This window comes from Lampetra fluviatilis, chromosome 7 (genome assembly GCF_964198595.1).
Source record: "Lampetra fluviatilis chromosome 7, kcLamFluv1.1, whole genome shotgun sequence".
Classification (NCBI taxonomy): Eukaryota; Metazoa; Chordata; class Hyperoartia; order Petromyzontiformes; family Petromyzontidae; genus Lampetra; species Lampetra fluviatilis.
In genome coordinates this window covers 11,678,285-11,822,463 of record NC_136281.1, presented here as the reverse complement: position 1 = coordinate 11,822,463, position 144,179 = coordinate 11,678,285, and the positions used below count along the sequence as shown (strand labels likewise).

The 144,179-nt window shown below is 47.7% G+C and overlaps 3 protein-coding genes and 1 pseudogene across 9 annotated transcripts; 3 read left to right on the top strand and 1 right to left on the bottom strand.

Moving 5' to 3' along the window:
- Positions 1–53,642: 53,642 nt before the first annotated feature.
- Positions 53,643–69,838, bottom strand: LOC144933578 (solute carrier organic anion transporter family member 1C1-like). 2 transcript variants are annotated; one of them, XM_078858510.1, is made up of 15 exons: positions 69,645–69,838; positions 67,348–67,413; positions 65,976–66,117; positions 65,488–65,620; positions 64,428–64,552; positions 63,481–63,627; positions 62,751–62,849; positions 60,675–61,154; positions 59,039–59,203; positions 58,118–58,313; positions 57,535–57,694; positions 56,989–57,167; positions 55,911–55,975; positions 54,841–54,961; positions 53,643–54,572 (listed from the first exon to the last, which is right to left on the bottom strand). In XM_078858510.1, the coding sequence occupies exons 2-15, from the start codon at positions 67,402–67,404 to the stop codon at positions 54,272–54,274; spliced, it is 2,370 nt and encodes a 789-aa protein (XP_078714636.1). In that variant the 5' UTR covers positions 67,405–67,413; positions 69,645–69,838; the 3' UTR covers positions 53,643–54,271. The 2 variants fall into 2 exon arrangements, with proteins under 2 accessions (XP_078714636.1, XP_078714638.1); XM_078858512.1 differs by having other exon boundaries at positions 69,586–69,651.
- Positions 66,089–108,047, top strand: LOC144933579 (solute carrier organic anion transporter family member 1C1-like). Of its 6 annotated transcripts, none has more exons than XM_078858518.1 (15): positions 66,089–66,102; positions 83,285–83,340; positions 84,349–84,490; positions 87,090–87,222; positions 87,786–87,943; positions 91,631–91,777; positions 93,194–93,292; positions 95,814–96,185; positions 97,283–97,447; positions 98,054–98,249; positions 98,505–98,664; positions 99,121–99,320; positions 100,238–100,302; positions 105,288–105,405; positions 106,404–108,047. In XM_078858518.1, the coding sequence occupies exons 3-15, from the start codon at positions 84,391–84,393 to the stop codon at positions 106,681–106,683; spliced, it is 2,193 nt and encodes a 730-aa protein (XP_078714644.1). In that variant the 5' UTR covers positions 66,089–66,102; positions 83,285–83,340; positions 84,349–84,390; the 3' UTR covers positions 106,684–108,047. The 6 variants fall into 6 exon arrangements, with proteins under 6 accessions (XP_078714644.1, XP_078714643.1, XP_078714640.1 ...); XM_078858514.1 differs by lacking the exon at positions 66,089–66,102 and adding an exon at positions 75,064–75,181 and having other exon boundaries at positions 83,245–83,340; XM_078858513.1 differs by lacking the exon at positions 66,089–66,102 and adding an exon at positions 75,075–75,181 and having other exon boundaries at positions 83,242–83,340.
- Positions 108,048–113,698: 5,651 nt separating this feature from the next.
- On the top strand, positions 113,699–132,683 carry LOC144933290 (NACHT, LRR and PYD domains-containing protein 3-like). The gene is made up of 9 exons (XM_078857981.1): positions 113,699–114,062; positions 114,954–116,670; positions 117,101–117,187; positions 122,752–122,835; positions 125,835–125,921; positions 128,520–128,603; positions 129,633–129,719; positions 130,965–131,048; positions 132,417–132,683. Exons 1-9 carry the CDS (start codon positions 113,699–113,701, stop codon positions 132,502–132,504), a joined length of 2,682 nt encoding a protein of 893 aa, XP_078714107.1. The 3' UTR covers positions 132,505–132,683.
- A 4,156-nt stretch (positions 132,684–136,839) lies between these two features.
- LOC144933289 (trace amine-associated receptor 365 pseudogene) lies at positions 136,840–137,883 on the top strand (annotated as a pseudogene).
- The last annotated feature ends 6,296 nt before the right edge of the window (positions 137,884–144,179 follow it).

The following is a 144,179-nucleotide window of genomic DNA, read 5'->3' as shown; positions in this document are numbered from 1 at the left end:
GAGATATTTACTCAAAACTGCTCTAGAGGAGCTGTACACCCCTAGCTACCACTGCTATTCAGTGGCCTGAAATCAAATGTATCGCTCCAGATGACCGCTGCAAAGTATGATCTTGAGTTTTTATTATAGTGTGCTGATCTTTAAAGGTGCAATGACATTTTTTGATACTTCTACTGATACTCCTGCTGTTATGTAGTGACTCATGCTGACAGCCATGGCTGCAAAATTTGGTCGTACATGTTATGTATATTGTTTATTGTTAAATTTAAATCACAGTTCCTATTATCACTATTATATTGCTTTTATAGCTTCATTTTGGTGAATTCGAAAACGTTTGGTTTAGCCATTATTGTTTGTTGAAGTACAGAGTTAGCCTGCTAACTTTCATCTACATTTTCTTATGGTTGTTATTGTTTGACTTGCATCCCACTGGGATGTTTGCACATAGCGTTGATATACGGTGTTTTTTCTGGAAGATTTTTCTGTTTGTTCCTAATTTTTTCTGTTGCGCATAGTCACTTTAAGATGTTCTTTGTTCATATTGCAATGCGAGCAAGGATTGAGGGGGGGCGGAGTCTGGGTCACGTGGGGAGTGGGTGGAGTTAGGGTCACGTGGGAGAGAGGATTTAGGGGGAGAACCGGAAGGGGAAAGGAGAGTTGAGACGGAGTGAAACACGAGGAGGCCACGCTGGGCAGGACGGAGAGAGTGGCGCGGTCGCCACGCGGTGGGAGACGTCGACACCGTCAGCCATCGGTGTCAGACGCAGAGAGCTAGCGGCTGTGGGAGGCTAGCTGTATACGGGGCAGCAGGGAGACTGCCTAACGGAGCAGCAGGGAGACTGCATATCGGAGCAGCAGGGAGACTGCATATCGGAGCAGCCGAGTGGCTGTGGAGAGATCGTCGGGAGGGACGCGGGCTTGAGCGAGGACGCCGTGGTAACGAGATTCTACGAACCCAATAAAGGACAACGGAGATCGACATCTGAGAGAGAGTCCTTTATTACAATGTTTGTTTGTTGCGGTTGCACCCGAGTCAAGAGCCGCATGGCTCACAGGGCTATTACAAATAAATGAAACTGAAACGTACTGTAGTTAATACTGGTAATTCTCTAACCCTAATACTGTTTATTCTATAACCATGCCCATGCACCCAGAGTATGACTACTTGCAATGCTATTCAGAATAGAACACTTGTACAGTAGTAAGTTGTACAATGGTGACAAGTACAGTATATATCAAGTATATATACAGTACAGATAATGGGTGTAAAACAGACATACAGCTTAGGATTAAAGTAATATTCAAATAGTGAAGTGTAAAGGTTATGGTTAAAGACAAAGATGGTTTATCAGTAGTGGAATGGGTTTAAGGGAAACTTATTGAGTAACCTGACCTGTACACCCGTCACATGGTTAATGGCGACTCGGTTGAGGATTGCTGTGTGACACACGTGCTGTTGCATTTTACAGATTATCGCAATTCATTTGTTTGCCCTCGATTTTGAGCACCTGCCCACGTCCTTCATTTCGAGTGTGCAACACTAGGTTGGCATTTGCAAAACATATAAATTGCAATATTTTGGCTTTGCGAAAAGTTTGTGCGAGTGGACATTTCTATAAAACCAAATGTTCTCTTCATGAACAGAATCGTGGTATATTGATGTAGCACAAATGATGTCCCACACAGCCTTGTATAGAGATGCACATCATGACCCTGTGTTATGGTTACCTATATCACCTCTTTTGCTGTTTTGTAAGTGGATTGATGCCAGATGAATACTGATTTTTATTTTTCTGTCAGTTGGGGCAGCTCCTGTCTATGGGCAATCTATGATGGCGACTCCATGATTGCACCTATTCTCAGCGAAAGATTCGATCCCTCCGGCTGGACAAGTGCACAATTTTATGTAAAATCAACGGGGAACAGTGTCTTCATCTTCTACTATGGGGAAACATTCACAGCTACCTACACAGCAGTAGGTATGTGCATTGTACAGTGATGTTAATACTCTAGAATGGAGGCCTAATTGAAGGATAATATATGTTATATATATGTTGAACCTGTTTTGTACTGTACGTAGTCAACCGTGCTAACCGGAGAGGAATATTGGAGGTGCGAGAATGGATGTTTCTGAGAGTGAGGAAGTGTGTGGACGTCCCTGCATTTCCCCGTGATCCCCTTGGTTTGATTCCTTGTCTTGATGGATAATGGCAGTAGCGATTGGTATCTATATCTGATATGGGCACCAATTCAGTCAGTTCAGGCTTATAGTGTGAACATCGTCACTAGGGAAATAGGCGTGGCGCTGGTGACACCATCAGTAGCACGTGTGCTTACCACGGGTAAAATGCGTGCAACTATTGTGAGGAAATTCAGTTTATTGTAAACAGCAGCTCCCACTACTGCTGTGGCTCGATTGGCTCGATGTCCCTTTTGGAATTCAAAACATTGTGGGCTTGAAACTTGCCTGGGGAAACATTTTAAAAACGATTCGACGTTAAATATATTTAATCAGTTATGTTATATATTTTGTATTGTCAGTTGATAGAAAGGTATTTTAGGAAATTCAAAATTAAGCGGTGCGGCTTTTAAGTGTCCTTTTAAAAAGTCGGTGTGGATTGAACGCCGCTGCTGTGATTACACAGCGGGACGATGGGGACCGCATTTTAGTTGGCGGAGGCCGCTACGGTCCCACTTCTTGGCGTAAAGAGGAGGTTGTGAGTCATGCTGCGGAGAGTTGTATCATGAGCTTTGGTAATCTTGTCACGAATTGTTTACATATTTACTCATTTGTCTCCAACAGCTGCGGATCAGTCGTTTGACTGTAATTTCAATGAAGGTTTTTGTGGCTGGAGATCCTGGTCTGAAGATGTCTTTCACTGGGAAATAGTGTACAGTTATTCGTATCCATCATATGGTAATGCTGCATAATGAACACATGTTCACAGCTAACACTGCAACATTGTTTTAATACACATCTATTCGAAGCATTGCTTCCTCTATTTTGTGTGGTTTCAGCGAACGTGTAATTTTTCGGATGTCATTACCCCCATGCACTTGCCAACTGCTCTGCTACACCTGGCATCAATGAAATCAGGACGTTAAATGTAGTGTGGCCTTATTTGCAAGAGTTGGCCATTGTGAGTCATTTAAATGTTTTACCTAAAGTCACGCAATTGGAATTATGCTTAGCAATAATCGCTCCCTACTTTGAAAACTTGACAAGAACCTCCTGCCAAAAAGAGTCACGATACAAGCACATAAATAATACATCAACACAATTATTGAGGTACCTGTATTTTTTTGTCACAATAATTTCCATGGAAATGGTCTTGGTGAATGCATCGCCTGTATTTGTCAATAAATAATTTGCAAACAGCAATGAATTAAACATTCTTTGTCAACATAATAAAATTCTAACCTTCATTTTCACGCATATTTTTAATATCCCATGTTTTTTTCTGAATAGGGGGGTTCAGCTTCAGGAATGGCAGTAATCTGATCGCAGTGACATCTGTAACCATTAGAAAAGGTTTCGCTATAAAACAATGTATATTATGATTTGAAGCTTTCTTGACTGCAGGAATCCATACTCTTTGGTTCCTTCGGTAAAGTCACATAGGTATAAAATTAAATAAATCACGACGTTTCGATCGCAACACAAGAGGTCGTCATCAGGTGGAAAAATAGAATCCAACAGTGGAACTGCTGAACCAGCGAGAGAGCAGTTACAACAAGATTATATATGTGGCGATGGACAAGCAAGCGGGGTCTGAGCTGGAAAGGAATTCCATCCACGGACCCAAGAACGTCAGTTGTGTTAATGGGGGAGATTAGGGGAGAGGGATTAGGGAGGGGGATTAGCATGAATGAGCTGTTGCCGCATAAGAGTATCATGCCCGTACAACAGCGAGAGAGATTAGCACCATGAGAGTGCAATCCAACGGACATGTAAGCATGAGAGGTGCAATCCAAAGGGCATGTGAGCATGAGAGTGCAATCCAAAGGGCATGTGAGCATGAGAGTGAAATCCAAATGACATGAGCATGAGAGTGCAATCCCAAGGACATGTGAGAGAGAGGCATAGAGAAAGAGACACACAGAGAGTCGGAAATAACAGCTGACATAGGCAGGTAGGATGTAAACATCACAGTCAGTTAAGACTTTATCTGGTTAATTACGTCCTTCCAATGATTGCTCAGTTTGTACTCATCATCTCGGTTGAAGTTGTGTCCGTGTTTATATATCTGGATGGCTTCATGAACAAATCTCTGAAGGTAGCCGGTAGGTTTGCAGAGTACCTCCGTCTTGGAAAAATCAATGTCATGTGAGCCCACAGCGTTAAAACAATGATCAGCAACGGTAGAGGCATTGGTCCTACCGTGTTTCAGATCTGCCTTGTGTTCACGAACGCGGTCCGAGACATGTCGTTTCGTTTCCCCAATGTAACTGCTGCCACAACCACAACTCAGTTTGTAGACACCAGGGTATTGCATGTCAGGAATCACATCCTGATTAAATCATGGATGTTGTGTACTGTGTTGAAACAAACCTGGATCTTATGTTTGTTTAAGATTTTGGAAATGGTTTTGGTAACCCCTGCTACAGTGAGGGAAAAAAGTATTTGATCCCCTGCTGATTTTGTACGTTTGCCCACTTACAAAGAAATGATCAGTCTATAATTTTAATGGTAGGTTTATTTGAACAGTGAGAGACAGAATAACAACAACAAAATCCAGAAAAACGCACGTCAAAAATGTTATAAATTGATTTGCATTTTAATGAGGGAAATAAGTATTTGACCCCCTCTCAATCAGAAAGATTTCTGGCTCCCAGGTGTCTTTTATACAGGTAATGAGCTGAGATTAGGACCACACTCTTAAAGGGAGTGCTCCTAATCTCAGCTTGTTACCTGAAGCAATCAATCAGATTCCAAACTCTCCACCATGGCCAAGACCAAAGAGCTCTCCAAGGATGTCAGGGACAAGATTGTAGACCTACGCAAGGCTGGAATGGGCTACAAGACCATTGCCAAGCAGCTTGGTGAGAAGGTGACAACAGTTGGTGCGATTATTCGCAAATGGAAGAAACACAAACGAACTGTCAATCTCCTTCGGCCTGGGGCTCCATGCAAGATCTCACCTCGTGGAGTTGCAATGATCATGAGAACGGTGAGGAATCCGCCCAGATCTTGTCAATGATCTCATGGCAGCTGGGGCCATAGTCACCAAGAAAACAGTTGGTAACACACTACGCCGTTGTTCTGCCTCACGGCAGGGGTTTTGCCTCACGGCAGATGGGGGTGGGGGGCGTATGTACACAGGAATCTGCCCAGAACTACACGGGAGGATCTTGTCAATGATCTCAAGGCAGCTGGGACCATAGCCTCACGGCAGGGGGTTTGCCTCACGGCAGATGGGGGGGGGGGGGCGTATGTACACAGAAATCTCCTGTTTTTGATGCTAATTTTGGTCACGTGACCAGGAAGTTGCGATTAAAGATTCCCGCTCAACCACGCGGGCGTTGGCCATTACACACATAATTCAAGATGGCTGCACACATCGCGTCCCAGTGAAGCCAGCCGCAACTGTCTATTGTGGGACTTTAAGAAGCATTGTCTGTAAGTTCGTTTATGTTCTTATAATATTGGCAATGCTGTTATAATGTTAGAATGACCGTTACAATGATGTAAATGCCTTTATTATGCTGTTAAATTGTTATGATAAATACGAGGCCTAGTTAACAACGACGCCTGCAACTTTCCTTATTGTGAATGTTACTTGTAATTTAATAAGTCGAGTCACACTTGTACCCAAGTAACTATATTGCGATCCTGAGAGCAAGGATGACGAAATATCTCATACACAATTTAGTGTTATGTGTAATACTTTACATTTGGGGTGCAGTGTGATGAATACACGATGTGCCTTTATGTAACACAGCAGCTTATGCTCTTGTATAGTTATTCAGTGATAATGTAGGGGCCTGGTCCATCCAGGATCTATTGTTATCTAAGACAATGTTATTATGCTGTGGTGTTCATTCATTGTGTTGGTGTTTCCGGGTAATAACAGATGCTGTATCTGTGTTGTTTTTCTTACCAGTTTTACCTCGTTAAATTCAATAAATGACGTTTGGAGTTGGACGTTGATCCTGGCTCTGAGGGTTTATTGGACGCGAGGTTAACTACTCAGCTAGCGGTGCAACGCAGCGCACAGCGAGGCCGAGACAGCCGTGAAGGACTGAAAACCTGCAGCGCCCGCAAGGTCCCCCTGCTCAAGAAAGCACATATACATGCCCGTCTGAAGTTTGCCAATGAACATCTGAATTATTCAGAGGACAACTGGGTGAAAGTGTTGTAGTCAGATGAGATCAAAATGGAGCTCTTTGGCATCAACTGAACTCGCTGTGTTTGGTGGAGGAGGAATGCTGCCTATGACCCCAATAACACCATCCCCACCGTCAAACATGGAGGTGGAAACATTATGCTTTGGGGGTGTTTTTCTGCTAAGGGGACAGGACAACTTCACCGCATCAAAAGGACGATGGACGGGGCCATGTACCGTCAAATCTTGGGTGAGAACCTCCTTCCCTCAGCCAGGGCATTGAAAATGGGTCATGGATGGGTATTCCAGCATGACAATGATCCAAAACACACGGCCAAGGCAACAACAAAGGAGTGGCTCAAGAAGAAGCACATTAAGGTCCTGGAGTGGCTTAGCCAGTCTCCAGACCTTAATCCCATAGAAAATATATGGAGGGAGCTGAAGGTTCGAGTTGCCAAACGTCAGCCTCGAAACCTTAATGACTTGGAGAAGATCTGCTAAGAGGAGTGGGACAAAATCCCTCCTGAGATGTGTGCAAACTTGGTGGCCAACTACAAGAAACGTCTGACCTCTGTGATTGCCAACAAGGGTTTTGCCACCAAGTACTAAGTCATGTTTTGCAGAGGGGTCAAATACTTATTTCCCTTAATTAAAATGCAAATCAATTTATAACATTTTTGACATGCGTTTTTCTTGATTTTGTTGTTGTTATTCTGTTTCACACTGTTCAAATTAAACTACCATTAAATTATAGACTGATCATTTCTTTGTCAGTGGGCAAACGCACAAAATCAGCAGGGGATGAAATACTTTTTTCCCTCACTTTAGGTGGGTGAGTTAATGGTGAAGACGATAGTACGGAGTGGGGTACCTACTTTGTGGATTTTTGGAAGGCCATAAAATCTGGGTGGTCTAGCAACCGAAGGTTTTAGGGAGCTCTGCTTGGTCTGATCGATTAGAGAAGTCGATTTAATGATGATATTGTTGGTTTTTGTGGCAAGGCAGTTGGTGGGATCTCTGTTGATTTTGGTATAGCTGCCATAATTAAGAAGGTCCTGAATTTTGTTGTAGTAAGTGGTTTTATCCATGATGACAGGGGCATTGCCCTTGTCGGCTGAGAGGATGACAATGCCATCTCTGTTTTTTTTTATTTAGCTGTTATTTCCGACTTCTTGTCTCTCTCTATGCCTCTCTCTTAGATCTCTCACATGTCCTTTAAATTGCACTCTCATGCTCACATGTCCTTTGGATTGCACTCTCATGCTCACATGCCCTTTGGATTGCACTATCATGCTCACATGTCCTTTGGATTACACTCTCATGCTCACATGTCCTTTGGATTGCACCTCTCATGCTCACATGTCCTTTGGATTGCATTCTCATGCTCACATCTCCTTTGGATTGCACCTCTTAGGCTCACGTGTCCTTTGGATTGCACTCTCATGTTCACATGTCCTTTGGATTGCACCTCTTAGGCTCACATGCCCTTTGGATTTCATTCTCATGGTGCTTATCTCTCATTAACACTGCTGTTGTGCGCATATGCAGGCATGATACTCTTATGTGGTGACGGAAGCTCATTCATGCTAATCTCCCTCCCTAATCCCTCTTTCCCTAATTTCCCCCATTAACACAACTGGCGTGCTTGGGTCCGTGGATGGAATTCCTTTCCAGCTCAGACCCCGCTTGCTTGCCCATCGCCACATATATATCGCCACTTGTTGTATCTGCTCTCTCGCTGGTTCAGCAGTTCCACTGCTGAATTATATTTTTTTCCGCCTGAGGACGACCGCTTGTGTTACGATCAAAAGTCGTGATTTATTTTATTTTATACCTACGTGACTTTACCGAAAGAACCAAAGAGAATGTATATGATAAGAGACGAGTGGTTTGCACGTTCATCTATTGCTTAAATCTCCATCTGAGTGACAATGCTTATAAACACACGTACTGTATTATTTGTACAACACACACTCCATTTCATGGATTCCCTGTTCAGTCGCAGTCTCCATTGTGTCTGCACAGATGGGAGCCCCTTCACTGGAGTACGCATGAGATCTCAACCCAGGAACGTCGCGAATTTCAAAAGCCATCTGCTGAGCCCTGTCTTGCCGACTTTCAATGGAACTCGCTGCTTTCGCTTTAAATTTGGAACTTACTACAGTACCAGTCTCACGCTCCGCGATGCATCGGGCAGCGGGGGCATGGAGGGGGACGAGAATCTCCCCCTACTGTGGATTCCCAGTCTGTTAAACATAGCGGACGTGGGCGGTGACGAGCAGCAGTGGTCGCAGTCGTTCGTGAACATCTCCGCGGACGTCACTCAGGTGCCCTTGTTTGAATTTTGTCTCAGTGACCTGGCAGGGAGCATACCGCACTTCATGTGATAGCCTCAAAGTGTACCTAGCCTTCGCACAGGCGCTGTGGCGATGTCACTGCCACTTCTTGGCAATTGGAGGCTGCTGCTGTTGTCTTTGAAGCTTGGCATCAAAAGGCTCGGGAAACGGATTCGCAAGATTTTTAATTCCATCAAAATATCAATGCAAATTGATATTTTATTATCAACAACGTTTAATCCATGATTGCAAAGTGTGCTTTTATACTGGAATGAAGTTTTATACGCATATTCTGCTTATTGATAAAAAAAAATGTGTTTTCACGGCAAAATATCGCCATTATGGGACATTTGTATGGACTCAATTGAGGCGATTGTAATTATGTCCACGCATGAACACGGGTTGAGGTACACAGTCTATAGTTGAGTAAATAATACATATAGAGTATGGGAAAAGTCAGTCTTGACCAGTCTAAAACAGTGGTTTTCAGCCTCGTTATTATGGCGGCCCCCCAAATCAAGACGACTCGTCCCCCTCCCCAGCCGCTACATCCACTCCCCCCTTGGTTACCAAGGCCACAAGACACGGATTACGTGTCCGTGCCTTTAGTCAACAGTTCAGTTTACTTATTAGGCAGGGCCCTGTGAGCCATGCGACTCTTGAATCGGGTGCAACCGCAACAAACAAAAACATGAACAAGAAACATCCTAACGTGACTACGTGCAACAGAAAAATCCAGGAAAAAAACTGCAGAAAAAGCACCGTATATCAACGCTGTGTGCAAAAATCCCAGTGGGATGCAAATCAAACAATAACAACCATAAGACAATTTAGATTAAAGTTATCAGACTAACTCTGTACTACAACACACAAATATGGCTAAACTAAAACGTTTTCGAAATCACCAAAATAAAGCTATAAAAATAATGTAACAGTGATCATAGGAACTGTGATTCAAATTTATCAATAAACGATATACATAACATGTACGACCAAACTTTGCAGCCATAGCTGGCAGCATGAGTAACCCCATAACAGCAGGAGTATCAGTAGGAATATCAACATTTGTCAATGCACCTTTAAAGATCAGCACACTATAATCAAAACTCAAGATCATACTTTGCAACGATCATCCCGGGCGATACATTTGATTTCAGGCCACTAAATAGCAGTGGCAGCTAGGGGTGTAAAAATCCTCTAGAGAAGTTTTGAGTGAAGATCTCACAGGTAGTGATCCAAGTTGCAGTTTATTGGTTATAGCATTCCAGACCCTGGGGGAATCAATAGCAAAGGCCCTTCCTCCAGTATTTGTATGGCAATAAGGAATGTGAACCTGGTAAATGAGTGAGGACCTCAGGTCACATTGGTTCTTCAAAACAGTGAGGAGATCCAGCAGGTAGTCTGCTGATTTTTTGTAAGTACATCGTGAATAAATAATATCTGATGCCTAAGCCGTCGATCATTAAGAGATGTTAAGTTTGACCCAATGTAGAGATCGCAGTGGTCGGTCCTATATGGGCAGTTCAATGCAAATCTTAACGCGGAGTGATAAATTGAGTCAAGCTTCTTCAGTACAGTACTGGGGGCTGTTTTATATACAATGTCACAGTAATCAAGTAGAGGCAGTATGGTAGCTTTTATCAATTCCAAACGGAACATAGGGGGGAAGCAGTTCTTGTGTCGATACAGAAAGCCAATTTCTATTTTTATATTTGTACCAATATAATCAATGTGATCTTGAAAATTCAGTTTTGAATCACGGATGATCCCAAGATACTTATGATCTTGACTTGCTCTATTTGATAATTATTTAAGGAATGTAATTGGGGAAAAATAACTTCCTGCTTTAGTCCTGGTGAGAAGCATAGCACCTTGGTTTTGGAGGTATTCAGGACTAGTTTAAGAGCAGCTAGCTGATGTTGTAGTTTGTTGATATCACCCTGGAGCTTAGCAATCACGTCATCCGAACAGCGGCCAGAAGTAATCAGTGTTAGTAAGGCATCCGTTGTACTTTCTCCATTTTTCAATCATCACTCTTCACTTCTGTTGACTGTGTCTGGGAATCGACCTTCAATATTTGGGTTGATAGTGCAGTGCGCACTATCAACCCAAATGCGGATTGTTTGTAATAACTGCAGAGTGCTTGTTTATTGTACCTTCTGCCTGCAGGTGCTGTTTGAGACAACCAGTAGCGTACTTGATACTCTGCCTGGGATCGACAACGTGGAGTTGAATCCAGAAGCCTGCCCGAGCTACGGTAATACAAATAATCTGGATTAATTAAACATTATATTTCATCTTCAGGTGTGCTTGTGTGACCTCATCACCAACTGTTGCTTAATTGCCCCCCCCCCCACTTTAGCAAACAGCGGATTAAGAGTTGGGGTGTAATGAGTGGCGACGATCATGATGTTAATATTGCATTTGGCAATATGTCACGAGCCCATAAGCCAATGTCGAGGTCTGCTAGCCACGAGAGGGCTTGAGGAGAGAGGGTTTGTGTATTTTGCTGTTATTCCTCCATTGAAGGAGCACAGACTACAGTGGTGTACTATAGGGTCCAGAGCTTTGGTTGCATGGCCACAATCGCACTGTGGCTGGTCTTTAATGACCCATTTATGAATGAGATGTGCACATCAGCCTGTTGATGTTCCGATGCAGTCGCTGGTTAAAGCAGTGCCTTTTAGCAATGTCGAAGCCAAGAAGTGCGATGTTTGGGTCTCAAATGAGGAATTTGTTCTGCACGTCCACGTTGTTTCAACTCTGTTCTCTGGCATTCTTCTCGGCGAGATTTTAGGCCAGAAATAAATTGGAGAGTGTAGTTAAGGCGATGTGAATGAGGCTACATCAGGGATCTGCATCGTGAGGCCTCACCACGGCAATGAAAAGTACAATTTTATTGCATCTTTCGCTAAGAACTCAAGTTTCTTGGTTACTATTATGAAACAAATAAGTTGGCAAATATTACAATAAAAATGTTTGTGTGCAGATAAGAACTCAGGTTCATTGTTTATTATGAAACGAATATGTTGGTAGCTATAACAATAATAATGTTTTTGTGCACAAAACCAAATTTTCATTATTAGGTTGCTAAATATTTTCTTTTTTGTCTGTGTTTAAATGACGATCAGATGGTGTACTGTCAGTCTGTGCTGTGACCTCCTGCCTGCTGATTAATCAATGTCAGTGCACTGGCACTCTATTATCTCCACTGCTAATTTTGCTTTAACCCATTGAGTATATGCCAGTCTTTAATCTGTTGCCTGCTTCTTTACCTCACTCAGTGTACTGCCAGCCTTCCTGTCGACTGTATCCTGCTTTTTCAGCCGCTGCCCATATTGCCAGCTTTTTATGTTTGACTGTAGCAATGCTTATGTCAGTTAGTCGGCGTACTCGTAGTCTATAATCTAGACTATAGCCTGCTTCTCAACTTACCTGTGCGTACTGCTGCTCTATGATGTAGACTTATTTCAGCTTATTTCTTCAATGCATTTCTATTGTTTCGATTGCTCACATCACGCTTTTTAGTGATACATAGTACTGCGATGCTGATTAGTATGTTATGCTGCTAAATACGTTGGACTTTCTTAGCTACAGCCCATTGCATTTCGTCTATCGTTTTGTTACATTCGTGGGAACATCACCCATTTATATTTTTCCACCGAAGCGGAGAGCACACAGGGAGGTTCAATGCCCCAAATATTAACCTTGCTTTCTTACGGTGGGTGAGGAACATTGTGAGAGAGACATTGTTCTTCCATACCAAGAAAATACCATCGCACGATTTCCTGACACTAACAGAGCATACGATGCCCTACAATAACACATTTTCCTGTCACAAGGCCAAGATGGGTACCACGTCAAGATCCCTCCAATTACAAAGCTACAGGACAAAGACATCCTCACAAAACTGTTTCCTCTAAAAAAACTTATATTCCTTCGTGATCGTGGACAGAGGAGGAAACCGCATATTATGGTGTGCCAACAACCTCTTTCATCAGTATGTTGTCGATGAGTATGCCAACATTGAGAGTGAGCGCTTTCTTTACATTCAACTGAATCAAAACCGCCTGTGTGTGAACAGTATTCTCATCTCTGGGACGCCATGAATGCCGAAGGAGATGCAAACGCTCACAATGTTGGCTGATTAGTTATGCGTTCATCCTTCCAACTCCACCAAGATACATGCAGGAGAAGACTCAGGATGCCATGACGTACATCAGCCAATATGCCACGCCCCATCTCTTCATCACCTTCACTTGCAATCCCAAATGAAAGGAGATCCAGGTTTACCTATATCCAAACCAAAAGCCAACAGACAGACATAACATCTTAGTGAGGTTCTTAAAACTGAAAGTTTATGACGTCATGATGCTTATTACGACCAACAAAGGCGGTGTCTTTGGATAAACAAGCAGTAACTTGCACACCATTGGGTGACAAAAACGTCGTCTTCCTCATGCTCACATTTCGCTATGGATGAGGGAAACAATTCATGCAAGTCATATTGACACATTTATCAGTGCTGATATACCTCACACCCATCAAGACCCTGCCCTTTTTCTATGTGGTCTGGAACCAAATGGTCCATGGCCCATGTGGCCAGTTCTATCCAAATGCGCCATGTATGCAAGACCACAGGTGTACCAAGAGGTATCCACGGAACTAGTTGAAAGACACTCAGTCGGCCCATGATGGCTATCCTCTATATCGTCACAGAAATACTGAGCATGGCGGATTTCAAACAACGCTCATACCTACCACTAACTCGCTAATTAAGGTTCACAAGCGCTGGATCTTTCCCTACTGCCCTCTTCTGTGCAAGATCTTCGAGGCTCACTTTAACGTGTTAAATTCTGCTATTCTAAAAAAAGCCATCAAATATGTTTGCCAATACATCAACAAAGGCTCTGACATGGCTGTCTTTGCCTTACAAAACAGAGGGGCAAAGTGTGCATGAGCTCAAACTTTTTTTCCAAGGAACATCAGCAACAATGAGGCCATTTGCAGAATTCTTGGCTTCCCCATCTATGGCCATTCCCCCACAGTCGTCCATTTGCCACTTCACCTCCAAAATGGTCAACACATCTATGTCACCAAAGGAAATGCCCAACAACAGGCCCTGGCTCCACAAGATACCACCCTTATGGCGTTCTTTGTTTTGTGCCCAAGTGATCCATTTTCTGCCAAACTGCTCTACCATTAAGTTCCCTCCTACTATACATGGACTGCTAAAAAAAGACTTGAAGCGATGTGCTGCTGACAGTGAATCGGATGCCTTAGGACGAGTCTACACAGTTCATCCCAACAATCAGCAGTGCTACTTTCTCCCAATGCTTCTCCATATTGCCAAAGGGTACACATCTTTCTAAGACCTCTAAACAGTGGAATGAGTTGTCTGTCAAACATACAGGGAAGTTTTAAATCTTCGTGCAATTCTTGCACATGATCACCGTCTTCATAAAGCTACGACAGAGGCTTCTGTTGGTCAGTCCCCTTTCCAACTGAAACGGTTCTTCTGCATAGATCTTAAAGTTTGCAGCCCATCTAACCCCATGGGACGCTGGCAAAAAAATACAAAGAGGGCATGAGTGAGCACATCCTCTACGGAGCTCAATGAGAAAATACAAACCTCGACGTCAACTTTTCTGATATCATCTTCAAACAGGCCCTCATCCTCCTTCAGGACAAACTACACTCCAAAGGAAAATACCTCACGTCTATGGGAATACCAACACCCGACTGGGACATCCTGCATGCCCTAGCTCATGAGATCCTATGTTAAATATGCTATTATGCTTTACAGCTTCTTAAATTTACTTAGGAAAATTAACCAAAGCTGATGGATGCACAAATAAAAGCCTACACGAAAATCTTGGAAGACATTGAGACTACAAATCGAGTCTTTTTTTTCCTTGATGCACCTGCCAGTACTGGGAAGACCTTTGTTTTCAAACTGCTCCTCGCTAAGGCTCGCCAGAGAGAGAAAATTGCTCTAGCTGTGGCATCATCGGGGATTGCTGTGTAAGTCAATGTGTGTGTGTTTGAGTCCATATGTGTGTGCTTTTAGGTCCATGTGTGTGTGTAATTCGATGTGTGTCTGTGTCTTTTTTTGCCCGGGCAACGCCGGGTACTCACCGCTAGTCTAACCTATAAAAGGCATTTTTTGTCTGTCCGTCTGTCCGTCTTTCGGTGCATGCATGCTTGCGAGGGATTTGGCTCTCAAACGGTGGAGTTTTTGTCGATTTTTTTTGCCAGGCAGCACACCCTATGCCCCGCGGTGGGCCAGCGCTATGCCGTTTTCCCATTCGTAAACTTTCAAGTAATTAAAATAGAGTTTTTGTGCGATTTCTCGTTAATTATTTATTTCCCCGCCCCGCTCAAGCTGCATGGGGGTTGCCCCTGGCAACACACGCGTGTCATCGGTGGAGGGTGGGGTGGATTTTTAATTCGCGTTCATAATGGGAAAAAAATACACGCAACGCTGAGGTAAATTCATCAAAGTGTCATATCGTCTTCTCTCCCCCGTACACCAATGTGTACACTTACTACTATAGGGGTGTTACGGGAGGGAAACGGACAAGCACACAGGGGTGTCCACATCCACGTCCGCAAACGGTTAACACCCTGTGGGGCTGTGGGGGGATGCTGGGATCCCACACAGCCCCACCCCTCAGTGACAAATTGGTATAAAAGGCGGGGAGCGAGAGGGCTCGTGGTTCAGTGTTGGGGAGCTAACGGGTGAAGAACCAGTGAAGACTGAACACTGGCAGAGAGGCCCTGGAACTTCTCTGACTCGCCGTCCTTCTCAGGACCAAGCAGAGCAAGCCAGTGGCGCGGCCCCAGAGCCTCAGAGGCGATTCTCTTCTAAGAGCCGGGTCTGTCTGGCTGGGTGTCGTGACCTGTGCCTTGACCAGGGCCGGGTCAGATAGCCTCCCCTAGCACCCTTAGCGGAGGACCTGGGAGCAGACCATTTAGGCAGATAGCCTAGAGGTGTATCCCAGTCCAGTACGGGTGAAGGGGCCGTTACCCCTTCAAGTGTTGTATACGGTGCCCTGTGCTGAATGTAAAGTTATAATAGTGTGCATCGGCTACACCGTCTCTGTATCCTGTGAACCCACTACACTACTATAGGGTCGGTAGATACTAATATTTTAGCGCTTAGATAGTATTTTTGTAGCGCGGGGGGGGGGGGGGCGAAGTGGGGGGGGGGGGGATAGCGGCCCAGCCCACAGTCTCGGTTGGCACCACCACAGTATGCACTGCTGTAATCATAGCAGGTACCACCAAACTCAGTATGCACTGCTGTAATCACATCAGGTACCACCACAGCCAGTATGCACTGCTGTAATCATAGCAGGTACCACCACAGCCAATATGCACTGCTGTAAAAATAGTGGCTACCACTACAGTATGCACTGCTGTAATCATAGCAGGTACCACCACAGTATGCACTGCTGTCATAGCAGGTACCACTATAGTATGCACTGCTGTCATAGCAGGTACCACTACAGTATGCACTGCTGTAATCATAGCAGGTACCACCACAGTTGGTATGCACTGCTGTAATCATAGCAGGTACCATCACAGTCAGTATGCGCTGTTGTAGTGAAAGCAGGTACCACCACAGTCGTTATGCACTGCTGTCATAGCAGGTACCACTACAGTATGCACTGCTGTAATCATAGCAGGCACCACCACAGTATGCACTGCTGTCATCATAGCAGGTACCACCACAGTTGGTATGCACTGCTGTAATCATAGCAGGTACCACCAAACTCAGTATGCACTGCTGTAATCACATCAGGTACCACCACAGCCAGTATGCACTGCTGTAATCATAGCAGGTACCACCACAGCCAATATGCACTGCTGTAAAACTAGTGGCTACCACCACAGTATGCACTGCTGTAATCACATCAGGTACCACCACAGCCAGTATGCACTGCTGTAATCATAGCAGGTACCTCCACAGCCAATATGCACTGCTGTAAAAATAGTGGCTACCACTACAGTATGCACTGCTGTAAACATAGCAGATACCACCACAGCCGGTGTGCACTGCTGTAATAATAGCAGCTACCACCACAGTATGCACTGCTGTAAGCATAGCAGGTACCACCACAGTCAGTATGCACTGCTGTAGTGAAAGCAGGTTCCACCACAGTGGGTATGAACTGCTGTAGTTAAAGCAAGTACGACCACAGTCAGTATGCACTGCTGTAGTGAAAGCAGGCACCATCACAGTGGGTATGCAATGCTGTAGTTAAAGCAGGTACCACCACAGTCAGTATGTACTGCTGTAATCATAGCAGGTACGACCACAGTCAGTATGCACTGCTGTAATATTAGCAGGTACCACCCCAGTCAGTATGCACTGCTGTAGTCATAGCAGGTACCACCACAGTCAGTATGCACTGCTGTAGTGAAAGCAGGTACCACCACATTCGGTATGCACTGCTGTAGTGCTAGTAGATACTGCTATCAAGTTGGTAGATACTGCTATATCGAGTTAGTAGATACTAAAACAGTCAGTATATACCACTACGGTCAGTAAATACTGCTACAGTCAGTAAATACTACTATACAGTCAGTAGCTACTACTGGCTCAGCAGATTCTACTGTACAATCAGTAGATACAACTACAGAGTCAATAGATACTACTTACTTCATTGTAGGTAAGCTTTGTAGGTATATATACCTACATTGTGGTAAATATATTTTTTGGGGGGTGGGGGTCGACTATTTTCGGTAAACTTTTAGATCAACCATTTACCCCCCACGTTCTATAACTTTTTGGCCTTCTGCAAGCCTCTTATAATTTTGTTAGTGGAGAAATGGACAAATGGCCCACTGGGTTTTCACAATACCTTAGTATCTGTGTATGTATATGTAAGGTGTTTAAGAGAAGTTTTTAAATATCTTTTTGCCCGGGCAACACCGGGTACTTCCCGCTAGCAAATTTATATTTTAACAGTTGCCGAGCACAGGCCAAATTTCCCAATACGTCTAACGGCCAGCAACAAACTGCACTATCACAGAGCTTAGGTTAAGAGATGACGAGCAATCAGATGGAATTCCAAATTGGAGCAGTGCGAGGGAAGAAATAGAAAGAAATATAAGTGAAGTGACCTGAAGTGTGGTGAGTGGGTGGGTTGGTTGGTGAATGAGAGTTGTTGGGACCTACAGTGTTGTTGTAAAACACAGTATGGATGAGATTAAACTCATTCTGGTGAGACCTCAACATGGGTGGCGGAATCAAGGATAGAAGTTCATGAGAACGGTGACCATTATAGTGGTTGTAATATAGTGACAGGGAAGTGACAGTGACGATGAGACGGCATAGCAGTGACAGAAGAGTGATGAGGATGCGACTGACCATAGGTGAGCGGGTGACTGGAGGGAATTCGTAAGCGCTGGATTAGTGCTTGCTGATGATGTATCCTTTGGCTGGCCCTTGCACGTATGATGATGATAAACTTCATTATCATCCTCATGAGGATGGTTGGCTTTGTTTCATGTCACTATAAGCGGCGAGTGAAACTTAACACGCGAGCTAGTGCTGGATGCATGGTTCTTCATGCTCTGTTCTCCCCTGTCTCCACATCAGATGTGTGCTACGAGACGGTCAATGCTGACGATGGTGTCCTTGTGGCCAATCCTTCTAATGGCAATATGACCTCATCGTGCTTCTGGGAAATAACGGTCTCCACGGGAAAAATTATTCAGCTTCAACTGAACCCAAATCTGTAAGTGAACCGTGCGATAGAGAAGGGGTTACTCGTCAGGAGCCTCAATCTCGGGAGGGATTCATCATGGCCATTTCATGAACCTGAGGCAGAACTTATAGATCCTGTCTTGAAGTGATATGTCCAAGTGTATCTCTCAGATGTGTTTACATTCACCGTCAGAAAACTTGTCAAATTCTGGGTTCAAGCACTGAGTTTTCAGCAAACAGTTGCCCCCTTCTCTCTGGCTTCCTCCCTCAACACATCCAACCCTGTTATACTTAGCACAACATAATCATGAGCGTCTTTGTGTATAGGCCTCGGCAAGGTAAGGTAAAAGTTAAAAGGTAAAAACAACGAGCCTAGCTTTACCCTACCTTTTACCTTACCACAATACAATCACTCTACCCTAACTTTTACCCTTTAGCAGGTAAGGTAAAAAGCAACGAGCTTACCTTTACCCTACCTTTTACCCTTACCCCATACAAATTTCCCGATTACAGGGTAATTACTGGGGTACTGCACATGAAAAAGGTTTATAACGGTAAATGGCTAGATAGAGCGCTTTACTTATAGAATACTCTCGATTCCAATTTTACACGCTTTCTTTGAACTCACTCTGTCTATTGTTGTTGTTGTCGTTGTTGTATCCTCAAATCTTGTAACTCAATTTTAACCCACTTCCCAATGTGGTATCGACTGCAAACTTGGTATACTTATGTCATACTGATGACAATACTCTATTGTATCATAAACAATATGTATTTTAAAACATTATTTTGCATATGTTATGTTTCAGCTTGGGTCTAATTGTCCACGGTCAACTGACGTTGGCTGTAATTGGCCACGGTCCCTCACATTATGGCAAGCTTCGGGGCCACTTCCTGGAGTTGTGGTGTTCTGCCATTACTAGTACATTTCATAAAAGCGTGTTTTTTTTTGTTTTTAAAAATATTACTTATTAAATTTAGGCTACGGACTGCACCACAGAGCTTTTAGTGATAAAAAAGGTACCATATTTACCGGGTAATACTTCGCGCTACCTTTACCCTACTGGGTAATTCTTCCGAGCTACCTTTACCCTACCCTTTACCTTACCCCTTGGCATGTCGACACCTTTACCCTTTACCTTTACCCTTTTAACCGGTAAAAAGGGTAAATTACCTTACCTTGCCGAGGCCTATTTGTGTACATGAGCTCTCCCTTCACATAAACACATTTAAAGCAATATCCACACATCCCATTAGCCACACAGCCTTCTGATGAGATGCTGAATGTTGAAACTCGTGCAGCGTTTGCTTGTCTTAAACCAATGTTGCTGAAGTTATGCACTCCCAAAAGGTTGTATGTGTTAAAAAGGGGTTCTATTTTTCACGTGGAGGGACTGATTTGTGAAGGAGACGTATTGTCCGTTTTTTTTTCCGTCTGTTATAAACAGCAATGGATTTCATGCGTGAAGATCCCTACTGTAGCCTCATTTACATCAACCCTAACGACTCGCTCTGATTTCTCCGGTCCTCCCTCCCTCCTTTCACAGACCCCAATAACCAACATCCATTGGCACAATAAAAGTATTTGGGTTAGATCGCTTTCTCCACATTCTGAAAGAATTGTGACACAAATGGCTGGACACAGCCAGTTCAGAAATCTTAGCAAATCTGCTCCCTCCCTCTACTGTGAATTCCTCCCCCGCCCCCTTTAGCGTGACATGGGACTGCCAATGCTATTAAACTTGTGCTTTGACTCTCAGATGTATGACTTTCTTTGGCCCATGCAGCTCTTGATAACCCATGATTAAAACACACTCGTTGTGACGATATTATTTTTACCATGAAGTATTTGTTATTCATGTGCTTGTGAGACTGCGCATGCTCTGCCATCATGAATCATGTTTTGCAACAGTCATTTCTTAAGTTGTTTAATTAATTGTGACTTTCTTAACCATTGTTAGTGCTGATAATTTTAATTTTCCAGCAAGTTAAACTAGACATTAGCTGTCCTTTATTAAGGATTTTATAGCTATAAGCTTGGTCATTGCAGTGCCGCTATATTTGTACAAAAAACAGTCATGTACAGCTTCAGCACATCATTCTCACAATGATCTGCCTCTCTCTGTCTCATTGTTTGTATCTATCTCTGTCAATCTCTGTGTTTGGATTTATGTATTTCTATGGCCACTGTGCTTATCATTGTCTGTGCCTCTGTCTGTGCATTTGCAATTCTCTGTCTTTCTGTGTTTGTAATTGTCCAAGTCTCTGTTTGTGTGTCTTCTGCCTCTGCAATTATCTGTGTCTCGGTGTTGGTCTCTAGGTCTCATATTTGCCTCATCTACACAGAGCCCCATGAAGCATTGGGCCTGAATGTAAAAACTCAACACATATCAGTTTGCTTAAATAGGTGTTCCTGCATAATTAAAAGTGGCTCCATATTATAGTGTCTAATAATTATTAGGCAATAAAAACACTGCTGAATGTCTTAGTCGTTATTATACGGACTGTGCTGTCGTACATTAATTATGTTTTTCTTTCAGAATCAATAACGCGTACTGTGTATCTTTTTACAACGTTCAAAATGGGTCGTTGAGCTTAATTAATCCGTCATACTATTCCCCAAATCCATATCAATATTACTCTTCGGAAAATCAGCTCATCGTCAGATTTAACAAAGGGTGCTCCAATAACTCAATTGATATTATTGGGAACTTCACTGCTATAAACACAAGTAAGTGCTTGAGTGTCAAAAGTTTGTGAATACAGTATATATAAACATTTCATCAGCAAAAAAAAAAATCCCAGCATGCATTGGTATGTCTAGATGGCATCACCATGCTGCACACATATGGTGCACACATGCTGCACACATAGGGTTTCCACCTGTCTAGTTTGACTTCTACACTCCGGGGAATTGATATCTGTGCTCGGGCAGCAGGAATTTATTTTGTACTGAAATCTAATACTGGTACTGTGAATTTTATGATAATTTATTGCATAGTTTACTAATAGGGTTGTTCCCATTTTTTCTGGAAACAAAACTGACACCTTTTTCAAGGAATAATGTTAACATTAACCACAATACTTGCAGTGAAATGCAAACAAAAACAATACTCTGATAATGTATGCATTGTTCTTGAAACTCATTGGTCCACACCAGAGACAGCTTTTCTTAGAGCCTAGTCTCATATGGTGTTCGACTAGATGACGCCCGAAGGCACACAGTTCAAAGACAAAGCACTATCAGAGTAATGAGAGCTCGGGGTAAGCATCTACATCACGAGGCCTCCTTTGCCAGTACGAAAATATACTAATAGGGTTGTTCCCCTTTTTTTGCATAGTTATTATAAACTTTGGCCGAAAAGGTGGCAACCTTATGCACAAAGGCCATATCATAGTAACCAGCTCAAAGGAGTTGAGATTATGGTATTTCTTGAATTACGTTTTTTGCCAATAGGCTGGTGCCAAATTGTCCCCACAGTGCAGGGATAGGGCTGCTCAACATTAAGCCCCTCCAGCGCTAATGACAACAGTAGGCATTGGGTGGGCCTATGAGTAGTGTTCAGAGGAAATTGGGCGCAACAAACTTGACATGGAGCTGGTTTAATTGTCAATTTATAATTGCAATCTGGTGGAAATTGCAATAATGAGGCATCACCAGACGAGAGTGCGGTCTTGTGATGAAACCAGGACGGATTTCACAGTCAACCTAGGTCTAGCAAAACTATGCAGTATTTCTGAAATAAAGTTCAACAGAATATCACCTCATCTTGGTACAAATAAATTCATGTCACCCTGAACGCAGATGCCAGTTCATAGACTGTCCAGGTCAATTCCTTACACCAGACCAGTTTTTTGTTATGGGGAGCAGTAGCATTGATTGCCTGCACCCTTGTGATGGGAGAATATACAAACGAAGCTACTGCATTAATCGCGTTCACCTATTCAGTCAAACCACCTGCATGTGTTGCCTGGAAATAGGCAAGTAAAGGTATAGCTACGTGCTGCCACCTAAATTAAAAATTATTATTTTTTTCAATGTCAAAACTTATTTTCAAGCACGATAAATGTGCATGTGCTCATGTGAATGTAACTGAATATGAAATAGAAATGGGATCGCACACCGATGTACAACAACAGCCACTCTGCTCTTCTACTTATTTTATTTTCTACAGCAGTGTTAACATCAAATATGTTGAGTTCTGTTTTATTTCATCTGCGTAGAGAAATATGGCCAAACAACCCCCATAACCGACATGGTGTAAGGAGGCCTTCATCCAGCAGTGTAATGACATAGGGGCTGTAATGTTTTTATTGTATTTGTTATATATGGGTGATATTTACAATGATAGAAATTCCACATGTTTGATGCTGGAGGACAAATTTTGCATAGGATACCACTGACAATTTTGTTTCCGAGAAAGTGGTACTAATTTTATTGACCCCAGATGGATGGATGGACTGACTCTACCATTACCAGGACGTGAACACGCAACTTTCTGATTAAGTGCTATTCAAAGTGCCCTTCCTTGCATTTGACACAGCTTACCTAAATATATAAAAGTGTTTGGTGATAGTTCGATATCGTAGCCTTTGAAAATTGGAGACTTGTCTATATCCTGCCTAAAACATATTTCCTCCTAATTAGATGATATATTTGGATGTGGAGGGATTTTGAACAACACCTATGGATGGATATCTTCCCCAAACTACCCATATGACTACAGCTACAATCTGCATTGCGAGTGGCGATTCGAGGCACCAGATGACGCAGAAATTTACATCAATTTCCACATAATTGAGTAAGTACTGGTGGATCATGGTTACGTCACTCAGAGAAATTCAGGTGTGCGAAAAGTACGAATTGATATGCACGCAATGATATTTTTATTTATTTAATAAAAATGTCTTCCTGGAAAAAAAACCCGAGATGGAACGTTTTGTACGACAGAGGTAACTAGGATACACATTGCATCAGAATCAGTCAAAACTGTTTTAATTTCTAAATTGTTTATTACTTCTGCCACATACAACTTGGCCAAGATTAATTTATCTCTAACAAAGTGTTTCTCCTGACAATGTTCTGATTTTCTTTGTGAGTGAGCAAACGTACAAAATCAGCAGGAGATCGAATACTTTTTTCCCTCGCTTTATGGGTGTCCGCGATGTCAATACATCGCACGCTGTGCCCCTCTAGGGCTGGCCTTAATCAGTGACGTCCGTGATGTCACTACATAATTACCAGCGACATGTATTCAAATTGTAAATTCTCTTTGGTTCTTTCGGTAAAGTCACGTAGGTAGAAAAAAAAAATAAAAAATAAAATATATCACGACGTTGTGATCGCAACACAAGCGGTCGTCCTCAGCCGGAAAAAATAATCCAGCAGTGGAACTGCTCTTCCTGGTTCAGCAGTTCCACTGTTGGATTATTTTTTCCGCCTGAGGACGACCGCTTGTGTTGTGATTGAAACGTCGTGAACACAGCGCTGTGTTCTTCCTGGTTCAGCAGCTCCACTGCTGGATTATTTTTTCCGCCTGAGAATGACCGCTTGTGTTGCGATCAAAACGTCGTGATATATTATTTTTATTTTATTTTTCTACCTACGTGACTTTACCGAAAGAACCAAAGAGTATGGATTCCTGCAGTTACGAAAGCTTCAAATCAAGATGAAATTGTAAATGTTGTGGATTTACTCTCCAACACACCCATGGGCTGAATTAGTAACTAATTGGCACTTTGTTTACGTCACAAACCTTACTGGCTGTGTCGGGTGGTGGAGGGTTACGACACATTTACACTTACGTGGTCGAACCCAAAAAAACTTTATTATGAATAATATTGGCCACGAAAGCCTACGTGTTAAATTGTTTTTTGAGTTTAGGCTGTTTTTAAAGCAACACTCTTTCTGGCTGTCCACATTCCAATATAATTTCAAGACAGCTGTTTAAAGCACTTAGTGCCATTGTGTTGAAAGGCGTAAATTACCTTTATATGATGATAACCCTATTTTACCCACAGCATTGAGGAATCCGATGGATGCACCGCAGACAGTCTCCAGATTTACAATGAAAGCACCACGGTGCCCGACAGGCTTTGCGGGACCTATGTATACAGGAGTGTCACATTGACTTCACCAGCGAGGATTGTGTTCACGTCTGACGGGAAAAACGAAGGTCGTGGGTTTGAAATCTACTACAGAGGTATGGTCCAAGTTCCTGTGCGTTAATCACGACCTTGTCAACTATGCATTGCTTTTCATGTGTGTGTGTGTGCTGTATGTATATGATGAGTGTAGGCACACCGTCAGACCTGTAATTGTGGCCGTTTCATGAAGCGTAACATGCTGACCTTGTTTTGAGTGTTGCTGCGATGATCATGAGGGGGAGAACGTGGCTGGATTTTCAAATTGGCTTATGTAGATGTAGTGAGTCACGTCTGAGACACTGATAGTAGGAGGAAACACACGCTTATTCTACACTTAGACACTTGTTCACACACGGGATAACTACAAACTGGTCAGAACAGCCGGCACGCTTCCTGACCAACGATGCCGGACACGAAGATGGGTTCCATTCCAACAACAGACAGCCCTAATCTAGCCTCGGGACTTCCCTTTTATGCCCCCCAGCGTGGCCTTGCTCCGCCCCCGGCCACGCCCCCTTCTGGAACCCACCAGAAGGTTTTGGGCTATACCCCACGTGTCCCCTCAGTCACCTTTGGCCCACATCCCTTACCCCGGCCTTTCACGTGCCCTCTTAGCCGGCCGGGCTGCCCCTTTCTGCCAGCTACCAGGGCTACGCACCCTAGTGACCCATGCCATGGCATTGCATGCTCTGCTGGCAGATCGGCTGCTACACCCACAATTCCCCTCCCTGTCAGTAACCAGCGCTATGCGCCGTATGTAGTGACATAGTTAATCGATGTCACTACATAGAAGAACAATCCAATAAGAGGTGGTTAGGTGGCTCGGGGTGTCCAGAAATCGTGTCAGCAGTCAGCTGATTCCACTGAAATCTTCAAATCTGTGGTGAAACCAGATTCTCTAATGCTATTAATTGTTAAATATATCGGTGACTGCATAAAAGGATCACCATATGTTGTTGGAATAAAGAGTCATACTTGAGTGATTTGCAATGTTTTCAAACATCACCTATTGGAGATGTTCCCTGAAATGGTGCGGTACCCTGCAATTACATTTCCCAAATGGAAGTTTCCTTCTCTTGCGTCATGATGCCAATAACAGGGTGGCAATATAACTATGGATAAATGAAACATAAATTACAGCTAACCGTGGGACCGAGCACGCATTTCTGCAGAGACATGTGAAAGTGCAGCATAGGGTAGGAGGTTGATGTCTCCTTCCCATTATTCGTAACGCCCCTTGCATGCCATGCCAGCAGCACTTACCTCCGAGATCATGCAGACCAAATGGGGTAGAGTTGGGTGAAGGCTTGTCTTTGTGCATGTATGTCCACTTCTGAAACTTGTGTAATGTGCACCGTGCCGTAGTCCCAGAAACGTACGTTCCACTCACAGACATTGCACATCAACAGCAGGTGGTATCTGAACCTATACATGAGTACTTGGTGCAGTGCATAATATTAGCATTTGGACGACAAAGGTACCCAGGCGTGTTCTTGGTCACACCATCTGAGAGAGACGGGGAGTGTAATTCTGTCGTGGCCCATGCATTTTTCGTGTCATCCCTGGCATATATTTCCTCTATTTTATTTAGCTGAGAGCCTATTGAGACGAACCGTCCCTTTGCATGGGAGACTTGTGTCATAATTCAATACTATGCAACATGTGAACAAATGGCAAATCTGATATTATAAACCTGATAGTAATATCAACGTTTGCCACAAACTTAAACACAATTAACAATACATTGACAATCATGCAGAATACATTTGGCAAAATACAACTGAATTTTCTGCAAGATCTATATTTTTCTCGATGGGCACTCCTGGTAAGTAATTCAATGGTATTCAAAGTAATTGAGGGAGTTAATTCACCTTACAGCAATCTTAGGAATTGGAAGTGATGGGTTTTTTTTATTTAGGAAAATTACACTGTGGCATTTTAGTCATCGTAATACAATACAACTGCAGACTATTTAGCACAATAATGAGGAAAGTGTAACTGTTGAAAAAGTCTTAATTGAAAGCTTTCGTGACTGCAGGAATCCATTCTCTTTGGTTTTTTCGGCAAAGTCACGTAGGTAGAAAAATAATAGATCACGACGTTTCGATCGCAATACAAGCAATCGTCATCAGGTGGGACGACCACAGCAACAAAAAACTGCTGCAGTAGGCGAGAGATCTGCCGTGGCACGAGGTTATTTCGTAGGCCTTGTAAGTAGGGGGGGAGAGGAGGTGGGGGGAGTGGGGGGGCGGGGCAGAAAGTGGACCACCGCCGCACCGCGGCAGCACTCGAGAGATCGGCTGCAGGTGGGGGAGAGACAAGGGGGAGAGGAGGAGGGGCAGTTGAAAAAGTGAGTTTTTGACGGTTGTGGCGCGTGAGGCAAAGTGACGCTGCATGATGACACGTACCAGGACATTGCTCGCATAAAATAGATGGGCTCAGGTAAGATGGGCTATGCCCATCATAGATGGACTATGCCCATCTATGATATGATTTTAAAATGGTGCTCGTGCGGCTTATTTTAAATGTGTAATAAAGGACTCGATCACTGGGTCTGTCTCCGTTGTCCTTTATTTGGGTTCTTTACACTTGTCCCACACGTCCCTCGCTCAGAGCCTCCCCCGCTTGGCAGCTCGCCCTCTGCCTTCGCTCCCGTAGCCTTTCTCCACTCCGATGCAGCTCCGCTGCAGGTTCCCCTTGTGCAGTCCTCCGGCTGCTCTCACTGCAGCTCCACCGCTGCTCCCCGTTCCTCCGGGCTCGGTCACCGCTGGCCGACGGTGCCGAGTCTTACTGTGTGTGGCGATCTTCGCACTCTCCAACCTCCGCCATGCGTGGCCTCTGTGGCGATCTCGCCACTCTCCAACCTCCGCCCTGCGTGGCCTCTGTGGCGATCTCACCACTCTCCAACCTCCGCCCTGCGTGGCCTCTCCCTGTCTCTATCCCCAACTCTCTCTTCCACCCCGCTGGCTGGCGCCGTCATGAGCCCCTCAGCCACCAGGCTGAGGCACGGCGACCACCCAACGTGGTCTCCCCTCTTCACTCCCCCGACTGCCCCAGATGTCTTCCTGTCTCCCCGCTATAACTTCTCCCCCACGTGACCCTGATTCCTACCTCTCGGATCGTCACATCCGACCTGCCCATTTACGCCCGCATTACACCACCCTCCCCCGTAGAGAAAATTCCAGCCGTCCTCGGCTGAAACAGAACAAAATAATGCGGGCGAAGGCATCACAATCAGGAGTCCCCCAGACACAACGGAGATTATAACAACAACACAAGTAACGAAAGGGGAGGGATCAGGAACCGGAACAGAACAACAAGAATAATAATGGCACAAAGCACAACAACGGCAACCGACACTGTTGTATATGTTGGGTTATGAAATTTTGATGAAAATAATTAAAATTAATAATTTTCCGAAAAATGCGCAAATCGCATTAATTATGTTAATGTGTGTATTAACATGCATAAATTATGATAGTGTGAGTAATTATATGCATAAATTATGATAATCACGGAGATAATCGTAGTAATTTATGCGGATGCTTGCGATTATGTTAATGTGTGCAGTTATGATAATTAGGCTCAGCTTCGTTTATCCAGTGTTATATCAATCAGGATAACACGATTATCATCGATTAAACATTTACCGATTATCTTAGTGTGTTTTATGATATTTTAGGTCTCCATTTTCATCTCTCATCGCAGTCAACAGCTCTTATGAATAAGATCGTTTTGCATGGACTTGGAAAGAATCACTCGAACAGTTGGTGTTAAGCAATTTTATTTTAACAAGCATTTGACATTCTAGCATGCAAAAGCAGGTAACTAAAAATACTTCTTCATTTGCGACACTATGCATTTAACTAATATGAATGAATAAACACTTATGCATTTACTAAATTGGATAACTCAAAACTTTTACGCATTTGCGAGACTATGTATAACTAATATGAATGAATAACACTTATGCATTTAACGAACTTGAATGACTAAAAAAAAAACCCTCCTAACAATTGTAACCTCTACCTTTCCACCAGGCATCTCATTAGTTCGTTTTTGTATCGATCACAATCGGCGACTGGCCGAGTTTGAAAACAAGCATGACACACTTCATTTTGCGGTAATAAAAATCACTTATTATACCCAAGAGGCGAAAGTATATTTCAATAGATTCATCGGCAAGTGTGAAATCCTTTTAACGGAATGTTGGAGTCAATGGTGGGTGAGGCGTGTTGCGGGAGAGCTAATCTGGCTCTGTTTTAATTAATTCTTCGGCGAGGCTCTATGACAAAGGAAACTGGTTTGACAAGATTTTCTCTGTGTTTCCTTGAGTCTGTATGTGGGGAGCGATACGACCTCTCTGCTGTCTGTGCGAGCTGCAGCTGAGACTTTCTCCGCTGTGAGGTGAGCGGCGGCGCTCGTTCAGAAGACTTTGACTCTTTTTCTCCACGGCGGGATGACGAGTCGGTTTTGGTTGATGCTGGTCGATCTGGATGTCGCTCGTTGTCGCTCGCTTGGCGTTCGGTGGCGCTCGCTTGGCGCTCGCTTGGCGCTCGCTTGGCGCAAGGTGACGCACGGTGGCGCAAGGTGGCGCACGGTGGCGCACGGTGGCGCACGGTGGCGCAAGGTGGCGCACGGTGGCGCACCCGCCTGCCATTCCCCCCTCCCTTGTTCCTCCTTTGTGAAATTCGGGGAGTTTTTATGATCTTGATTACCCTTCTTTCATGCCCTCTTTCCTTTGAAATGAGGTGTGCGCGCATCTGTGGAAGTGTGGGGCGTGTTCGTTCCACGTTGCCCCGTGTCTATTTAAAAAAAAAACGATATTATCTATGTTGGCAGAGTAATTCTTAAAAAACATAATTTTAAAAATTAAAAAGGGGGGCATATACACAACAGTCCGCCCGTTTGAAAATTATCAGGGGTCGATTTGGCCACTGGCGAATTTTCAAACAAAGTAATGCCCCCTTTTTATGTCATGCATCCCATCAGCCGCCCTTACTCTCGGCGGTTATTTCTTACGACGCGCGTGCACGTATTACAACATCTGAAATAAGCAAAGAAAATAAACAACACGTTAAACATCGATATTGCGTTACATCGGTTCTCATACATCATAACTCCGACGAATATTCATTTTTGTTTTTGCTCAACCTGGTTACATTTGAATTAAGCAAAGAAAATAACAACACGTTAAACATCGATATTGCGTTACATCGGTTCTCATACATCATAACTCCGACGAATATTCATTTTTGTTTTTGTTAAATCCTGGGAAACGCTAGGTAGCGGTTTCGAACGCATTTATGCGTTACCTTCCTCATGTTGCCTGGTTTACCACTTATCACTTTGATAATTTGATCACGGTTTTCGGGTTCGTCTTTGTAGTTTCCTCTCTCACTCTCTCGCGTCGTGGGAGTGTGTGGTGAAAAATTGTGCTGTACATAATCAGAATTCGCGCACACAACCCACTTTGACACTTGGTTCGTGGCATTCGCTCTCTCTGCGATTACATGCACATTTGCCGAGTCAGTGTGTCGATTTAATTCTGTGTCTCGTAATGTTGCCCTCTTTGTTTTTACGAGTGTGTTAGATTTCAACACCATTCCCGATATGTCATGAACATTCGTCTCCATTTTAGCACTCCGATCCACATACATTTTGGTTTCCCTTGGATATTTTCCATTCAAAGGCTCACACCTGCGCTCCTCAGGGCGTGTCCCTGCTGTCTGTTTTTGTACTGTCCGATCACGCTTCAATGCAACCCTGTCCTTGTATTCGATCCGCGCGTCATTTACGGGAGCACTGTCCACGTTTTTGCCCGCCCTGTCACTTGCAGCCTGTTTGTATTTCCCATTGAGCTCCGGGTTTAACACCTCGGCGGGTGGGGCGCGTGTTGGCCGCTCGCTCGCGCTCACTGTGGGTAGTTCATCATGTATTTGGACCGCATTCTGTGTTATTCCTCTATTCCCTCCTGGTACAGCCGGTGGAGGAATTGGTCGGAATTGTATCGATTGTGTTTGACCTCCCATCCTGCGATTCTCCTGAATGTTCGCATCCATACCTCCGCGGTCTGTGTAACACCTTCCCGCTAGGTGGTTATCTTGCCCTCTCTGTGCGTAATTTGAACCTTGCGTGTGTCATGGGATGGGGTGTTGATATGGTTCTGCTCTGAACCTCTCCCTCCTACGATTCTCCTGCATGTTCGCATCCATACCTCCGCAGTCTGTGTACCTTCCCGCTGGACGGTTATCTCGCCATCTTAGTGTGCAACTTTGGCCTCGTGTGTGTCGTGGCATGGGGTGTTGGTATGGTCCTGTTCTGAACCCCCCCCTCCTGCGATTCCTCTGAATGTTCGGCTTTGTGCCGCTCTCATTCTCGTGCCAATCTCTCTCTGGGTTGTGTGCGTGCGTTTTTGCTCCGTCCTGCATTGTGGGACTGCTCGGTGATTTTTATTCCTCTCTGAGAGGCTGGGTTCCTTATCCCTCTCCCTGTGTTCTGGATCCGAATTATGATTCTTAGCTCTGTATAACCATGCCATGTACGCCTTGCTCTCTATGCGGCGTAAGGATGCGGTTTCTGGATTCAAAACCATTCTCACCCTTTCTGTAATCTCTGGGCTCAAGGATTCAAAAAACATAATTTTGAACATTTTATCTCCTTCGTGGTATCGATTCACATCGCCTGCGTAATACGCTCTTTTAAATTGTACAAGGTAGTCACGTGGGTCTTGGTCCATGCCCTGGGTCATCGATTTTACAGCATAAAACCCTTCAGTGAGTGTCGAATATTCTCCAAACTTCCGAATCACTGCCAGGCTCAGTTGTTTAAAATCATTTCTAACCTTGTGTGGTAGTGACTTTACCCATGGGATAGATTCTTTATGTAAGGTCCGTTTCAACAAACTCGCTTTTTCATCCCGTCTCCTCAGCCCTCTAATCATTGCCTCCTCTTCTATTGTTGCGATATGTGTGTGGATATCCATAGTCTTATTGTGGGGGTCAAAATCGGGAATTCTGACTAGAGCCTTGTCCATCAATTTAAGGGTTTTACTGGTGAATAGGTATTCCGAAAGTTGATTGCCGACAGCGTCATCATCAAACAAGTTATCATCAGGCAATCTGTCACTTTGATCTGTACTGTGTCGGGCGTGATTAAGCGGTGTGCATTTTCTGTGTGCGCGCCCAGTGCCGTGTCGCTCGTGTTGCCATTTCCCTTCAGTTTTGCCTCTGTCCTTAGTGACGCATGTCTTGGCGACTTCACTTTAACTTTTGTGCGATCAATCCCTGGACTCTGTCCACGTACCCAAGAGTGTGATTTAATGTTACTTCCATATTTATTCTGTGGATCAACGTCTGTGAGTTTCGCTGGTGTCGCGAGCCCTGATTTCCCCTCCCTTACGATGGTGTGAGGACATTTTTCCTCGTTTATTAGAGACGATTTCTCTCCCGTTTCCTTTCCAAATTTTTCTTTATTCCACAATCCCTGTCTGTATGCCTGTGTGAGAAGGCGTGAGTCCTGTCCTGCCTTCTCTGCCGTTTTTGCATCGTGTTCGCCTTCGTTACATTTTATCCAGTCAATTAGTTTCCCCCGAGGTGTGTTCGTGTTATCGATACAGCTCCCTTCCCATATGTCTCTCTGACTGTACTGCTTTGTAACAGATTGGTCGGTACGTTTTAATACGAGCTCCCCGTATCCCGTAACCCATTCAAAAATTATTCTTAATCCTAACATCTTAGGTATGGCGGAAGTTACTTTGACATTCCTTTTCAGAGTACTTATAAAACAATTATCTTACAGAGTGTGGTCAGTTTGACTCGAGCTATCCTGTTATTTTCCGATTCAGTGTGCGTACCTCTAACACCATTTATCACAGGATACAATCGGTTCGATATGATTTATCTAAATTCCAGAGGTGTGGACTCGAGTCATGTGACTTGGACTCGAGTCAGACTCGAGTCATGAATTTGATGACTTGCGACTCGACTTGGACTTGCATAACAATGACTTTGTCCCACCTATGAGATGTGGACTCGAGTCATGTGACTTGGACTCGAGTCAGACTCGAGTCATGAATTTGATGACTTGCGACTCGACTTGGACTTGCATAACAATGACTTTGTCCCACCTCTGCTAAATTCCACTGTCTTTGTTTCAACTTGCTATTCTGGATTTTAACCTCAGAGGGCGTTTTTTTGTTTTGTTTTATGCCCGTTTACAATCACAATGCAATGTTTGATCACGATATTCTAGTTAACACGTATGTGATTCATTCCTTCATCCATGCAAAACACTGTCTGCGAGAGATCCCGGATGAGCCACCCATTATGTTGTATATGTTGGGTTATGAAATTTTGATGAAAATAATAAAAATTATAAATTTTCCGAAAAATGCGCAAATCGCATTGATTATGTTAATGTGTGTATTAACATGCATAAATTATGATAGTGTGAGTAATTATATGCATAAATTATGATAATCACGGAGATAATCGTAGTAATTTATGCGGATGCTTGCGATTATGTTAATGTGTGCAGTTATGATAATTAGGCTCAGCTTCGTTTATCCAGTGTTATATCAATCAGGATAACACGATTATCATCGATTAAACATTTACCGATTATCTTAGTGTGTTTTATGATATTTTAGGTCTCCATTTTCATCTCTCATCGCAGTCAACAGCTCTTATGAATAAGATAGTTTTGCATGGACTTGGAAAGAATCACTCAAATAGTTGGTGTTAAGCAATTTTATTCTAACAAGCATGTGACATTCTATCATGCAAAAGCAGGTAACTAAAAATACTTCTTCATTTGCGACACTATGCATTTAACTAATATATGAATGAATACACACTTATGCATTTACTAAATTGAATAACTCAAAACTTTTATGCATTTGCGAGACTATGTATAACTAATATGAATGAATAACACTTATGCATTTAACGAACTTGAATGACTAAAAAAAAAACCCTCCTAACAATTGTAACCTCTACCTTTCCACCAGGCATCTCATTAGTTCGTTTTTGTATCGATCACAATTGGCGACTGGCCGAGTTTGAAAACAAGCATGACACACTTCATTTTGCGGTAATAAAAAGCACTTATTATACCCAAGAGGCGAAAGTATATGTCAATAGATTCATCGGCAAGTGTGAAATCCTTTTAACGGAATGTTGGAGTCAATGGTGGGTGAGGTGTGTTGCGGGAGAGCTAATCTGGCTCTGTTTTAATTAATTCTTCGGCGAGGCTCTATGACAAAGGAAACTGGTTTGACAAGATTTTCTCTGTGTTTCCTTGAGTCTGTATGTGGGGAGCGATACGACCTCTCTGCTGTCTGTGCGAGCTGCAGCTGAGACTTTCTCCGCTGTGAGGTGAGCGGCGGCGCTCGTTCAGAAGACTTTGACTCTTTTTCTCCACGGCGGGATGACGAGTCGGTTTTGGTTGATGCTGGTCGATCTGGATGTCGCTCGTTGTCGCTCGCTTGGCGTTCGGTGGCGCTCGCTTGGCGCTCGCTTGGCGCTCGCTTGGCGCAAGGTGACGCACGGTGGCGCAAGGTGGCGCACGGTGGCGCACGGTGGCACAAGGTGGCGCACGGTGGCGCACGGTGGCGCACGGTGGCGCTCGTTCAGCGATCTCCGCCTTTCCTGCGGGTTGTTCGCTGGTCGTCACTCTGACGAGGAGCGATGCTTCGCTCGTGGCAGGGTGGACGTTGGCGTCTTTGTTGGCTTCACTCGCAGCTCGGCGACTCAGGGTAGCGATTCTTCTCAGGTGGTGCAGACCTCGGCTTGTAGCGGCACGTCGCTACCTCGCGAACCTCGTCATTCTGGATGACGAAAACTTCTTCGTTGTCGGCGTTGAGATGAGATGGGGCCCGTGGCCCGGACGATGTGTGATGGGGCCAGAGGCCCTGACGAGCTGTGGTGGGGCCCGTGGCCCGGATGATCTGCGATGGGGCCAGAGGCCCTGACGAGCTGGTGGTGGGGCCCGTGGCCCAGACGATCTGCGATGGGGCCAGAGGCCCTGACGAGCTGGTGGTGGGGCCCGTGGCCCAGACGATCTGTGATGGGGCCAGAGGCCCTGACGAGCTGTGTTGAATGGATTTTTCCCCGGCTTATATTGAGAAAATCCACTCAGTTTCCCGAGTTGTTCAAAGTCTGTCATAAAACCTTCCTGTGGGTGGGACCATCTGCATCCGTGTGTGTGTGTGTCGTGTGCGTGTCCGTCCGTGTGTTTATTAGCTTTGAAGACACAGCTGTCGTTCTGGAAGGGGGGGGGTGGGGGCCTCGTGACGGCGCCACCGAAGTTATCCATTAGCCAGACCGATGATTCTCGTCGAGTTATATATATATATATAAAGAAATATTCGAATCCATGTTTGTTATTGAATAATATTTGTCGCGAAAACCTACGCGTTAAGCGTGCTTAATTATTCCCTCCCTCACTCGGGGATCATATCTTTTGTCTCACACAGCTTAAGTTGTTTTGGTTTGGAAGTTGAAATGCGACTTATTTCCATTATGCCCCAGTTATGCCGAAACCGTGTTCCCGATGTTTCATCGTGACCCGATCTCTCATGGAAATGTTATTTCCTCGCGTGTGCAATTTTTGCTGTCCGTGTTGTGGGAAGACAAAGACGGTTGTTTCCACAGTGAAAGCACCCGGCGCATGCGCTTATTTATTTATTTCCTAGAGCGTGTTAATTTCCTTTGAGCCATTGCCCGGGAGTTTTATTGGTGTAATTTCCTCGCTTTTGTGCCTGCGTGTGGAGATCCTCTCGGAAAGACAAAGACGGTCGTGTTGCTCGCTTCCCAAGGGTTGTTGTGTTTGGTTAATTTTGAGAGCCTTATTCGCCGTTAGCTCCTCTAGGATATTCACTTTAATTCCGTACTTATTATTTGACTTCTTGTGATTATTTAATCTGCTATCCCGGCTAGGAATTTTGTTTTGGACCCCCAAGCCATAATTATTCTTTGATGCTTCGGCCCGGCCGCGTAGAAATTATTTAAGGTAAATAATGTCCGTATTTAATTAACAATTGATGAATCGCGACTCTGGTTTTCAATTGGAGTGAGGATGGATACTGTTTGCTTAATCTTCATGGCTAAGTTTACTTGTGCATCTAACATGGTTCAAAGACCCGTATGTGCCTTTTGTCGTCAATGCTGTTTCTTTGTTAAGAACATAACCATCTCTTCCTCCGTGGTGCCCGGCCCTGCAAGGTTTTTTTTACGAGAGGGTGTCATTCCAACCCCCCGCCTGCCATTCCCCCCTCCCTTGTTCCTCCTGTGTGAAATTCGGGGAGTTTTTATGATCTTGATTACCCTTCTTTCATGCCCTCTTTCCTTTGAAATGAGGTGTGCGCGCATCTGTGGAAGTGTGGGGCGTGTTCCTTCCACGTTGCCCCGTGTCTATTAAAAAAAAAAACGATATTATCTATGTTGGCAGAGTAATTCTTAAAAAACATAATTTTAAAAATTAAAAAGGGGGGCATATACACAACAACACGCAAGAATGGCAAACATGCACAACCCAGGAATGTGGTGTCTTAGAGCGTGTCCATGTTGTTCCATCCGCTCGGCTCAAGTCCAACATCAAAGAGCAAGTGGTAGAGCAGAATGACGAACGGGCGCTCAATTGTTCCTTTAAGTCCTCATCCAGTTTGCACACCAGGTAACACCCAGTGTGGCAGGTGCCGAAGATCTGTGACGAGAAGGAGAATCCAATCCCCTGAGGCACAGCACAACAACGCACATCCGCATGTCGTAAACGACAGCCACCTGGCCCCAGGGTAGTGGAGATGATGTAATTCCGGCCCGCTTACGAAAACCCCAATAATTACCCAAAATAAACGCGATGGATGCCCCAGTATTTACATTTTAACAACAATATTATTTACACGTGACAACAACAACAAACAAACAAATTCCTGCTCTTGCCCACCAGCAGACCTCCCTTGAGGACCAGCACAGACATCGCACGTACACAGCATGTACCCACGGTCACTCTCAGCAAAGCCCCCAGTCGCACACCCTCGCGTGGAGAGAACCACGCTCCCCAGCGGTAACGTTTAACTCGCCCTAACCCTCACCGTGGTCGTCAAACCACAGCAACATCCACTGATCATACTCTCGGCTAGTGCAATTTCGGGGATGAGCAGCAACTCGGCCATGCTCCTCCCTTACTATCCCATCAGCGATGGACACACACCAGCATCTTAAAGTCTAACGCTTTATAGCCAAGGGAAGATTAATCCCTCGGCAAGGCCAGACACCAACGACCCCCCCCACGGGGCAATGTTCTCTTATAGAGTCAATAACGCCCTAACCCAGAGCGGAACAAGTCCGCGGCCCTTCCCGCTGGAGGACCCGCATAGAGAATCCCTGCTCCATGCTAGCCAGGTCACCCCGTTCGCTGGCACGTAACAAACCCTCTACTCCAAATCCCGTGAGCCCCCGGCACACCAGGTTCAGTCTGCCACCGCACAACTGAACCATGACTCCCCGAGCCATATGAGCACACGGCCCATTAGTTTGAGACATACCACGGAGGTTTCGCCTCCGGGCTGTCAGGTCAGCCATCAGCCATCGGCCGATGTGACCACAACTCGTGCATCACCCAATCAACAATGGCAGGCATAACAGATGGAATATTTGCCCCACCGAGGTTTTTCCCGCACGCTCAAAATGGCGGCCCCCTTCGCCAAGCGCGTTCTCACAATATCTCGCGCGCACTCAAAATGGCGGCCCCTTGCGCAAAGCGCATCGTCGCTAAACCCCGCGTGCGCGCAAAATGGCGGCCCAACGTGTGAACATGTCGCCAGTTTTCCCCGTGCGTGCACCCCAGCTGCCCTTTGCTGGGGGTCACAAGACGCATCCCCCGTCACGTTGTAACAACCCCCCCAATGATAGACGCACAGCCCCAGCTTGCTGCGCACAGCAGTCATATCTGGGAAATTTTAACCAATATTTAACCAAAACACATTGCTTACACACACCAACTCGCAAAGTAACCCCTGGCTGCATGCAATCAACCGAATGAGCGACGCCACTTGGCGCCAATTTACGGCCCCATCACCCTTAACATCTGAGCCACCCACAACGGCGTCATCGCGCACCCTCATCGCGCGCCCTCTCTCTCAAAAAGTGCAATTACCTATAAATATACACGCAATCTCGTGTGCATAACACCCATACAACCAAATTTTTGGGTCCCCCTCGAATTTTTACCAATTTCCAAACAGGTACGCACAATTAATAACAATCCCCAAACCCAATAGTCAACCAATGCATCGCACCCCGTAACCGTACAGAACAGTGTAAACAGCACATGCAGTCAGCATATCGCGATCACACGCGTACATTTAAGCACAATAGCAAGCAGATCTGCAGGCAACCAACACACCATTAATCCTGTCGTAACTTTGCAGCAACACACAAATATTCTCTCTCTTGCAAACCACATCGCACACGGCACCCTGCAGCACAATACTCCAAAAAATTTTTTTTTTTCAATTAAGCCTGTCGCACACGGTAACCCACGAGATGGTACAGCGCAGGATACCCGACGCTCCCGAGTTAATAATTAACTTCGCCATCAAGATAACAACTCCACACCGCAGCGCACACACACTATTTGACACTCAGCAACAAGCAGATAGCGCGTCCATCGTCAACACACACACATACACACAGCCCGAACCGCGCTCCGCACACTCGAGACATGAGAACAATCGCCCCCCGGCACACACTAGATGAGTGAGGTGTGTGTTAGGGCCGGGTGCATATCGTTTACGACTCGCCCGGAGCTGCAGCGAGCAGAGGACGGCAGGGTGGTAACTTGAGACGCCTCGCAGAACTCGAACGATGACTTGACTGCTCCGTTGTCTCGCACCCGAGCCAGGACGGGAGAGCTCCCGCCACAGCAGCTGCAGCGTCGGCGTCCTCTCCTCGCAGCTCCTCCTCGCAAAACAGCAGCTCACAGCAGGCTGCTCACCCCGCGGCACCTCCAGATGGCAGCGCAAGTCCGCCTCTCCGCCGCGATGTTGAAGATGGCGGCGTCTTCCCGCCGCGGTGAAGACAAGATGGCGGCTTCCCGCCGTTTCTCCCCTGCCACGCCCAAGATGGCGTCTTCGTGCCGCGTGGCAGATGGCGCTGGCAGCGCAGGCAAGGCGGAGGCCTGCAGATCACCACCGGGCCTCCCCGACGCCGTCCTCAGCGTGACGAGCTCACACAGTTGCGCCAGCACGATTTTCAAGGTCTCCAGCTGCGCCGCCATCTGTCTCCCTCGTAAGTCGGCGTCCACCGGCGCAGACGGGTCCACCGACGCGGCGACATCTTGCACACCCGGACCCGTACTCATTCCAGCACGGATCTCCTCTTCCATCGCAGGCAGGTCCACCGCCTGAGGAAGGTCGTCGTCGTCGGATGATGTAGCAGATGATGGCGCAGGAATATTCTTTCTTCTGAGCTGTTTTGACATGCCGTTTCACTTCTGACACCAGTGTAATAAAGGACTCGATCACTGGGTCTGTCTCCGTTGTCCTTTATTTGGGTTCTTTACACTTGTCCCACACGGCCCTCGCTCAGAGCCTCCCCCGCTTGGCAGCTCGCCCTCTGCCTTCGCTCCCGTAGCCTTTCTCCACTCCGATGCAGCTCCGCTGCAGGTTCCCCTTGTGCAGTCCTCCGGCTGCTCTCACTGCAGCTCCACCGCTGCTCCCCGTTCCTCCGGGCTCGGTCACCGCTGGCCGACGGTGACGAGTGTGTGTGGCGATCTCGCCACTCTCCAACCTCCGCCCTGCGTGGCCTCTGTGGCTATCTCGCCACTCTCCAACCTCCGCCCTGCGTGGCCTCTGTGGCGATCTCGCCACTCTCCAACCTCTGCCCTGCGTGGCCTCTCCCTGTCTCTATCCCCAACTCTCTCTTCCACCCCGCTGGCTGGCGCCGTCATGAGCCCCTCAGCCACCAGGCTGAGGCACGGCAACCACCCAACGTGGTCTCCCCTCTTCACTCCCCCGACTGCCCCAGATGTCTTCCTGTCTCCCCGCTATAACTTCTACCCCACGTGACCCTGACTCCTCCCTCTCGGATCGTCACATCCGACCTGCCCATTTACGCCCGCATTACAAATGGTAGAACTGAAGAGCAGTTCCAGTGCTGATTGGATAAATTGACCACATTATTTCATCAAAGGTAATGTTTTTTTATATAAACTGGACAGACTTTCAAATTACACCTAATCGAAATTACTGGAATTATTCAAACATAGATTATCCAGAGTTCAGACAGTGATCCATGTTTTTTTTCTGGTCATGCATAGCACTAGTAAGTACCCGGCTAGGTAGTAGAATACACTGTTCTAAAATTAGTAGGTTCTCACTAACATTGCTTGTTTCATCAAAATCATTAAGATACATGTGAGATTTGTGTGTGTGTATGTACATGTCACATGTGACATTGTGTATATATGCATGATTAATGTGGACATTCAGTGTATATGTATTCTGGACATCTTTGAAAATTCTGGACACCTGTGAAAACAGCTTCATAGATCATTGAATTCCTCCGGTCAAAATAAAGGTTCTGATATGTACGTTGAAAGAATCAAATAGCTTATCTCAACCATATATGGAACTAGATTCATAGTGATAATTGTTTTTTTACCCTTTTATCTGGCAACAAAACTGACACTTTTTTTTACAAGGAGTCATGTTTGCATTGACCACAATACCTGCAGTCGGAATGCAAACAAAAAATATAACTCTGATAATGTATGCACTGTCCTTGAAATTGATTGGTCCACACCCGAGACAGCTTTCTTTAGAGCCTAGTCTCACATGGTGTTGGACCAGATGACGCCAAAAGGCGCACAACTCAAGACAATGCACCATCAGAGTATGGGAGCTCGGGGTAAGCATTTACACCATTGGAACCTCATTTGCCAGTAGCAAAATATGATAATAGTTTTTTACCCTTTTATCTGGCAATAAAACTGACACCTTTTTACAAGGAGTAATGTTTGCATTGACCACAATACCTGCAGGCGTAATGCAAACAAAAAATATAACTCTGATAATGTATGCAAATTTTTTTAAATCATATTTTGCTACTGGCAAATGAGGTTCCAATGGGGTGATTCATAGTCTTGTCGAATTATGTTTTATTCTCTTCGTCATCAGTTTCCGTGCCATGTGGAAGGAACATGTCTGGGTGGCAAGGTGCAATTTCGACCCCGTATTATGGTGCTGGGTACATTCAGTACTGTGTCTGGACAATAGACACGCCACCCAACACCATCATCAAGCTTTCCTTCCAACAATTAAGGTAATAATTGTATAACATTCCTTGGAAAGATTTTGTGTTTTTTAAAAGATTATTGCAAAGTTTTGCTTAAGATTTTAAGCTGTGGTGGGTGAATTAGGTAGCTTGGGTGCCCTGAGAAAACTCACATTGTGGAATATAAACAAAGTTGTCATTGACTCTTCTTTTTTGTTGTTGTCTGCAGCATTTCATACGAGTACAAGATTGACATTTACGATGGAGCAACTCTGGAGGCTCCTTACCTTGGCCGATTCAGTGGATACATTGTTCCACCTCCAATTCTGTCCACGGGGAACTCCCTCTACCTTTCTTTTAACATCCCGAGTTACAACTACGATCAAAAATGCAAGATCTTCTATGAAGGTAAGACTAAAGCAATACTTTTGCTGAACCTATTGAATTATGGTTAAATCGAGCGTGAAGTATAGGACCAAGAACAGATAATTTCTATAGAAGAGCTCTGCAATGATTACATCATGGATAATTTTCTCAGAAGCTGATACGACATAATCTACTTCAGTAGCTGTCTCTTTCGTGGGTTTCCCACAATATAAATGTAGGACTTGGAATATCACGCGCCACGCGTTCTGTTGCTATGCAAGCGAGCAGTGTACAGTGAGGGGCATCTGAGGACGGGGTTGTTGTTGTCATGGCATTGAGGGAGACGTAGTTAAGAGACGCGACAGGTGTTAGGGGTAACCAAGGACGCAGGCCGGTGATTGGTCAGGAGGGTGAGTGGCTAATGACCAGGCGCCGGCCTGGCGGGAATAACATGGTCACGTGAGGCTGGGGGCCTGGGGGCGAGTAGCAAAGCAGGGGGTGAGATAATTGATTGGGACTGATTGGTGCGGGGATAAAGGGCAGAGTGTAACTGAGAGACGGGAGTCTTGGTTGGAGTTGGAGTGGTTGGTGCCCGGGACAGAGACGGAGCAGCAGTGAGCAGGAACAGATAAGATAAGGTTGGATAGAGAGAACACAGTGTACGGTAGCAGTGGATAGAGAGAACACAGTGTACGGTACCAGTGGATAGAGAGAACACAGTGTACGGTAGGAGTGGATAGAGAGAACACAGTGTACGGTAGCAGTGGATAGAGAGAACAGTGTACGGTAACAGGGATAGGAGTGGACGGAGTGAGTACAGAGTAGGGTAGAAGCGGAGTAGGGACCTTGGGAGAGAAGGAGAGTGAGCAAGCGAAGTCGCGGAGCGAAGCGAGCGAACGGAGAGACAATGGAGTGTTGTTAATGGCGGGTTGTGCATCGGAGTGAACGGAGAGACATGGAGCGATTGTGAGGAGGAGGTGTGAACTTTATGCGTGAATAAATAAGACAAGAAAGACAACGAGAGTACGAGTCCTACATAAATACTAGAAAGCAACACATACATGGTGCCTTGCCTGTTCTTGAGCTGTTTGGGAAAATGACAAGGATATATCTATATGTCCTCAACAGACTGTATCTTGTTTGGTTATCTGGTTGTTGTGTTGGAGAGCCAAGCCACACCGGTGTGCTGTACTAGTGACGAATTGGCACGTTTTGTGTACGTGACAACACTTTCTAGTTGGCTGTGTCGGGTGGTGGCGGGTTTTAACGACACATTTATATATTTACGCGATCTAACCCAAAAAACCTCTATTATGGATGATATCGGTCAAGAAAGCCTCCTGCGTGTTAAACAAAATACAACAATGAAGCAAATATTAATCCAAGCAAAAAATAAAGAAATTTAAATCTAATTAAAGATCGCATGACAAGAGTATAAACTTGGTTATCACCATATTAAAACATACCCTTCATGTTTCCAGCCTAAAACCCTGCTCACTCTCTGCAAATCAGAGGTACAATTCTTCATATATTTACTCTCTTGTCTCTGCATTAGGGAATGCTGATCTTGAAATCTCTGCAACCAGTTTTCATGTTCTTTGGATCGTCATATTTTATTTTTTCCATGAAATGCAAATGTCGTGTATACCATTCACCAAATGTAGGAAACCAATGCAGGTTATTGTTCTCTGCTCTTATGGCTATCATCACACCCTTGTATCAGCATCATCCAGGAGAAATTTGGTCATGGGGACTTTAATGTCCACAACAATTAATTCCTGCCACACCACTTGTAAAGTTGGTCTTGAATCTGATTCTTTTTGCTGTTAAATGCACAGGTCCAACTGCAGTTGGAATACCCTGGTTACATCTGGGGTGGAGCTCCTAGTTCTTTACTTGATAGCACTGAATGTAAAGCAGCTTCAAGAACTCATTCTATCAGTGACCATTCCTCTAACCCATACTCTCTTCAATCGCCACATTGCCGGGCAAAACATGTTTTATTTGTCATTGTGTTACCGTTCTCTTTAGAACTCCCTCCAAACATATTTTTGTGGTGGCGTGGGTTACCATTTGAATTGAGTGACCAAGCTACTCTTGTGCAGTGGGTTTTAAGGTCCCAGCAATGTGACCACTTGAATGTGCGTTTTTATAATTCAACTTGGGCCAGCTCTGAGGAATACAATCGTGCAAACGATTGTTAAATGATTAGCATGCAAGCAGGCCACTCTTTTAAGAATATGCTAAAGAAAAGTGTTTTGGTTTTGTCATCTTCCATGGCCATTTCATGCCACAATGTGAAGTTATGCTCTCTGTATGACACCTGCAAAGCCACATTTCTTCATCTTAAGCCTTGACTCCAATGGCAGTTGGGGTAACATTCGTAACGGGATTTTTTACTTATGTTCGCATCTTTTTTTTTTAATAAAATGTCCTTTAAATACATGCATTCGGAGTGTGATTTTAATATTATGATGGTTGACTAAGCACATACTCACTGTTTTCATATCACCCTCTGTGTGGATAAAACAGCGATGAAGTTCAAAACGGTTGCTGTGCTGCAGTCTCCGGGGAGAATCTCGTCCGGTGACATGACCCCGTTCTACAACGACACCTTGTTCTTCATGTGGGAAGTGAACGCCGGCCCAGGCCTCAACGTCAAACTCAATTTCTCATCGCTTAGGTGAGGCGCACATTCTGCATGAGACGCACGCTTATGCGGGCGTTGACTTTCGTATCCCCTTTTCACCAACCAGCTCTGACCAGCATGGAGAAGTATGGCCAAACAACCCCCATAATCAACGTGGTTAGGCCTTCGTCCAGGAGTGGATTGACAAAGGGCTGTACATTTGTGAATTTCAGCACTTGAGAAAAATGTGGCCACTCTCACCATGTTTCAACAGTATAAGAATTATTAACAGCATTGGGGATGTTGTCGTGTGGTGTAGCGGTTCGTGCCCTGTGCTACGAACTTGGCGACCCAGGTTCGATTCCCGCTCACGGGCAGCACCAGTGACGATTATCTGAACCGGTCCTAGGCATCCCCTAGGTAGACTCAGCCTCAAATGAGTGCCTGGTGCGGTGTGTAAACATCGTCGCCGGGGAGACAAAGGCGGCCGGGCGTGGTGTTGGCCACCCACCCCCTCGTGTGCTGTGCCGGCCTTCAGGTGATCGCTAACAGCACTTGCCCCAACAGTCTGTTAAGGCTACACAGGGGGTCTTTGTCTTTTTGTGTGTGTTTTAGACTGGAGGACGACCCCCTGTGTCTCAATGAGAGCCTCACTGTCTATGATGGGTGGAGGTCTCCAAACACCAGCCTTGGCTCCTTCTGCGGGTCCAGGCTGCCCCCATCCGTGCGATCGACATCTTCTCGCCTCCAGCTGCTCCTCCGCCTCCAAAACAATCGGCCCTGTGCGTGGGATGCCCAGCCAATGTTTTCATCTTCCAACTTCTTCTTCCTCGTGTATTTTCACCTCGTCCCATTACTCATTTTCCTCCACAACTCATTTCCTCCTTGTCTCACCTCTCCTTCCACATCGCTACAAACCAACTCGTAGCCTTTTGACTTTGAGTCACGCATGCTGATATAACACCACCTGGGTAAGCTAGTTTTCAAGTATAAAATAATACGCAGTCAATTAGTAGGTTACACCATGGAAGTGAATGCCTGTTGTACCACTTTCTAAGATAGAAATCGATTGCTGGTTCAGTTTGTCAATTTATGTTCGTGTAAATCCACACCTTTTGTTTAGGAAAATATCTGTGCTTATTGCGTGGATGTAAAAATACATCGATTGCGTCGCAATCCTTACCTCTATTCTCTCATCTCACTTTACGTTCCTGCCCGCTGTCTGTATTTTAATGCTTTGCTGTCTCTTTCTGTTCCCCCTCCTCCATGCGCACAGCCTCGGCTTCACTCGTTCTCTCTCCTCGCCCCCCTTCACCGGAATCAACCGCCCTTGCACGTCAAACAATCGCCCTCTCTCACTACCTTCCGCTCTTCTCTTAAAACTGAATTATAATTTTCTCGTGCCCACCCCTCCTTCTCTTCTTGTCCTCCCCACTCGCACTAACGCCTTCCCTGTCCTGAACTTCCCATGGTCACCCATCATCGATCCAGTCATCTCATTACCATCTTCCTTTATTCCACGCATTGTCACCACCACCTCATTTTACATATATCGCATTCAATCATCTTGTTTCATCTTGTCAACCATCTTGTATTATAGTTATATCACTGTACAGTGCCTTAGTTGAGGCGCTATATAAATGTTAGATAAGACAATGTGAATTTATGTGCATCAACTTAAAGGATAGTTTCCAATGAGCGTCACTTTTGATACAAAGTGACGCTCATTGGAAGAGCGGAAGGATATTAACACACTAAGTTTAGCGTGGAACAATGGACGAGTTCTTTTCCCTCTCACAGATATTTGAGGGGACATGGGAGTATGCTTCTCCTGTTTACCTCTGCTTTGTAGACTTGGAGAAGGCATATGACCGTGTTCCCCACAATGCCTTGTGGGAGGTGCTGCGGGAGTATGATGTACTGGTGCCGCTTTTGTGCGTTAACCGCTCCCTCTATTCCCAGAGTGAGAGGTGTGTCCGTATTCTTGGTGTTAAATCAACGTCGTTCACTGTGGGCATTGGACTCGGCCAAGGGTGCGTCTTGTCTCCACTCCTGTTTGTGATTGTCATGGACAGGATATCAAGGCGCAGCCCAGGTATGGAGAGTATCCAGTACAGGGGCAATGACGTGGCGTCGCTGCTTTTTCAGATGACGTTGTCCTCTTTGCATCGCCAGTCTGTGATCTCCAGCTTGCACTTGAACGATTTGATGCCGAGTGTGAAGTGGCTGGGATGAGGATTAGCACCTCCAAATTTGAGGTCATGGTTCACTCCCAGCAGATGGTATTGTGTGCTCTCCAGGTGAGGGCTAAGAGCTGCCCTTAGTGGAGGAGTTTAAGTACCTCGAGGTCTCTTTCATGAGTGATGGTAGGTGGGAGTGGGAGATCGGGCAGCAGATCGGTGCAGCATCCGCAATGATGCGTGCGCTGTACTGTTCCGTGGAAGTGAAGCGGGAGCTGAGTTCTCTAGCAAAGCTCTCGGTTTACAGGTCGATCTACATTCCCACCCTCACATATGGTCATGAGCTTTGGGTAATGACCAAAAGGATGAGATCGCGGGTACAAAAGCCGAAATGAGTTTTCTCCCCAGGGTTGCCGGGTTCGCTCTCCATGATTGGGTGAGGAGCTCGGTAATCCTGGAGAGCCTTCGAGTCGAGCTGCTGCTCTTCCGGATCGAGAGGAGCCATTTGAGGTGGTTCGGGCATCTGGTAAGGATGCCCCCCAGTATACTCCCCCTGGAACTCTACCCGGGCAACATGTCCCACTGGGCGAAGACCCTGGCCCAGGACACGCTGGTGAGACTTTGTCGCTCGGCTGGCCTAGGGACGCCTGGGAATTCCTCAGAAAGAGCTTGAGTCTGTTGCCAGGGAAAGGGAAGTCTGGACAGCCCTGCTCAACACGCTGCTGCCGCAAACCCCCACCATGCCAAGCGGATTAAAAAATAAAGAATTAACGAACAAACATGTCGAGCTAGTGAACTTGGAATGCTTAGTCATGTTAAAGCTCCCTATTTTTTGTTGCAGGGAAAGGGTTCGACCTGAGCTTTCTTGAAACTTCACAGGTGCCATCTATGAAAGGTCAGTGGTGAATTCATTACCAAGATGGAAATTATAACGCTATTGAAATATGTTAAGTTATCAATTAGACACAAGGTTGAATGGCAGTGAATGACAGTCAAAATGTGAACAGTTTGGCAGAATTATGATTCTCATGACACTCGTCCCTTCGATCTCATTTGCTGTCTCGTTCTCCCTGCGCGTGCCCAGGATGCGGCGTCCAAAACTCCGTGGGTGGTAGGGACCGCATCGTTGGGGGGACGCCCGCTACGAGTGGCAAGTGGCCCTGGCAGGCAAGCCTCCGCAATAACGGGAACCACGTGTGTGGTGCAAGTCTCATCTCTGAGCGCTGGCTGGTGGCGGCTGCTCACTGCTTCATGTGAGTCCTGCTGCATTGTCGGGCAGGGCTTCTTTCGTTGTCGAACAAAATTACGGGAGGCATTGAGACATTTTCTAATAAATGCACAACAAAGCATTATGGAACCGCAGAGCTATTTTCACTGTTGTGAATGTCAAAACTGAAATAACGACACATTTATATTTACGCGATCCAACCCAAAAAAAAACTATGTTATGGATGATATTGATCGCAAAAGCCTATGTGTTAAACCAAAACTGAAACAAGTTCCGTTAACTTAAATTTTAACATAACTGAAACTATTTTTAATTTTAAGCTGCTGAAGTCAATGAGTTATAATGGATGGAATTCTGTTGGGACCAGGTTGAGATAATTAACTTTGCTACACTTGAGAACAAAGTTAGATCACGGGTGGCGGCTCGCGACAGAACTCTGCACACGGGCCGCGTCCACATCACCACGTGTCAATGTGGCGTCCCCCTAACAGGTACAACAGCAACGTCTACGAGTGGCAGGTGTACCTGGGCATCACGTACATCTACGACAACGCTAACGCAGTGATAGTGAACGTGGCTCAGATTATCACTCATGAGCGTTTCAACATCATCACCATTGACTACGACATTGCCCTGGTGCGGCTGAGTGACCCCGTCTCTTTCAACCACCGCGTCTCACCGATCTGCCTGCCACCGAGCACCAGCCATTTCCCACAGCCCGGCAAGACCTGCTTCATCTCGGGCTGGGGATGGACATCATTGGCCGGTGAGGCAAGCAAGGCCTGGTTTGACTGGTTTAGAAATGTGTATGCCGGTCGAGTGTTTTTGGTCCTAAAAGGTTAAAATTCGAGCCCTGGTGCTTATTTGTGCCTCTTGGTATTGGGCCCTCTTATTGGCAACGTTAGGTCACTGAGGCCGTGGACATCTCGGTTGAGATTGTCGTTGTGCGTAAGGTACTGGTTGGCTTGTTGCATCGCAGGACCATGAAGGATGGCCTTCATTCAGCAGTGGATTAATCATGGCTGATGATGGATGGTTGTGGGATGTCTTGTATCTCATTGCATGTGACTCATCTGTTGCAGAGAGCGGCATACACTATGACCTCCTGGAGGCTCCCATGCAGATCTTCAGCCATGAAGCCTGCTCGTCGAACCTGATGAACGGGAACTCCATCACGACACACATGATCTGCATCGGACACCCTGCCGGTGCAATAAGCTCCTGCCAGGTATGAATGTCACAGCAGCCAATAGGCACTGATTCAAATGTTTCTTCTTGAGGTGCCTTTGTGCGTTGCTTTTCATTATTAACATTGGTTTTCCAAAAGTGCTCCATGCTGCCCTTTGTTTGCTGCTTTATATCTTTTTTGATTTCAGACTGCTTTCAATAATTGGTCTTTGGTACACATACTCTGATGCTTTTCCAGTTGTGCTCCTCCTACAGACTACTCCAATTGCTTCGTGAACTGTTGTATGACCTTTGTTTTGCTCACATTTATCGAGCTAAACTTCGTGGGCTTTATTTTTCTTCTTTCTTTTTCTTCTATCACTTCCCATAGCTCATTCACATTTAAATGCTCTGATGACCATTTTCAACACAAAAGCTGACAAGCATGCAAATAAAAACGGAGAGATCAGTGCTCGATATTACGTGGCGCAACAAAAGAAGGGACACGGATTAGAAAACATAAGCAGATTAAAAACACGTGTGACTCTCACGAAAAGTGAGCGGTCTTGGACATCACTACAAGTGGTAATTTCCAGTGGTCGAGACTAATGACAGAGTAGAAGCCAAAGGAGGGAACACGCCCTAGAGTGGCCGTCTACTAAAGGAACCGAGTTAAGATTGTTACATTGCAGGACTGTGGGAGAGGGCGATGTTTTGTGGGGGCCTTCGTACAGCAGTGGATTGATCACGGTTGATGATGATGATGGGCAATGAAAAGGCAGCGTCGTGCATTATTTGTGACAGCCCGTTAGACATAATATAGGTTGTGGTTATATACGAATTTAAGACATTGGTTTGTCGACAAGCAAAACTAAGGAAATCACGGTAGATTGCAGATCAGTGATGGTTAAACGTTAAACATTGAGATTTCGGGTTATTTCCTATAGGTGAGCAAATTCAATAATATAATTAATTGTATGTGCTGAATGGAAGATGTTCACACCAAATCAAACATTATTTTCCAACAATGTATTTGTAGTGGTGCATGAGCACAAATAAAAACAACATCGACACATTCGTCAATAACACTACCTTAACAGAACGTATAATAGGTGACGTTTCAGGCAATGGCCCTTATACATATATGAAAGAACATTTGAGGTCCGTTCAGATGATTACAGTATATTGAGAAGTCCTAAAATATTATTTTAGAATTCGTGGGTAGGTGTAAATCAAACACCCACGAATTTATAACCAGGTGAGAGTCCACGGAGCTAAGTTTCTTCGGCACAAGCGACTCGGGCCACAGAGTATGGTACAACCCATCTCAGTGCAGGACAATGAACAAACGCTCCTCAAAAAAGTCAACAAGATGAGAACAAATGAACCAAAGACGTATGTCTGACACGAGGCGCCAATGGGTATTGAGACGCGCGGGCATTTACTTCGTGACGCTTTGCGATATATCGACGACTGATTGCTGTCTCTGCGGCTGCAGGGAGACTCGGGGGGCCCCCTCGCCTGCCAGGGCACAGACAAGGCCTGGTATCTGAGCGGCGTCACCAGCTGGGGCTTTGGCTGCGCCCTCCCCATGAAACCCTCCGTCTACACCAAGACCAGCAAGTTTCTGCCGTGGATCAAGCGGTACACAGACCTGCCCTGAGGACGGATGAACGATGCACACGGGCGGTAGTTCTACAATGTTCATTGCTCGTCAGGGCCACCAGATGGTGCTCTAGACCAGTGGTTTGCCGCTTGCGTTTGAATTTAATTTTAACAAGCCCCAAAGTTACCGTACGTGATATCTCATCAAAGTTCGAAAAACGTCATGTTTTGAGGCTCAAATGCTAATAATTACTAACTTGATTTTGTGTTTCCTAATCTGAAATCAGTTTCTTTTCATATCGTTGTGTTCGTACATCGTTGGGTTAAAGAAAATAAGCGAAATTATTAGATCAGGGAAGTATATTTAATTTTGATTTAGGGAAAATAGATAATTGTTTTTAGACAGATATGTTTTAACTGTCTTGGGTGTATTTTTCATAACTGGAAAATGAAATAAATATGTTGCTTTGCATTAAGGTATGTCATGTTTACTGTTGTATTTATTTTCTGTTCAAGTACTGATATGTCATTCATTTGCCGAAGTGTTCTCATGATTAGTACTGGCTGCACCGGTTTCACCTCCAGCTACTTAACACCAGGCCCGCAATAAAAAATACACAAAGCTTTAGGCAGGCATGATTATTGTGGTATAACGATACATATTCCATAAAATGGTTGGAGGAACAAAGACAAAGTTCCCCCCTTGTTGGGGTAAGTTCTGTTAGCGAGCACTGATGAAGACCAGCATGGCACACGAGGGGGTGGGTTGCCAGCACCAATGCCCAACCTCCTTTATCTCCGCAGTGGCGATGTTTACACAGCAAACCATGTACTCATTGAAGGCTGAGTCGACCTAGGGAAGGTCCAGGACCAATTCAGATAATAGTCGCTGCTGTTGGCCATTAGCGGGAATCGAACTCGAGTCCCCGGGCTCGTAGCGCTGCGCGCCAACTGCTATACCACCGTTCCCCCACATACTGTCACACCAGCATGGCGATTGCACAACATGGAAAGAGCTGGGGAGCAGAAACTGAAAAGGAATAGTTGACACGAGGATGCGTGCAGAGAAGCAGAGGAGCGCAAGGGGTGATGGGGGGGGGGGCTCAGGAGAGAGAAGTAGGGAAGGTGAGTTTGTGAGAGGAGCAGGAGGGACGGGGAAGAGGAGTTGTGGAGGAGCCAAGGAGAGACATTGAGGATAGGATCTGGGGCCAGCTCAGCCCACCTGACCACGTGGTTTGCCGGCATAATTCACGTTGACGAGCATTTGCAGCAATTCAAATGGAGCCGCGCGGCTGCAGCAGTGCCGCATAATTGCTTGAGACCGACCCAAATGATCGGCTTGGCCAAATGGGAGCAGGGCTGCATGGGAGGAAACCGGAGAACTCGCAAGAAACTCTTGCAGAATTTTGGAAGAAAAAAAATTCACACAGAAAGCGCCTGAGTTGGGAATCCAACCCAGGGCGTTCTGCCCGTGAGGTCCATGTGTTACTATTGCACCACCCTGTCGCCTCATGCAGACGTTTACTGGGATAAAAGCTCGTTATTGTGAATAACTCTGCTATCAACTGTCATGCAATGCGTATAATGGGAAGACCTGCGTGGGTGTACAAACCAGAGTGAACTTGCAAGTCTGAGCCCACTCAGACGTGGTGGCGGTAACGATGGCACACAACTTGCAAAAAACATCGAACAAACTGGAAAGTACAAAGCGTTGACAGATGCATGGTATTATATTGAATGGTGGGAAAACATGGATTAGAGATAAGAAATGCGGGTTAAATAAGACCATTCAAATTGTTGGCCAAGTAAGTTGACTTGGGCAGGACACGTCGACAGAAGTGATGGTGGCCCGAAGGTCAAGAATAGCGAAGGATATACTAATAGGGTTTTTCCCTTTTTTCTGGCAACAAAACTGACACCTTTTGCAAGGAATCATGCTTACGTTAACCACAATACTTGCAGTCAAATGCAAAAAAAAACAGTGTATTGTTTTTTTTGCATTTGACTGCAAGTATTGTGGTTAACGTAAGCATGATTCCTTGCAAAAGGTGTCAGTTTTGTTGCCAGAAAAAATGGGAAAACCCTATTAGTATATTTTGGTACTGGCAGAGGAGGTCCCATGAAATAGCGAAGGAGTTGCAGCCGCGGCACGGAACGTGGCCAAGAAATGAAGCTTGATGAGCCTGATGACGACCGCTTGTGTTGCGATCGAAACGTCGTGATTTGTTTTATTTTATTTCTAACTACGTGACTTTACCGAAAGAGTATGGATTCCTGCAGTCACGAAAGCTTCAAATCAACATTATAATTAATATTCCCTCTGTACGCGCACGGGAATTGAAATAATGACAATTTCCTTGCTTTATGTTTTTTTTCATTTGTATTTTTGTCCTCGCATATGGCGCCCCACTTAACTTGGCGCCCCAGGCGACCGCCTAGTTCACCTGCACGGACGGGCCGCACCTGCAAGTAACAGTCCCAGCTTCGTTGTTACGAAAAGCAAAGCAAGTGAAAGAAAACAAATACGTTTCAGAAATACTATTCAGGAAGTTTATTGTACAATTGACAGAACTGGGTAATAAACAACTCTGAAATATAATTCGTACTAAGATCGACTCTTAAATCGTCAATTCTCACAAAGGGGAACTGAAAATTAAATTCAGGTAGCCCGTGATTGATGAAAGGGATGCGTTCTGCAAAAACTCGGTGTAAAAATATTTTTCGGAAATCGGCTGCGCCCATTCATTTAACACAAAAATGAGGGAAATGTGTTTCACCTATATAATACGTAAATATTGAAACGATTGAATAGTTCAAAACAAAATTAATTCACCTTTTCAGGCAACTTGACAAAAATATCGACTGCACGTTTGAGATGACTGGAAAGGTGACGTGGAGGCGTTTACTGTGGCACTGCGGGGATACCGTGACGCTGTCGCGGACGGGATGACGCAGCCTTCTTCCCGGTGCTTCTTGTTTGATCTCATGGTGTGTGCCGTATAAAATTTCGTTCTCGCAAATTTATATATTTTTTTATTGCATTTTTCGAAAAGTGTACATAATTTGTCAATTGCATTAACGCGAAATTTCAGAATCAGAACTCTGATGAGGCATTAAGCTCTTTCGAGATATACCTGTGTAATGCGAGCAAGGAAAGAGGGGGCGGAGTCTGGGTCACGTGAGGAGAAGGAGGAGTCAGGGTCACGTGAGAGAGAGGATTTAGGGGGAGAACAGGAAGGGATCTGAGAGTTGAGAAGGAGTGGAAACAGGAGGAGGCCACGCTGGGCAGTGGCGAGAGGGTGGCGCGATTGCCACGTGGTGGAAGGCCACGGCACCGTCGGCCAGCGGTGTACGTGGGGCACAACAGAGCTAGTGGGCTAGAGTTAGTGGAGTAGAGCTAGCGGAGGAGAGCTAGTGGAGTGTGGGAAGCTAGCCGGGTGTGAAGAGCTAGCAGAGTGTGCGGGGCACACACAGCAGCAGTGTGGCTGCAGAGCGGAGCAGCGGTGTAGCTGCAGACGGAGCAGCGGAGTGGCTGCGGAGCAGAGCAGCGGTGTGGCTGCAGGGTGCACGGTGGAGGAGGTGCGGGTCTGAGCGAGGACGCCGTAGGGGCGAGAGAGACAAGAACCCGAATAAAGGACAACGGAGATCTACACTGTTGAAGAGTCCTTTATTACACCTGTACTGACAGTTGCAGGATCAGACAGGAACCAGGAACATGCTGCAACAGGATACGTGTGAAAGGCCATTATCTGATACGAGCAGCCAATACATGAAGATCGTGATGAGAAAGCATACTGGTTCAGCCGCTACGACCTTCCAACCATGCTCTTCACTCCATCGGGTACCACTATGAAGCACAAGTTACACGTTTCTGTAAAAACATACACTATTTTGCTCTTATCCACACTTGTATCTACTTTCCCCACTTGTTTGTTTTAAAATTAAGTAATGACATATCCCTGGATTAACTCCATTTTGTGAAATATTATCCCATTCCATTGTATGTGTGTGGTTTATAATGAGTGTATACTGCCTATGTCATCATACATACACGAAAAACACGATTAAAATCCATGGGCCTAATGTCAGCATTGGTGAATGGCAATTTTGCAGAGATTTGTCAAAAAAATGGCCAAATAATTTTTTCCGTCAATTTGGCAATTATTTTTCAGTGAGAGGGCCATCTGGCAACACACCAATCGGGCCATATTTCAGAGCTGCAGTTTTTGTTTTCGAACCAAGAGATGCCCATTGATTACCCTGCTGTCACATTACTATTGATGTTTTCTGCTTTAAAGCAATGAGCCCTCACCACCGGCATTAGGAAGCCTCATACTCCGTTCCCCGTGATCAAGCTTTGAGCCCTGCAGGCCCGATGTGACCGTTGAGACGAGGCACTCCTGGTCTCCTGTGGTCCTGATGCAGGGCAGGTTCAGGAACTCGGACGAAGTGGCACCGTGGGTCTCAGCCCTGACCTCTGCCCCACCTTGCCTCGGGGCTTTCTTCTCGTCCTTCCAGATCAGCACAACAACCAGGACCGTGAAGAGCAGCGACATGCCCAGAAACCCAGTCATTAGCGCGACCTGCTTCCTCCTGATTTCAAAAGGGGTGTCAAACAAAGTGGACAGCCAATTTACAGTCACATTCACAACTTCACACAAGAACCAGCACATTCCAGATGCCGGTGAGTAGACAGGCTTATACGTTATCATTTGTTCCAGGAAACGTTTGACTGGTTAATTTTGCATCAACGAAAAAGTCCACCCTTAATATTTATGCGTGCTATGGGCACCAAATCTCCGCGACGCCGAGCTGTACGGGAGTGTGAAGCGAGCGTGAGTTGGAGGCTGCCTGCGCTCGCCTGTACGCGTTGACGTCGTACACGTGGCACGAGCCCTCGCCCTGGCACGCCTGGCCTGATGATGACTTGAGGCACGTGGAGTCGATGGCAGCACCAAAAACAATCGGTGCAGGGATCCCAGCTGTAAAAAGAGACAATGACCCCTTCTCGACTGCCACATGCGAAACCAAGCCACCACGAGACCTCACGGTATGGGTGATTTTCCACTCCGTGCCAAACCGAGCCGGGACTAAACCGTGATCTGATGGCCTCACAAGACATCCGTATCTGGTTTGGGGCCAAGCAGGGCCAGGGGCTGGGCTATTGACCCATTCATAGCATGCAAAAAGCTGCTTTTTAACATTTGTAAAAGTATAGTACTTAACATTTTAGTGTACTATATATTCTAACAGTTATGCATGCATGAAGAGCACATCATTTACTGTTAAGATTTATATAATTGACTCCTACGAATGGTTTACGGGCTGTGCTTGAAGCAAACGCCCCTTTCACAAACTCGAGATGGTCTTCAAATCCCTGTTGGGCGTTGACTCAGTTCAGTTCTCTGGGATTTATCAAATTAGCTTTTACCTGCTGCTCTCGTCATGTACATCAACAAAAAACATTCTATGGGGAGACCGGTTATTGTCATAGGAATGTAATACATTTCCACCGGTGCCTCTGGGTGACCAAGGCAGATGAGCATGGCCCAACGCTTATATCAGCAGGGAAACGCATATGTATCTTTTGAAGCATCGAGAACTAAAGTCACACATTCCATTGCCTGCAGATGCATTTCACGTCTTGCAATAGCAGGTTCACGCTGTGTGGTGCAACGCTTAGCACACTGGGCTGGTAAGGTCGCCGGTTCGATCTCCTGGCACGGTAGTTTGAACAATCGTGCACCCCCACCGCCTCTTTCCATCCAGCGGTATGGATGGGCACACTACAGTGTAGAAAAGTAGGCCAAGCACCATCTAGATGTGCTCTCTTGAGCTCCCTCTCGTTTGAGGGCCTTTTTTCTTCCAGCAGTGGCGTAACCAAGCAATTGCAGGGCTACACCTTTACCGAGTGCAAAACGATTTCCTTACCCAACACTCGGGTAATGAGGGTCTGTATCCCCAGAGCAAAGGAAGTCAGGTCTTTTCTGATGCCTCTGTAAACACACGCGAGAGTTGCAATTGAGACAGTGCAGAGGAAGAGTCGACGTCCGACGAAGGCTCGTCAAAACCGAATGATTCGGGTCAGCATCTTGACAGTTGGGTTAAATCCGATTCTCAATCCCAGGGAAATTATGGAATGTAAAAACGACCATGTGCTTGTTTTTCTTTTACTGAAGTTGACCTAGAGCAACACTGAGCGCAACAAAAATGTACCGTGTACACTAGATGGGTCAACAGCGACCAACAGAATCAAAAGCGGGACTGCCTGATATTTCAGTGAACGGCAACTACTCAAGCGGCTCAGTTTTATCGTTACATATTGGTTATGAAGAATGCTAGGTATTTTGTGGAAGCATAGGGTGAGCACAACGTGGAAGTTTGGAATAGAATGTGGCATGGGGCGTTGTAAATCTAATCGGTGGAAAAGAAGGTTGCATTGGGTGGGACACGTGCACGATGGAAGAGAGCAGCTTGCCAAGACAGGCATTGGAGTGGCACGTGGGCCAAACACCAGATAGTGGGATACACAATGTGATTTCTGTGCCAACGATGGGGTGTGATCCGATAACGCTGGAATGCACCGCATCGATCGTGAGCCATCGTTTGAGGTCACACACGATGTGACAGAATGCAATGCAATAGAGTGCAGAAATGGTTAATACAGGTCAAACACTTCAAACAGTAATATAGTTAATTATCGCCTATGATCTAGCTGTTTCTGGGTTTCCTCCAACCTGCTTTTGTTTTGCCTTTTTATTTAATTTTAATCCCGGTCTGCCTTCAAGATGGGGATGTATGTTTTCAACCAGCGATGAATTGACCGTGGCTGATGACGATGACTAACTTTAAAAAAATCCTCATGAAGAGACCAACCTCCCAATTGTTATGCTACCACACGTACAAATGGATACTTCACCGCGCCACCTTCCTACGTTCATGGCCGCAGCCTCATGCCTTCACTGGCGGTCATTACTGTCCAATGCTGTGGGCCGTGGCGGAAACATGCCGTATGAAGAAAGTGTAGCTTGGCGTGAAGGCCAAGGCATTGAAGAACGCGGCCACGGAGGAGCTGAGCATGAAGAGGATGAACTTCCTGTGGCAGTCGTCTTCCCGAGGGCACTGCTCCAACAAGGCTGAGGAATTGTGCGCGCCACCGGCACCGATGCAAGCACACTCCTGGTAAACCTGACTTGCCCACACGGTGAAACACAAGACATGAAGATTAACCAGGGAGGCCAGACGGAACCGAACCGAGGACCTCTGCAATGAGGGCGAATCATCATTGTCCACAAGCGCGCACGGGAATCGCACACACACATATATCACACACACACAGCAATCACCCACAATAATGAAACACACACATGCACACAGCTATCAAACACAGGAATCAAGCACACACACAGGAATCACACACACACACAGGAATCAAACACACACACAGGAATCAAACACGTGCACACAGAAATCACACACAAGAAGCAAACGCACGCACACAAAAATGAAACACGCACATCCGCAGGAATCAACACGGGGCAATGGCGGCTCTGACCGTGTCCCTGCCGCTGCCCCGCATGACGGAGCACCCGGCGAGGCAGGGCGACGCGTAGGTGACGCCGTCCGCGCCGCACACCGGGTCCCACGCGCCTGAGGAGCACGTGCAGTGCGCATTGCACGGAGCCAGCAGCGATCCACCCGGCAGCGCTGTACCACTACGGACACACACAGATTCCGCCGGGTAGCTCGCACAAGTTTCTGGGAAAGTGCTGTTCGCTTGCCCCTAGGAAGGTCGCGACGGCGCATGGAGGGGTGGTGTGGGCACCACCACCCATGGCCGTCCTTGTCTCCACCGCACAAATTGTTGTGTCGTCCGGTTGTGCGCGGTGGAGTACAACACGGGTACTTATTCTTGTCTGGCCAGCATGGAGGAGTTGGCCAAAATAATAGCACGTGCAGAATTCGTGCAGAGAGTCGCGAACAAGAGACAGGTTCTCGAGAGCTCCCTCTAGTTGGAAGCCCTTCCAGCCAGCAGTGGCATGAGCAAGAAATTGCAGGGCTGCACCTTTACCTTCATCCAGTTAAATGAAAGTCCAGTGGGATGGGAGTGGGGGCATGGCCAGGGTGCTCGTGTTCACCCATCATACGGGACGGTAACGCCGGCGACGCGCGCCCCTCCGCATCCGATGAAGAAGTACGGCAGCGTGAGGAGGAATCCCGGGAACTCCATCGCGAGGACGAGCAGCGCCAGGCTCAGCAGGGACGGCTTGGCGCGCTTGCACATGAGGCCGCCCAGGAATATGCCGATGGCCACAATGGGCAGGCTCACTGCGCCTGGCTCGGGACATTGGGGAGGGTGGAAAATCATTTCAAGTGCATTTCTACCATCACAGGCATCTGCCATGGGGCAATGGGTAGCGTGCTGGGCTGTGCCGCATGAAGGTCACCGTTCAAATCCGCCCTCCCCCCGCCACTTATTTCCACCCAGCAGTATAAATGGGTTCACCACGGTCATTCAATCATGAGGTCGGGTGTGGTGGTGGGGTGAAGCGTGGGTACGCCAACCTCGTCCAAGACCAGCATGGCGGAGTAGGGCAGCCGTGAGAGAAATACAATGCAGGGCTAGGCAGTACGGTTTTCTTTTGGGTTGGATCGCGTAAATATATAAATGTGTCGTTAGCCCGTCACCACCCGACGCAGCCAATTACTAAGGTTTGTCACGTAAACAGAACGTGCCAATTAGTTACTACTTCGGCACACCGGTGTGTTGGAGAGTAAACCCACAACATTTACAAACTTGACTACGACGTTTTTCTGACGATTACAGCAACCAGCTTCATCAGTCGATTTGGGTGGTGGTGGGTTTTACGAAACATTTACATTGAAGCGATCTAACCCAAAAACACCGTTACTATAGACAAGGTTGGTCGCGAAAATCTACGCGTTCAACAGTACGACAGGGTTTCTTTGCACAAACCAGTGCGTATTAAACAGTTCATGTCTCCTGGTCGGGGTTACAAGTACGCAAGTGTGTGCGGACGTGTGTCAACTTGCCACACCTATAATGAGGTTGCTGCGTGAAGCCGTCTCGCCAAACTGTTCCTCAAGGTACTTGGCCTTGAACGTGAAGAAGCCCATGAAGGCGTTCATGAGCATCACGTAGTTGATGAGCATGCACACGTACACGGGGTTCGCCATCAGGCAGCGCAGGGACGGCAGGAAGTCTACGGAAGCAAAGAGACTCCCCGGGCTCGTGTAAACAAAGCAGTTGCCATGAAACATCTACAGGCGCTCATCTCCCGCTTGCAGCCCTGGACCGGTGGCGAAAGTTCCACATTCCTATCCAAAGGACGATCACCGTTGTCTTCCCCACAAAGTGGTACTCGTATTATCGACCCCGGATGGAGGGATGATGGGCTGGGTCACAGAATGTATGTATGCTGAACTTCTTTCGCATCGTACGTAGCCAACCATGTTAACCAGGATTTTCTAACTAGGATGTGAACTCTCAAACTTCTGCTTGCGAGCCGATCGCTCTAAGACTGAGCCACATGGCAGGGTCTCTCAAGTTGGGAGACGATGCGTGCACGGTCCAGACAGGTGGCTAGGGAGGGGTCATAGGGTCAAGGAGCAGCCCTCCGATTGCTGTTTGGTCTCCACTGGAGGGTACTCTACAGGATACACTGGCCTACTCTTACACACTGGCCAGGAGGGGTATCCCACTCGTAAATATCCTCAACAATAACGGGGCAGATTTCATTCGTGAGCTGTGCAAATTATTTTGAAACACGTTATTTTAAAAGAGAGCGCCTATCTAAGTCGACATGGCACACGTGAGGGTGGGTAGCCAGCACCATGCCCGGCCATATTTGTCTCCCCTCTGCTGATATTTACACACAAGACCAGGTATACTCATTGAAGATGAATCTACCTAGGGGAGGGCCCAGCATGGGTTGAGATATTAGTCACCGTGCTTGGCCGTGAGCGGGAATTGAACTCTGGACGCTGGGTTCAGAGTGCAGTAAGCTAACCACTGTGCCACTGCTCACACTCCTCCCACCCTTACCAGGACTCGTGGCTTCCTCCTCCCCCCCCCACTCATGACCGCCCAACGCTACAGCCGATACACCACGCACATGACCGTGCTCCATTGACGTTCACATTTTTTGCTTCGGTTATAATTGGGGCTTTTTTTTTCATCAAGAAAATACACGCGGCGAAATAATTGCATGAAGTGAAAATACAGCAGTCATTATAAAATGCCAAAATTACTTGATGGTGATTCAAATCGAATATATTGGGAGCAACTATTGTACCAGGAATGCATACAATTCTGATGAATGCTAATTTGAGGTCATCTCTTCATATAAACAAAATTCTATTATAACTAGGCTACCTCTAGCAAATTTGTTTTAAAAGCAATTATAAAAGTGGTGGAATTCTTACAGCCCATCCGTAAAGGATTCCACGTGCCGTGTCCACCTTGGGGAGAAGTTGGACCATACCTCACCACACGGATTAGCGTGGGACGGTGAAGAGGGGGCCAGAAACGGTTCAGATATCACTCGCCCCACTCACCGTTGGCTGCTGTAGGCAATCAAACTCAGGTCGCCGGGTTCATTGCGTAGCAAACAAAGCACTGCGGCACCACCCCAACCTTTTAGTATTATTATTCATTTCGCTGAATCACCTTACCTTTAGCCAGAGATCTGATGTTTTCCGGAGTGAGATGCAAGCTTGCCTCCGTGTTTTCAGGACGCAGGTAACTCTCTGTGTGCCGGCTGGCAAGCTCAGTACTAGCTTTGTATTTATTTTTGGCTGAATCTTTTACAGTATTCCTTTCAGCAAGTTCCGCTTCAGCAATGTGACCGACAATGTCAAGTCCCCTTGTATTAATGACCGTCCTTTGCTCATTGTTGGCAGAGTGCGCGCCCTCCTCCTTGCCAGACGCTTCATGAGCTCTCTCTCCCGCGCTCAGAGCGTCCAGGTCTCCGCGCCCGTCTCCCACCGTCGCCACTGCCGCAGCCGCCGTTGCCAACTCCTCCTCGTGGGGCACAGAGGCCGGGAAGAACCAGAGCGGGAGCGCGGTGAGCAGCGTGATGCCCCCGGCGATCAGGAAGCCCAGCCACCAGGCCCCTACCCAGCGGGAGTCCTGCGGAGAGATGGTCACCTCCTCTGCGGCGGCGCGGAGGGCCAGGGGGGTCCAGGGAACGGTGGGAATTGGAAAGAGGTGTTAGGGTGCGCTGTGTTTGTAGCGCAAAAACTAACCAAAAAAACCCCCAAGACAAATGCACGCTCGCACAGAAATGGTTTGACATACGCAAGTGAAATGTGGATGTCACGGGAGGAGGACGCACAAACAGTGAATGCACTTGGCATGTGGTGTGGACAAAAAAGTGAACGCTCCGATAGGAATATGGTGAAAATGTTGTTGAGAAGCAGGAATCATTGTTGGGAAGTCTGGAAGGAGATGAATTATGGCACATGCAGGGAATGTTCCGAAGAGCGTCACAGTTGCCCAGGTGACTACGCAGAAGAGCAATCGGCTGCCAATAAAATTCTGGTTGGGGGCTGACTCAGCCCACCTTTCCTCTGCGGCCGATAAAATATCATTCTGGATGCGTATGTAGAGTGTGAAGCGTAAATTCCATGGGGTGTCAGTCGGAGAAGTCACAGGAGTTGTGCTTTACATCCCCGGTAGGAACATCCAACAGAGGAGATATTTATAGCGTTGAACTTATCTCTATGAGCGGATTCCAACGAGCTATGGCACATGCATCTCGGATGCATGGATCATGAGGCATAGATTGCATGCAGTGTCAATGGGCGATGTCACAGCAGTTGTGTCTTGCTTCTCCAGTGTTAGGAACATCCCACAGATCGCGTGAGGACTACATTAACAGTGGTTGTTCACTTGAGAGACTCACTGCCACCATAGGCATGTGAAATTTCCACCGCCGGTTCAGGGCTGTAAACAGGAGACGAAAGGGGGAACGGGAAGGAGTCGGACAAGCTTGTGACACAAGAAGAGCAGTCGGATGGGACTGTCCTCGGGGGGGGCAGGCATTCACCAACCCTGGACAGCATCTGTCGTCGGCATCGACGCTCAGTTATGACGGGTGACACTAAATATATCGGTAACAAAGCTGAAGCCATCCACTCACTGCTCTTGAGAACCTGGTTTAATCACCGTGGATCACCTCGATTTGCTCTCAGGATCTCGGGGAGAGGGGACAGGGGGTACTGGCTCAGTGCTCTGACCCCCCTGGGCAATACACATATATTCGTCAAATAAAAAAAAATCTAATTTCCTCACCACAGTAGAAAAAACTACTCTATATGAAATTGATCAAACGTCTCAAGAAAAACGCTGCTGAAAAATTGCCTTGACTTTTCCTGCATGAGGGACGATTCCTATATGTTGTGTTTAGGCTTATAAGCAAACAAATAATATGCTTGCAGATTACACCAGGAGAAGACTCTCACTATTATTAAAGTGCGTCGTCAATTATTCTCAACCGCATGTTCTTTGGCATTGCCGAATACTTCACATTATGTGCTTGAGCTTCTTCAGCTCCAGAAAACAGAGGAGAGCTTAACAGATCAATCGTGTGAGTTGTGTCATGGATGCCTCTCTCCAACCACAAGCCCTGCAGCGAACGTAGCAAGCTCGTCATAGACAGTGGCTTCTTGACAACGTAAGCCTTGCCCGGCTAGACCGACCAGACCTGCGCAGGGGCCTCTCCGAGGGAGTACGTCACGCTGCCTCACCCATGTTGACGAACCCCACGTCCACGAACAGCTTCGTGCAGACGGATCCAACCAGGAAGCCGACTGCAGGGCCGATGAGCCCCACGGTCATTACGCATCCTGTGGAACACGCAAGGCAGTGTCAGTGATGCAGGCCTCGAAGGGTGTCCACTCTCACCAACTCTCGGAGCAAGCGCTGCACGCATTGAGTGCCTTTTGAAGTGCCAGGCGGCTCAGCGGTAGAATGGGCGGCAGTGGCATGAGCAAGCAATCGGAGTGCTGCACCTTGACACTTTGACCCCTCCCTACCATAATCATCTGTTTCTGGCCCGTGCACGCATCGTCTCCCAGCTTGAGAGACCCAGCCACGTGGCTCAGCGGTAGAGGGAACAGCTCACAAGCAGAAGGTTGAGAGTTCAAATCCTGGTTACTGGGGTTGACTCAGCCCATCATCCCTCCCTCTGGGGTCGATAAAGCAACTAAAACGTTGTTGGAAAGTCAACAGCAGTTGTTCTATGGATAGACTTGCCCCCACATCGAAAATACCTCTGACTTGACTTTTCGTATTCACACAGCACTGGAGACGAGCAGCTCAACCGGCCAGATGAGCAAAAAAAAGTCAGATGACGATTCCTCTGAGGCCCCCTCGGACCTGGCGCTTGAGGCGAACTGCCCTACCTGACTCTACTCTCTCGCTAGGGCCCTGGACGCCTGAACACACAGGAGGGGAAGAGGCATCAACCGCACGCACCCAGGTAGAAGGCGGAGTTGTCGGCGCGCGCGTGGTCGTCCAGGAAGGAGATGCCCAGGGGAGTGATGGGCGACTCCCCGATGCCCCTGAGCGCGTTCCCCACGAGTATGAGCACCCAGAGTGACGACTGTGCCTTGTCCTGGCAGCCTGGGGTAGAGACGCACGCGGACGACGCAGCCGGAGGCCGACAGGCAAGCTTCAAGTTAGATTTAATGGACCAAGTGAAAACTTTAGAGACCAGGAGAGTCTCAATGGACCAAAGTGACCTGGGTGGCCGGAATAACAACATGAAAGACGTACAAAGCAGAACAGACGAAGCGAACAGAAATCAGAGCAAAAACAACCAAATAGAGTTTATATTCTTTGGGTCTTTCGGTAAAGTCATGTAGATAGAAAATTAATTTTAAAAAATGAAAATAAAATAATACAAAAGAAAAACCACTAATATAGACTGCAGCCTGGTTCTTAATCTGAGTGAGTGTACTGGCAGTCTATAATGTAGACTATAGCCTGGTTATTAAGTTGGGTGAGTGTCTTGGCAGTCTATAATGTAGATTGTAGCCTGGTTTTAAGCTTGGTGAGCATATTCGCAGTCTATAATGTAGACTGTAGCCTGGTTCTTAGCCTGAGTGAGTGTACTGGCAGTCTTTAATGCAGACTTATTCTTTGGTTCTTTCGGTAAAAAAAATAATAGAAAAATGTAAATAAAATCAAATAAACCACGACGTTTCGATCACAACACAAGCGATCGTCTTCAGGAGGAAAGAGGGGTAGGTCACCGAAGGCAACCGTTGTTAAAGGTTTCAAAAAGTGGGCGTGGCACAAGCGCTCTGTCGGTGGAAGCATGGAACATGCAGTGCCAACAAAAGCCGTCTGAGGATCCAACCAACTAGAGATTGAGTGAGAGCACTGTCATCTCGTGACCCCCTCTTTCTCGCGTCACGAACCTTCCCCACCACTGCCCGAATGCGGCTCCGCTGATGTGGGCTCCTGCGGGAGGCTGGGCTGCTGGTCGCGTGGCACGCACATCCACTGGGGCCCCTCCCCGTACGTGTGACTCTGGTAGTCGTATCTGCAGATGAGAGCAGCACGGGGGGAAGGCAGTTCCATCCAGGGGTACGACAAACACCGGTTGCGCAGAGGATGTTTATTCTTACTTGCGGCATCATCAAAGGTGGTGATGGTGACGATCACAATCATGATCTTTTGATGTGGTGATGACAGCAGTTACGACGATGATCGTGTTTGCATGGATGGAAGTCCTTCTTACCTCGCTTCTTCCTAGTCAATCCCACCTGAATACCCTCAGTGGCTCTCTAACCGATTCCAAGTTACAATTTGTTTAAATTTCCCGGGCTTGCACCCTTAAATACTCCTTGTGCAATAAAATTCCAATGCCTCGCCATCTGCCAATCTGGTGAACGCTCAGTGAGCGGCCAATAGGCGCAAGTTAGGCTCACGCCTGACGCATCAGAGCCTCGGCTACGCCTTTCAGCGACCCGTACATATGCTTAGCTGTATTTGTCAGTGGTAAGGGAGGATTTTGAGCTGATTGGATTTGCCAATGACTCGTATCAGCGGTATAAAGATGGGCCTCTGTGAAGGAGGTTGATGAAGGCCGCTACTGGGTAGTGGGAGGCAGTCGACCTCCAATAACAACGGAGGGCGGAGGAGCAATGGTCACAACAATGAACAGATTGCTGGGTGGCTAAGACGCTGCAAGTTGGCACCGTGGGGAGTACAGGTGGTGCATCTACCAGTGGTGGCCTGTGCAGAATGTTGGGCACAGACTATATAGGTTAGACACGACTACGAAAGAAGAATATCTACCAGCGAGCCTCAAAGTGCACCTAGCCTGACACAAGCGCTGTGGTGACATCATTGAGATTTAGTGGCGAATAGCGGCTGTTGTCGCTGAAGTTTTAAGTGTATACGAGTGTGATTCTTTGTATTACGAGTGTCTGACTGTGTGTGTGTCTTTGTGTGGGAGTGTAAGGAGGAGCTCACCTGCCCATGATAAAGTGTGGCAAGGCTATGAGCAGGGTGCCCAGCCCCATGAGGGTGGCTCCGGCTGCGATGATGCGAGGACGATGGAACCGTGCTCCAAAGTAGCTCACAGCCGTGATCACCAGCAGATTGCCTGGTGGCAAAGCACAATAGCAGCTAGGATCCACTCACAAAGTGACTACAATATCATAACAGCACATGTACCAAGATAGGTGTATTTTGAGACCACGTGGAGAAGGCTCACTGCTAAGTGGTCAGAGGACATACGTATCCTGCAAGCGAGCGTTCGGCACTTCACGTAGCCTCTAGGTGCACCTAGCCTGGCACAAGCACCGCGGTGACATCACCGCCACTCAATGGGAAGTGGCGTTTGTTGTTGTGTTCAAGGAGGACCAGGATCAAATGTACGAGGATCTCGACCCCAGGTCTACAGCTTTCTCTCCGTGAATTTGGGAGCTCGTAGGAAAGGTGTCTGCGGCCATACGCACCCATCTCAAAGCCGCCGTCGATGATCCCAGCCACGGAGCTCGGCAGGTTGAAGTGGCGCTCGATGGAGGTGATGGAGCTCTTCATGTAGCTGCCGGACATCGCCTTGGAGAAGAAGAGCAGCGACAGGCAAAGCAGGAAGACCTGCAGGGTGCGGGGAGTGCGTGAGAGGAGTTGGGGAGTTATGGTTTGATAGACGAGGACTTTGCATCCAGGCCGTCATCCTGTGTAGAGAGTTGATGGTCTCAGCCTGATCACTAATGACGGCTCAAAAAACAACTCACGTGAAATTCGATTATGTGCTTCATTTGGCTCAGTGCCAGCTGTGATCATTAACATATTGGTTTTACTGTCACGTGACGAACATTACACTCGCATGCATGGCGAGTGGGAAGTGCTTCCCTCTACTATGTGTAGACCAGAGGTCACTTGAAGTAGGGATCTCAGATGCAGCTCTGCAGTATCCCCTTGTGGGGTCCGTTCTCCAACGAGGAGAGTTGCACTGCTATGGAAGATCTTAAAGGACGCTTTGTCATGTGACCCGATGCCGACAGCTCGATCAGGGTAAGGTTGGGGGAAAAGGACAACGTCAAATTAAAGAGGCATACAAGTTAATGTGGTTGTTCAGTGGGCGAGTGGTGACAACATTCATGAGGTTCACGTTTTCTAAACACGAACACAAACTGTCATTAAATCGGCTTAATAGCAATGCCATACACAGCCTATTGCCCGGACACTCCATGTGGCTTGTCCATAAATTTTAATGTAATAAAGAGACGTGCATTGGAATCTGCAGATTAAATGTGTCTTAGAAACATATACTATTGTTATTATTGTCGGCCTGTTGATGTTCTGATGCAGTTGATGGTTATGAAAGTATGATGAACTTTTTTCGCACCGTACATAGCCAACCATGCTAATCGGTTAAACCAGTGTCTTCGAGGAATGTCAAAGCCTTCTCACGGCGGCTCACCTGTAACGTGCTTTCACGTCACCTTAAACACGACTAATACCATCACCTGGGGGATGAAATGGACTATATTGAAACGAGATAACGAAAAGCCAAGACATTTCAAAGTCTCATTAAAGAATGCCAAAAATAAAACAAACAGCTGTTATTCCGCGGATACAACCTGGCTGTGTGTCATGGTCTGTCCAAAAAAGTTTGAAGCTTATCGACGATAAAAAAAAGTTTCAAATGACGTGAAGGCATGCCACTCTAGTGATGTCATCGACATTATTAATAAACATACCAGTGTCACCGCAGTGATATCAAGTTTGAAGCTTCAAGCTTGTGACGTGCATCATGCAATGCACACGTTTCTGTAAAATAACAGCTGTTTGTTTATGGTGGCGTCCTTCAGACAAACAAACCTTGATGTTGGCAAACCGAGGTCGCCTGACCGGAGGGGCAGGAAGGGTCTGATCCATCTTTGTTGTCTGTGACAAAACATCACTGTTAACACGAGAATCATTGTCGCTTCTAATCCATTCGTGTATAATTTACCCAAGCCACAAAGTGACAATCCCTTTGTAATAATAAGCTCGGCGGCTCGGCAGTAGAATGAGCGGCTCACAATCGGAAGGTTGCGAGTTCAAATCCTTTTTAGGGGTTGACTTAGTCCATCATCCCTCTGGGGTCGATAGAATGAGTATCGGTTTGTGGGGAAGTCAACGGGGCTTATCCGATGGGCAAACTTACCTCCGCCAGGCCCAGCAACCCGAGTACCAAGCAGCTTACGAAAATCTATTGCGCAAACCAAGATTGATCCCACTTCCAATTGGCTAAGAGATTGATTGCCTTAAGTCCACCATTACCCACGTCCACGCACACCCACGCACTCACAAACACACGCAGACAGACAAGACAAAGATCCCGCGTGTAACCTTAGACTGTTGGGACAAATGCTGTTAGCGAGCACCTATGAAGGCCCATGAAGGCCCCAAAAGCACACGAAGGGGTGTGGGTGGCCAGCACCACGCCCGGCCGCCTTTGTCTCCCCAGTGGCGATGTTTACACACCGCACCAGGTACTCCTTTGAGGCTGAGTCGACCTTGGGAAGGCCCAGGACCGGTTCAAATAATCGTCACCGGTATTGGCCGTGAGCGGGAATCTAACTCGGGTCCCCGGGTTCATAGCGCAGCGTGCTAATCGCTACACCACCGCTCCCCACTCAAAAAATACACACGCAGACACACACACAGACACACACACATATATCCACACTTGCACGCACACCCAACACCAACACACGCATGAAAAATCACACTCTTCTCCCACAGACACGCACTGTAAAAAATAGACAAATATCTCTCGTATAGCCATCTAACAGACTAGATTTGAAGTTTTCGTGACTGCAGGGATCCATACTCTTTGGTTCTTTCGGTAAAGTCACGTAGCTATAAAATATAAAATAAATTCATTTATTTTACGTGACTTTACCGAAAGAACCAAAGAGTATCTAACAGACTGTTAGCAATAACCTATTAAGGCGCTATGAAATTTTTCACTTTCACGCTCAGGTTTTTGAAAACGCAAGACAAAAGTACATCGAGGTACACCCCGACCTGGTTCTACGTGTAAACATCGCCACTGGGGAGACAAAGGCGGTGTGTGAGAGTTCAGGTGTGTGTGGGTCGTTAATGGTCGACTTAAGGCTGCTGCCATGCCAACCGTGCCTACGTTCTCAAGGCAATCTACGCGTAAATCCCATAGGGACTCGAAATTGGAAGCAACCTCGCCTGCGAATTTTTTTTAATGCATAAGACGCCCTGTGCTCAGGTCCCAGGTTTGTAAACATGGGGCGAGCATCGTCTCAATGGCCATTGAGTATAAAATTCACAATCTTAGTGAATTAAATACCGTGACTTGAGTAACATGTGGCTAAAACAGCTTCTGACCATTGACCCAAGTCACATTTTACCCACACGGTACACACAAAGTGCTAGGCTAAACAGACAGCACGGAATTATGGGATTCCAAAGTCAATCACATTGAGCATCAGCAAGGAAAGACACTTGACCGAGCAGACTACATTTCCACGATGCCTCCATCGCCGATGTAACGCCTCCATTAAGGGTTAGGCCGTTGCTTTGAGGCACGGATGACCGCACTGCTGCCTTGGCAGCAACGCCACTCTCCTGGCACCCAGAGCTACTTTCGGCGCTCTGCCCAGATGAAGTGGACAGGGAAGCTGGGTTCTGGGCTCTTCGCTTGGCGATCCTGAACATCCCCCCGCCACTCCCTCCACCCTGTCAGAGCTTGCTCCACAATGACATCGTCGCACGCCAATCCCCCCCCCTCCCCCACGGTCTTCATCGCAGCCGCAGTCGGCTCGTGAATCGACTCTCGCCATCTCGAGCTCCGTTTCCCCGCATCTCTTCTGCTGCCCCTTCCACTGTCCCCATCTCTCGCCGCGACGCATCTTCCACAAGTGTTCCCCGTCTCCGTACCCACGCGCGTGTGTGCGTCCACGTCTGTCCCTCGTTCTCTGTGTTGTTCCGAGTCTCAATAGCCACGTGTCTGCGCCTACCGCGTCTTTTCCCACGTCTCTGTTCCACCGCCCCCCACCCCCATCCGTGTCTCTGTGTCTCCATGTCTCCCCTCCGCACCGTCTGTGTGCCGTGATCTTTGGTCTTTATACGTCTCCGCCGACGTCTCTGTCGCTCACCTTCGCCTGTGCTCCTGTCGGCCGCGTCTCTCTCGCGTGTGAAACCTGACTCGGAGGTGGCACTTAGGGGAGGGGAGAGGGGGGGGAGCGGGGTCCTCGGGGAGACAAAGGCGGCTCTGCTATATTTATTTCTCGCTCACTCGGTAACTGCGGCAACTGTGATTACGGAACAGTACGGAGCTGTGCTTGGATCGGGTTTGATGCCGCCTCCGCCACCACACAAACAGCCCCCGCGTCCAGAATGTTTATAAGCTGTGAAATGTCTTAAACAATCTTATCGGAATCATCAGCGGCCGGTAACGGTGTTTAATTGAAAAAAAATACGACTCGCTTGATGGGACATCTCGATTGCATGGGTGACCAGGGTGTCCCATTGATAAACACGCATGGCAAAACACATAAGGAGACAACACGCGCTTCCACAATCCACTGTTGGATGAAGCCCCTCCCCCCAAGCCGCTGCCACCTCTCACGATCCTGCCACCTAAGTTCATTAACCCGAACAACTTAAACAAAAATGCTGCCGGTTTGGTTCGGGGTGCCACGGTGGCGAGATGTTAACGACCTCGCCTGGTGTGCAGGCTGCCTTCGTGGGTTCGATCCCGACCCCAGACGCCTGCTGTGTATATTTGGAGTTTGTGGTGTATCTCTCCCCGTGGTCGCGTGGATTTTTCTCCGGGTCCTCCGTTTTTTTTCTCCACGTTTAGAATTAACATCACGCGTTTAGAGTATGTTGGCTGCTTAAAATGTCCACACGATAAGCCACTTCGTTGAGCTATCATTTATGGCCATGTCGCATCTGAAAAATAGCTGGTCAAATAAACAATAGTTTAGACGCTCATAGGGCTGATGGATAAAAAATATATAATAAACCCGTCTTTTAATAATATAATAAATTACCCACCGTACCTTAGCTTACAAACTACCGAGCGACCTTGTCCTATTGTGAGGCAACAGGTACAACCACCACTCCCATGCAAAAGCAACAGCCTCCACTCGCTACTAAGTGACGGCGGACGTCACTGTTCGCGCTTGTGCCAGGCTAGGTACACTCTGAGCTTATCGCGTGACGCGTGGAAGGCTCGCTAGGAGGAGGAAGAGAAGGAGGCCACGGCGTAGACCCGAGTGGCTCAGCGGCAGGGCGAGCGGCTCGCGAATCGGAAGATTGCGACTTCAGATGCCGGTTGGTGGGGGCTGGTGACTCATCCTCCGGGAGACAATGTAATGATCAGCACTTTTGTGTGTGTGGAGTGTCAACATTGCTTCTTCTAGGCCAGGTGTCGACAGACTGCCGCTTTTTGACTCCCCCCCACCCCGTTGGGAGCAGCCGTTTTTATTTGTTTTACTTAAATCTGAAACGTAATTTAACGCAAACCTAATTGATTCAATATGGCTGCGAATGGGTCACTATGGAATGTATTGGTGACAACAAAATGGACAGTCAAACTGTATTATTAAACAATAACTAATGGGGGGGGGGGGGGGTCGGACTAAATCGATGTAGTTCATTATATCACCTATTTTATTTGGTTTATTTAAGTCAGAATGTGTTTGTCATCTGCTGTATCCCTGCTGTGCTTATGTGTACAAGTAGCTCTGCGTGTGATGCGCCTCTCGAACTATTTTGGTCAAAGACAAAAACTAAAAAATTATCTTCTTGTTGGAAAGGTTTGCCGACCCCTGTTTCAGACTCACCTCCGCCACAGGAATGTGGGCTGTAAACAATTAATAATCACTGCCTCAATGCTCACGATTACTCGATGTGTGCTAAAGCGCACATTTGTTATTGTTATTATTCCCAATAAGCAAACGCACCTCATGGCGGGACCCCCGGGGTCGCATAACAATAGATCAATGAGACAAACAATAGATCACGGTACGATGAGACAAACAATGGATTACGGTACAATGAGACAAACAATGGATTATGGTACAATAAGACAAACAATAGATCCGGTACAATAAGACAAACAATAGATCACGGTACGATGAGACAAACTAAAAACTTGTTATTGTATCAAATCGTGATAATCTATAAAAAAACACAGTGGTGGGTAAATTGTTCGGTCCCAGTTCTTATTTCGACACAGAGCCCATAACGAGTGGATGGGGCTATGGGTGCAGCAGGTTGGGGGGAAGGGGGCGTGGTTTATTTTTCAGAATAATGTAGAGCCGAGTATTGTCAGCGTATCGATGTGTGAATGTTGAACTTCTTTCGCGCTGAACACGTAGCCAACCATTCTAATCGAAGGTGCGGGGGGGGGAAGACAACAAATTAAACACAAAAATCAGGTCAAAAGAAATCTATACATGTGTAGTGTCAGTGGAGTGGGAGACAAGGTTCTTCAGGAGGCACCTTCTTTATTCACACTTTCAGGTTCACACGTTCGCCCTCGCTTCTGCCAAGCAAGTCGTATATCCTAGCCCTGACACAACCCTGACCGTGTTACACTGACGGCATCGACCGAGACAGCCAACAACTATCTGGCCACGCAATGTTACTAAATAATTTTCACTTCTGTAAATGTAACGCCACTGGGGCGAATTCAATTTTGAATGAAAACCGTGCGCCACTGACGTCATTCATCAGGACATTTTGGACCCACGCGCTTAACCTTACACAATGCAAATTCAATCTCGATTAAGCTTGGAGAGCTGAATGGAGTTCAAAATAACTCACAAACACCTCGTTAAAGACCCACCGCAGAAGATCCTTGGGTTTTGATCTTCCACGAAGCTCGTGGTCCACCCTAAATCGCATCCAGCTGCACAAACCGTGGCAGATGCGGATACCTGATGCACAAATGTCAAACTAAAAACTCTCCAGTAGCAGTGTGCGACTGTGGTTACCCGGTACAAACCGTACAATGTATAACGACGCAATGCTCCATCCACAAATACGAAGGAGACATCACAGCGATGATACACTCCATTGCTCCTGACGGGCAGTCACCCGGCTTTGAACACCTAAATGTGAAATTGTAAGTTCTTGTTCTGCGTCTACATCATCGGCCGTACGAGAGGTAGAAGAAAAATGTACACATGCCGTGTCAACCCATACGGTTCACCCCGTATTCTTGTACAGGGAAATTGAGTTTCCTGGTCCATACGGCGGACAGCCGTTTCAAATACGAGCAAAATGTTTTGTCTATTTGTGTTTCTCTCTTCTGATGAGACTTGTAGCATGGACGTTGAGAATTATAAGGCGCACGGGGTGACCAATAAGGTCTGAACTGTTCTGTAATAAGGTAGGGCACTGATTAAGGTCTCCCTTATTATTGCCGTTTGTCGGCACGCACGACGTTTACACAGTGGCGCACCGTACGTGTTTTACGGGGCTGCGTGCTCAAGAGAAAGAGTTGTCGACTCAGGGTGCTGAGGATTCTCCAGGCGTCGCTGTCTCTTCGCACGGCAGAACGACGACAGCTACAGGGGGAGTTTGCCCCACGCGCAAAACACCGAACAAGCGACGCATTTTGAACTCCGGACAACTCGCCCCCCCCGACCCTCCTTCACACATTCGTCGCTGGACCAAACTCTGACCTATTTTGTGCACCCCTCGGAGTCGGTGCGACTGATGCGATGTGTAAACCGTGGTATTTTTGTGTTGTTGTTGGTAGGTGGGAGGTGGAACGCGCGTGTGAAGGAGGCGAATTGTTTTGGACCACGTGTTTTTTTGGCCACTCAGTAGCCACGCCAACGCGAATGACGATACGTTTATCACGTAGCGGGCGTTCGCGACCAATATTATATTATCTCCATATACTGTATATATAAAAGGCAAAGTTGTGAATATGTGTGTCTGTTCAAAATGTTTAGCGTACTTCCCGACATGCAACAAACTGGAAATTTGCCATGTGGGTACTTTCCAGACTGTACACCATGCAAACATTATAAAAATACACTTTAGATTTTTTTGGGAGGGGGGGGGCTCAATAATGCATATATTTTTTGCACGCCAAGTGAGCTCTGACGTCAAATCTGTCATGTGACCCTCGCATGTGGAATCGTAACGCATTGTAGTGTAGTGGTCAGCGCGCTGCGCTACTTACCTGGCGACCCGAGTTCGATTCCCGCTCACGGCCACCACCACCACCATCGGTGACGATTATTTGAACCAGTCCTGGACCTTCCCTAGGTCGACTCAGCCTCAAACCAGTAACTGCTGTGGTGTGTGAACATCGCCACCGGGGAGACAAAGGCGGCCGGGCGTGTTGGTTTCAAGTCCCAGGCGAAGCCGGGTAGTACAGCTAGTTCATAATAAAGGGTTTTGTGTTACTCCTTGGTTCTTTCGGTAAAGTCACGTATAAAGAGAAAATAATACAAAATAATACATTTTCTCTTCATACGTGACTTTACCGAAAGAACCAAAGAGTAATTTCTGCAGTCACGAAAGCTCCACATTACGTATGGTTTTGTGTTAGATTACGTAATTATAAATGCGTCGAAACCCTCCACCACCCGACACAGCCAATCAGTAAGGGATTTGTCACGGAAACTAAATGCCAAATAGTTACTACTTCAGCCCACCGGTGTGTCGGAGAGTAAATCCACAACATTTACAATCTGAGTACGACGTTTCGCTGGTAATAACATCCGGAATATTATGGAAAATCGCCCGATGATGCTGGATGTAATTACCAGCGAAACGCCGTACTCAGATTGTAAATGTTGTGGATTTTTCTCTCCAACACACCTTGATGCTCTTCAACAATTAGCTGGCACGACACGAGCAACTTTAAATACGGTCCCGGCGTGTTAAACTGTTGAAGAGCCGGATTATCCTAGTAGCAAAAGTAGCTACATATGCTACGGGCCCGCACTTTCAAGGGCCCCGCGCTAAATGCTTTCAAGCTATCAATTCCGGTTCAGTGATTCTACATTTGCTCTATTACTATAGTCCTATACCGCCTTCAACTTTTATGAACGACTGGGCGTTTAAGGTTAGCGATGTGTCGTATTATCTGGCTGTATAGCAAATGAGAACACACAATTATTTTACTATGCAAATTAAACAAAAACTTTGAATATTTGCGTGTTTTATTTGTATTTAGGGCCCCTTTATAACATATGCTACAGACTGCGCACTAGCTTAATCCGGCACTGGGTCCCGGCATGTTAAGCTGTGCGTCCCCCATAGGGAAAAGAGTAGATGGTGTGGCCACGACCACGCCCGGCGTTTGTCTCACCAGTGCCGATGCTCATTGCACCACACCGGCTACTCGATTGAGGCCGAGTCGACCTAAGAGATTCCAGAACCGATTCCTATCTCATTCCCCACGTATGGTATCCGCATCGCAGCACGCTGAGCACTGCGCCACCGCTCTACCGCTGCTAGGAACGCACACACACACACGCCTCTTACACATTAATGAGTGGGCTCTTCCTCTCCGCGTGTCTCGCTCGCATCACGTGAGAGCGGGACGGTACAAAAGGGTGGATTTCACGAGGCAGGCGGCTCCTCCACACGGACACGAGACAGCGACGCGGACCCAGTGAGTGAGTGCACGCGGACTCCGTGAGTGCACGTGGACCCAGTAAGTACACGCGGACCTAGTAAGTACACGCGGACGCAGTGAGTGCACGTGAACGTAGTGAGTGAGTGCACGTGTGCCCAGTAAGTACACGTGGACGCAGTGAGTGAGTGCACGTGGCCTCAGTGAGTGCAGAATCAGTGTCGAGTGATGCCTCATTGACCAACGCGGTGAAGTATGGTCATGACAGAACCCCTCGGAAAAAGCCACGACACTTTTTAACGGGTAATCAATGGGCATATATTACTGAAGTGTGCGATAGTTGAGTACAAATGAAAGTACATGTCTGCAAAGGCCGGCATCTGCTGTTTACGTACCTACACCGGCGGTGGAAATTCCACGTTCATATACCGGTGGCGGGTCAGCCCCAGGGGCGTAGCGCTTTGTGGAAAGTCAGCGAGAGTAGAATTCACGAGTCGTACTAATGTGAGCAACAGCCCCGCTATTCCCAATAGCCGTAAGGTGATTGATCGTAATTACAAGGCGAAGTCACGCCTTGCACATCGGGAATTCGATTAAATGCGACGGATCTGGCGCGCGCTGAAGTGAACTGGGTGAGCAATTGCAGGGCGTTTATTTAGGAACGACCTTCATTCGTGCTGGACGTCCAGCGAAGCGCACGCGCTACGATGCGACGATGTAACAATGACTATTCACGAGGTTACGGGACACCGACGGATGAGGGGAATGCGTTTGCGTTGAACTTCTTTCGCGCCGTACGTCGCCGCCCGTTGCTCGTCGCGTTTGTGACAATTCGTATCGCGCCGTGACCGATAAAGTCCTGCTCGCGAGCCGCCACTGCGCGGAACGAGCGTCTTCGAGTCGGCGCCAGCGGTGCGCTCCTCGGTCCGCAGAGGGGTAAGTGTTGGAGCTTTCAGGCGAACCGCGTTGTGTCTGTCGGGTGCTGGTGGCGGTGGTGGTGGGGGCTATACGCGTGGCCTGTGACCCAGCACTGGGCGAGGCGAGGGTTGGTGGATCGCACGGATGTCGCGAACCTCGCTGCCCGTGGGCGCACGCGGAGGAGCTTTGCGATGCGCTCGCTCGCCAGGAGAAGGGGGCACTGCGGGCGCGTGCCTCGCCTGTTCCGCCTACGTTGGTGGTGTCGAGCGTGTGGGGTTTTCTCCGGGTGCTCCGGTTTCCCTCCCCCACGTATAGAGGCCCGCAGAGCTTGGGGAATTGTTGGCTGGACGCGTGGCTCCTGCGCTTCCCGCTTGTCTTTGGGGTCCTCCACGCGCCCTGAGCCGTTTCCTCTCTTCGAGAGCGAGCGAATACTCTGCACGTTCCAAGTTCGAAATCATTATTATCAGCAGTAGTAGTGGCGTTTTGTCCACTCGTTATGCAAGGTAAAAGTGCAGCCCTGAAATTGCTCGTTCACGCTACTGCTGGCAGAATGGTCTTTCACCATAGTGACCTCTGGAGAGCGCGTGGTCTTCTCTTCCACACAGGCTAGGCAGGCGTCTGTGGAACGCGTGGGTGCACACACACACGCGCTTCACCTCACCGCGCACGACCTGCATCCTGATCGACTGTGACCGTACCCATTTAGATTTGCTGGTTGGACAGATACCGTGCCGGGAGGTGGAATCGAACTGCCTAGCTTTGGGGTGGCGATCCCAGTGTGCTCGCCATTTCACCACGGCAGCCCTCGTTGCGTATGCCTGAATTGTATTGACGCGTGACCCAATTTTAATGAATGCTGCATTCAGCTGCCTGTGGTTGTGTTCGTCTTGTTAATCTCGATTACGAGCCAGCGTTTTGGCAGCGCTCGGTTTTGGCTTTGTCCGTCGCCTCCTCGTGCCAAGCGTCAGGAACACGGTCGCACCTCGGAAGTTGTGGGTGTCCCGTTAGCGAAGTTTCAGTTTCATTTATTAGGTATGACCCTTTGAGCCATGCGGCTCTTGTCTCGGGTTCAACCGCAACAAAACAAAAACACGAACAAGAAACATCTTCAAGTGACTACACGCAAAACAGAAAAATCCAGGAAAAAAACAGCAAAGTCTTCCAGAAAAAAAACACCGAAGTGGCACCCGGTGGCGACTGGGTCGTTTCCAGACAGGATTCGCAACGTTTGCGCCACACTTCGTCACGGATAGGAAGAGGTCCACTCTATCGTGAAGGTATGGGGCGCTGCGGTGGTGAGATGTTAACTACTTCGCCTGGCATACAGGAGGGCGTGGGTTCAATCCCGACCGTGACGCCAACATATGTGGAGATTACATGTTCTCTCTCTCTCTCTCCGCGTGGTCACGTAGATTTTTCTCCAGGTCCTCCGGTTTACCCCTGCACATTATAAACAAGCGTGTAGAGTATTTTGCTGCTCTAACTTTGCACATTACAAGCCACTTCGCTGAAATGTCATTCGTGGCCAGCTCGCTTCTGAAAAAGAGCTATATAGCTCAGTGGGCCTTACCCGGTAAAACAAAATGTTTAAGTATAATTTAAATGTGCAGCCCTGTAATTGCGTGCTCAAGCCCCTGTTGGCCGAAGGGCTTCCACTGGAGCGAACTCGGTCAACAGGGTATTCGGACTTTTCTTCCACGTTGACCAGACGTCTTGGAAGAGGTGAAAGTACCCACACAGGTGTCAGTTTTGTTGCCAGATAAAAGGGTAAAAAAACAATTATCATATGTTTTACTGGCAAATGAGGTTCCAATGGTACCCACACTCTACCCTATCACACGGCGACATGCACATCAACTGTGAATGACCTCTTCGCCGCTAAACAACCACACGCATGTAACTGGTATTGGCCTAACATCCCAATGCTTAAAATTACACTCAAAATTACTCACTCAGAATTATACGTTACAACATCCCCCCCCCCTTCCCCCTTACTGTGAAAACTTGGCAGGATCCTCTTGAAAATTAGTTTTGAGACTCGGTGAGGCTTTCCTGGGCAAACAAGCGGAATAATAACACTGTTGGGTGGACATTGGCGGAGGATTTGAGAAACTAGCCCTCGTTGTGTCAACTTCCACGCCCGTAAGGTGGAATCGAACAGGTAACGTCTGGATTACAAGCGCAGCAAGCGCTATTTAGCAGCTGCACCACGGGTTACGTTACTTCGACGCAGCTACTGCTGCCTCAGCGGGATCGACATCGCGTGCACGGCGCTTCGTCCTGCGTCGAGCTGGGTCCCGTAGTTTGTACGGAGTGCTCTCGTCGATGACATTCTGCCATTTCACTAGCGTTCGGTTAACGAGCCAGACTGTGACCGATGAGATTCTGAAACCGTAGAAACCGGTCCAAATTGTGCTTGCTTAAGTGTACGCTGCCTGATAATACTCATCCGGAAAAAGGCGAAATGGCCGAACGACTTTTGTATTTACAATTTACAAGTCAAACATCGAAAGTTATTTGCTGCTCAAACGAGCATGGCGACAGGTGGTCATATCCTGTTTACAGCCCTGAACCATTGGTGGAAATTCCAAAACCCTATGGTGGGGACAATATCCAAAGGAGGACCACTGTTGCTTTTCCCACAACATGGCACGTGTTTTTATTATCCCCGGAGGGATGATGTGCTGTCAATCCTCAACCAGGATTGAAACTCGCAGTTTGGAAAAACGGAGACGTTATTCCAGATGCAGGTTAAACGCGCAGAAAATACAACCCCTTTGCATATCCGTGACTCCACGTGATTAAAGGAGCATTTTGTTTACACATCCAATCAGTCACATGGCTTATCAGCAGCATTAGTGTATTTCAACTCTGGGCCGGTGTTTGCATCAAGTGTCTCATCAGCAGAGTCAGTATTTATTAAACCAATGTTTGTGACGTGCCAGATTAGAATCAGAATCTTTATTTATCCTGGAGGAGTCCGCTGAGCTATGAAGCTCTTTTTCACAGATTTCCAGTCATGTTATTGTATTATGCTCGTTTACCCAGGAAAGCCTCACTCAGTCTCATGCCTCTTTTCCACGTGGGTCCCGCCACGTTTCACTTTGCGCAAGAGAGCAAAAGTGTGGTTGCCACATCTACGCCTCTATATAAGGAACGAAACAGGTGGACTTCTCCACAAATCTGGCTGTCGCCTGCTGAAGATAGTTGTAATTACTGGCGAAACGTCGTACTCAGATTGTAAATGTTGTGGCTTGGCTCTCCAGCACACCAGTGTGATGTACTAGTGACGAATTGGCCACGTTCTGTTTACGCGACAACCCTTACTAGTTGGCTGTGTCGGGTGGTGGCGGGTTTTAACGACACATTTATATATTTACGCGATCTAACCCAAAATGACCTCTATAATGGTTGACAGGCTAATGTTGTGTTCCGTATACCAGACAGGTCAGCAGGAGGGAGGTCTCAAATGATGGAACGAGAGGGCAATCAATAATTGTAACAAAACATTACCGACCGAGACAGCGGAGTTGCTCATCCCAGTTCCTGCGCCCAAGGGGAAGGAAAGACCCGAGGCCAGGTGGTGGTGAGGACACTCGTGAGGCGCAGACCTTGGAGGTCGCATGCTGCCTGCGAAGCAGCTTCGGGATCTGGCGCATGGTTCCAAAGCGCTGGCAATGAGTGGGGTTCTTTTTTGTTATGGAACCGTTGCTCATCCGATACCTTTGTCGGGCATTCGTCCGCCGACTCGACGACACTCGTGTTGCTTTCCGCACGTGGCCCGTTTTTCATCTTCTCCCCCAATTGAGGTGCGGTGGCGTCGACGGCTTTGGTCATGGTGGCATCTTGATCTTTGAGAGAAGCTCGGCGTTTGATGCCATTGCGCGCGGGCTTACCGTTGCCGATGTTGCGTAGACTGTCCAGGTTTACCTGCTTGCGGGGCCATTGGGTTGTTCAGCCTCCTCTGGTGAACCCCCTCCCCTCCCCCACTCAGAAGGCCCTGACCTCGACGGCGCACAAACATCGGCGCGTGCGACTGACCGTACGTTGGGTTAACCAAACCTGGCCCCGTGCAAAGGGGTCTGCTGATAGCCACGCGCGGTGTGTACGCATGGTGGGGGACGGTAGCGCAGCGGTTATCGCGTTGCGCGATATTCCACCCTGGCCACCCGGGTTCGATTTCCGCTCACGGTCGACAACCAGTGATGATTGCGTGAATGGGTTCGGGGCCTCCCCTAGGTCGACTTAGCCTCAAATAAGCACCTGGTGTGATGTGTAAACATCCCCACTGCGTGGCCACCCACCTCCTCGCGTGCCGTGCCGGCCTTCATATGTGCTCGCTGCCAGCACTTGCCCCAAACGTCTGCACGGCCAGGAACGTTGCCTGGTTTGCAGGCGGCTTTGCCACAGTGGCGAGCGAACTGCGCTAGAAAATGCCGAGTTTTTCCTGGCCACGTACTACAGGGGAGAGTGGCATCTCTCCGCTCGACCGGGTACTGTTGTAAGGTGAGGTGCGGATGGCCATGTGTGTTTGGGGGGGGGGGAGAATAGAGAACAGACGGTGCATTCCTGCCTGCTCGCGTGCATTCCCGTTCAGCAGCGCGGCCTTGACAGGCGAAGGGAGAGGGGTTTTTCTCTCAATATTGACTCTGGCCACGCGCATTGAGTGCGCGCCCTCGTGAAGCCGGCGAGCCGTGTCCGCCACCGCGCCCCGTGTCACCGAGACGCTCGCCAGCCACTCGCGTTCCCACTTCGATGAGCAACGTCGCATTGCACGGCGGCACTTTACACGTCGCTCGTTGTTGTTTTTTAAAATATCAAATTGCAACTGAGTACGGTGGTGATGTCTGATTTTAAAAAAAAAGTTCACTCCTTTCGTGGCTCCGCCCATGCTGATCATCTCGTTTATTGACGAGGGTGCGGTGTTTGATGGTAACCAGGATAGCACTGGGAAAGACAGCCCTGTGATATGTGCCGTCTGTTGGAATTGCGACCGTGGTGTTTTGCTCTCCCTCGCACAGTCGATCCCTTCTTTATTGAGGGAGAGAGAGAGAGGAAGAGATGTACAGCATTAGTCCAGTAAACCCTCGCTATGCGCGAGTTCTGGATTCGCGAGTTTCGCATATTGGCGAGTCGTTAAATGTTAACCAATTCCCTCTTCGCGACCCGACTCCCGTTTTCGCGAGTGCACCACCGTCGCCAAAGTGGGGCGCGCAGAGTCTTTTTGCATTCAAAAACTCTTTGCCAAGGTGAGGCACGCACTCTCTGCTGCCCGCTTTTGTTCTCAGTCTCACACGAATCCCGCTATTGTGCATTTTCGACTGTGAGTTTCAGAGAAAGTGTTGCGGCGAGCGCTCCCCCCTAGGGCTAAAGCGATAACTTTTGCGGCCTTGTTCTACAAACGCCCCCATTCCCGAGGTGCCAACCTCCTGAAATCCTCACCGACACCACCACCTCCATCCGTCGTCAAATCATAGAAGGTCATAACAAAAACCTTCATAATGTATTATTTATTGTGGTCATTATTATTAAACATTTACAAATTCCCCCGATGTTGACTCGTACCAGGAACGTAACAAAATTGTTCCCATTGTAAAAACAGTTTCGGCATTCGCGAACGTTTTCAAAACGTTACCTTCGCGGATAGAGAGGGTTTACTGTACTAGCGCACGGCAAGACTTTGGAATTCCCTCCCAATAATGTTTCCCCAAGTTCTTATAGCTTTGCTTATTGCAAGAAACGTGTTAACAGTTATCAATTACAACTGTGATAGTGAAATGTCTGGCTTGTTTGTAACTCTATCCAAAAATAATTTGCCCGAGTCCACTTATACTGTATAGTAAACATGATTTATTATTTAACATTGCTTTAATGTGAGGCAGTTTTATTTTTTCTCTGATTTCGATTCGCTGCATCGTGCTACTTTAAAAAAAATTACAATTTATCTTTTGCCATTTTGATGACTCTTGCAACTGAGACAATCTGGGTCTCTTAAGTTCTCAACCGGTTTCACACGTGAACTTGAGCTTATTGCTTTGGGTCTGTGCAAAAACAAAGGCAGCAGTGGTTGCCCTCTGGAGAAACTGTTCGCTACCATGCCGAGGCAACGTATTATTTGTACAATTTGTTCTGCAAAACGCAGATTAAGCACTTCCCCGTGGCTTACTTCGAGTTGGGCAATAACAGAGACACGGATGCTCCTGATTACTGAGGTCAGGGTAAAGTGCATTGAAATGCCTGTAGACCAAGCGCTGTTCATGCCTCTTTCGGCTGGCATGGCGCAGTCACATGCACAGTTTTCACCGATGGGCAATTCATGCCTTTCCTCATCTTTAATCTGGTATCACGTAGTGAATGTTCACTGACTCTCCCACATGTGTGGGGGAGTCATTTAAATCTTAAGTATGAGGAATTGTATCGCCTTGAAATACAGCAGCTGAAAATAATTGTGAAAAATTATAAAATAATTGTGAAAATAATAAACGAATTGCCCGTTTCCACGGTGATAGAATTCCAACAGCAATGCAGGCAAACTCTTATATAAGCGCACAACTTTATCTATCTGTGATGAACACAGCACTCTCCGTCGTTTTAATGCAGGGGGCGCTGCAAACCTACGCGCCCCCTGCATGAATGACGGAGGCGCAGGGACAGACGTTCGATTGCGTTGGAATCGATCTGCAGATGGCGGTCTTCTCGCACGGCCAGCTTTGTGTCGCCTTATCTCGATCCCGCAATCCCAAATAGGTGAAAGTCTGCATCGAACCTAACCCCCAGCAAGGACATCTACTTAAGGACGATTGAAATTCACAAGAAATGTCCTTTTCAATAAAGTCTTCCAGATGTAAAATGATATCAGCTTTTAATGAAGAAATACAATTATCTAATTCAAAACATAATACAATTCAAATATGTTTCATTTTAAAACTTCAAAACGGAGCATCGAGTGCTTGCGTGAATGCGTCGTTCGTGTGCTATTTTTTTCGTGACTTTCCTGGCCGAAGGCTGTAAATGGTTGTGAGGGGCGTCGCAGGTGCCCCCGAACAACCCCTAGTTTGCGTATATGTACGTACTCTACTGCGCCAAGCTGCTGTGTGAGCCCATTGAGATTCCATGTGACCCCAAATGATCCGTCGCGCTGCAATTCCGTTAGCTGTGGAGCTGACCTACGCGATCAATTGTAAAGTCTCTCTTTTGTTCGTCCGTTGTTTCCCCATTCCCAGCAGTGCCCACACGCTTTGCGTTGGAATCAGAAAATGAAGTCAGACAAAGAGCAAGCCTACCCTCCCCAGCTCAAGCCACCTCGGTGGGCTAATATCAAGGTGCGAGTTCAAACAAAGGGTTGCCACCTGTCCAATGTGACCCGGACACTGAGAATTGGCGTCTGTGTTCTTGTGGCAGGAATTTATTGTTACTACCATTTGGAGGCATTCGCATTCCTGCACCTCCGATTAGCACGGTCAGCTATGTACGATGCAAAGAAGTTCAACATACCGTACATATTCATGATGCCTCAGCAAGATGTTTTTATTACTTTGTTGCTTTTAATTTTGTGGCTTTCATTTTGTCATTGTGGTGACACAGGTCGCTCTTGCAAATGAGACTCATCCTGGTCTCTTCAGGTCTCAACTTGTTCCACGAAATAACTTTGAAAGTAGAAAACGTTTGCTATCTTGACTGCCTCACTCCATTCTGTAATGCCCTGCACCAGCTTCCTGCTAACCCCAGCATCGTCCACTCCACAATCGTTTATCATAGCCCTCAAAATAAATAATGGCATCAGTCGCTGTCTTCATTCTTTTCCTCCCACTGCCTCCACTCCAAAATCACGTCTCGGTTCTGTACCACAATCACTATCCTCTCTATGTGGTAAACTTGTTCTGTCTCTCACACTGTCTACGCTTTTCCATCTTAATCTGCCACTCACTCTCACTCACTCTGTCTATCTCTTGCGACCACGTCCTCTCTCACACAAAGACAAATACAAGGATGCTCCGTATAGCCTAAACAGACTGTTGGGGCAAGTGCTGTTAGCAAGCATCTATGATGGCCGGCATGGTACACGAGGCGGTGTGTGACCAACACCACAGTGGCGATGTTTACACATCGCAAGAGCTACTCATTTGAGGCTGAGTCGACCCAGGGGAGGCCCAGGACCGGTCCAGATAATCATCACTGGTGTTGGTCGCCGAGTTCGTAGCGCAGTGCGTTATCCCGCTACACTACCGCTCCCACATAAAAACACACACACACACTTGCCTCTCTCCATCATTAATCTCTGTCTCTGTCTCCCCCTGACTCCCCCCCCCCCGACTCGCCGCACCCTGCAGGTCTTCCTGCTCTGCCTGTCGCTGCTCTTCTTCTCCAAGGCGATGTCCGGCAGCTACATGAAGAGCTCCATCACCTCCATCGAGCGCCGCTTCGACCTGCCGAGCTCCGTGGCCGGGATCATCGACGGCAGCTTCGAGATGGGTGCCCACTGCCACTCTCCCCAAGCCCTACGCCGCGCCACTCATTCAAATATCCACGTTCCATCCCTTGGACAAAATGTAAACGTAGAACTGCACGTGAATAATCCAATTTTCTGAGATGGAACATCTCGTTTGCAAGGGTCTTCAGCGTGCCGATTGACACATACGTAGCAGACACGTAATGATTTGTAAAGAGACACAATTAAAATCTGCGGTTTACTCACCCATGCGTGATGGCAGTTGGTTGGCTGGGTTAATGCCGCACTTTACAAAACGGTTCTTATTCGAAACGGCAGTGGGTGTGTGCGAGTGTTTGAGGGTTTGTGTGTATCTGTGTGGGGGCAATGGCGCAATGGTTAGCGCGCTGTGCTCCAAATCCAACGACCCGAGTTGCATTCCCCGTTCACGGCCAACACCGCTGACGATTCTCTGAAACACTCCTAGACTTCCGAGAGGTCAACTCGGCTTCAAATGAGTATTTGGTGCGGTGTGCAAACATCGCCACTGGAGAGACAAAGGTGGCCGGGCGTGGTGCTAGCCATCCATCGATTCGGATGCCGTGCCAGCCTACATAGGTACTCGCTCACAGCACTTGCCCCAACAGTTTGTGAAGGCTACAAGGGGGGGTCTTCGTTTACGAGTGTGTCTGTGCGAGCGCGTGTCAGTGAACGTGGGCTGCAGGACGAACAGCTTTCAAACAGGCAGTTCTACGTTTACATTTTGTCCAACCGGCGACCACCGTGCATAACAGGTGCTATAGGCTGCTGCGGGGCTACGTTATGCAACAAAATACATTGTTTCACTGTACTTTGATCATAACTTGCCCGCAGTCACCCCCCTGTGATGAGGTCGAGTCAACAACAACAGGCGCCGTTCGCCACCAAGTGGCGGTGACGTCAACCAAGGCGCTTGTGCCAGGCTTTGTGCACGTTGAGAAGCAGAGTCCACTAACCCCATGACCCGCACTCATTGAAGCAGTGGAATAACGAAAGGCGCTGCGCTCGTACGCGTGCAGTGCGAATAATCGCGCCGAGTGTGGAATCACGATACGCGTCGTTCCCCGCTCGTAATTAAGCGTTGTGAGGTGTCGCATTTTTGGGCGAAGCGCACGGCCAGGTGCTGGTGGAGTTGGATAGCTTCGGCGACTGAATAAATCTCCACCGCCGCTCGCCTTCCTTGCACCCAGCTGCTGTATGCAGAGGCCCTTTGGACGGTTCGCCCAGCAGCAGAAAAAAAATATTATTTTTTTCCCGTGGAAATTTGTTCTCTCGCAGTTTTCCGGTAAACACGTGCCAATCAGTGCGTCCGTGGATAAACTGCGCACTGGAATCGATTATTATCGGTTCCTGCCTTTTCGGAACCGGCAAGCGATATGGAGAGCACATGCTCATACACGGTGTGGGTTTTAGTAATATCGATACCAGGTGAACCGTCGCGAGAGGAGTGGTGACATTCCGTGCCATAGATCACGGAGTCAACAATGTTTATATCGACTTCAAAGCCCAATTGAGAACAGGAGCTCATTCATCCATGGGCTTCCTCAACCCTCACCTTACAGGCAGCATTCCAGTTGCTGCCTTTTGCTAACAATGGGGACTTTTGATCCCCACTGTGTTCGCTTCCGTTCAGCCTTGCTGTTTGTTATGACAAACCCTAGTAGGCCAACATTGTTCTTTGGCTTCGTGCTGCATCACGTGTACTCATGCCGTGTTCTCAACACCATAAAATAATCTAACCCGCGGCCATGCCGAGCCATGCCTTGAACTGCCCGAACACAGCAAATTTCTTGTCCAAACAAAAGCTTCAAAGGCCACGTATCTCCGCACGCTCGTCTCTTCCAACTTCCATCATCTACCCCCCACCCCACCACCACCTCCTCCAACGTAATTGTATATTTCGTATAAGTTTCAACACATCCCCATTGGCCCTCCCCGACATTATCCTGATTGGTTCCACGGGCAACTTTGGGTGAAAGTGACGGTTTGGCATATTTTCTGCAGACCGGACCCGGACATTTTTCCTAGTGAGCCATGCGTCTACCCAAACTATGCAGTATCCTGTAATTAAATTCGGAGCAGAACCACCAGCTCATGATTAAATCAATACCACCTCGAACACAGATGCTAATTCCTGTACCCCGGACAGGTGAACATCCAAAATTCAAAATGTATGGCTACCCGAGTGAAGTGTGCAGCTTTCTTAAGAAAGGGAGCCACACAAGCCCGCTCTAAGTGTGCTCCGTGGCAAAGTAAAATGTACATTTACATACAATCTCAAAACTGCAGTGGAGCATGCCAGCGGCCATGGCCCCCTTGCTGTGACCACGGCAGGATATCGAGATCCCTGTGCGTGCGAATTTGATCTCTGATGGTTATGCACAGCAACGCGGTCATCTCGGTATTTGCTGTTGTCATCTTAGTCTAAAATGAGTGCTTGGCGCAGTCGTGTGAGCAACCATCAGCACTGGGAAGACAAAGATGTCCAGTTTTTAATGGCTGCAGCATAGGTGCTTCCTAACAGGCTGAACCCAACCGATCTAAAACAACAATAATACAGCTAAGCCGGGGAACACCTCTCTCTCTCACTGCTGTTGCCACCAGGCAATCTGCTGGTGATCACGGCTGTGAGCTACTTTGGGGCGCGCTTCCATCGTCCTCGCATCATCGCAGCCGGAGCCACCCTCATGGGGCTGGGCACCCTGCTCATAGCCCTGCCGCACTTCCTCATGGGCAGGTGAGCTCCTCCTTGCGCCCGTACACAACTAGCGGGGGGCGATGTTGTAATTGAGCCATGACTGGTCTGATATCCATAATGAGAATCTGCTCACATGGAGAGGTATGCTAGCCAGTGCCAGTGGAACCTTCACCCCAGCCCGCACCCATCGTCGGTTTAGCCCAGAGACTGCGTCCTTAAAGCAGGGAGATAAAATCATATTGACAGCGGCACCGGTCGAGATGGAGCGGCGAGTGTCACAGTGTCCCAGTGTCCCTCTCTCCACTGCCCCACCCCACTCACTTCTTCCCCTTTGCCCGTCCACCGCTGCCGTTGTAAAAGGCAAAGGTGTAGACCTGCAATAGCGTGCTCAAGCGACTGCCGGCGGGAGGGGCCTCCACTCTGGCGAATTCGAAAGGGTGTTTGATTTCCCCTTCCATGTTGACCGTATGTTTTGGGAAGAGACTGGGTATGCCCACACTGTGGTCACACATCCATCCTGCTGGCTGGACAGACGCAGCGGGAAGGGAGATGGAGGATTTGAGAACAGGTACTCGTGCTCAGCGCGTGTGTCCCGCGCGCAGGTACTCGTACGAGAGCATCGCCCTGGGGAGCGTGAACGTGACTGCGGATAGGCCCGTGTGTGCGGCTCACGAGGTCCAGTGGGGCGCCTCCGGCGAGCTGTCCCAGCGTCCTCCGCTCGACACCCAGGGGCCGCGGTCACCATCGCCGGCAGACGAAAGTAAGAGGTCAATGTCACGATGACGTAACAGGCACAGACAACGGGGCGTTAAAGATGTTTTTAAACACCAAATAGGCACCTGTTCACGCGGCATTAGGTCTGCATTGGCCGCGCACACTTGTGGTAAAATGTGCAAACGACTATGCTTTGATAATGTGTGCTTTTCACAAGCTATTAATGTCCTTTGGTTCTTTCGGTAAAGTCACGTAGGTATTTATACGTGACTTTACATCTTTAACGCCCCGTTATCTGTGCCTGTTACCTACGTGACTTTCCCGAAAGAGTATGGATTCCTGCAGTCACGAAAGCTTCAAATCAAGCTATTAATGCTCTTTGGCATTCGCATTGTCCTTGTAGTGTTTGCCTTTTGGCAGCATTTGGTCAAGCACTGGTGAGACAAAGGCATCAAAGAGGCTTTATCTGGTGTAGGCCAATCCGCAGAGGTGGGACAAAGTCATTGTTGTGCAAGTCACAAGTAAGTCTCAAGTCTTTGCTCTCGAGTCCCGAGTCAAGTCGAGTCAAAGATGAGGCAAGTCCAAGTCGAGTCTGAAGTCATCAAAATCATGACTCGAGTCTGACTCGAGTCCAAGTCGCATGACTCGAGTCCACACCTCTGAGGTGGGACAAAGTCATTGTTGTGCAAGTCACAAGTAAGTCTCAAGTCTTTGCTCTCGAGTCCCGAGTCAAGTCGAGTCAAAGATGAGGCAAGTCCAAGTCGAGTCTGAAGTCATCAAAATCATGACTCGAGTCTGACTCGAGTCCAAGTCGCATGACTCGAGTCCACACCTCTGCCAATCCGTTTCAAGCACAATGCATGCATTATCAAATCATGCTTCACCACGAGTCCGTGTGGTTAATGCAGACTTGTTGTCACGTAATGGATGTCTATGTTGGTGTTTTAACATCTTGACTGTATTATGTCAAAATGGGTCAAGCATTTTTTTCCTTAATACTGAGTGACTTATCTGGATGACCAAAATGTCAAACGCAATAACACAAATTAACATACAGCAAGGATGCTAGGAGGAAGCAGGCGAACAGCTGTGTGTGTCTCTGTGTGCGTGCTTATACATCGTGGGGGAGCCGCAGTGCAGTCACTTAACACGCTGCGATACGAACCCAGTCACCAACATTACATTCCCGCTCACGGCCAACATCAGCGGCGATTATCTGTACCGGTCCCGGGCATCCCCAAGGTGGCCAGAGCCTCAAATAAATACCTGTTGCGATGTGTGAACATCGCCACGAGGGAGACAAAGGCGACGGGGGGCCGCGGGTGCCAGCCAGCCACCCCCTCGTGTGCCGTGCGGTGCTCGCTCACCGCACTCCCCCCAACAGTCCGTGAAAGCGACGAGGGGGATCTTTCTTCTTGGTTCTTTCGGTAAAGTCACGTAGAAGGAAAATAATAAAATAATAAAAATAAACATAATAAAATAATTCTCACGACGTTTCGGCCGCAACGCAAGCAGCCGTCCTCAGGTGAAGAACAGGGCTGTCGGAAAGACAGCGTCTGAATGAACACCACCAGGCTTGGCAGCGTATATTTAAGCTTAACGTGATTTTACCGAAAGAACCAAGAAGATGAATCCCTGCAGTCACGAAAGCTTTAGATCGAAATTTAAGAGGGGGATCTTTGTCTACGAATTCGCGTGCGCACCGACCGGCAGTGCGTCAGTCTCTCTCTTCACCTGGGTTCGTTCCTCCCCCCGGCCGCTTCTCCCTGGCTTGTACAATGTCTCTTTTATATCTCGATGAATTAAGTCTCCCAGGTATATCCCCTTCCAGCGTTACCTTCAGTGGAATGCACGTGCTTTGACAGGATTCTACCTCCATCCCCACCCCCACACCCCGCCAGACCTCGTTTCCACTCACCCTTGCCCATCGCTCGTTAATTAGGAGACGTTGGCAACATTTTTTTGTTTCTGTTTAGCGTTCCCCGTTTCTATCCGGCGCTAGCCCCCCGGGAAACTCCAGCAGTGAATCTGTTATGTCTCCCGTGCCTCTCTACGATCTCGATACGGCAACTTTACTTGGTCACTGCACGATCAGATTCGACATTTGAGCAAAAGTAGGCAAATGGCGACCACGTTACAGAAGACGTTGAAAACAGCGTAAATCAATGTTACATGACATGAAATGCATTTCATTCAACGAAAATAGACTTACGCTCTCACCATGGATGGGAAAAAGGCATTTAACAGGGTTGAATCGGGCTCTCTGTTTTCGGGTGATGGACAAATTCGGCTTCCCCCCCCCCTCGTTGATCGACACGTGCGGACTCCTGCACGCTAATCCTATGGCCTCGTGTGGTTGCAAATGACTTAACATCTTGCAACGTTGCCTTAAGCAGAGGTACAAGGCAGGGGTTGCCCTCTTTCACCTCGGCTGTTTACCCTGGCCACGGTCCCATTTGCTGAGAGCATTAGGAGAAGTCAGCATATATCAGGAGGAAGATGTGGCGCTACAGAAAACAAAGCAACCCTTTATGCCAACGATGTCCCCAAATCCCGTTCACAAACCATGATGTCTCAATTCACCGCTATTTTGGCCTGAGTGAGGAAGCATGGGGGAACTTTTGGATATAAATTTAATGTTTAACACGTAGACTTTCGCGACCAATATCATCCATATGAGAGGTTTTTGGGGGGGTTAGATCACGTAAATGTGTGTCGTTAAACCCGCCACTACCCGACACAGCCGACAAGTAAGGGTTGTCACGTGAACAGAACATGCCAATCCGTCACTAGGACAGCACTAACCGGTGTGTTGGAGAGCCAAGCCACAACATTTACAATCTGAAACAGATGGACTTCTCCTTCACCTTGTCCCTTTCCTTCCCCAGGTGTGATAGTTATACTGGTAGGAACGAAGTGGACCAGACCACCAATAGATTATATCGTCCGTCCGTCCGTCCGTCCGTCCGTGTATCAACATCGACCCCTACTGCAAACACTTGGCAGGACCCTACAAAAACCTTTTGACTCAGTGGGGCTTTCCTGGCTTAAGAAGTGTAATAATACATTATGTTTATATTATTTGGTTATTCGTTCCTACCAGCCCACCCCGCAGGGTCCTGTTCTTCCTACTTACCCATGTCCCCTGCCCCATGTAAACCTTCATGCCCAACCCCACCAGGTCGTCTTTACCTGAGTGGTGCAGTGAGCCCAATCCCCCCCCCACCCCCCTCTCATAGGGCTCCTGTCCATGGAGCTTCTGTTCCCCCTCTATTTTGCGATCGGCGTTTTGTACCGGGCTCGCATTGAGTTGTGATAAAAAAAAACCACGAAGCTACGCAGCTTAGTGCAACAAACTACGTTAACCGTTAAAAAACTTAATTACGCAGTTATTTTTAGTTGTGTAATGAGAATGATGAGCTTTGATGCTTATTAGTGACAATAAATAAGCAGATGACACAACTCCCGCACATATCTGTTTCTCCGCGTAAAGACTAGATTTCTTTAAACATCCCATCTGCCACACGGTCTCCTGGGAGTGCCAATTATATGTTTAAATTATTATTTATGTTTATTATGATCTGAGTTCGAGATGATAAAGAATGTGGTGTTCCTCGATTTTGTTCGTCACGAAATCTGGGGCACCCCGAGCTACTTGGGGGGGCCATACGCTTTTGTTCGATCTGCTTCTGCTCAGCGGCTCCCGGTTGCGTCGTCCGCGTCTCTGCCGCAGGCTGCCAGCACGAGACGCGCTCGTCACTCTGGGTGCTCGTGCTCGTGGGAAACGCGCTCAGAGGCATCGGGGAGTCGCCCATCACTCCCCTGGGCATCTCCTTCCTGGACGACCACGCGCGCGCCAACAACTCCGCCTTCTACCTGGGTGCGTGCGTGCGTGCGTGCGGTCGGTGGAGAGGCCAGATCCCGGCGAGCGGTCGGACAATCGGAGGCCGTCCTTCAGGCTTGCCTGGGACATCAAATCATGTTTAGTGGTAATGATTGAAAGGTAAAAGTCCAGTCCCGTAATTGCTTTCTGAAGCTGTTGCTGGTGGAAGAGCCTCATCTCGAGGGAAGTCAAACAGAGAAGAGGGTATTTGGCCTACTCTTCCAGATGTATCGGAAGAAGTGGGAGTGAGTACCCACACAAGTGGGAGTGAGTACCCACACATGTGATCTGCCGGTCGACTGACTGGTAAACCCATTTATACTGCTGGGTGGAAAGAGGTGGAGGGTGGTGGGAGATTTAAGAAACCTGCCCCGTTGTTTCAGCTGCCCTGCCAGGCGGAAGAATCGAACCGATAACCTCTGGATTGCAAGTCCAGTGTGGCAACCATAACACCACAGCAGCTTTGCCTTGTAATATACTAGCTTTACTACCCGGCTTCGCCCGGGACTTGGATTCACCACGCCCGGCCGCCTTTGTTTTCCCAGTGGCGATGTTCACACACCACACCAGTTACTCGTTTGAGGCTAAGTCGACCTAGGGGAGGCCCAGGAGCGGTTGAAATAATCGTTACCGGTGGTGGCCGTGAGCGGGAATCGAACTCGGGTCGCCGGGTTCGTAGCGCAGCGCGCTAACCACGACACTACATGCGTTACGCTTCCACGTGCGTGGGTCACGTGACAGATTTAACGTCACAGCTCACTTGCCGTGCAAAAAAATCTATGCATTATTGAGCTCCCCACCCCCAAAAGTGTATTTTTTTAATGTTTGCATGGTGTACAGTCTGGAAAGTACCCACATGGCAGATTTCCAGTTTGTTGCATGTCGGAAAGTACTCTAAACATTTTGAACAGACACAACATATTCACAACTTTGCCTTTTATATATATGGAGATAACACAGGAGGCACCTTTTGAGTTCATGATGCTGTCTGTATGTGACCAGTTGTATTTTGCCCTGAAGGTGAACCAAATGGTATTTTTGCGTGACGAAAGGCCATAGACATCTGATACAGCATGGGGTTATTGAGCAGATCTTACAGAACGTTCTCTATGAATACAGAGGTCGCGGCCTCAGACTGTGCTTCGAGCTTTGTTCACTGTGACTAATTGTGTGGCTACGAGCCACCGCGTGTCCACTATGTACATATCAATGAACACCCTGGACACTCGCAAACTAAATATTCCACCTTAACAGATTTTCCTGGTGACTTATAAGCAAAGGAATCATTCACATCATTTTAAAAAGTGCCAACTCAATCTGGGACCCTTCCCTCTAAATGCGGAAGCCAATGCTTAATTTGTCACTCGATAATGTGTCTTTGTGCGATGCATGTCCACGTGTGTGTGTGTGCAGGCTGCATCATGACCGTTGGTCTCATGGGCCCAGCTGTTGGCTTTCTGATTGGTTCCTTCTGCGCGAGACTGTTTGTTGATCTGGGATTCATTAACATGGGTAAGTTTGGCCCCAGATCGCTGGCACAGAGTGGCGTCGCAGACATGGCTCCAGAGCAGGGGGTCTACAACCAAAATAATATGAAGAGAATTTTTTTTCGAATTCGGTAAAAAAGAAAACAACTCAATATTTCAAGAGCCGAAATGCGTATGGCAAATGCGAGACGGTGGTCCTTGATAAATGACGTCACGAAGCGGTCCCTAAAGAGCCGCAGGTTCTCAACGGGGGGGGGGGGGGGGTACGTGGACCCCTTGGGATACGGGGTAATGTCCCAGGGGGTATGCGAGGTGATTTATACATGTGTCAAAATTATATTGTACATGAAAGTCATTTGTGAATAATCATGTACGAATCTGCCAACGATAACATATTCTTGGGTCTTTCGGTAAAGCCACGTAAATAGATCAAATAATAAAAACAAAATTATGTCACGACGTTTCGATCGCAACACAAGCAATCGTCATCAGGTGAGAAATATCGCGGGAGCCATCGCCACATGGAGGTGGAAGAGGATGGCAAGCCGCCATTTACAAACACAGCTAACGGTGGCTGTGTATGTGAATGTAATTCAGAGAGTCGAAAATAACTGCTAACATAGGTAGGTAGGGAGGGAACATCACAGCCAGTTATGACATAAACTGGTTAATAACGTCTTTCCAATGATTGCTCAGTCTTGGCAAGTTCCCAGCAAGAGGGTAATAGTAGCCAAAAAAGGGTTAAGAACCACTGCTCTAGAGACCAGAGCAGTGGTGGGGAACTTACATACTATGACTTCGCTTCACCTGGCCACGTGAGGCCTCCCACTTGGAAATGGTGGCCCGCAAATAATATTGATCCGTCACTGCACAATTAAACAACGTTTAACGGTGATACTGCGTTGGCAGTGGTGCATAAGCACAAATCACAAATGTTCAACACAATGCAGTCGGTCAATAACACCGCGCAAACGCCCTTCTTCGTAGCACATAGAGCTCCCTCTAGCGGAGGCAGTGGTGGCAACAAGCAATTACATTCAACCTTCTAAGTGATGAAACCTCACATGCCTAAATATTATTATTATTATAATTATATTTTGGAACATTGCTGGGATTTCTTGCTTTGCGATGAGAAGATGGATACAGGCATGTGTCAACAATGACTGGTCATTCTGCTCGTGTTTGCTGTGTGAAAGTGTGGTGAGCGGAATCTGAAGTAAGAGGCCATGATAGTCTCATTTGCAAGTGTGACCTGGCTCACCGAGATGGCAAAAGCCATAACATGAAAACTAAACTCAAAATAGACCAAAAGGATTAATCAATATTCAATGAAACCTATTTCTAGTAGCGAGGAGGAGACATCTCTACAGAGTTCAAATCGCATCCAAAGCGATTAACTCTTTTTATATCATCATACAAACTATTTAAATTAGAAACTATGTTTTTTTTACCAGGTAAAACCTACTGAGCTATATAGCTATTTTTCAGAAGTGACCTGGCCAGAAATGATAGCTCAACGAAGTGGTTTATCATGTGGAAATGTATAGCATCCAAATACTCTAATAGCATATTGATTCTAAATTTGGAGAGAACAACCGGAGGACTCAGAGAAAAATCCACGCGACCACAGGGAGAACATGCGAACTCCAAATACACAGGCGTCAGGGTCGGGATCGAACCCAAGACCTCCTGTATACCAAGCGAGGTAGCTAACATCTCGCCATCACGGCACCTCCTAAGCGAGACCTCATAGCAGCATCGCCCCCTAGCTGGCAGACTCATTCTCAGGCCTGTGTTGTGCACGCCATGTGCCGCGCGGGACGGTTGCCACTCCTTGGCTAGACAGCGTCAGGGCATTGAAATATTTGATGATGTAAAGCTCTTTGAGTTGTCGGGACGTACAAACAAACTCCCCATACACGTTTCCCTCGATTTACGAAAGAGATGCATTCTTCAAAAGAAACACGGCTTTCCAAATTAATTTAATCCTAAAAAGTAGGGTTGTGCTTCAGATATTTCAACTCTATTCCTTATCTAAAAATATACACGAATATCACTTTTCAAAATACAATAATTATAATAAAGAACTTGAATATTAAAACGATTGAATGGTATTTTTTTTAAACAGACATAATGAACCTTTTCAGGGAATTCACCAAAAAATTATTCATGTTGGAATGACTGGAAAGTTGATGTGGAGGCGTTATCGTTGCACTACAGGGCGCTGGCACAGATGGATGGCGCAGCCTCCTGAGTGCTTCTTGTTTGATCTCATGGGGCGTGCCGTGTGAAATTTTGTTCACTCGTAAATTCGATTTCATTCATCGAAAAGTGTCCATAATTTGTCCATTGCGGGAACGCGAATTTCGCAAACCGAACATTCACACAACCGAGGGATACCTGTATTTGCAAACCCTCATCACCTGTGTATCTCAAAACATTTACGTGCACTGCAAACACTGCGCACCCTAACACCTCTTTCCCCTTCCCACCGTTCCCTGGACCCCCCTGGCCCTCCGCGCCGCCGTCCCCGGTTGCTGCCGCAGAGGAGGTGACCATCTCTCCGCAGGACTCCCGCTGGGTCGGGGCCTGGTGGCTGGGCTTCCTGATCGCCGGGGGCATCACGCTGCTCACCGCGCTCCCGCTCTGGTTCTTCCCGGCCTCTGTGCCCCACGAGGATGAGGAGGTGGTGACGGTGGCGACGAAGGCGGGAGACGGGCGCGGAGACCTGGACGCTGTGAGCGCGGGAGAGAAAGCTCACGAAGCAGCCGGCAAGGAGGAGGGCGTGCACTCTGCCAAGAGCCAGCACGAGCCGGTCGTCAAGGAAGAGGACGTCAACGCTCAGAAGGTCCTGCTACAGCGCGAGCTGGGGCAGAAACCACTCGCCACTCCAGTCAGTATGGCGTCGCTGGCTAAAGGTGTGTGCGCCCCTACTCTCTGGAGGGAGTGGTAGCATAGTGGATAGCGAAGCTGCCATCCCAAGTTCGATTCCCACCAAACAGCTGGGAATCGAACTTGGGACGGAGTGGTGGTTATCTGAAGCGGTGCTGAACCTCTCCCTGGTCAATTCAGCCACAAATAAGTACCTGCTATGGTGTGCCTAGCCGAGTTCCTAGCTTTATAGGTGTCCGTTAACAGCGCTTGTAGATTACACGGGGATCTTTGTTCATGCCCTCACATGCATCGTTTCCCCAGCAGCGTGTGGATACTCAGAAGCGAAGTGGTTCACGCACTCGGTTAGCACTTTCTGCCCATGGATAACATCAGAGGCAAAAAAAACAAATATCTGAACCTGTTGTGGACCTCCTATAGGCTGATTTAGTCTCAAATGAGTGTCTGCTATGGAACGTAAGCATCAGCACTGCGGAGACAACAATAGTGGCCAGGGGTGCACAAAATTCTGGACAGATCTCTCAGTCTGTCCCTTCTGTATGGGATAGAAAGGTGCCCCCTCACCTGCATGTGTTTTCTCCGGGTGCTACGGATTCCTCTCACGTGGAAAACATCAATTTATTGCCCAAAAACATATTAATATCTCGAGAACTGCAGACCTTGGGAAATTGTTGCAGCGGGCTCCCCACCTGGCTGTATTCCCGGTTGTTTATGGTTCTTCCTCGCGCCTCTCCTCAAGTGATTCTCTCGTTGAGTGAGCAAATACTGTGCGGCGTCATGTGTCTGTGTGCCTGTTGTGGGGAGCGGTAGTGTAGCGGTCAGCGCGCTGCGCTATGAACCCCGGCGACCCGGGTTCGATTCCCGCTTGCGACCAACACCAGTGACGATTATCTGAACCGGTCCTGGGCCTCTCCTAGGTCGACTCAGCCTCAAATGAGTACTCGGTGCAGTGTGTAAACATCGCCACTGAGGAGACAAAGGCGGTCGGGCGTGGTGCTGATTACCCGCCCCCTCTTGTGACGTTCCGGCCTTCATAGGTGCTCACTAACAGCACTCGCTCCAACAATATGTTAAAGATTATAACAGGGGGATCTTTGTCTCTGTACGTCACCTCTCCCTGCAGAGTTCATGCCGTCGCTGCGCGCGCTGCTCTCGAACCCCGTGTTCGTTTGCCTGCTCGTCAACTACATCTTCCTCATGAATTGGGTCGCGGGCTCCTCCACCTTCTCGCCCAAGTACATCCAAGAGCAGTTCGGGCAGACGGCCTCCAAAAGCAACCTCGTCATCGGTTCGCACGCCACGCGCTCCCGTCCCAAGTGACCTCCTGCTGCTCAAATGAGCTTCGGGGCGCCGGCGCTCATCTCTGGTTTTGCGGCCATGAGCCGGCGGCGGAAATTCCACCTTCCTAATGCGGACGGCGAGTCTTGCCACCGGACAACCACCGTTGACTCCCCCCGCAAAGTGGTACTCGTTTTGTCGGAGCCCAGTGGTGGGGGGTGTGAACCCCCAGCCGGGCGCTAAGCTCGCAACGTTCTCATCACGAGCCGCTTCCTCTACCGACGACTCACCCGGACGGTTAACGTACCCCTTTCCAAAGAAGCTCTTTGTTTATAATCACAGTTACACCACAGTTCTCCTCGCGGTACTGGGCATTAAATAAGAACAATATGTTGGTCTACGTCGGCAGAGATGCCTGCGCCAGAGCTGCGTGTGTTCCACGGCATGATGACTCCCTGCGTTGTAAAGTGGTAGTCGTGGAAATTTGACTCCAACAGATTCACACCTGGATCTAAACTGAGGCTTTGATGCCATCTCTCACGTTCTGCAATTTGCGCAAATCCATGGCACGCACGCCCCTCGCCCAGCCTCACTCGCCCGTCTCCCACCGCCACAGGCGCGGCGAACCTCCCCATGGTGGCTCTGGGCATCTTCCTGGGTGGCGTGATCTGCAAGCGAATGAATCCCTCGCTGCTGGGCCTCGCGACGCTCGCTCTGTGCCACCGCCTGCCCGCGCTGCTGTTCATGATCATCTACTTCTTCATCGGGTGCAACGGAGCTCACGTCGCCGGCATCAGCGTCCCGTACCAAGGGTAAGCGCACTACGGCCAAGCAGTCAGAAGTAACGACGATCGTTGTTACGTCTGGTCGTCGCGCCATTATTATTGGGCAAGGCTATCGTGAAGGAATGGTGCTCGTTGTGTCACAGATAGGTAGAAGTCATGGCCAACGGAGGGTAATGCGGCTAACGTGGTCTACCCCCCCGCCCCTCCCCCAATTGGGTAATTTGTGGTGCAAATTTTTTAAGCAAAACTTTGAGCAACGTTGTCTGTCCACGCGCTGGGCAGGACGGCGGGCTCGCTGGGCGGGTCGCTGCTGGCTCCGTGCAACGCGCACTGCGCGTGCTCCTCGGGCGCGTGGGACCCGGTGTGCGGCGCGGACGGCGTCACCTACGCGTCGCCCTGCCTCGCCGGGTGCTCCGTCATGCGGGGCAGCGGCAGGGACACGGTCAGAGCCGCCATTCTCTCCCCCCCCCACCACCACCACTCCCGTCGCCGCAAGGCGCTCAACCGGAGCAAAGGATTTGTGCGCGGGTGTTTGCTTACTCGCTTCCAAAATAGCGTCACGGATGTAAACGTTGTGAGGCGCCCCTGTCGTTTTGTTGTTTCACGTTTGGAAGTTCAAGTTTGTTTCGTTGAACGAGGTGAGGACTCAAGAGGTCAGGATGAGTCTCATTTGTAAGAGTAACTGGCCCTGGTTCAACAAAATGAGTAGTAGAATGACGAAGCAAAAGCAATGACATTACAGAAGGAATAAAAAAAAAGCACGACAACATAAAACAACGTAAATAAATTTTCCGTAACGAAAGCTAGCTCGGAAAAATGACTTTAAAAAACAATTCGTAGTAAAATACGTTACGTTCGGTGCCATTCCTCGTTAATGACCCTGTGCTCATCTTCACAGCTGTTTGACCAATGCATATGCATTGGGAACTCCTCCTCCTTCTCTTCCGGCACCGCGACGTGGAACGGCACGGCCGCGCTGGGCCAGTGTCCTCGTGGAGACGACTGCAACAAAAAATTCTTCTACTTCCTCGCAACGGCTCTCACGTCATCTTTGTTCAGCGCGCTCAGCTTCACTCCGGGTTATATGCTCTTCATCAGGTGTGCCGCGTTTCCATCCGCTTCCTCAACACGAGCCCCGCTCACGCGAGCAGCGCCTCCTTCACCATGAACTGCAGTGGGTTGCGCCACCGACCTCTGCTCGAGAACACTATTTTAAAAAAAAAACTATAAACTCATTTGTTTTTTAAACCAGGTAAGGGCCACTGATCTCTATAGATCGTTTTTTTCCAGCACTGACCTGGCCACAAATGATTGCTTAACAAAGTGGCATATCGCGTCGACATTTATAGCAGCCAAATTCTCTTAAAACGCACGTTGATTCTAAATGTGGAGAGAAAAACCGGAGGACCTGGGGAAAATGCACGCGACCACGGGGAGAACATGCAAACTCCAAATTTAGAGGCGTCGGGATCGAACCCACGACCTCCTGCATACGAGGCGAGGTAGTTAACATCTCGCCACCATGGCACCCTGGCACAGTCAACACCGCCAACACCGGCACAGAGGGTGGGTGGGAAGGAGGGCAAAAGGGACATTTAGCCCTGGGCATCACACAAAGGAGGACCTCACAACTGTTCGAATCATTTTTTTTCGTCACCAACGAATAATGGGGCCTAACGTGGCATTCTGCCCCAGGCCTCCAGCACCGGGCCTTCTGGAAAACATACGGGCGGCATTGAGCACAAGTATCGTAACAAGCATCATCAGAAATTCCTTCACAGCAGGGGTCGCGACCAGCATCGGATTTCACGGTTGCGCTGCGCAGCTCTCGGATGCGTATTCGTGGCGTTTTGCGTGTCGTTCGGCTCGGTGTCCGACGTTTCCCTCCACGTGCTGGGATAATGTTTCGGTAACGTTGGACCTCGTGCCAAACAATGCGCAGTACAAAAAACACACACACCGGAGAAGTCTAGCGGCACCATGACTCATCCCTGTGCACTTGCGTGTGGGCGCAGGAGCATCCGCCCAGACCTGAAGTCATTTGCGCTGGGAATTCAGTCTCTGCTCACGCGAACCCTTGGTAAGGTGGACACAGCCACAGATTATTCTTGCGTACTTACACCGACTGGCAAACTCATCGCTCCACCCCTTACTGTCACATCTCACAGTTCCACGTGCTCAGTTCACTTGGCCCATTTTTTCCCATTCAATGTCTCATCGCTCCACCCCTTACTGTCACATCTCACAGTTCCACGTGCTCAGTTCACTTGGCCCATTTTTCCCATTCAATGTCTCATCGCTCCACCCCTTACTGTCACATCTCACAGTTCCACGTGCTCGGTTCACTTGGCCCATTTTTTCCCATTCAATGTCTCATTGCTCCACCCCTTACTGTCACATCTCACAGTTCCACGTGCTTGGTTCACTTGGCGCATTTTTTCCCATTCAATGTCTCCGCGCAATGTTTTGGAACTACTGTAGTAGGTTCGAATTAGGTGCACACACACGCAACTTGGAGGCAACACTATTTATTAAACGGTAAATAATATAACACTCTACATGAGGTGGTGACCACCTTCCTCAACTCACTAACACTCTGGAACACGACACAGACTGGACCAGGCAGGCAACGGCCTGCCTGGCCCAGGACGACGACTCGGGACTTGACGACCGAAGATGTCTTCACCTTGGAGTACAGTACAACAGCCGCCTCGCTCTGCGTTCACACCACGCTTATATTTGGTTTGGCGTGGCTGGCTCCGCCCTGGCGTGGCTGGCTCTCTTCAGGCCACGCCTCCCTTCCCAGGACACGCCTCACTTCCCCCACCTCTGGGAGGGTCCGGATCCCTCCACCACGTGACCCCCCAGGCAACCCCTTGGGGCCCCCAGCCTTCGTACGGGCCGACACAGTAGTGACCTTTCTCTGTCACTACATCACCCCCCCCTGTATAAACACACAGCCGTCCCCGGCTGTAACACAACTGTGAAACATCGAAAAGGTGTGCCTCCGAACCAACAACATCAATAAATGACCGGCGACCGATAAGAAATACAATCACGTAATATATACAGAATCGACGAGGGTAAAAGGGAACCGCATAGAAAACGGGGAATTAACAACAATTATACATGAAAACTGGTTAACCCACTTACGCTCCAGCACAGCCCCCCCCCCCCCCCCCCCCGTTAGAATCACGCCACGCCTTTCCGACGTGGCGTCACAACTAGTAGCACGCGTCGGCCATATCGGGGGGGGAATTTCTATGTTACCACCCCACCGCCTTTCCGACGCGGCGTCACAACCAGTAGCACGCGTCGGCCATATCGGGGGGGGGGAATTTCCATGTTACCACCCCACCGCCTTTCCGACGCGGCGTCACAACCAGTAGCACACGTCGGCCATATCGGTGGGATTTTAACCCAGTCTCTCTCCAAGACTCGCATCGCAGCATATAGCTGTACCGACCGAGCTGAGACCCAGTCTCTCTCCAAGACTCGCATCGCAGCATATAGCTGTACCGACCGAGCTGAGACGACCCAGTCTCTCTCCAAGACTCGCATCGCAGCATATAGCTGTACCGACCGAGCTGAGACGACCCAGTCTCTCTCCAAGACTCGCATCGCAGCATATAGCTGTACCGACCGAGCTGAGACGAGCCAGTCTCTCTCGAAGACTCGCATCGCAGCATATAACTGTACCGACCGAGCTGAGACGACCCATCGTTCACTCATTGCACAACATGCACCCTAACAACTGAGGGATACAGTCCCAACGTAACAGGACAACTCCACCTGAACCTTACGAATCTCCAGCCCACTGTTTCAACGCACCTCCGAGTGTCTCACTCTACGGGCCGTCAGGTCAAGCCATCAGACACAGCATGATGGGACCACACTCTCTGAGCCATGTGAGCGCACAGCCCACTTGGCTAGACAAGCCACGGAGTGTCTCGATCTCCGGGCTGTCAGGTCAAGCTGTCAGACAGCATGACGGGACCACACTCTCTGAGCCATGTGAGCGCACAGCCCACTAGGCTAGACAAGCCACGGAGTGTCTCGATCTCCGGGCTGTCAGGTCAAGCCGTCAGTTACAGCATGACGGGACCACACTCCCCGAGCCATGTGAGCGCACAGCCCATTAGGCTAGACAAGCCACGGAGTGTCTCGATCTCCGGGCTGTCAGGTCAAGCCATCAGCCATTGCATGACGGGACCACACTCTGAGCCCTGTGAGCGCACAGCCCACTAGGCTAGACATACCACGGAGTGTTTCAATCTCCGGGCTGTCAGGTCAAGCCGTCAGCCATTGCATGACGGGACCACACTCTCCGAGCCATGTGAGCGCACAGCCCACTAGGCTAGACATGCCACGGAGTGTTTCAATCTCCGGGCTGTCAGGTCAAGCCGTCAGCCATTGCATGACGGGACCACAACGTTCATGTTAGACACGCAACACTCACTGGGCCATCCTGGTCAGGACCTGCGCCCCAAGATAAGTGACAGCCAGCACCACAATTCCAAATCCCTGGCAGCATGTCACCATCGCAATTTAACACCATCACAACACATACGATTTGAATTATGATCCCCCACAGAACTGATCCAATGCCGAACAGGTACGCACAATTTGTGACGATCCCGAATATTTCAATGGTCACAACAATACACCTCACATCCCGTATCCGTACACATCATCTTCCAGACTCGCATTGCAGCATGCAGCTGTACCAACCGAGTGGAGAGAGCAACGCAATTTGACGGCAATTAACGGAAACGCACCCCCGATCCATGTAGAACACAACGGGCATTCCCGCACAAAAGACATCATCTGTGCAACAACGGACAGGAACCAACCAGCGAGTTTGAAACAAATCGAAGCTGTCATTTCTAAATCCCCTTCAACATTAACCATGGGACTCAGGGCATTCGAATTTTGAGAGCAAAAAAACTAGACACAAACCCCAAGAATCGCCGAATTGATTAATACAGTATATGCAGTATACGAAGTTCGTACAGTAAATCGTTTGGCACAATGCTCCATCCAGTCCCCACATGGCAACACACACAATCAATACTCCAGACAATCCGTACATAGTAAACAATCACAAGCAAGTACCCAACATTCCATACACTGTTAACAATTCCAAGCAAAGCTCCATACGGTCTGTACCTTGGCAACAATGACGATCAAAGTTTCTTACAGTTACACGTGGCAATCACGAGCGAAACTCCATACAGTATACACAATAACAACGGCGATTTCGCAACAAAACGATGTAACAACACGAGTCATTAACACGGCAACATACAGGATATCAACGGAGCTCGGGACACCAACACGAATTAATCATTAACTACACCCAGAAGATACCGATCTCGACGCCGTAATTAACAGCAACACTTGTTACAAGCAGAAACCCCCATGGTCGCCGCGTCAATTTATCACGCACACAACCGGACGAACACGCTCCGCAACCCAGCGAGTTAAAAAAAAACACACGCGATCGCAACCCGGCGCACGTAAGATGGGTGAAGATTATTATTTTTTTTTCTTGGGGCCGGGTGCTTGTCATGTCACGACTCGCCTGGCAAACTGTGAATAGTGGAGGGCGGCAAAGGTGGAGCACTGGGACACCCCGAAGAATCTTGCATGGTGAACACAGCCTGCTCTTGCGAACCCATCCACCTCTCGCGCTCGAGCAGAAGGCTGGAACTCCCCCTCTGCAGGCGTTGATGTCGGCGGGAGCGGCATTTCGGCAGCAGGAGCGGCGTTTTGGCGGGAACCGCGCCCCGACCAGCCCTCGAGTTGGCGGGAACCGCGCCCCGACCAGCCCTCGAGTTGGCGGGAACCGCGCCCCGACCAGCCCTCGAGTTGGCGGGAACCGCGCCCCGACCAGCCCTCGAGTTGGCGGGAACCGCGCCCCGACCAGCCCTCGAGTTGGCGGGAACCGCGCCCCGACCAGCCCTCGAGTTGGCGGGAGCAGCGTTTTGGCGGGAACCGCGCCCCGACCAGCCGCCGAAATGGCGGGAGCGGTGCTTTGGTGGGAACCGCGCCCCGACCAGCCGCCGAAATGGCGGGAACCCCGTGGCCCGCATGGCCGGGCCTCCCCTGCCAGCCCCCGCAGCGACGATGGTGTCCTCTCCCCGCGGCTCCGTCGCTCCATTCCCGATGGCGGCGAAGCAGCAGTGTGGTGACAGTCCCGCCGCTCCGCGTGCAGCGCCATCTCTCTCTCTCTGTCACCGGGGCTGCCATCCCCGGGGCTGTCAGAAGGATGGTCGTCACACCGTCCCCGTTGTACGAAGGCGTCCAGGTGAGTTTTATATTTGTTTTTCGTGTGCCCATTTTACTTCCCTAGGATAACACCTAGCAATATTTATTAACCCCACTTCTGACACCAGATATAGTAGGTTCGAATTAGGTGCACACACACGCAACTTGGAGGCAACACTATTTATTAAACGGTAAATAATATAACACTCTACATGAGGTGGTGACCACCTTCCTCAACTCACTAACACACGACACAGACTGGACCAGGCAGGCAACGGCCTGCCTGGCCCAGGACGACGACTCGGGACTTGACGACCGAAGATGTCTTCACCTTGGAGTACAGTACAACAGCCGCCTCGCTCTGCGTTCACACCACGCTTATATTTGGTTTGGCGTGGCTGGCTCCGCCCCGGCGTGGCTGGCTCTCTTCAGGCCACGCCTCCCTTCCCAGGACACGCCTCACTTCCCCCACCTCTGGGAGGGTCCGGATCCCTCCACCACGTGACCCCCCAGGCACCCCCTTGGGGCCCCCAGCCTTCGTACGGGCCGACACAGTAGTGACCTTTCTCTGTCACTACACTACCACCGAGAGCCGTAGCCAGGCATTGTGGTTGCTGTGGCAAAGCCCTCGCCGCCACCGCTTGATTCGTTTCCCAACAATTCGGTGGCACATTCGGCCGGCGTCCCCTTTGGGGAAGTTCTGGCAAACCTCGGCGAACGGAGCGGCGAACGCGCCACCGCTGGGCCGTGCCAGTGTCGCGCAGCACGAGTCAGTGCCCGCGGTCTCTCCTGCAGGCGGCATCCCCGCTCCCATCTACTTCGGAGCAGCCATTGACTCCACGTGCTTGAAGTCGACTGGCTCGGCCTGCAGCGGCAGGGGCTCGTGCCGCATCTACGACTCCAACGCCTTTGGGTTTGTCGCACAAAACTCTCTTCACTAGGATTGCCACCTCCGACTTACAAAAGTAACTGGCGCGTACGGTGGGAAGAATAAGAAAATCTCGCAATAGGGGCCGTCCATAAATGACGTCACGCACCTAGAGGGGGGGGGGGGTCAGACATTTGTGACGATGACGTGACGATGGGGTTTGAGAAATGTGACGTCACATCAAAATGCGCAACTTAAAATAAAAATAGACAACACGTTCTCCTTAATTAAATATACTTCTTAATAAATGTTTTCTCCTACAACATCAGAGTGCAGCGCCACAATAAATACGCACTACAATGACAATAGTTTCAAGCGATTTGAAGCATGTTTTTTTTGGGGGGGGGAGGGGCAGAGCTTTGTGACGTCATATTTTAGGGGAGGGGTCTGACTTTTTGTGACGGCGTGTGACGAGGGGGGTGGTCAAAAATCGTCCAAAATCGCGTGACGTCATTTATGGACGGCCCCTGGGCGTGACCCGTGAAGTGACCAGGAGAGGACAGTAGAACGTTGCGTTTGTAAATCTCGTTCGCTCAAGTATGGGTGTCATCCCCCTTGTTATGCGCGGGCTTTCACCCGATACTCGTTTCCTTCCGCGTGCCAAACGCTCATCGCTGGAAGGGATTGATGGTGGGTGGTTGACACTGGGACGGAGTGGCAGCCTAAAGACAGGATGTACCCGAGAGGATGACCACCACAGAGATGGGAGTGATAAAATCAGCTCATCCACATAAGTGAAATGGCTTGTTGAATCACAGGACTGCAGGGGTGTCGACAGTACGGGGTGACCTTCATCTAGCAGCGGATGGACATGTGGATTATGATGACATTAAATAAGTATTTGTATCTGCTGTTTGATGCGTATGAATAAAATATTCACCCTGCAGCAGTTAACCGTATTTAAGTAAACACATCTGTCGTGAAGTTCATTCGCGTGCTAGTAACACAGGCTTCATTCCAATGGCCCCGTCCCACCTGTGCAGGCGAATTTACATTTCCCTCTTAGTGGCACTCTTCCTGGCGGCGATCGTCGCACTGGCCAACGTCTACCGGCTCCTCCGGCGCCAGGCGAGGCAGGAGAAGGGAGCGCGGGCGGAGGTGGAGTGCGCGGAGACCCAGGGGCGAGCCCCCGGCTTCAGCGCCGTCCCCACCGTCAGCGCGACGAGCGAGCAGCAGTCGCTCAAGCCGCCGTCGGTGGTGGACGTGGACTGCGGGCCGCGTACCCACCTGCCCTCCACGCGGGACAGGGAGACGACCTTCTGATCCTCGCACACTGCCACAGGCACTTCTTACTTCGTGCGCGCGCTCGCTGCGTGGTGCAGACGTTCGCTGTTCGCTGTTCAGTGGCCGCCCCTGGATAAAACCGCGGGTGCATAAACCAAACATTCTGCGCGCTGTCTGCTTCGAATTTGACGTTAAAGATGCCATGAAGTTATTAGAAAAGCGTCATGGTCCAAACTTTTTTTAAATACTTAAAAATCACCAAATTGGGTAAAGGCACATAGCAACGTCACCCTACTGTACCCCTTCCACTACAGTTATATCCAAATGTATCCATGGCCAGCAATAGAACTTAGGTTGTAAGGTTTATGACTCAGTGCGGCAACCACTGCTACCACTCCCCCATTTTTGTAGATCAATATCAAAATACCCGTGGAAAATAATTTTTCATTACTCAATGTGTTTCAGGAAATGAAAAATCTGGAGTCAAAAATTAGGAATCTTTTTCGAAAATTCCAATTCAGAATGGGATTATTTGTATGCATGTACATTTATTTTAATATAACCAGAGGGCATTATTTGACGTTTCTTTTCCCTGTTTTTCATGGTGTAAACAGAACCACTTTTATTACGAATAGAGAAAAAAGCTCACGGTATTTGTAAATTTTCAACCGTGATGATCGAACCGTCTACAAAATTCAAACGCATTATCACCGTGCCACCTCGCAAAATGTCGTCTCCAAATACAATTTAAACAAGTTTAGTGTTCTGTGCGTGTGAGAAAAGGGCACTGCTTGAAACGTTAGCGTGAGGAACGTTTTTTTTATGCAGGTGGCAGTGTTAGTCTGTCCTTAAGTGTCCCGAGGGTCATATCTATCTCAAAACAAACTCAAAGCACACGTGTGTGTATATCGGGCTTAACGTTGTAATTTCATATCAGTGCATCAAATATCTTCTGAAAGTGGAGAACTTCAGTTGCCTTGAACCACGTGGGAATTTGTATTCTCTTAACGTGTAATAAGAGAAGTGTGATGCGATCCATGTTTTCCCCCCATTAAATTGTTAACAACCCACGAATTCCCTCTCACAGACACAAGATGCAACCTTCAAAGTGGCCTGTTTCGACTTCACACGCCACTTTCTCGTGTTTAGATGCGCAAGCTGACACAGTGTGACAGAACAACATCCTGGGCCGAACTATTTTGCGTGGTACAGTCGGCCTGCAGGCTCAGTCTTGCCTGCAGAACTTGAGTGTAAAACTGCTATGCAATTGGGTATATTTTTAACGGTATGCCAATATTTAAGTCAAATTAATATGAATTGTTGCAATATACGATGTAAATCATGCGCATTGTTCAAATATATGTAAATTAAGAATGTGTGGTGCATTAACACGAATTAAATCAATGTTGCTGTGAATTTGGGCTTATTGTTACCATTACTAAATCACGCTTGCAAGCATGGCCGAGTCACGGTATACTTTTACTGAAGTGACAATGATTTAGTCCATAACTATTCCACAAATACTACATATTTAAATGTGACTATATCAGGAACATTAATGTATGAACAACGGAACGCCCATCGTGCAGAAGGAGCGATTAATCGGCTCTGGGTAGATTTTCGCACAGCAGGACGAGAAGAAATGGTTGATGGCTTTGGGAGGCGACAATCTAGCAGTGGGAAGATCATGGCTGATAAAGATGACTCAATGTTTGCATTGACCACAATACCTGCGGTCGGAATGCAAACAAAAAACACAACTCTGATAATGTATGCACTGTCCTTGAAACTGATTGGTCCACACCCGAGACAGCTTTTCTTAGAGTCTAGTCTCACATGGTGTTGGACCAGATGACGCTAAAAGGCGCACAACTCAAAGACAATGCACCATCAGAGTATGAGAGCTCGGGGTAAGCATTTACACCATTGGAACCTCCTTTGCCAGTAGCAAAATATGATAATTGTTTTTTTACCCTTTTATCTGGAAACAAAACTGACACCTTTTTTTACAAGGAGTCAAAGGAGTGCACACATTATCAGAGTTGTGTTTTTTGTTTGCATTCCGACCGCAGGTATTGTGGTCAATGCAAACGTGACTCCTTGTAAAAAAAGGTGTCAGTTTTGTTGCCAGATAAAAGGGTAAAAAAACAATTATCATGACTCAATAATTATTGGTGATGATATGATCACACGTTTACATTATCAAATTGAAATAATTAATGTATTTATTGTAATACTTTATTAATGCAATTCATTTAGTATTGGCCGAGTAGCCCAGCACTAAAGCGAGCGGCCGCATGCGGAAGGTTGCGAGTTCGCTTCCTAGTTTTGGGTTCACTCGGCCCATCATCCCTTCGTTGTCGATCAAATGAGTACCAATTCGTGGATAATTCAGCAGCGGTTTTCCTCAGTATGGACTCGCCCTCCTCATAGGAACGTGGAATTTCCACCACTGGCCCAGGGCTGCGAACGGATGAGCACCGCCTCGAAAAAGGCTCATTTGAGGAATACCTACTTTGACACTCGTCTCCCATCTTCTTGTTGCATTTGTTTACGTGCAGTTTGCCGTTTTCTACGTGCTATGTACGTGGTGTCTCCATGTGTGTTCCCTCGCTACGTGTTTCACCCCATTTCCACCTGATGATGAGCGCTTGTGTTGCGTTCGAAACGTAGTGATTTATTTTAATTTCATTTAATTTATTAAAAATTATTTTATTTCTACATACGTGACTTTACCTAAAAAAAACAATGAGTATAAGTTCTGCAGTCACGAAAGCTTCAATCCTAGATTAACTACTTTGCCATTTATAACAGACGCATACATACTATTTGGAAATATCTTAGTGTCTGCATGCGGCTGTCTGGTTTGACCACTTGAATGTGAAGTTGTTGCTCTCCACAATAGAGGTGTTTTTTGGGGGGTTAGACCCCCTCTATTATGGATCATATTGGTCGCGAACGCCTACGTGTTCAACGGATCGTTGCTCTCCATCGACATCGTCGACCGTACGGAAGAAAAAAAGTGGCGTCGAGGGATGGGCTTGGAGGGAGGAGGAGGAGGAGCGGCAAGAAGGAGGCTGATTGCGGTGCTGATGCGGGTGCGAGGACTGCGTCGAGCGACGTCGCAAGGCGCAGCCGAGGTCGAGCGTAAAACCCGTTGACGCCGAAGGAGGAGGACTTAGAGGGTGCTGGGCAAACACTCGGATCGCAGGCGCTTCGGACTGAGAGCACGGGGAGGGGGTGGGTTGAGGGGGGGTCACTGCGCTGCGTTAACGAGGCGAGAGCGTGGGTGAGGAAGACGAGGTAACGTACTGCGCGAACGGCACTTGGCCCCCCCAAAAGTGCGTTGAGCCTACACGGGGGAGCTTTGGTTTTGTGCACGGCGACACCCGCGTGTGTTTGTGTGCGAGAGGACACTGCGCGTCGGACGCGTGTCTGTGGGTATGCGCGCCGATATAAGCGGCTCGCATGCAGGATGGGTAATATTAACTGCTGGGCATCTGCGAAAAAGAGGTTTACATCTCATCGGATTCCTCCACTGTGAATACACATTCCGATGGCTGATTTTAAGTCACCTGTGTACGCGTTTATGTCATGCGTGTTTTCAAAAAGCGTCACGACAATGATGATGATGATGATGCTGCTCTTGATGATCACACAGGGAACTACTGGGCATCGTTCAGTGTCCACGCACTGCTGGCGTGGGGCTCGCGCTGCACGGACAGGTAAGGGACAATGGCTGGGTAGCGGCGTAATCAGAGAGAACAAAAGAGTGCTGGATCGATAGCAGGGTGCGCCCCACCCCCTACCCAACACGTCGGGAAGCAAACAGCGGCTGGTGGCCCGAATGTTTGTAAGGCGACTCGCCCTAGAGGGCCCAACATGCCTCTCAGCTCTGGGCCAGACTCCAGTTTTGTACCGTGGAGACAAAGCCAACACCCCCCCCCCCCACCGTGTAGTGTTCAAGAGGACTTCCCGGGGGCAAGGGGGGGTAAGTGCTGTTGGCTTTGACGGACGGAGCAGTGTACGAACACGCGTGATGTGGTGGAAGACAGCGTGAGGCTGCGAGTGTCGCCCCAGCGTTGACGCTTGCACACCGCGCGGTTGGCTCCGTACGGTGGGAAGGAAGTTCAAGGTGCGTGCGCGCACCAGCCGCTCAGAATCAACCCACGGGGGGCTCAATACCGCTCCCAAATTACTCGCCACTGAGAATTATTAGTCAAGGCCGGTAATTTACATTCCATTTTCCCGATGCTACGATGGGATCGAATGTTACCAATAATAGAAGTTTATTTGGGTTAGATCGCCAGATCTAGTTGTAATTACTGGCGAAACGTCGTACTCAGATTGTAAATGATGTGGCTTGGCTCTCCAACACACCGGTGGTGCTGTACTAGTGACGAATTGGTCACGTTCTGTTTACGTGACAACCCTTACTAGTTGGCTGTGTCGGGTGGTGTCGGGTTTTAACGACACATTTATATATTTACGCTATCTAACCCAAAAAAACCCCTCTATTATGGATGATATTGGTCGCGAAAGCCTACGTGTTCAAATAAAATGTTACCATTAAGAAGAAGACACATTACTCCAACCAACAATTAATTCGAGAGACATTTTATTATTCTTTCTAATCGAGCTGTCAATAACTTTTCTAGGTTTCTCATAGATGATGTCTCTCAAGCCGCTATTGGTTGTTCCATGAGCACCTGTGCTATGCAGTAATGGCATAGAGGAATGCGAGTTAAAATTAAATTATACCTGTTGGGAACCGTTATTTTAACACTGCAACCCACCTATACTTACCCGGCAAACACGTCAACCATGCAATAGCAAACAATGAAACATACACGAACAATTTGGGCTGCTGGCATGAAGCATTTCATCTCCTTTATTCGTCAGGTGTGCCGGTCCTCTCCTCGCCTCTCAGTGCATGCGTGACATTGCACGCAAGTTGCACTTTTACGAGAGGCTTTAAGGTCACACATTTTTGCCTCGCTTTTCGAGTGACGCAGAGCTTGGCTCTGCGCCTCATTCCCCCCAGGCCAACTCACAACCTTCTGATTGCCAGCCACCCAACTGTAACGCTGAGCCACCTGGCCGGTTTGGCAGGTACTTCTAGTGGCAGGTATTGCACCTCATGTCCTGTGTCGAACGATGTATCGACATTGTTGGTGGTGTTTTTTTCAAACATTCTTCTTGCACTGCATTCAGGTGGTTCTTTGTTCACAGTGTACGCACATGACTGAAGTGAACTATTTGTCTTTTGTAAACGTGACACATTTCTTTACTGTTTGGCCGTGTAGGGTGGTGGAGGGTTACGACACATTCATAAATAACGCGATCTAACCCAACAACCTTTAGTATGAATAATATTGGTCGCGAAAAGCCTACGTGTTAAACTGAGCCATTGGTTTCTGTTGTACTGAAGTCAAATGTGATGCACATTTCTGCAACAGCAATGGTGATCATGATTATTATTGTAGTGGTATTATTGGAGGGATGGTGACATTGCCTCACGGAAGTGCATGCATCGCCCATTGTAGATGTTCATGGTTCTAATCCAGCGGCCGCCCTGGTTATTACTGTCATTGTAACAACGATGGGATTACAATACTACGCACTGTTTGCTTCAAATAGCAGACGTCAAGAAGCCCGGATGTAATTCGCAAGAGTAGGCCATTGTATGCCGGCGTCAGGGTAAATTTTTTTGCCAAATTCGACATTTACACCGCATACATCACAGTCTCATGCCCGAGGTCACTCCTCAAATAAGACCGTCGTTGTCTCTTGAGTTCCCACCTGGCTAAACAAAACAAACTTTAAACAGTTTGTGAGCAGAGTGAAGAAAAGAGAGAAAAAGAGGAACAGCCCCTTGTGTTTGCGTACAGTTTGGGTTGGATGGTGCCCGTGTCGATGTAAATTCACGATGCCACGTGCCATCTGGTGGTGACGGTGTAATGGACGTTTTGTTGGAATCTCATGCGCTTCTCAGACATAAACTGCACGAATTGGAAACGTCCATTAAATTAAGCACATTCTGCACTTAAGGTGCCTAAAGAGTGTAATGTGAGGATATATCCGGCTCACTGACGTATCACAACTCGTCATGATGATTGGCTCTGCCGGTCCTGGTCTATAGCCAATGGGGGGAAGCCTAGGGGCGTGGCCCTGACGTAATGGAAAGGTGACAGCTGTAAGTAGAGGATTGGTTCTGTTGGCTTTGGCCACAGCCAATGGGGAGATGAGTCAGGGGCGTGGTCCCGGGAGCCTACGGGGGGAGCCTGGAATATTCTATGGAGGCTAACCAGGATTGGTGGAAACGTACCACGTGATCCGGGTATTAAATAGGGGTGGAGACGAACGACACGTGGTCAGAACGGGAACGAACGGAGGAAGGGGCCACGTGTGAGCGGGGCTCCGGGTTGCCACGTGGCAGCGCGTCTCTCTCTATCCCTCTCACGCTGCCTGTCAGCAGCGTGAAGGAAAGCTGTAATGCAAAGTGAATAAAAGACCGGATTCCAGAAGTCGCCTCAACGACCTTTATTACAAGAGGTTGAACATGTTAACAGTAGCCAGAACACTGCATCGAAAAATCATAATGTACAACACGAAAATAAAGTTGACGATTGGAAATTCACAAATGTTATCACTTAGGGAGAAAGATTGAACGATAAGACATATAAATAGAATATTACAATTGAGCAATGTTATGCAGAGCTACAAAGTAAATATATACTGTATATATATGTTTCAAGCATGGAACTGTGTCTCAGATGAAACAGTTGCAGATACCACACTTGAAAGAGTCAACTATGCCTTTCACAGTATTTAAAGGGGATAGCTCCTGGACCAGATATTATTTCCGTGGACATGAAAGAAGCAAAAAGAGCTTATGGAACAGTTAATTAAACAAGTGACTTTATATATATCTGAGGGACACAACACAGCTTAATCCGTGTATTTGTGTACCCGGGACAGTTATTAAAGGTGCTTATTTAGCAATAACACGTGGCTTGTGCTCTTTATTTTAAGGTGAAATGGTGTGGGAGTTATGGAATCAAACGGACCTGCGCTTCAGATCATTAAACGCAACAAGATAATCATTCAGAAGTGTCTACATGGGAATCTGCACACAGCACTCGATCAATCATGTCAGGAAAGTATGGTTACGGACAATGAATACAAGACTGCTTTTGCTGAAGCTAACCCCGTTAATCAAGCTCGGTACCTTGTTAACCTGATGATTGACAAGGGAGAGGCAGTCTGTATGAAGTTTCTGCAGATTGTACTGGTGCCACTGAGATCAGAAAGCCATCCCTTGGATGAGTGGATCACTGTGAATGAAGAGGAGCTGCGTGGAATGGGCATCAGAGTGAGCAACACCGAGAACCATGTCATCCGTGGAGAAGCTTTCCGTGAGTGCAGTGATTTTTTTTTTATCTCTGCCGCCTTCGTTAATCTCGCCTCTCTTGGCCGCCAAACCTGGCTTGTACACGTTAAGCCACAAGGCCACTGTCGACGGTGGTAATTGGTCACAAAAGCGAATGCATGATTAACACATGTCCACATTGAAACCCAGGATCTCAGCAGTGCCAGCTCGATGCTGTGACCTCTGAGCCACCCAACCACCTCTGGCATTCCATTTGTTTTAATCGCAAATTGTTGAATGCGATCTCCTTCGCATCGTAAACTACGTTGTAAAAAAGACAAGCTGGTGTGCTCAAACTTGTTGTCGTGTGTACTTACAGGTCTTACACGTGAACTTTATGTATGTATGTTGAACTTCTTTCGCACCGTATGCAGCCAACCGTGCTAATCGGAGGTGCGGGGGAAGGACAACAAACTAGACACAAAAATCATTTCTAAAGAAATTAATTCGAATTTTAGAATTTAAAAGTGCTCTAGTGGCGACCTAATATCAGAAGGAAGAGCGTTCCAGACGGCCGCAGAAGCACACCAGACGATAGCCCATTATTTGCTCAATCAGTTACTTCTGTTTGTCCGCTCTCCTGATTCCACTGCTTTCACAAGGTTAAAGTTATATTTCTTCATTGCCCATGGAACATTTCTCCTTTTAGTGTTCTACAGGATCACTCGAATGTATTATTGTAATGTATGAATGATTGTCGGTTGAATTTTTTCATGATTTCAATTTTGTTACACAACTCGAATTGATATAATCAAAACTCAAATGCTTGTGAAGTTCATGCTATAATGTGCATTGAATTCAGTTATATTATTTTTTCACAGTATTATTCTCACTACATGATGTTGATAACCTGCTTTCTGGTTTTTGTTACATTTAGGAAAACATATAAATAAATACAAAACGTATTTGAAAAAGCTAACTGCGGTATCACATGACTACAATGCATTGCCTGGAGAATTCACAAACTTATTAGAGAAGATGGTTAGTCCTGTGCTGGTGCATTACTACCACAGGGATGAAAAGAAGACGCATGAGTTCCTTGGAAGAGCCAATGACCACGAGAGGATGATGCAGGAAGCAAATTGCAATGGGATCACCTACGAGGAACTCTTTGATCCGATGAAATCCAACGGAGAGATACCTCGTCTGGTCGTTGTGGTCGGAGTCCCTGGCATTGGTAAAACCACCATGAGCAAATTCATTGTGAACAGATTGTCAACAGCTGGCGACATCATATTTGATCAAAAATTCGAAAATGTTATTTACGTACGATTCAGAGAGCTGAATGAAATAGGTGAAGTGTCACTCAAGGATCTGCTTGGAAACGTACATGCTGACTTGGGAAAGGTGTCTCATGAATTGATTGAAGACCCAGCAAAGTTATTGTTTCTAATGGATGGTTTGGATGAATTTGGAAGGTGTCTTGATTTATCCAAGGCTTGTAATGATCCAAACAAGAAAACAAATGTAGAAGCCGTCATTGCTGGTTTGGTGACGGGAAGGCTTCTGCTCGAATCCTCCATCCTGATTACCACGCGACCCCTAGCGATGGAGAAGCTGGATGAAGCAAAAGTGGACCGTGCCGTTGAAATCGCCGGGTTTTCTGCAGACGAGAGGAAATCATTTTTCCACAAGTTCTACAAAGACAACGTGCTAGGTGAGAGAGCATATCAGCTTCTGGAGCAAAATACACTCTTGGGTAGTTTGTGCTACAACCCTTCATTTTGTGAGATGGCAGCCATAACCATTGAGGATCAAATAAAGAATAGAGGTACACCTGAGTTTTGCCCACAATCTACAACCGAACTCTTCACACGTTATATCTTTGTCCTCATCAAGCGCCATAGAAACAAAGCAGCAGGGGAAAAACACATTGCGTCTATTGCTAAAATGGCTTTAGAAGGTGTTCAAAACAACTTCCAGATATTCACACAAGCACACCTGCAAGAGTTTGAGATTGAAGCTGATGAAGTTTCAAGCACATTTATCAATAATGTGTTTAAATGCGATGGCGTAAAGCGTGATACATGCTATTCATTTTCCCACCTTACAATTCAAGAATATTTTGCGGCCTTAAGTGTATATTTGCAACCAACACATTCATTCTTCAGACAGCTGTGGGATCGAATACGTCCATCAAAATATTCAGTTTCTCACATCCTAATGAATATTAACAATGAACAAGACGGGCGGTATGACGTGTTTCAGAGGTTCCTTTGCGGACTGGCATCCAACACTCCCTGGAAGATCTTAGAAGGCGTCCTTTCTGGGCCATCCGCTGGTTCTCAAAACAAGGTCAAGGAATGGATCAGACACAACATAGTGAACCACATGGGAGACAAACAGAGGCTCATCAGTCTGCTTCATTGCGTGTATGAGCTACAAGACCCAAAGGCCTTGAGTAATGTCACTCGATCCATGACAGAGATTGACTTTTCACACACAAAGCTGTCCCCGCTGGACTGTATTGCAGTCTCCTGGCTTCTGCAGTATCGAGATGAACCATTGGAGAAAGTTGACGTAGAGTCATGCGGAATCGGCACTGAAGAAATCAAGAGACTCCATCCTGGACTGCACAAGTGTAAAGCATTGTGGTATTGTTCACATTTTATTTATATTACAAAGCAAAAGCCAATGCTTCTCTCTGATCAATGTTCATATTATCCAGATATTTACCTCCACCATGACAACAGACCCCTATATGTTTATGCAAATTTAAATTAGTCTATGAATGATCTTCTAACAAAATCAATAATTACCTGGGTGATTGTCAATTCATTTGAAAAGCAATGCTATTGCTAATAAGACAGCACTGTCTCTTCTCCCGTGATGATGATATGTTTAGGTACAACCACAACGGCACACTAATGAATTAAGCAGAAGAATTGTTGGTTGTAGTATCAAGTGTCTGCGTTGATCATGTTTACATGATTGCTCATCTTCATCAGGTAACATGTTTGGCCCAGTCGTTCCCGTGCGTCCATTGACAGAGGGCTCTCCCATCTGCCGTGCGTGTGAGTGTAGGCTTGGTGGAAACGACCTGAAGAATGAGGGAGTAAGGATCCTGGCGAACGGAATGAAGGGGATAGATGGGCAATTGGAAGTCCTTTTGTGAGAAACCACCTTACACCTCTCACCAAGTCTAGTTTTGTCTCAACATTCCACATAAATTGCTAAGTTTCTAATTCTATACACATTTTTACAGTCCCATTGTTGACATGTTCAGTTGTGTCGGTACGATGTTGTGTCCCACAACTTTATTAATGTTCCGTTGTTGGCATGGCTCTTACAAATAATATGGGAAACAAATCTGCAACTCTGTCCACTGTGTTGAAGGGACTCACGATATGTCCCACTGTCGTGATGGCTCCCACTAAATCCATCTGTTTTTTGGAATGATTCTGGATAGGTCCCGCTACAATGTTAGTGTGACTCCCGCGATGCTCCTCTGTGTTCGTACGACTCCCTCCTATGTCACGCTGTGGTGAAGCAACTCCCTGCGAGAGTCGGCTCAGGTGTGGGCGCGAACGCCTCGAAGGCTAATGCCTTTAAAAGTTGTCCACTAGTGCAGAAAACAAACAAACAGCCACCCGCTGAACATGAGACAGAGTTCAGTTACAGATTGGGGTTTCCTTAGATTTATTCTCAATCTCATCTCTTTAATTGTCACCGTTCAAATATAAAATAAGCCGGAGTACAAGTGATATAAATAAGACCTCAGCTCGTTTCATATCTCACCACGGTCTTGCTGAGAGAGCAAAATTCAATGGGCAAAGGTCAAGGCCGAGTCAAAATAAATTACAGTTTGCCAAGAACAACACAAGGGACTTTGCAAGGATTTGCGAGTGTTAAAGGGCAAGTAAATAACTCACGTCACGTGAACAAAGTGCACGTTAACGGCAGTAAAAATTCCATCTGGATTTGAAGCTTTCGGGACTGCAGGAATCCATACTCTTTGGTTCTTTTGGTAAAGTCACCGAAAGCAGTTGCCCTGCTGTGATTGTGTCACCTGATGACGATCGCTTGTGTTGCGATCGAAACGTCGTGATCTATTATTTTCTACCTACGTGACTTTACCGAAAGAACCAAAGAGTAAGGCAGTAGACATTACTTGGTCACGTCACAACACGATCAACACAGACTCAACGTTATATTACTAAATTAACGCGAGGCTAATCGCTATCACTGTTGTAGTAGGTTCGAATTAGGTGCACACACACGCAACTTGGAGGCAACACTATTTATTAAACGGTAAATAATATAACACTCTACATGAGGTGGTGACCACCTTCCTCAACTCACTAACACTCTGGAACACGACACAGACTGGACCAGGCAGGCAACGGCCTGCCTGGCCCAGGACGACGACTCGGGACTTGACGACCAAAGATGTCTTCACCTTGGAGTACAGTACAACAGCAGCCTCGCTCTGCGTTCACACCACGCTTATATTTGGTTTGGCGTGGCTGGCTCCGCCCCGGCGTGGCTGGCTCTCTTCAGGCCACGCCTCCCTTCCCAGGACACGCCTCACTTCCCCCACCTCTGGGAGGGTCCGGATCCCTCCACCACGTGACCCCCCAGGCACCCCCTTGGGGCCCCCAGCCTTCGTACGGGCCGACACAGTAGTGACCTTTCTCTGTCACTACATCACCCCCCCCTGTATAAACACACAGCCGTCCCCGGCTGTAACACAACTGTGAAACATCGAAAAGGTGTGCCTCCGAACCAACAACATCAATAAATGACCGGCGACCGATAAGAAATACAATCACGTAATATATACAGAATCGACGAGGGTAAAAGGGAACCGCATAGAAAACGGGGAATTAACAACAATTATACATGAAAACTGGCTAACCCACTTACGCTCCAGCACAGCCCCCCCCCCCCCCCGCCTTTCCGACGTGGCGTCACAACTAGTAGCACGCGTCGGCCATATCGGGGGGGGAATTTCCATGTTACCACCCCACCGCCTTTCCGACGCGGCGTCACAACCAGTAGCACGCGTCGGCCATATCGGGGGGGGGGGAATTTCCATGTTACCACCCCACCGCCTTTCCGACGCGGCGTCACAACCAGTAGCACACGTCGGCCATATCGGTGGGATTTTAACCCAGTCTCTCTCCAAGACTCGCATCGCAGCATATAGCTGTACCGACCGAGCTGAGACCCAGTCTCTCTGCAAGACTCGCATCGCAGCATATAACTGTACCGACCGAGCTGAGACGACCCATCGTTCACTCATTGCACAACATGCACCCTAACAACTGAGGGATACAGTCCCAACGTAACAGGACAACTCCACCTGAACCTTACGAATCTCCAGCCCACTGTTTCAACGCACCTCCGAGTGTCTCACTCTCCGGGCCGTCAGGTCAAGCCATCAGACACAGCATGATGGGACCACACTCTCTGAGCCATGTGAGCGCACAGCCCACTTGGCTAGACAAGCCACGGAGTGTCTCGATCTCCGGGCTGTCAGGTCAAGCTGTCAGACAGCATGACGGGACCACACTCCCCGAGCCATGTGAGCGCACAGCCCACTAGGCTAGACAAGCCACGGAGTGTCTCGATCTCCGGGCTGTCAGGTCAAGCCATCAGCCATTGCATGACGGGACCACACTCTCAGAGCCCTGTGAGCGCACAGCCCACTAGGCTAGACATACCACGGAGTGTTTCAATCTCCGGGCTGTCAGGTCAAGCCGTCAGCCATTGCATGACGGGACCACACTCTCCGAGCCATGTGAGCGCACAGCCCACTAGGCTAGACATGCCACGGAGTGTTTCAATCTCCGGGCTGTCAGGTCAAGCCGTCAGCCATTGCATGACGGGACCACAACGTTCATGTTAGACACGCAACACTCACTGGGCCATCTTGGTCAGGACCTGCGCCCCAAGATAGGTGACAGCCAGCAGCACAATTACAAATTTCTGGCAGCATGTCACCATCGCAATTTAACACCATCACAACACATACAATTTGAATTATGATCCCCCACAGAACTGATCCAAGGCCGAACAGGTACGCACAATTTGTGACGATCCCGAATATTCAATGGTCACAACAATATACCTCACATCCCGTATCCGTACACATCATCTCCGAGACTCGCATTGCAGCATGCAGCTGTACCAACCGAGTGGAGAGAGCAACGCAATTTGACGGCAATTAACGGAAACGCACCCCCGATCCATGTAGAACACAAGGGGCATTCCCGCACAAAAGACATCATCTGTGCAACAACGGACAGGAACCAACCAGCGAGTTTGAAACAAACCGAAGCTGTCATTTCTAAATCCCCTTCAACATTAACCATGGGACTCAGGGCATTCGAATTTTGAGAGCAAAAAAACTAGACACAAACCCCAAGAATCGCCGAATTGATTAATACAGTATATGCAGTATACGAAGTTCGTACAGTAAATCGTTTGGCGCAATGCTCCATCCAGTCCCCACATGGCAACACACACAATCAATACTCCAGACAATCTGTACATAGTAAACAATCACAAGCAAGTACCCAACATTCCATACACTGTTAACAATTCCAAGCAAAGCTCCATACGGTCTGTACCTTGGCAACAATGACGATCAAAGTTTCTTACAGTTACACGTGACAATCACGAGCGAACCTCCATACAGTATACACAATAACAATGGCGATTTCGCAACAAAACGATGTAACACGAGTCATTAACACGGCAACCTACAGGATATCAACGGAGCTCGGGACACCAACACGAATTAATCATTAACTACACCCAGAAGATACCGATCTCGACGCCGTAATTAACAGCAACACTTGTTACAAGCAGAAACCCGCATGGTCGCCGCGTCAATTTATCACGCACACAACCGGACGAACACGCTCCGCAACCCAGCGAGTTAAAAAAAAAACACACGCGATCGCAACCCGGCGCACGTAAGATGGGTGAAGTTATTATTATTTTTCTTGTGGCCGGGTGCTTGTCATGTCACGACTCGCCTGGCAACTGTGAATAGTGGAGGGCGGCAAGGTGGAGCACTGGGACACCCCGAAGAATCTTGCATGGTGAACACAGCCTGCTCTTGCGAACCCATCCACCTCTCGCGCTCGAGCAGAAGGCTGGAACTCCCCCTCTGCAGGCGTTGATGTCGGCGGGAGCGGCATTTCGGCAGCAGGAGCGGCGTTTTGGCGGGAACCGCGCCCCGACCAGCCCTCGAGTTGGCGGGAACCGCGCCCCGACCAGCCCTCGAGTTGGCGGGAACCGCGCCCCGACCAGCCCTCGAGTTGGCGGGAACCGCGCCCCGACCAGCCCTCGAGTTGGCGGGAGCAGCGTTTTGGCGGGAACCGCGCCCCGACCAGCCGCCGAAATGGCGGGAACCGCGTGGCCCGCATGGCCGGGCCTCCCCTGCCAGCCCCCGCAGCGACGATGGTGTCCTCTCCCCGCGGCTCCGTCGCTCCATTCCCGATGGCGGCGAAGCAGCAGTGTGGTGCCAGTCCCGCCGCTCCGCGCGCAGCGCCATCTCTCTCTCTCTCTGTCACCGGGGCTGCCATCCCCGGGGCTGTCCGAAGGATGGTCGTCACACCGTCCCCGTTGTACGAAGGCGTCCAGGTGAGTTGTATATTTGTTTTTCGTGTGCCCATTTTACTTCCCTAGGATAACACCTAGCAATATTTATTTTTCCAACTTCTGACGCCAAATGTAGTAGGTTCGAATTAGGTGCACACACACGCAACTTGGAGGCAACACTATTTATTAAACGGTAAATAATATAACACTCTACATGAGGTGGTGACCACCTTCCTCAACTCACTAACACTCTGGAACACGACACAGACTGGACCAGGCAGGCAACGGCCTGCCTGGCCCAGGACGACGACTCGGGACTTGACGACCGAAGATGTCTTCACCTTGGAGTACAGTACAACAGCAGCCTCGCTCTGCGTTCACACCACGCTTATATTTGGTTTGGCGTGGCTGGCTCCGCCCGGGCGTGGCTGGCTCTCTTCAGGCCACGCCTCCCTTCCCAGGACACGCCTCACTTCCCCCACCTCTGGGAGGGTCCGGATCCCTCCACCACGTGACCCCCCAGGCACCCCCTTGGGGCCTCCAGCCTTCGTACGGGCCGACACAGTAGTGACCTTTCTCTGTCACTACACTGTCATGCAATTACTCATCTATCACACTTTCTCTGCCTTTTTAAACTCTGGTCTAGAGCACTGTTTTTAAACGAGATGGTGTCAATTGTACCTGACGAGGTTACGTCTCGGTGTTCGGGCGAGGTGGGTCACTCGTGTGGTGCAGCCAATGAGAATCTCGGTAGAGGCCCCACTGAGCGGTTTCAGGCTGACCACGATACACAACATTTTCTTTATATCCCCGTATAGATGGACACAGATGGTGGCGAGTCCACTTGTTGTACTGCCCTCTAGCGAGCCAGGGTATGGGATCCTCGACGGCAATAGCAAGGCAGTTTCACATTCTTACGTGCGATCCAGCAAACGCTTGCTGCCTCCACGTGTGCTGGATTACAGGCCACGCGCATAGACGTCACAAGGCCCGTGATATGTCTCCCTCTTCGAGTAGTAACACTGCTGACATGCACGTCTGCATTCTCGTTAAGTTGAAATGACTCCGTTGTTACCCTCCCCAATAAAGCTGTGGTTCGGATTTTCTTTTTTCCCTTTTAGCCTGATCGGCTGCTCACTGACAGTTGATGTCGGTCCTGCACTCCAAGACATCATCAAGGCCAACAAAGGATTGAGGGATCTCAGGTATGTTTCCGTGAAGGCTCTGCTCTTTTTTGCTGTTGCAAATTTGACGCGTATACTCTGTGCGCAAGTTATCGTTTGTTATGTATTTAGTGTTCCTGAGGTGGAGCGAGAAAAGCAGTGTCTGAAGCAATTCGAAACTAACTATTCTTACAGCCTTCAATACCGACATATTTGAAAATAAACAAAACACGTGTGCGTGAGGGAATATTGTTAATATTAACAACAAATCCTTTCACATTAAAGTAGAAAGCATGGTCATCATCATCATTAGCAGCAGGAATGCTCATTCCACTGTTAGATGAAGACTTCACCAAGCTGTCGCCATCCTTCTCGGTCATGAGTTGCAACTATTTATGGAGCTCCTGCACACAACACGCTATCTCCTCTTGGCCATGTTAACTCCTTTTAACATCGACAGCTCGGTGAAATGGCGCCGCGGTGGCGAGATGTTAACTGCCTCGCCTGGTATACAGGAAGTCGTGGCTTCAATCCCGACGCCTGCTCTATATTTGGAGTCTACGTGTCTCTCCCCACCCGTGGTGCGTGGGTTTGTTTTTTTCCTGGTCCTTTGTTTAACCCCTCCCCATTAAATGGCGGAGCCAGGATTTTCAGGTAGGGGGGGGCAACCTCTCCAGCATTGAAAAATGATAGGAGTTGTTAGTTAATAAGGACTTGTCCCTTGCTTTTTATTCGACGCGTGTGCGGCAATGGCGCAGCCATCGATCGAGGGTCGAATTCGAACCGTGTGTGACCGGCATCGCGCTCGCTCAAGGTGAATGCCTTCAGGGAAGTCGTGTACTCTAGACGCAATTGCGCACCATTCTGTGAGTCACCTATAACTGCTTTGCCGATACTTATTGCCAATTATGAACTCAGACTATTGTCATATCATCTCATAGAGTCCCTGGCACGTAATAATATGCTACACAGTGGCAGTGGAGGTCGCAAAATGCCGATTTATTACGAATAAACGCCAATGATCCGATCGAAATTAGGGATTTCGATCGGATCATTGGGGGGGCACGTGCCACCCCCCCCCCTACTGGCTCCGCCAATATCCCCATTTAGAATCAACATCACGCATTTAAAGCACAGGTGCCAAAAGCATGTCCCGCAGGCAACACAGTTGGGCGTATGAAAATCATAATAACACGGTATTTACCGAACATCGCCCGTTTAAATAAAAAAACGGTAGCCTAATTAACGTCTACCACCCGCGTAATGTCAAAAGCACGTTAATGAATCAAATGGTATGAATAGCTACTCAGTGCTGTGGTTGCTGGCTTCCCGATGCCCGACAGCTCTTTGTTTGGACCACTGCATCGAAGTTTGGAACAGGCGGATTGTGCTGTTGCTACCTTTATTTGCTGTGTGCAAATCGAGCGTGTTGGCTGTCCACTAACCTCCACGGATAAATATGAATTGCTCCACTTTTCGCGGATAACTCTCCACTCCTTATCGACCTTCCTTTTTCTTTGAGAACATAATTAGGTTACACGACTTATATCACAATCCAAAAGCATCAATTTTTTTTCCGCGCGTTCGAATGTTTTAAATTTAAACCGGAAATTTAAACGAAATTTGTAACTGTTGGAGTGCTGAGGATGGTCGTGTCGGTATGGGGTTGCGTGTCGCGAAGCAGCTCGAGGAACTTCCTCGGATATCTAGGGATTCAGGTGCAGTGCTGGATTATCCTCGTAGCAAAAGTGGCTACATATGTAGTAGCTACGGGCCCCGCACTTTCAAGGGCCCCGCGCTAAATGCTTTCAAGCTATTATCAATTCCGGTTTAGTGATTCTGCACTTGCTCTACTACTCGAGTACTCTACTGCCTTCAAATTTTATGAACGACTGCGTGTTTAAGGTTAGCGGGTTGTCGTATTATCTGGCGGTATAGCCAATGAAAAAATACAATTACTTTACGATGCAAGTTAAACATTTGTGTTTTAATATTTGTGGGTTTTTTAGGGACCCTTCATAACATTTGCTACAGGCCCTGCACTAGCTTAATTCGGCACTGCACAGAGGTGGTGGTGGCGGGGGTGGGGGGGCACAAGAGGGGGTAACAGCCGGTGACTCAGCCAGGCATCTCAGCCAAGCCATGGCACCTGCAGGTTCGTCTTTCCCGTGACCTCCTGCCAGCGAGCCTTCGACACTTCACGTGGCCTCAAAGTGCACCTGGCCTGGCACAGGCGCCGAGGCGACGTCACCATCACTTCGTGGCGAACGGCGGGTGTTTCTATAGGTGTGCTTCCGCGGATGTCTATCGCCCACTTCAAGTGGCCGTGGGGAAGGACGCGGGTGGGTGGGGGGTGCGAAAATTGCGTGATGGCGAACCGGGTGGGGCGGCGGGGAGAGGGAGGGGAGGCGTTGGGGGGGGGGATTTAGAAATCCGCGGCTAATGAGAGTTGATTTATTTATCTTATAGCCGGCAGGACGCGCCAAATCGCCCGTTTTAATTGCCGGTTTGAATTCTAGTTGTATTTAGGTAGAAGATTAAAAATATATATGTAATAAAACATGTATAAATAAGTCGTAAAATTGGAAGGAAGGGGCTTGGGTGGCCTGATGCGGTCATGTGTTTGACACCCCTGGTTTAGATTATTTGTCTACTGCTATAAATGTCCACCTGACGATAAGCCACTTCGTTGAGCTGTCATTTGTGGACAGGTCGCTTCTGAAAAAAAAAGCTACGTAGCTCAGTGTGCCTTACCTGGTAAAATTAAAAGTTTAGTTACGACTGCTTCCCCATTATTCAGTCTCGATTACCCAATCTTAATATTGTAATAACTTATGCGAATACTACATTCAATAATACGTGCCGTTTAGTATTTTTTTGTAAATGCTATATTCTAAGTACTTTTACGTTGCATAACAGATTCAAATAAAATGTGTAAACAGCGGAAATGGAATTGTTGGTGAAGCTCATGCTCGTCTCCGAAATTCGTGTGGGTTCAGGAAGACATTTTCTGTCTCTCGTCCCGTCAACGTGGATTTTAGGCTGAGCGGGAACCAGATAAGGGACGCAGACTTCCAGCTCCTGGCGCATGGGATGGCGAGGAGAGAAGGGCGTTTGGAGACGTTGCAGTGAGTGCCATCCTGACACCGCCTGACCATGTCTCCCCCCCCCCCCTACCACGTGATGCAACATCGCCTATGTTAAACAGCTCCACACGTGATGCGTCTATAACCCTCTTGTATAAAACTAAGCTCCCCCAGGTAGGCTTCAACAAGGGTGTTGGGGCAAATGCCATTAGCGAGCACCTATTAAGGCTGCCACAGCAAAGAGGTGGATGGCAAGCACCACGCCTGGCTACCGTCACATTCTCGCACTGCATTAGGTACTCATTTAAGGTTGAATCGACCTAGGGGAGGCACAGGACCTATTCAGAAGTCCATCACTGATGTTGGCTGCGAGTTGGAGTAAACTTCTGGTCGCTGGGTTTGTAGCTCAGTGGCTGATCAAAACTGTTTTTGTTTGTTTTAAATCGTCAGTTACTCTTTTGAAAGGTTTAGATTTGGTCACTGTAACGTCTCAGCCATAATACATCTCTGTGCTGAATGCAAAGTTTTAACTTTTCCTGCTCCGGCCCAAGCATCATTTAGTTGACAACAAAAATAACAATAATGTATATACAGGGTCTCCTCGACTTACGAACGAGTTAGGTTCCAGAGGTCTGTTCGCAAGTCAATTTGTTCCGAAGTCCAACTTTACTCCTGTTGATTCCAAACATGTTGTACGGCATGTACACTAAACACGGGGAATGGCTTTAAACGTTGTATAATCTCCTGTAGATAGATATGCCACTGGTTCTTCATGTTCTGCAGATGTAGATGCCACCGGTTCTTCATGTTCTGCATATGTAGATGCTGCTGGTTCTTCATGTTCTGGAGATGTAGATGCCACCACCGCTATCTATTGCACGGCGGTTGAACTTTTGACTTTCGGTCCGAACAGGCAACCGGACATACGGACAGGTTTTGTTCATATCTCTGAAAGTTCTTAAGTAGAGATGTCCTTGTAGCATGTAACTGAAATTCAAGACGCTCAACAGAAGCAGTTGAAAAACACAACTTCACAGAGTAAAAAAAGGTTGATGAAGCCCCCCACGGCTGCCGATGGAGATGTGGTAGCCCCTGTGACAGTGGCAAGGACCCAAGGCAAGGTCCAGGAGGCAGCACCGGGCCCAGTCCTCGAACAGCGCAGGAGGGAGATTGGGAAATATAACGATACGGTAATACGATAATGAATATGTCGTGTTGTCGAGGGACTAAAAGGAGACAGGTTACAGGATGTGGCAAGTGGTCATGTTCAGCGTCAGCTGCCTCCTCGCCTCGGGGGAGAAGGTGGGGAGCCGAAAGCAAACAACATCAAACTGGTCTTCTTTCCAAAACCTGAGGTCTACCCTTCATTCCTCACTGCTAGATTCAATATTTACTTCCTCGCGTGAAATTCCACCTGCGGATATTTTCGGAAATGCCATGTGGTTCAAACCCTTAGGTTTTGCCTTTTTCCACTCTATGCTTCTGAGTGATATGTTGACATTTTATGTGTTTACGTGCCTTATAAAAAAGACAACCAGCAGTTTACATGTCCAAAGTATCTTACGCATTGACCCAATAATTATTTTAACATCTACAGCTCATAAAAATAGCAAAATAATTTCCTGGATTCTTGTAAAGGGTATTCGATAGGCAGGGGTTCAAACATGGAGTAGATGTAATCCAAGCCTCCATGTCACGAGCCATGGAAGGTGGGAAGTGGTAAATATTGAATATAGCAATGATGAATGTTACATGTGTTTAGGCACTGTTACCAGTTGGATGAATGGCAAGGTTGTTTCCGCATTGAAAGCAGTAGGAATTGATGTTTGAGTTGATTCCAGTTAAAGTGAGTTTGTGCTCAAATGAGCATTGAGATGGAACTCAGTCATGAGGCAGTCGTGGAAATTCCGCATTCCTTTGGCGGAATCGAGCCTATTCATAGGGCACCACTGTTGACTTTCCCAAAAAGTGGTACTCATTTTATTATGTCTGGAGGGATGATGGGCTGAGTCAAACGCCAGCAAGGGTTTGAACTGCAACCTGCCTCGTTCTACCACTGAGCTCCCTGTCAAGTTCTAATTAAAGTATCATTAAGAATGAGTTTGGAGTTTTTTTTTTATGGAATCAATATATCACGGAATGAAAAACTAAAGTAATCAGGGTTAGAAGGAACAACATATTTAACAAAATTACAAAAGTTACTAATCCAATTTCTGTGGAATGTAGCACACAACTGAGCAATACAAGTTCCAGGAGCTGTATAATTTTGTGCAAAATTAGCTATTTATCATAGAAAGCCATTATCAAAGAAAGCCTCACGAAGTTGCATAATTTTGAGAATGGTCCCACATTGAAATATTTGGCAAAAACATTTTATTAAGTGGTGTTTTTGCACGTGGCTGGAAACCAAGATAACGTTCAAAGGTATACATAGATAGATGTATTAACTCCATTTCTGGACTACCATCTCTTGACCACATTGCAAATCAGTTGATTTAGGAGTTTTGACAATCTACATGTGATTCATGGGGTGTTCAATCATTGTGCGATGAACCCGATGATCTGAGTTCCATTAATTGCTTTGTCCAAGTTAATGGTTGTTTTCTAAGGTGGGATTTTACTGCTTTTCTCTCCCTTTAGAATTAATTACTGCGCGTTGACGGAACAATCATGCCGTGCAGTGCGTAACATCATCAGGGCCAATTCATGCTTGACGAGCCTCTGGTAAGTTCTGTGTGAAGGAGCTGAATTCTTATTTTACCAGGTAAAGCTTATTGAGCATTGAGCTCTACGTTCAGAGGTGACCCGGCCACATGATAACTCGAAGAAAGTGGCTGATATCATCACGTGCCGGAATTTAAGTATCAGCCAAATAATCTAAATGCCCATTTATTATAAACGTGGAGGGGTTAAAACTGGAGAACCCGGGGATAGATCCACACGACGACCATCGGCAAGGAGAACACACGGACTCCAAATCTACTACATGCGTCGTCAGTGCCTGGGATCGAATCCACAACCTCCTACGTACCAGCCGAGGGAGATAACATCTCCTGGCCATTGTGGTGCTCTAGGTTACTGCCGGTGTGTGTACGTGATAGTTTGACTACGTTTATAAAGTCTCACTGATGTCAAGAGGAATGATTAGCTCTAAAAAATAAATGATAAAACTCATGATACATATATCAATGGTCAAGGATTTTCTTTACAATACACGGAGCACCGTTTCAAGCAACCTTTTCTATCAACATGTAATAACTCTCCATGTTAAACATCTAGATTTTTCCACAAAATGGTGTAGTAATAATTGATACTATTCACATAGAAATAGTGTGCTTATAACATTGTCTGTGATAGAAATTGGGGATGTTATCTAATGCATATAGTATAGTTTGCCTGAGTGACTCATACATTCTCATGTTTTGGAACGGATATAAGCTGAAACTTGGCAGAGATGAATTTATGTGTGCACATATAAATGAAAAGATTTGAAAGCGAAACTCCGGAATTTGGGCCTCCCAACAAATGATGGCCTGCAGATTGATGGTCTTCACTCAAAGAGAAGGATCAACATACACATATGAATTATGTGCTCTGTATTACCAAAACATTGTTTGAAAGCAAAATTACACGTGTCTTCATTGCTCATATACGTCATGATGGTAAATATTAATCAATAAATATACGAGACCCTGCAATTATTATGGGTTGAGTGAGACAGGGCTGTTATTCCCCCCATACACGTGAGTTTAGGCTAGGTGGTAATAAGCTCAAAGACCAAGGAATCAAGCTCCTGGCGGAAGGGATGGCGGGGAGAGAAGGACATTTGAAGGAGTTATTGTGAGTATCAATCTGATAACTCCACACTTTGTTCAATCTGATGCAGAAACTCACAATGAACCGTCATTTTGCATACAAAGATTGCCTGTATAGCCCGAACAGACTGTTGCGGCTAGTGCTGTTAGCGAGCACCTATGAAGGCAGGCACATCAGGGGGTGGGTGGCCAACACCATGCCCGGCCGCCTTTGTCTCCCGAGTGGCGATGTTTACACATCACACCAGGTACACATTTGAGGGTGAATCGACCTAGGGGAGGCACAGGACTAGTCCAGATAATCGTCACTTGTGTTCGCCGTGAACGGAAATCGAATTCAGGTCGCCGCGTTCATAGCGCAGCGAGCTAATCATTGCACTACCGCTCCCCAAATGTTTCGCACACACACACACATATATATACATGCTACAAACATTCTCTCACATAAATACACACAATACAGTATGTACACGAATAGAAATTAATATGATACATAATCCTAAGAAGGGCCATTATACAAAACAGATATTTTGAACTTTTAAAATGGGATCCTCGAGTATCCTAGATTCTTAAATAACCACTACATATTAAGTAACCACTCACTACTCCACTACTCTTCCACATAATCATACAGGAACAAATCACATGTGAAATGCATTAAAAATGCCATTTGTAGTGTATTAGAACAATTAGGTTTCTTACCTAGACATGCAGAATTTAAATGTTCTATTTTATGTCTTGGGTTTATTCTGGGCACTGATTTCCTTCCACATGTAAACGTACTTATAGCTTAGCAAGGTCTCAAGAATTAGTGTTCCTTCATGTCTACAGCCAATTCCATCTGGCTACAAACTGAAACCACAATTCATATTGCCATTATTTTTCTGTTGTAATCTGTTACTCCCCCAACAAATAATTCCACTTCGCGAGTCACTTTCACAACACAATGTCACGTTCTTAACATCTCTGGATGGCAGAGCACACGACTGACATCATTGCTGCCGTGAGGTTCCTGGAGACCAGGAACTGGAGGCCAAGAGACAGAATTTCACGTGGAGCCCTCTTATTAATTTGCACCAAAATCTCACGTTTTTTTGTGAGGGCCCTATTTTGTGTGAGGCCCCATCCAAATGTCCCCTTTGACCCCCCCCCACCCACCCCCTGCCTCTCATCAGCCTTGACTGACACATTTGTTTTATTACTCTGACGTTACTTTGTCAATGTCAATGCACGTTCCATGTCGGGTTCATATTCTCTTCTTTCGCTTCAGCTTGCAGGAATGCTTGCTGACGAGCATGTCAGGTCCTGCACTCCACGACATCATCTATGCGAACCCAGGCTTGAGGGAACTCTGGTAAGTTCTGCGTGTAAGGGACTGTGAAGGCTGTGTTCTTGCTGCTGTTGCTGCATGTTTCAAACACACGCATACACTGCAAGTTAGTATTGGTTGGTGTCTTGCTCTGTCTCCATCACTCTTGTATCTGTATGTCTCTATATCTCTCTTCGTGTGTCACTGTGTCTGTCTTTGTGTGTCAATGTTTTTCTGTATTTTTGTATGCCTCGTTATGCCGATGCCTCTTTATCACCCCGTGTTTCTCTATCTCTTTGTCACTCTGAATTTATATGCCTCTCATTGGTTGTCTCCATGCATTTCTGTCAAACTCTGTGTCTCTTTGTGAGCCTGATGTTCCTCATCCCCTCAAAACCCCACAAGTGTTGAGGCAGCCTTGAACCCAGAGGCCCAACACATGCACATAGAATAGGCCTGGCCGTCACCACCAACACCACCATGACCAAAACCTTCCTAGTGATCATCACACCACCAATACCAAGACCCGCCATTCACCACTAAGTGACGGTGGTGTCACCATGGCACCTGTGCCAGGCCAGGTGCACTTTGAGGCCACGTGAAGTGTCAAAAGCTTGCTGGGAGGAGGTTACGGGACAGACCCAGGTGCCATAGGTTGACTGACAGAGATGATTGGCAGATGCACCACCTGTGCCCCCTACTGTGCCAGCTTGCTGTATATTTGCTGCCCGGTGCTCTGCTCGTTGTCATGAGCGTCGCTCCTCCACCTTCTGTTGTTGGAGGGCGACTGCCTCCAACTGCCCGGTAGCATCCTTCACAAGCCTCCTCCACAGAGGCCGATCTTGACACCACTGGTACCAGTCATCGGCAAGTCCACTCAGCTCCACATCCTCCCGTACCGCATCAAACCATCTCTTCTCCAGCCGGTGTCGTGACTGTTTAGCCCCCTCTATCCGGCCCCACCACCACAATTATAATCACCACCATCACCACCACAAGACTACCCCAATCACTTCCATTCCCACTGCAGCATGGTTGTGATTGCCCAACAATATTTAGATATTACTCATTACACACCAAATGGTGTATAACACAACAAACTTTCCCGCTCAAAACTCGAACTATTAATAATTCGAGTAGTATTAGCTGTATCAGTAGGAGCATCGGTAGTGGCCGTAGCATTCTTGGCAACATCAGTGTCCTTGGCCGTTTCGTCAGCAGCACTATTTGTGGATGTTGGGTCTGGCCTCAGTCGTTACATCCCTCTGGACTTTCGTAGCTGCTGCAGTTTGGTCTTCGTGTTGGTGTCGTCAGCTCTGAATGGGCCCTAAATCGAGCTGTGACGATCTCCCTGAGGCTCATTGTGAACCCAACTCAACGTCAGCCTCCTGCGTGTGTGTATGTGTGCTGCAGGTTGAGTGGCAATGACTTCCGTGCAGAAGAGAAGATGGAGTTGAAGAGGAGATGGACTCACAGAGAAGATCTGAAGATTACATTTTAATCTGAGAATACCCGGACGTTGGAAAATTAACTCACAGAGCAGCTCCGTTAATTTCATTTAAGTGGTTTTAAGCATTTGGAGATATCCATCAGAGAGACGCAATCGGAAAAGACAGATGTTCAAAGCAGGACAAAATGTAAATGTTGCACTGAACTTGAACTTTTTTCGCACCGTACGTAGCCAACCATGCTAATAGGAGGTACGGGGGAAAGACAACATAATATCTAAGCATACATGATTAAATAAAGAGAGATTATTCAATAAAGAGGTGGAAGAGAGCAGATTGGAGCGCTTTTGAAACTGGACAATGTACGCAACATAGCCATGTTAAGTAGAACGTCTTTGATGCATCACTATCTGCTATGACACATGAATCAATAGCATGGTCGTGAATGAAATAATCGAAACTTAAACTTAACACTGTGCAAGGTAGCATGGGGAGATGTTTGCTCAGAATCGCATTGAAGCAGAAGGGGGGTGACATGTTTTAGATAACACAAGCCAGGTTACACGCACCGTGAAATATGCTGGAGTGAACGTCGACCGCGGACAATGGAGTGATGGAATCGGCTTCGTGTGCCGGTGCTAGGCGCATTATTACAAGAAAGGATCGTGACATATCGCGATGGCGTGGGGGAGACCTTCATCCAGCAGTGGATAGAGCACGGGTGATGATTGACGATCAACGCTGGCCCCCGAGCTGCTATTGACGAATGTGTTGGGTAGTTTGTTTGTTGGTTTGACAATCCGGGCCGAGTTGACAGACACACGGTGACGTCTGTAATGTATTTTTTTTTATTTACAGAGAAGTACACGTCCATGATTACCAATAGCAGAATTTGCCGTAATCACTTGGGATGAAATGTGGGCTTCATAGGATGCTAGTTTACACGACAGAATAAACACAACTCCTCTTTCCCTTTGTGGAGGTGAAAACCATTGGAAGGTTGTTGGAGGCTGCATGACTATGGCGGCATTCCGCAATAAGGAGATTTAACGCGATGTACAGAGTGTTGAGACAAAACAAGCAAGCATCCTGTCGCACATGTTCGGGCTTTCGACTCGCTGAGACCATTCGGTGTCCCATGTGAAGACCGCGGCGTTGGACCCAACATTTCAAAAAATGTAAATAACGTGAATTTTAAATAAACTTTGTTCTTGTTCCATAACTCAGACCCTGTCCCTTGGGAGTTATTGCAGTGTCAGAGCTTGTCCTGGTCCTCCCCTATGTCGACTCGGCCATAAATGAATGATGCAGTGTGCAAACAGCAGCAGGGAGATGAATGTGACCAGGCGTGATGCTGGCCACGTCACCTCGTGTTCCATGTCAGTTTTTGCTGTATAACAGCACTTTCCCCAACATTTAATACGGGTTTTTGTATGCGTAGGGCTTTACAAGTAATAACATAAACGAATGATTCGTCGTTAGTTTATTTTGGGTTAGATCGTCGTGTAGGTATAATGATTCCACCACCCGACAGAGCAAATCAAATCAAGTTGTCACGTGGGCAAATGTGCCAAACGCTTTTGTGCTTTTTTTCTTAATAGTAAAGTAAAGAGGCGGAGTGAAGGGAGGGAACCGAGCTGTAGACGAGCGGCAAAGGTATTCCATAAACGTGGAGCAGCGACGCGGATATACTCTTCAGCTAACAAAGTTTTTCGATTTAAAGCTTTCGTGACTGCAGGGATTCATCTTCTTGGTTCTTTCGGTAAAGTCACGTAGAAGGGAAGTAATAAAATAATAAAAATAAAAATAATAAAATATTTCTCACGACGTTTCGGCCACAACGCAAGCAGCCGTCCTCAGGTGGATAACAGGTCTGTCGAGAAGACAGAGTCTGAATGGCACACCAACGCAAAATCACCAAATAATTCACTTCAGTTTCATCGATGAGTGTGTGAGCAGGAATCCACGTGTATCGATTCACGCATGGTGTATGTAATGGGTTCATGGTGCATGTTTATGTTGCATGTAAAGTGTTCTTGGTGTAATGGTTTCATGTTCGTAATAGGTAATAATATGGCTGCGGCGCCATATTATTAACATTCCTTCCCTTTATTAATTCTGACCTTACTCCCTCCCTTTGATGCTGCTAATCCTGCATAATGCATGGGCATAATGACTTTAAACCCCTCGCCAAACCTCCTACGCATTTCACAAGTAGTGCTAATCGCATATCTGCATTTCCCATAAATATGAAACATTCCTCTTGATATGCAAATTATTTTGTCAAGACGCTCTTCGCTCCTACATCCCAGCATAAATAGTCGCTCCAAGCCTGGGGCGTGCCATTCAGACTCTGTCTACTTGACGGACCTGTTCTCCACCTGAGGACGGCTGCTTGCGTTGTGGCCGAAACGTCGTGATAATTATTTTATTATGTTTTATTTTTATTATTTTATTACTTCCCTTCTACGTGACTTTACCGAAAGAACCAAGAAGATAACAAAGTTTTGTAGCGAATGTGACATTCTGAGGCTTGATTCGGCGCGCGTTCAGTCCCAGCCGAAGAGGTGACTCTCATCCTCGTTGAATCCCATGGCCACTTGAGCCCCAGTTGTCAATCTGCCGCGTTTGAAGCGAGATTTCGTTCGTGCTGGCGTGGAGCGAGACACGGATCGCTGCGGGCGGGCGGGATGGATATAAATCAGCGGGAGGAGGAGAAGGAGGCGGTACCACACAGGGGAGCGAGAAGAGACGCGACGGAGGAGAGTGGCATAGCGTTCTGCGAGTCTGCGTGCGGGCATAGGTGAGTTGCTGCACACACACACAGGTAAGTGTCTACGCACACGCAGCGCGCACGACACACCGACGCAGGACAGCGCTCGCCATCAGAAAAATGAACGAGTTCAACTGCTGGTCAGGACATTTGAGGTGCATTTTGTTTCTACTTTTGTGCTGTCATCTCATTTCCAGTGTTTTACTGGAGTCTCATGCTCGCATCGTGCCAGCGCTTTGGAATCAAATGTTCTCATGTGGTCTGGCATGCTGTTGTTGACGCTTTGGTATGTTTTGACACGCTATAGGTGCCGGCAAGTCGTGTTGAATTCGATCTACCATTCGCTAATAGGTGATATTCTCGATGGCAATCAGAGATAACATTCTTCATAGAAAATCAGTGTGAAGTTAGATCAGGGAGGGGTTGTAGTGATCAGATCTTTACCGTAAAACAGCTGATAGAGAAGCGTTGGGAGCATAGGGAGGAGCGTTAGATTTGCTCTGGAGACTTTAAGACGATGATTGTGTGTGGTGAGAGGCTATGATGGGACGCAGCGCCATGCACAAATGGGTGGTTAGACATCCGAATGGTGTGGTGTTTGTTGTACCCGACGTTGTTTTTCAACGCTGTGCAAAAAACTTTGGACGCGCTAAGCACTGAAGAGAATATGACGGGTAAGTGTAGGAGAGATGGTTAAGCAAAAGAAAAAAACGGCTCTTCTCGATGGGACGCGTGTGTAGGATGGGGGAAGGGCCAATTCACTACCAAGACATGCAATCGGCGTGTTCTTCACGAGCCTAGCGACCAAGGGGATGGCCTATGAGGCCAGGTGGTGGGAGACTGTCAGGGCAGATCTCGGGATCTCGGGGGGTGGCGCCAGGGATAGAAAGCGTTGGTGAGGTGTGATGGTGGCATCAAAAGCTTCGGTCGTGATGGCCTCTTGATTTTATTCGATCACCTACCTCTCTCTCGCCCTGTACTGCACTGCTGTGACTGGTTCACGCAGATTACCTTTGCAGAAGGCACTCGTTCTGCTAATGGGAACTTTAAAAGGCAGGCGCCTCCAACGAAACACTCATCCAGATATCAATTTGTACGTGCCCCTGCTGCAGGCAGTGCAGGTGTGGATAACTGTGCCGGTAATATTTATAATAGATTATATTGCACCACCTTAGGGGATATTCTACAGGTCAATGGCATATCATATAACTAATGAGCAATCATTGCTTCGAGAAATGACTTTGACTTCTCGCCACAAACAGCAATTTCCTTTGCAACTCCCCTGCCCACTCCCCCTTCCTGACCCTGAAGCACAGTCCACGTGTCCATCTCTTAATTATTCCACGAATCTTCACCAGGCCGATAGATAAATTATGGTCCTCTTGGCTTTACTGCTCATGCCTTTGTTGTTGCAGGTGGTGGGCAGTGGCGCACGGTTGTGATCTAGCGCTGTCGAGGCAATAGTTTGGTGAATCATGCGGTGATTTGAAATACTTCTAAACCCTCCTGGCTGCGAGTTGGACAGGAGGTAGCTCCACCAGATCCTGAAAATCATCGCACCGATGCTTCTCCACTCCATGATATGCCGCGTGTGAACTCCATGTGACACGTTCAAATGGCACAGAGCACGTTGAAACTGAATTCCACCAACCTTACCAACGTCTCGTCTAACAGCTGTGTTCTGAACGCCTTTCAACTGCTGTGCCCGCCGCTAGATTTGTCCTACGCGAGCAGCGTTCTCGTGCAGACTGCGCTCGTCATCTGCATAGTGGCCATCGCTGTTGGCAACACGCTGGTCATCGTGTCCATCGCCTACTTCCGAAAGTTGCAGTCACGCATGAACGTTTTCACGCTGTCCCTGGCGCTCACCGACTTCCTCGTGGGCGTCCTCATCATGCCCTTCAGCATGCTCAAGACCGTGCACAACAACTGTTGGTTCTTCGGCCGATGGTTCTGCAAGATTCACACGAGCCTTGACTATGTCATCTGTACGGTGTCCATCCTGCACATCAGCTGCATCGCATACGACCGCTACAATGCCATCTGCCACCCGCTGTGCTACACGCAACGGGTGAACAGGGCCAAGGTGGTCGTGATGCTGGGCGGCTGCTGGGTGGCTCCTGTCATCTACGTGGCGCCCATAATGCTCGGCTGGAACATCATCGGCATCGAGGAGATAGTGGCGAGCATGACCTGCCCCGACAGCTGCGTCATGTTCAAGAACATTACCTTTACGGTGATGGACACGGTGTGTGCTGTCATTCTGCCTATGATCCTAATGGGGGTGGCGTATGCGAAGATCTACAGGGTAGTGCGCGATCATTCGAGGAGGATTCACTCGCAGCATCCACAGCAGGTGGATGGCAACGCCCTCAAGCGGGAGCACAATGCGACCAAGACACTGGGCCTCATCATGGGAGCCTTCTGCGTGTGCTGGCTGCCATACTGCGTGGTGAATGTGGTGGACGTATTCAATAACTATCAGACTAGTGGGTGGGTGTGGAGCGTCGTCACGTGGCTGGGATACATCAACTCCGGCTTCAACCCCGTGCTCTACGCACTCTTTAGCCGACCATTCCGACGAGCATTCGCAATTGTCCTGAGCAAGAGGATTTTCACCTCGGACACAAGAAATATGGATCTTTTCAGAGAAGATTAATTTGGAATCCAGGGATAAAACAGTTTACTCACCTACCATCAATACCCATTGTGACCAAGAAGAATATTTTTTGCACAGATGGCAGGTTACTGAAAGATTATGTAAGGGTGTGCTTTAAAGGAAATTTTGATAGCATAAAAAGCAGGAAACGAGACTCAGCGATTCACCAGGAGTGATGCACTAAAAACAACAATGGAATGATTCATGAATAGAATTGTGACCCTTCCACTAAATCTCCGTGGAGGGGTGGATGCGTAAACCAGTCAACAGCGCAAATGTGAAGTGGCAACCAAGGCAAAAAGTGGTAAAAGGCAAGAATGGTAAGATCTTTATGGACAAAGAAACAAAAAAATAGATGGACTGAGCATTGTGATAGTACTATTACATCGATTAACAGTGCAGACTGATAGGTATTTGGTGGAACTTGATGTTCAGGCTTATACTGGTAGGAACGAAGTGGACCAGACCACCAATAGATTATATCGTCCGACCGTTTGTCCGTCCGTCCGTCCGCGTCCGTTTGTCCGTCCGTCCGCGTCCGTTTGTCCGTCCGTCCGTCCGCGTCCGTTTGTCCGTCCGACAAGATGGCCGCCCGCTCCCCCTGCGCGTGTGTGTGTGTGCGTGTGTGTTTGCGTGCGTGCGTGTGTGTGCGTGTGTATGCGCGTGTGTGTGCGTGTGTGTGCGTGTCTGTGTGTGCGTGCGTGTGTGTATATGTGTGACTGTGTGCGTGTGTGTGCGTGCGTGTGTGCGTGTCCGGCCCACTCGAGCGGCGTGATGAATGGGCGCTATTGGGCTTCGGATCGTTATTCACGGCGAACTGGAAGCGTAGCAACACAACTTCATTACGTGTGCGTGTGCGTGCGTGCATGTATGTGTGTGTGCGTGCGGTGTGTGTGCGTGTGTGTGTGCGTGTGTACGTTTATGCGCGTGTGTGCGCGTGTGCGTGCGGTCGATATCCCTGTACCGGTATTAGTATTATTCCTACCAGCCCACCCCGCAGGGTCCTGTTTCTGGTAAAAGAGCGAATGTCCATGAACACGAAATAAGTTTTTAGTCCATCAGCATATCGGCCTTGCAGACTGATTTCAAAAATTAGCATTTATTTCAGCATGTAAACCTCGGACAGGTTAATGTTCCCATTTATCTTGGGGACTTTTTCTCAATTTGTGATCTCGTAAGGCTGGATACACATTACTCTTTAACGTTATTTGACGTGGAACCCTTAACATTGCAAGTGCTTGGTGTTATGAGACTTTTGGATCTAATTATTGTATACAATTCCGTATAATATATTTAAATCGCACAATGTGCGTTTATTTGCAATAGTGTTTGCAGTAAAAAGTTGTATTTGAAAACGACGGACTGAACATTTCAAAGGTCGGCCAAAACGATTTTATGTACAGGGTGGTCCAGATGTCTTGTGACCGCCATTTAGGGGTAAATTAATACTGGTAGGAACGAAGTGGACCAGACCACCAATAGATTATACTGGTAGGAACGAAGTGGACCAGACCACCAATAGATTATATCGTCCGACCGTTTGTCCGTCCGTCCGTCCGCGTCCGTTTGTCCGTCCGTCCGTCCGCGTCCGTTTGTCCGTCCGTTCGTCCGACAAGATGGCCGCCCGCTCCCCCTGCGCGTGTGTGTGTGTGTGCGTGTGTGTTTGCGTGCGTGCGTGTGTGTGCGTGCGTGTGTGCGTGTCCGGCCCACTCGAGCGGCGTGATGAATGGGCGCTATTGGGCTTCGGATCGTTATTCACGGCGAACTGGAAGCGTAGCAACACAACTTCATTACGTGTGCGTGTGCGTGCGTGCATGTATGTGTGTGTGCGTGCGGTGTGTGTGCGTGTGTGTGTGCGTGTGTACGTTTATGCGCGTGTGTGCGCGTGTGCGTGTGTGTGCGGTCGATATCCCTGTACCGGTATTAGTATTATTCCTACCAGCCCACCCCGCAGGGTCCTGTTAGCAGAGAAAGCAAGATAAACAATAGGCTGATTTATAACTGTTCCATAGATTTCCAGAAAGCATTTGATTCGACTAAGCAATAAATAACGTGGGAAACATTGAGATCATACGGCGTAAGGGGACTAATGGCCACGGGAGGTAATGACAGGGGCATAATTAGTGAGTGGGTAGACCGGTGGCTACGGGAATGTTCGAGAAGGGAGCGTGGTCAGGTGACGGAAGAGGACGGTGGAGTCTGCCGATAGAGGGAGCGTCCACAATCAGCGAGAATGATCGAGAAGGCGGGAGTGGCCTCGTGTTGGTGTTGCAGTTGGGGTCTTCGCCTGATATCAAGTGAACGTGTCTTCAATCAAGTGCCATCTCAAGAGAAGTGTGTCAAGTCGTTCGCGAGGTGTTGCTGAATGATGAGCACCTATGATCCATTGCTGTTTAAATTACATGAGCGGACGTGTGCACGCGGGGACTTACAATGCCTCATTTGTGTTGCTGCTGATTTGGCAGCGGTGCACAAGCACAATGTACAAAATATCTCCGGACATACGTCAATAATGCTAAAAAAATAGGTTACATTTCGAGCAATGGTACTTGTTCATAAAATGTCAATATAGAAACAGAGTGGATGGTACGGGAGGCTGCATTCTGCACCATGGGGCCTGAACAAATTTTAATGTTAAACTTTTTTCTCATGATCAGTTTCTAAATTGCTAAATGAACAGCTATGTAAAAGGATATATTGAGTAACAAACCATTCAATAACCAAAACAAATATTGCGAAATAAACTAATATATTTAGAAGGTTGATTTTATGTATACAGGGTGTTTACAAAAGATGGACCCAATTTGAAATCGCTTTATCTCCGCAACCACGAACCACCCGTGCATGAAGCTTTTACCACTTGAAAGGGCGGGACATAGAGTTTCAAATGATTACCGCTCGATGCCTCTTCCAGCGCACAAACAGCCCCTAGCCTCAGTCATTCGCAAGATGGCGACCCCGCAACACAAGGCGTTTTGCGTTCTGCAGTTCAGCAAGACTGAATCCGTAATTGCGGTGCAGCGTGCGTTGATCCGCCAATGTCAAAAAGCATGGTGGCACAAAAGACCGTGTTTTTGTGCCACCATTAGCGACTGATCTGGATGACCTCAAAAACAGAATCACGGCAGCGGTGACTTGAGTGGAAGAAGACACTTTGAGAGGCGTTTGGGACGAATTCAACTATCTTCTCGATGTCGTCCGTACAGCAGGTGGAGGGCACATAGAGCATTTATAAAATGGTTAGTAAAACTTGATAACTCGTTAAACCGTTTGTAACTTTTTGTGTAATTGTAACATGTTGCCATAGTGAAATATACTGCTTTGAAATTGGGTCCATCTCTTTCAAACACACTGTATTTTAAGAATTTGTGATGATTTCCTTATTCGTCTGTTACCAAACAGCTACTGTTAGGTTGTGGTGGTGCCACCGTCTGAGCTTCGACCGCCGCATCACCACACAGATCTGGAGGGTTGAGTGCTGACTGTGCAACAGCAGAGTGACGTTGCAGAAGGAAGATGGGAAGATATGGCATGGTCAATTAGCCACGATGACCTCTTGACTGATTTTTTAAAAGCCATAATTAGCGTCGTGTGATTCAGTGGAAAGGCTTAAGGCTCCAAGGGCTAAACAGAGGCCAGTCTGTCGAGATTTGTATAGCCCAGCAAACACGAGAAACGTCCCAAGTCACCATCACCATGTTTTTTTTATTACTCCGTACATTTATATAAATATAACATCACCTCTCAGCTTAACATTAAGTTATACCTAATTAAAACGCCCGTAGGGTCCGCTGAATCTTAACAACACGTGCTCCCTCAAAGGCCCTTTGGAGATGTCTCTTGGGTGCGATTTTGTTGGATGAAGACCTCTCGAGGCGTCACACCTCACTCCCTAATTGTGCCCGAGCACTTGTGTGGGAGGCACCGGCTACTGCTCATTAAGTATGGACAGAAAATGCCATCTTGATGCTTATGCGGAATTTACAAGCGAACAGGAGCTCCGCGTGTTTGTTTCTATTTTCCATCTCGATGTTGTGTCTATCCTCCATGTCTTTCCGTACTCCGATCCATATATATATACAACTCTGTCTCTTTGTGTGTGTCTTTCTCTCTCTCTTTGCGTCTCTCTCTGTCTGTCTCTTTGTGTTTGTATTCTTCCACGTATTTCTACATTTAAATCTTCGTGCCATAGTCTGAATGAAAGGGATGCATTTCCTATTACCATTGCGCCTACCCTTTGAAGATTATGAAAATACGTTTTATACTGGACACGTGGAATTGTATTAAGTAATTCAAGCATTCACAAACCGATGCTTAAATAAGACATTCAGGAGAAAACACAGACTTACAGAAACGAGACAGCTATGGTCAGATTGCATGTGGAAAGTACGAGTTTAAAATGTGAGGCAGACGAGGTGACACGCTTTTGCGAACGTTTCCCATAGTGGCATTCGAAAATATGTTCTCAGATTTGCTGAGTATATTTTCACTCAAACTCCCAATAGGAATAGGCTCCAGCAAATGTTATCAAGAACATCATAAAGAAAGTTGCAGAGTTGGGGCTCAGGAAAAATACTAGATCAGCAAAGCAACGGGCATGTCTTACAAGTTTGATACGCATTTGGAGATACCTCTTAGAGGGGCACAACTCGAAACCACTGCAGAGTATGTGTACCTTGGACAGCTGCTGAAGGAGGACCATGAGATGTGGATGAGAGTAGAAATCTGAACTTGATTATAAAAAGTTAAATTACAATGGGCCTAAAGAAGATCGTGCATAATCAGTGTGTCGTACCTGCTTTGACGCATGGTTCAGAATCATGGTCAGTAACGAAACAGTTGACTAAAACATAAAGAGGGACGCGTGGATGAGAGAATAAATGCAGGTTAATGGCATCGTTCAAACTCTTTATAAACCTAAGTTGGCTTGAGCACGAGTCGTCGCTAGACGGTGGTCAAGAATAATAACAACGAGGTGGCAGCCAAATTAGCTTGTTCGAGAGGACGTCTGCCCAAGAGATGGAGCGAAGAGATCGGTTCCTGTCCAGGCGCTGGGTGGATTGTTTAATCGCACGATCGTGAGAGGTGGCCAGTGGCTTGGGGAGGCCTTCACTCAGCGGTGTATTGATCATGGCTGGTTGTGATGATGAGCACGCGACTAAAGGCAACGTTGAAAGTGAGGCTGACCCTGCCCGTGGAGTGACACCAATCAACCATCCGGGTCACTACGTTTGGAGGGCACAGATTCGCCCCGATAACTAAACGCCTCCATCTACTCCCGCATCAATTCAGGATCAAGTTTCAGCTTCCATCACTCTCTATAACAGTGGTTCGTAACCTGGGGTGCACGTTGCACCCCCTCGGGGTGCGAGATGCCCTTTCTGAGATATGTCAGATTTATTTTAGAAGGTGAATCATCGAAAGAAAAATTAAGCACGGGCACGTAGGTACAACTACTTTGTTTCATCAAACCGAAAGAACTAAGAGTATGCATTCATTAGTATGATACATTTACTTTTACGACGGAGAACCAAAGGTCTGCAAGGCTACAGCAAAGGTTAAGAACCACTGCTCTATAGGATCCTCCATCAACTCGCGCTCATCCACCTTCCCATCCCGCTTTCTGTTTGGTAGCGCATTTCCATTGACGTCATGCTTCTCAGTCGACGTGAAACACAAGGCGAAGGAAGGTGGTGGTAGTGGTGGTGATGAAGATGCGTTCATGGTCCTCGTCAAGACTGGAGCTCAAGCCCCCCGCAGCAGAACATCGCCTACGCTCCATCAACTGCCCCACACACAGTCCACGCACACACGCACACTATCTCGCGTTTAGTTACAACAACATGAACAACAAACCGGCGCTGTTTGCCCTACATGTATTCCTACACCTGTTCGCCCAGAAACGTCGCAAGACTCGTTTAATTAGGCGCCTCGTTCAGTCCCTGTCGACGAGGTGACTCTTCATCCTCATTGAATCCCATGGCCAATTGAGCACCCCCACCACCCACCCCCCCACCCCCGAGTTGTCGATCTGCAGAGTTTGAAGCGATAATTGGGTTCCCCGCTGGCGCGAGACGCGGAACGCTTCGAGACGGCGCGGATATAAATCAGCGGGAGGAGGAGGCGGCGGCGGCGTCACGCAGGTGAGTGACTGCACACACACATAGGTGAGCGAGAAGAGACGCACGGAAGAGAGTGACACAGCGCTCTGCGCGTCTGTGCGCGGGCACAGGTGAGTTCCTGCACACACACAGGTGAAAGGCTGCACACACACATACACACGGATGAGTGGATGC

What these genes read in the sequence shown, in the direction of transcription:
- LOC144933578 (XM_078858510.1), bottom strand. Translation starts at nt 67,404, where the DNA reads ATGGATCAGACCCTTCCTGCCCCTCCGGTCAGGCGACCTCGGTTTGCC. An exon ending in CGACGGCGGCTTTGAGATGG is followed by an intron (nt 65,621 to 65,975) that starts GTGCGTATGGCC and finishes CTTTGCCACCAG; the next exon opens with GCAATCTGCTGGTGATCACG. An exon ending in TTCGGGCAGTGGTGGGGAAG is followed by an intron (nt 63,628 to 64,427) that starts GTTCGTGACGCG and finishes TCTCTACCCCAG; the next exon opens with GCTGCCAGGACAAGGCACAG.
- LOC144933579 (XM_078858514.1), top strand. Translation starts at nt 83,275, where the DNA reads ATGAAGTCAGACAAAGAGCAAGCCTACCCTCCCCAGCTCAAGCCACCT. An exon ending in CTCGGTGGGCTAATATCAAG is followed by an intron (nt 83,341 to 84,348) that starts GTGCGAGTTCAA and finishes CGCACCCTGCAG; the next exon opens with GTCTTCCTGCTCTGCCTGTC. An exon ending in CCGCACTTCCTCATGGGCAG is followed by an intron (nt 87,223 to 87,785) that starts GTGAGCTCCTCC and finishes TCCCGCGCGCAG; the next exon opens with GTACTCGTACGAGAGCATCG.
- LOC144933290 (XM_078857981.1), top strand. Translation starts at nt 113,699, where the DNA reads ATGGAATCAAACGGACCTGCGCTTCAGATCATTAAACGCAACAAGATA. An exon ending in CATCCGTGGAGAAGCTTTCC is followed by an intron (nt 114,063 to 114,953) that starts GTGAGTGCAGTG and finishes TGTTACATTTAG; the next exon opens with GAAAACATATAAATAAATAC. An exon ending in AAAGGATTGAGGGATCTCAG is followed by an intron (nt 122,836 to 125,834) that starts GTATGTTTCCGT and finishes CGTGGATTTTAG; the next exon opens with GCTGAGCGGGAACCAGATAA.